This window comes from Anguilla anguilla, chromosome 14 (assembly GCF_013347855.1).
Source record: "Anguilla anguilla isolate fAngAng1 chromosome 14, fAngAng1.pri, whole genome shotgun sequence".
Classification (NCBI taxonomy): Eukaryota; Metazoa; Chordata; class Actinopteri; order Anguilliformes; family Anguillidae; genus Anguilla; species Anguilla anguilla.
In genome coordinates, this window is record NC_049214.1 from 21,716,980 (window position 1) to 21,839,671 (window position 122,692).

The 122,692-nt window shown below is 40.2% G+C and overlaps 4 protein-coding genes across 15 annotated transcripts; 2 read left to right on the forward strand and 2 right to left on the reverse strand.

The window, feature by feature from the left end:
- Nucleotides 1-4,990: 4,990 nt before the first annotated feature.
- Nucleotides 4,991-31,179, forward strand: LOC118213409 (cingulin-like). Of its 2 annotated transcripts, XM_035392326.1 has the most exons (21): nucleotides 4,991-5,180; nucleotides 6,949-7,053; nucleotides 8,914-9,029; nucleotides 14,496-14,613; nucleotides 14,736-14,957; nucleotides 18,534-19,151; nucleotides 19,693-19,956; nucleotides 20,305-20,400; nucleotides 20,730-20,861; nucleotides 21,199-21,291; nucleotides 21,617-21,823; nucleotides 22,447-22,551; nucleotides 22,786-22,938; nucleotides 24,901-25,068; nucleotides 25,354-25,527; nucleotides 25,950-26,039; nucleotides 26,459-26,542; nucleotides 27,171-27,289; nucleotides 27,793-27,901; nucleotides 28,099-28,262; nucleotides 28,595-31,179. In XM_035392326.1, the coding sequence occupies exons 1-21, from the start codon at nucleotides 5,151-5,153 to the stop codon at nucleotides 28,695-28,697; spliced, it is 3,270 nt and encodes a 1,089-aa protein (XP_035248217.1). In that variant the 5' UTR covers nucleotides 4,991-5,150; the 3' UTR covers nucleotides 28,698-31,179. The 2 variants fall into 2 exon arrangements, with proteins under 2 accessions (XP_035248217.1, XP_035248218.1); XM_035392327.1 differs by lacking the exon at nucleotides 6,949-7,053 and having other exon boundaries at nucleotides 4,995-5,180.
- A 7,928-nt stretch (nucleotides 31,180-39,107) lies between these two features.
- Nucleotides 39,108-85,839, reverse strand: rab27b (RAB27B, member RAS oncogene family). Of its 8 annotated transcripts, none has more exons than XM_035392483.1 (8): nucleotides 85,690-85,839; nucleotides 85,446-85,534; nucleotides 85,091-85,211; nucleotides 50,155-50,326; nucleotides 48,086-48,171; nucleotides 47,216-47,319; nucleotides 46,507-46,630; nucleotides 39,108-45,056 (listed from the first exon to the last, which is right to left on the reverse strand). In XM_035392483.1, the coding sequence occupies exons 4-8, from the start codon at nucleotides 50,305-50,307 to the stop codon at nucleotides 44,870-44,872; spliced, it is 654 nt and encodes a 217-aa protein (XP_035248374.1). In that variant the 5' UTR covers nucleotides 50,308-50,326; nucleotides 85,091-85,211; nucleotides 85,446-85,534; nucleotides 85,690-85,839; the 3' UTR covers nucleotides 39,108-44,869. The 8 variants fall into 8 exon arrangements, with proteins under 8 accessions (XP_035248374.1, XP_035248373.1, XP_035248370.1 ...); XM_035392482.1 differs by having other exon boundaries at nucleotides 85,091-85,235; XM_035392479.1 differs by having other exon boundaries at nucleotides 85,091-85,241.
- A 6,921-nt stretch (nucleotides 85,840-92,760) lies between these two features.
- wdr91 (WD repeat domain 91) lies at nucleotides 92,761-104,334 on the forward strand. 2 transcript variants are annotated; one of them, XM_035391741.1, is made up of 17 exons: nucleotides 92,812-92,840; nucleotides 92,941-93,028; nucleotides 93,280-93,414; nucleotides 93,747-93,926; nucleotides 94,330-94,537; nucleotides 94,756-94,838; nucleotides 94,961-95,067; nucleotides 95,853-96,018; nucleotides 96,612-96,758; nucleotides 98,864-99,048; nucleotides 99,762-99,912; nucleotides 100,132-100,226; nucleotides 100,745-100,904; nucleotides 101,044-101,152; nucleotides 101,275-101,387; nucleotides 101,754-101,951; nucleotides 102,287-104,334. In XM_035391741.1, the coding sequence occupies exons 3-17, from the start codon at nucleotides 93,292-93,294 to the stop codon at nucleotides 102,449-102,451; spliced, it is 2,190 nt and encodes a 729-aa protein (XP_035247632.1). In that variant the 5' UTR covers nucleotides 92,812-92,840; nucleotides 92,941-93,028; nucleotides 93,280-93,291; the 3' UTR covers nucleotides 102,452-104,334. The 2 variants fall into 2 exon arrangements, with proteins under 2 accessions (XP_035247631.1, XP_035247632.1); XM_035391740.1 differs by lacking the exon at nucleotides 92,941-93,028 and having other exon boundaries at nucleotides 92,761-92,840.
- Nucleotides 104,335-106,965: 2,631 nt separating this feature from the next.
- Nucleotides 106,966-113,899, reverse strand: c14h18orf54 (chromosome 14 C18orf54 homolog). Of its 3 annotated transcripts, none has more exons than XM_035389740.1 (8): nucleotides 113,753-113,899; nucleotides 112,772-113,081; nucleotides 111,138-111,911; nucleotides 110,785-110,941; nucleotides 110,268-110,355; nucleotides 109,567-109,749; nucleotides 108,605-108,660; nucleotides 106,966-108,285 (listed from the first exon to the last, which is right to left on the reverse strand). In XM_035389740.1, exons 2-8 carry the CDS (start codon nucleotides 113,040-113,042, stop codon nucleotides 108,204-108,206), a joined length of 1,611 nt encoding a protein of 536 aa, XP_035245631.1. In that variant the 5' UTR covers nucleotides 113,043-113,081; nucleotides 113,753-113,899; the 3' UTR covers nucleotides 106,966-108,203. The 3 variants fall into 3 exon arrangements, with proteins under 3 accessions (XP_035245631.1, XP_035245630.1, XP_035245632.1); XM_035389739.1 differs by having other exon boundaries at nucleotides 113,632-113,899; XM_035389741.1 differs by having other exon boundaries at nucleotides 110,280-110,355; nucleotides 113,632-113,897.
- Nucleotides 113,900-122,692: the final 8,793 nt, after the last annotated feature.

The following is a 122,692-nucleotide window of genomic DNA, read 5'->3' on the forward strand; positions in this document are numbered from 1 at the left end:
ACAAGGTTAACAACCAAGTTTTTGCGTGTCTCTGAAGTGGCCCTGCAGATATTCCAGTTGAGTGCCATTCCCTTCAACAACTGACTTGTAATGATTTACCAATAAACCGAATTTTCCTCTACAACATAGTACAGTTTCCTTGTAGTCTAAATTAGTTTGCTAGTTTGCTGTTACCTGCATACATTCCAGTATGTGTATCAGTCCATGTCATATTTCTTTACCTAATTTCACATAAATGAACAATAAAGATCCTCACTGACTTGGGCCTTGATTAAAAACAAGGATTTCTGGCAGTTCATATTTTGGAGTTTATCGATTTTATCTGCCCTGCTGAACCAAACTCTGTTTTGTTGCATACTCAACCAAAGACTATTTTATTTAATACTGGACCAATACTGATCTTGTTAGTTTTCGTCAAAGCGATGAGGAAAGACATGTGAGTAAATGCATCTCTTCTGCACTGATTCTGGTAGGTAGAGGAAAGGGTGGAGGTGATGCTTGTGTGCTGATTCTGGTAGGTAGAGGAAAGGGTGGAGGTGATGCTTGTGTGCTGGTTCTGAGCAGGGTAGGTGGCGGAAGGATAGAGATAATGCTTGAAGGTGTGTAGGTTGCCATCAGGAAGGACAAGGGCGGGTGAATTCCATTGGGCTGAAATCACCCTATCGGAGCAAAGGTGCCCACGGCAACGAGACATGTGTCACAGAGTATTCTGTGTCCCCCACTGGAGAATGTCTGTGTCAGTGGAATGACTGGCTTCCACCACAGGCATTCACTTGCTGACAATGTGTGACGGTGTGCTAAGAGACTCCATATGAGAGGTGAGGTCGTTGGCAAGACTGATGTGCTGGAGAGGCATGTCACGTACTCAGCACGTTAATTAATATCAGCAGAGTAGGACTGCTTGTACAGGTTTATTTTTGCTTTTATCACAAAGGTGAATGGAAATAATTACATGGTAAAATTGTATAGTCTTTTTTTTTTTTTTTTTTACAATACATTTTCACTTTCATCTGAACATGCCGTATTCAGTTCTTTTTGGAGTTGATAGTAATGAAGTCCTAAAGGCCTTTGACATCATTGAAGAATGAAGTCATTCTCGGTATATTTTTTATGTTGTGAATGCAGCCTTGTGAAATAATGAATTTTGTTTTAAATTAAGTAATGTTGACAAAGCTATTATTTTACGTAATTCCTATTCACGTTGATGTCACCAGTGTAGATATGCGTATTTATGAGCATTTTTTGAACCTGAAATTCGCAGACTGTACTGTAATTAATTTTATGCAGGAATGGTTTTAAATTGCAACTCACTAAATGCCGAACGAGCAGGAACCAAACAAATAGATTATAATCCCTCTTCAGTCTAGTTGGTTGCAGTATGTCCAGTATGCAGTATGGGGCCAGTCACTGCTAGTGGCTCCTCCCACTGCACAGGGTTAAAGAACAACTTTAAGCAATTAGCACCTTTAGTCAGGTCAGGCTTTCAGGTCTACTGTGACACCAACTTGCTCCCTAGCACAGCTTAGAGATATCAAAGTTAATGATTGCATTGAAATGCCGAAGCTGCCAGATCTGACTACGAATGGAATTTATCTCAATCATTGTAGCAAATTCACTTCTGTATACTTAATGTCTGTAGTAAACATATCACTCTCTCCACAAGGGGACCCTGTGGACAGTGGTGCAGGATATGTTGTTGTTGTCAGGAGAAATAGTAGGTGTGGTTATACTAGTAGTAGTAGTGGTTTAAATTCAGAAGGACCTAGTGTGTTGTTTCTATCGAAGGTATTAAAAATCCCCATACCCCCCCCCCCCCCCCCCCCCCTTAGAGATTTCACCACTTCAATCCTGATAGTTGATCTCAAGCCTCCTGAGCTCACATTTGTTTGACTCCTTACCTTATAATGAATTCATTTAGGTAACGAAGGGGTTCCATTTTATGTTTCTTTATGGAGGTCTCTCTTATGCAAGATATCAATGAATATTGCCACTGGAATCATTCCAGGGTAACAGTCCTCACTCATGAAAATGTCAGCAAACATTCTCTTGGTATGAACCCATGGAAAGGGTGTGATGCCTTTGCAAGTCCAAAGTATGTTGCAGTGGTAGCAAGCAGGCAGGGGTGGTGGTGATCTCCATAGATTGAAAATATTGATTCAGATTAAAAGTTTATCCAGAGTGCAAAATGCTTTCTTTATTGCACCTAGGGTACAATAACTCCTCAGATTAAGCAATGTTGACATCCACACTCTATGATAAAACTGTGTGAGTATGCCAGTGTACACCATGGGTTACTTTCACGTCTGTGTGTATAGTATATGTCTGTGTGAGCATGTCTGTGGCTTCCACAAGTGTGAAGTATCACTTTTTCTCTTTAGCCCCCATTTTCGTCCACTTTCAGTCCAGGCAATTCAATTTGAAAGGAAGGTCACGGGGGCTAAAAAATGGGAAAACTTTTCTTTTTGCCATAAGTGATATGTTTGGAGGTGTCTGAAAGGGCACTGTGACACTAGCGTGAAAGCATTTAAAGATGATTTATGGTGTTATGCAATAATAGCCTCCTGGCATTCTGTGCCTCGTAGCGCCAAGCTCAGTTCCGACTGACAAGAAACAGGGCAGGGTGCTGGCGGGTGGCCACGGTGCGCAATGCGGCCCCGCCCGAACACTCCCTGGATTTCGCTCTTCCCCTGGCGCTCGCATGCCGTTTCTTACAGGCCGTCTGAGCGCGATGGCGCTGCGCGTTCACGGCCTTCCGTCCCGGTGAACTGAAATACTGCGGCTGGGAAACAGCGAGCCAGTACAGGCGCCGTACCGCACAGTGATTTCAAACACGCCGGGTAAGAGCCAGGCGGCCCTCACACGTAGCGGAAAGCAGTGGTTTTGTTATTACCTGGGATAAAGCAGAGTGGCTCAACCTGAAGGTCTTACGGACGTGAACGGCACCTGGCCACGGGGTGGTGGTCAGATTAAATTGGGGAGAATGAATTCCCTTAAGGGGGGTGCCATGGAAAGTGGTGCGACCGGACCGTCCCTCTAGAACGGGAAAAGGAAATTATTTCCCTTTCACCTGAGATAACACGCGACAGAATGATTGGACGGTTCGTCACCTGCCGGAGTGTGTGGGTGCGCTGCGGTGCGGTGAGGACTGGGAGTTCCCTCCTGATGGACGGGACTGGAAAAACGTGTTTGGTTCTTTCTCCACCCTCCTGCTTACTGCAGGGTGCTGGGTCCGCTCCCTCCGGAGCCTCAGTCTCGCCCCGGCAGACAAGTCTCTCCTCGCACCTGAGGAACCGCAGCCGTCCCACAGCAGAGGCAGGTAAGGGCTCAGCCATGCTGGGGCACATACCGCTGCTTCGGTTCCAGCTGGATGAGTACGGCTTGTTTTGGCCGGTATCCCCTGGAAACCCCCTTGGGCTCTGTTCTGATTGGACGACGTTTAGTGTGGGACATTCCCTTTTTTTCCAGATGAAGTTTACTGTCAAGCTGTGTGTGTGTGCGTCTGCGTGTGTGTTCCTTCTATTTTTAATGCTTAATGTTCATGAATTGAAAAGGAACTGGATAACGATCAAATATGATAGGTCTGGTCGGTCATTGCTTCATGTAGTGTGCTGTCCTTCCTGTGTGCGTGTCCCAGCGTAACTTCACACGGACTTACTGTTAAAACATGGGACTTTGTAGTCTCGCCTTTTCTGCGAAATGGAAAATATTTGGTTGCGACATCCCATTTTATATTGCACGATTCTTGTGTTTGATTGAGTTCCTTCCAAGTTTTTTTTTTCTTTTCCTTGCGACGAGGGCATATTTCCGTATGTAACAATCAAGTCTGTATAATTGTCAGAGCTAGCAGGCAGGAACCGTGGGAGATTTCTTACAGTGAGACAACGGTCTGTTGATAGCCTTTTGGAGTGAAAGCGAGCAATTATTTGAACAATTTTATCCCAGTGTGGTGTCCTGTTTGAGAGCTTTCTCTTTTGAATTCTCTCAGAAAACAAAAGGCTGTTGCTTTCCTATTTCATTGTGTTACGTTAAGAGATAGTTTCATTAAGTTTTAATTTTTATGCTTTAGGTTTACTTTTGTACTGTCACTACGGAATTCACCATGTCAGCTCTTGCCACTAATTCAGAAGTAGTATTGACAAGATAAGTAGCTGTCAGAATAGTATGTTTGTATTTCTTTCATCATTTATCAGTATGTTTGTTTAAAGGTGGAAGCAGTATGATATGTATAATGATGCAGTGCACTGAGCTCTCCTCTGTTTGTGTTACTTGTTTGCTTAGCATGATGAAACCCGTGCCATTTCTGTGGCTTACATTTCACATATTATACATTTTGTACAGCTTGATGCTGAATCAGTGATATTGTGTACTTAAAGTTACAATAACCTGCCTCACATGGAATTTAACCCTCCACCTTCTGAGCACAAGGGAAGTGTCCATCCACAACCTTCCTTTTCTGCTAAAATACTTGCTGTTGTGATCAATTTGTGTATCGTAGCAAGTACAATAAGAGATTTTACAATATCCCATTTATTGTGTAGCTGAGTGTGTGTGTCTGTGTGTGGTGTGTGCACGTGTGTGTGTGTCACTGCTGTATGGAATGTGTGTGTGTGTGTGTGTGTGTGTGTGTGTGTTTACTGTCTGTGTGCTGTGTGTGTATATAGCTCTTCTGTTCAAATTTTTTGAGTTTTCCGAAATAATCGGGGGAGGGGTGATGAGGTGTTTGCAGTGTAGCTTTTCTACAAAAGGAGCCGTTTTATCTTTACGAGCCCCCTTCAGATAAAAATGGCATTACCTTACATTACCTTCCAGCCTTAAGGCCATTATGAATTCATCTAGTCTAACATTAAACACTCTCTCCAAAGATCATGATGAAACTAGACTGACTACTCAGAGCAGTGGGAGATGCCTGCTTGGCTTAGCTGGTGGACTGCCCCTCCCAGCAGAGACAGATCGGTCAGGTGTGTACTCAGGCAGTGTAGACACGCTTTGACGGCCACATTCTGACCACTCTGGCCCTGTGTGACCATCAGAGCTTAACCGCTCTTGGTCACACGGCAACAGGACCAATACAAAACACTCTGGTCACTGAGAAAGAGCAGCTGTGCTGTAACGTCAGGTCAAAATCTTTACCTTTTTAAGTATTTCCCACCATGGACTTTGAGGCCTCATCTGGTGGAATTGTGAGTACTGCTTCTGTTACTGTGGGTTGTTAGATGTAAATATGTATTTTACTTTTTTTGCAAATATAATTTCATTGGATTATTTTCATGTCAATGAGAAAGTAGAGTGTTTTTAAGAGAGGTCGGGGATTCTGTGGGCTTGCACTGGTGGGAAATGCGGAGGAGTAGATGTCTGCAATGCCTTTTCAGGGAAGGTCAAAAACATTGGTTCAGTTTTCATTTAAGAAACCTCCTGGATATTATGTCTGGTGGGGAACTTTTTAATCTCGTAATTTCCTTGAAGTTTCAACTTAAAAGTAAGTTCATTCTATTAGTGAATGTATTGATTTGTGTGCTATGACAATTTTACCTTAAATGTGAGTGTGAACATGTCTTCACAGAAATTCTGATGTTTCTTGGGAAAATATTCTCGTGTAAATGTCACAAAAATGCTAAGGATTTTGGTAAACACGACCTTTGTACTTTTCAGTAATGGTTTTCGTGTGACATCTTTACACTGTTATCACACTGATATGCTGTGACAGGGTTCCATTAACATTCACACAAGCCTTGTGGCACATAGCTGAGTCGTTATCATTCACACAAAGCACCCTTTTGAGGCTGTTTCAACAGCAGAAGATTAACTTGACAGTGTAACAAGTGTTTGAACGGTTTTCCATAATGTTGCGTAATTCAAATGAAAAGAAATTATTTTCTCATTCATAATGAAGTGAAAAGACCTAAGCTAGTGAACACCTGAAGATTTGTGTTGGTTAAGTCAGGCAAGGGATATTACAGTTTATAAACAGTAAGGGGTATTTATACTCTTTAAATGATTTTCAGACTTTCACACTGTATACTGTTAACAGTAGAGTTATATCCGATGTTACATTTATCAGATTTGGTCAGCAGCATAAACTACTACTGAAATTATGTTATTTATGAGAATTGAACACATCCAAATTTAATGTTCAGGAGGGCAGAGATTGTGAAAATGTACAAATGGAAAGAAATTGAACATGATACAGATTTATCTTTTGTGACTGGCTAATGTGGCCAGGTATCTCTTTACTCTTGATGTAAATGACAGGCTCCAGCCACAAATGGGCAGGGTTCACCTCAAACTTTTGGGGGCCCTTAGAAAAATATTATTTGGGCCCCTCTCCCTTTTCTCTCTGTGTGGCTTTTTTTCCAGGGCCCCAAAGGCCCAAAAGGGGGGTGGGGATATCTTAGGCCCTATCCAGTGACAGAGGGCCTCTGAAATCCCCCCACCCCCCCATTGGCTGTCAGGAGACTAGATCATTAGTGGTAACAAAGCATGTAATGTGATTTTGATTTTAACTTAATTCTTCCTTAATGCACAGTGTGTACATAGCTCTGCTACCCCCCTTGATGGTTGTACTAATGAGGCTGATTGCAGGTAGCATCTTGTTGCTGCTTGATTACACAACCAGTTTATATCAACAATGAACATTTGCCTGCTCTATTTTTGTGGTTAATTGCCTAAGAAGCTCAGTTTGAGCTATTAATGGACTGAGAGTGCTATTCTCTTGGTTATTTCTAAATTGTTCCCACTCTCAGAATTCAAATAGATGGTCTTCTCATCTATTCAAATTTTTCATTTTATTTAAATTATAGCCTAATAAAAAAAATCACTACTTCTTAATTTTTCTTAAAGAAAAAAGACTCATCACATTGTGAATCCTTTTTGTTTTTGACTGTCATGCTAACCAGCCTCCTTTGGTTCTATGACGGCATGCTGAGGTGATACTTATGTGTTTCCACACAGTCCACACACACACAGAGTGACTGGCCTCCCTCACTGGCACAGCTAACACAGCTCCTGGAAAACAAAGTGAAAATCTTCCAGAAGACTGTGTCCGCTGAAGAGCAGGTGACAAGCAGTCTTAGTGACGCAGAAATAACCAACTTATGCCTGGCATAGATTTCTTTTTCCAGTATTAGTACCTTGAAGAGCACAAAAATGTCTCTTCTTCTCATTCTTGTGGTTCGATCTTCTCTCTGTATTGATGCCTAGTAAACATTCAGTGATCTACTCTCAAGCAGACCCAGACTCATTTAAGCCCTGTGAGGTATCTGATGGATGTGGCTGAGTAATTAGACACTTTTGCTTAGACTCATCTGCAGTTATGGGGACCTGGTTTCACACACACCCTCCAGGCATCAGGCTAGACGTTTAACCTGCAGGCCTTTACCTAAGTCTCTCAGTCATCTCTCTGATGGAGACCTATCCATTCTGATGAATCACTATGGGCTCTGACTAACAAAGGAAGTCCTGTGTCAGGGGAATCCCTTCGCTGATCCATGATTTAGCTTGAGATGCTGGTTGACTGTGGAATGGGGGGGGGGGGGAATGTGTCACAGATTTCCGGGATTAGAGTCCCTGATAATATTTTCCAGGAATCAAAGTAGTTTATTGTGGTGAGGATGTTACGCCAATTACATTCTGTCAATCAAGTGTGAAAGAGTCAAGAGGCGAGGCCTGAATTAATGATATGTATGAGCCTAGGGTACCTCTCTTGTTAACTGTGTTTCAGTTACACTGAGAGAAAACACTTTTTAATGGATATTTGATACTTTTGAAATCCATTTTTGATAAATTCTACTTTTTCATAAGATGTATATGCATACTTTAAAATTTGATGTAAATATAATGAGTGAGGCATGGGTAACAGTAAATACTGGTGCTTATTTCCTAAATCCATACTCAAACTCTTTCCATTGTTCTTTAGAATTATTGAGTATTTTGTTAAAATTATTAACACATTGAATGAAATATATATATATATATATATAGTGGAAGCAGTTGAAAATTCTGTGGACAGATTGACAGTAGTACAGCCTACCTGTTTCGTGCACCCAACACACCCATCTGGGTGTATCCCAAATGCAGTCATACACCTTTCAGTCATTAGTCATCCTATTATAAGTGAGGTTTCTGAAAACCGATGAAATGTCTATGACTAAGAAAACTTAGTCTTAGTCTTGTACTTATTCTCTATTTAAACACATAGGTGAGTGTTCTTTACATATACTGCTACATTTTCCTAGCACGTGGTCAGATAAGTAAAGCTTTTTATGTACCTTTTTTCTTATGAAGGTTAATATATCATCATATAGATTTGCCACAGACATTTCATAAAATCAGGTTTGTTGCCATTGTAACTGCTGTGAGTTAATTGACAAACAGTATAGTGTACAGCTGGAGGACCTCTTTATTCCGAAGCTGTAAGATGTGAGTGTATATATGTGTAATTATTGAAAAGCTGTAAGACGTAAGTGCATGTGTTATTATTCTGTCACTGTAAGACATGACTACAAATATCTGTAATTATTCCAAAGCTGTACGATGTTAGTGTATATATGTGTAATTATTGTAGAGCAGTAAGATGTGAGTGTGTGAATGTGTTAATTATCCTGAAGCTGTAAGATGTTAGTGCATACAGTATACAGTATGTGTAATTATTCTGAAGCTGTAAGATGTTAGTGCATACAGTATACAGTATGTGTAATTATTCTGAAGCTGTAAGATGTAACTGCATATAGGTTTAATTACTCTGAAGCTGTAAGACGTGTATGTAAGTGTAATTATTCTGAAGCTGTAAGACATTCGTGTTTATATGTGTAGTTATTCTGAAGCTGTAAGACGTCAGTGTATATATGTTTAATTACTCTGAAGCTGTAAGACGTCAGTGTATATGTGTGTAATGCTGAGACTTTATTCTCCCAACAGAGTTCTGAGCACAGGGATTGCCTTGGGAGCCACATTGCCCAGAGCCAAGAGCTCTCATCTCATCTCAGCGACCTACAGAGACGGACAGAGCAGGAAGTCGCCCGAATACACCAGCAGTAAGTTGATGATCCTCGCTTATTTCAGGACTTCTTCCCAACAGTGGTGGGAGCTTTATTGCATAAGAGCAGTTAGCTGTGCACAAATGCCAATGCAAAGGAGAACCTGCCTCTGCATGTCTGAAGCACCGAGCTGTTAATTTCGTTTTAAATCTACATGTGTTGGTCCCTGGAGCCCGAGGCTTAGGTAAATATGGATTAAAGGAGATTCTCAAAACTATAGGTGGGGCAGTGATGGTAAACAGACTTGCAGGTGCTCTGACAAGTTGTAATGATTTCAGGTGTTCTCTTGTGCTTCCCTTGAGTACAGCATCAAGAGAATTGCCTTTAGCCTCCTTACATCCCAAGTTCAAACATCAAAGTGTTCTTGAGACAAAACCCACCTTATCGGAGTGAAACTAAATATTGGTAGCAATCAGATTAAAATTATTTGAATATACTGTGTTGTATTTTTTGGCAAGGGTGTTGCAACATTCAATAAAATTCACTCCACATAACGATATGCTGTAATATGGGGTGGCAGTGTAGTGTAATGTTTAGAGTAGTGAGCTTGTAACTCAAAGGCTGCCGGTTCGATTCCCAGGCTTCAGTAAATTTACCGCTATATGAATGGATACTATGTAAAAAGTTATTCTGCATAAGAGTATCAGCTCAATGCATGTGAGGCAAATGTAAATATACAGTACTGCATTTGGAGGAATATTTGCTTAGTTTCCAAATTATATAATGTACTTTCTGTTTCTGCTTACAGGAAATGCTATAATAGTATTATGGCATTTCCTGTAATGTATGTGTAGTAAACCAGCTTCCCCTTCCTGAATTCATATCATTTTTTTAATTATTCATTCTAAAAATATTGCCTGTGCTCACAGAGATAGATTTGGGCATTTTTCCGATCATAAGCAAACAGAAAGCAGAGCACCGTACAAAAACACAGTTAAAGGTGTGTCAAGCATTTCCAGTTAACCACTTGCAATTACAATGATTTTAAATGCTGACTGATTCCATACACCTATATTTTTTGTTTAATTTTGTTTGATTTATGCCTACAGGGAGTTAACTAAGAAATGGAAGCACCAATGTAAAGTCACTTAACATTGGGTGTTGGTGTTAGCCCACAGCCTTTTTTTTATTAAATTGGGAGATCGGGCCCAGGTCAGCAGATTTGTTTAGTCTTTCATTTCCAATGGATGCTCAAGCATCATAATTCTGAAGCATAAGCTGTTGCCTTTGGCTGATGATGATGCCCTGCCCTCGACGTTCCACACTGACATGACCTTGGACACAGTTGCTCATGCAACATCAGTCAGTCGAACAATCAGGAGCATTCAAGCTCCCACCAAATGCAGCCCAGCAGTCACGCCTCATTCAAGGATACCGATCTCTCCTCTTAGAACCTAGCTAGACAACCAGACCTGTCCTGCAGTATTATACACGGCCCTATGCATGCTGGGATGCTGTTTGCTTAATTGTGGTAGTCTCTGCTTTGCATGTACTTGCTGCACCTCATTTACTGAGGCAGTTCTCTATCCATTCACTTCCTGTATATGTGAAGTTAGATTTATTGATTCTATGCCAGCCCCATTGTTGATAGGAGTTTTAATGGCATAAACTGACATTTAAGAACCCTTAAATGATGCATGTAAATGTCAGGAACTTTGGCTTACAGCTTGGTCTCATTGCAAAACAAGCGTGAAACATCTTTCCAGACTCATTGTGGTAATGTGATCCACCCTCTCAGGTTCAAAGCCGGTCTCCATCCATCACCGCAGAGTTGGTTATTGCAGTTTACACAAGCTGAGGCCTTGTTCAACTGAACGCAATCATTCTCCTTATTGTTCTCCGCATGACGAAACAATAAAATTGTGGAATACGATCTCTAAACCCCCATCTTTGGAGCACACACAAAGTGTATGTTGCCCTTAATACTCTGTGTGAAGTATGCAGATTCCTAATGACATTGGTCCTTTATTTCACACGTATAACTTGAAGGGACCTGTTCTCAGCAGATGTTGAGCGTTGATAGACCAAGATGCAATGCTTTGAAGCCTTGTGCTGGCACACATATTGGGTACTGCACTCTCGTATCGACAATATGCAATTAATAGTCTCATTATTTATCATCTATGACATCTTATTTACTGGTTCAGCATCTGTGCATTGCACTCTGCCAACTCTGTGAACTTTAAAGCTTATATTTTGTTCACGCTGTGTTATGAGGATATATGATACCATGTCAGTGTAATTGGAGGGCTTTTCTACCACACAAAGCCATTTGTGATAAAGGACTATTAGTTTGGGCCTGAAGGCACACAGAACTTTAAACACAACTAAAAGTTTAAGACAATCACGTAAAACATCTTGTCTGTCAATTTCATCTTAAAACATGTATCTCTTGGCCATATGTATTTAATCTAGAAGGAATTGTTTGTCTATTTTTGCTGTTTTTAAAACGTGGCCTTAGCGGAGCCTAATAATATATTGGTAAATATTTACAATATCTGTAATAGTCAGGCAGTTGAAATAGTATTCATAATATGTGCGATATAATTCATAATTGCCAGTGCTTCTCTTTGACAGTGCCATGCGGTCTACATTTGCAGTGCATAAGCTCTCTTGTTTGATGTTAAATTCATATTCCTAAACCCTCATGCAATGCAGTTGTAATGTGCGTACTTTGCCTAAGTGGGACTGTCATTGGTACTGCCCATCAGATGTGCAGCAGACCTATCAAAGTCATTCTCCGGCATGTGCCCAATCAGTACTTTCAAAATTGAATCATTTATCTGACTGGCAGTATGTGATTTGGAGCTAATATTTCACTGAATGTATGATGGAAGACGACAAATATAAAACCGCTTTATAAAAAGTTAATGAAGGGTAGCATAAGCTCTGCTTTATCCCTTTACCAGATGTACAGAGATTTTCACTGACGCGTTCTAACTGAGCACTTAGTCTGAGAAGGTCTCACACAATGACAACCATGGTACAAATTTTCATTTGCAATCATTAAATTATGTCGAACGCTTTCCCTAAAAGCTTGTATCTGGCCTCATGCGGACATTACTTTCTGCAGGGTTGTGCATTTTATATTTGCTGCTAATTATTTACATAAACGTATCATTGACTGAATCTATAAAAATGAATGAGGAAATGATGATTGTGGTTGTATTTTCAGACATTTCTAATTAAACTGCTGCAATCCTGCAATATGGGCAGATGTATGAGTTTACTGTGTCATCATCACAGTAGAGTAAAAGTAGCTGTCCTACAGACTGACTGGGATAACCCATCAGGGAGGTATTAGTGCTGCTCTTTTGAAGACAGAGGGGAATGGGATGTACATAGAGACACATGTGACTCGGAGGCAGCTGGACAAACCTGTTGAAGAATGTGTACTGGAATGAGCTCTAGCTTTTCCAATAGCAGTGCGCTTGAGAGAGGACATGGTTTATCTTCTATGGAGGACACTTGTGAATTCAACCAGCTGTAATAGAAAGGGGCTGTGTTGTGATGACTGTGCGACACAGGCAATGTTGTCTGTGCTCAATGTTTTTCATGCTGTACTTCTGAGGGAGTATGTCTGCCTGCAGTAATGTGTACATATTAAAAGGACACTTGGCTCCAGAGGGCACTTGTGCTGTAGAATGCCAACAGGGTTAGAGTTTGGTTATGACTGAATGACCACTGCCTATATCTAGAAAAATATATTTGTGAGCTTGCTATGTGTTGTCAGGTAGGCTACAGCGATTGTAGGTAGGTAACGTCCACAGGAGCTCTCCAGATGTTATGCAATGAAAGGGCGCAGGATGCAGCTGGAAACCATTTGGGAGACACAAAATGGGGGAGCACTTAGCAAGGAGTGCGTAGTGGATGCAATTTAAATAAATGGTTTTAGCATTTAGCAGACACTTTTATCCAGTGACTAACAATCAATTTATACAGCTGAATATTTATTTATTTATTTATTTATTTTAACTGAAGCCATTCAGATTAAGTACCTTGCTCACAGGTACAACAGCAGTAACTGTGAAAAATTGAACCCGCAACCTTTGAGTTACCAGCTCAGTTCCCTAATCATTACTACAGTGCTACACTGCTACCCCAATTAGTTAAGTATATACATGTCTCTGCAATTTTGCAGTGAATGCATGTTAAAAGACACTCTTTCTTCAGAAACTGTACTTTGACTATAAATGTATACATAATAGTACCTCTGATAATGCTGAAAATTAATCCTGAAATTAAGATAAATAATCTAGCCTCACCCATCGCTATGGGTGAGTTTGTGACTCCCTCAAAATTAAACACCATTGAGGGAGAAAGGTAGAGTATTGTTATACGTTATAGACGTTTTTTCAGATTGACTATTACCGCAGAAGAAGAAAAACATTAATTACATTATATATCAGATAGGTTTGGTTGGTTTAGCTTTTAAATGAATAATGAATACATAATCATCAACAAATTGAACTGCAAAAGGTTTTTTCAGATTGAGTTCTCAGGATTTCTCAAGAATTTCACAGGATATCAGCAAAGTTTTCCCGAAAGAGGTGTTGTTGTATTTACAGTAACGGTTTCCCGGTTGGTAAGGTAGTTATGGCAAAGATCCGAGGAGTGGGCAAGTGCAGGCCTGATGCAGTGCTGGATACTCCCTAGACTGCTGGTAAATGTCATCATCACCTTGAATTGCATGTGCTCATAATTATGTCTTCTTTTGTTCCGGTAATGTGACACTGTCATAGCACCATGTAGTTTTATCTGAGTTGTCTGTATTTATTTTTTTATTTGTGACAAAGTTCGACACCTCTATAAATTAAAAAATACACACACACAAATGTACTTTTACATTTGCACTGCATTGTTGCTTGACATGTGACACTGCCATTGCTGTTAATGCTTTGACAGGCGACTCTGTGTATGGCATTCTGTTTAACTTTGTTGGCCTTTAATCTAGATTATTGAATACCACCCTCTAGTGGTGAACGATTAAAGGACTAATTCTATAGTTTTATTTTAAACAGTTTTTTTTGTTCTGCTTGAAATGTGCACCCTGACAGAGTTTTCTTCACGGTGGAAATGATTAACCATTTACCTGATATGCACCCGATTAAATACCTGCCATCGTTCTTCCGGAATGGGTTGTTCTCTGGGTCCCTCTGTCAACAGTGTGGCTGAAATGACAAACTGGTTCAGGAAGTCAACACGTATGACTGACACTGGTATCTGGAGCTTATTTCATTCGTACCAAAGAGACGACAGACTTATCTGCAGTGTATGAAGCACAGGGAGGCAATGGCAGGGAACAGTGACCTTTACAATGCAGGAACTCGCCGCACACTTGTCAAATGGCAGCAAGTGTGTGTGTGCATGTGTGTGTGTGCGCATGCTTGCGTGCGTGCATATGTGCGTGCATGAGTGTGTGTTAAGAAACATGTTTTGAGAGCTTGCTATTGTGCGTTTCAGGCTGACAGAGGTGAGACACCAGCAGGACCTGCTGAACTCTGAGCTGAGAGACCTCGAGACCCAGCAGGCTGAGACTGAGGCCTTATTGCAGGGAACTCCGAGCACTGAGGACAGCACTGTGAGTCACCCGAAGCTGACTGCTGCTTGAACATTTCCACCGAGTCCATTCAGCTGCACGGGCCAGTGGGCGGGGCTGCCGGAGGGAGTGTGGCCTGACTGGAGGGTGTGTTTTGCGGGCAGGCGCTGGTGCGGGTGCACAGGGAGCTCCAGGAGAACGTTAGGAGGCGGGCGGAGCAGGCGGAGGCACTCAAGTTTCAGGAGGAGGGGCTGAACGCCCTGCAGCTGATGCTGGGTGAGGACCTGCAGAGGTACCAGGAGGAGACTCAACGTCTGCAGGACTTCTCTGACAAAATGTCCAATGGGATGGAGGCGGAGAAGGAGCGCACGCAGGAGAACAATAAGGTAATCCTTGTCAGTGTGATCTTCCTCATACTCCCCACAGGGAAGAACCACCGAGCCATCGCCCAACCTCACCATTATTTACTCTCTGAGGAGAGCCTACATCCAGTACAGACTTCAAAAGGAAGAATATTTACATTGTTTACTGGGTGACTCAGACAGATTCTTTTTTCTTTAAGTTCACAATCACAATAGACTGGATGTGCTCTTCAATGCAGATGACATGTGTTCCTCAGTGAACAGGCCAATCCTGTGCATCCATAAATGACAATAACCAGGTATTATTTTTCAAATAGAGTGTTCTGTTCATCTCGTCCATCTCCTCAGCTGCGTCCCTTTGCCACGTTGCACTTCCATTTCAACAAACGTTGATCCTGGGTCCGTTTCCTCACTATCATACAAAATAAATTGGGTTAGAATTGTGGGTGGAGAAAATAATCTGTGGTTTTACATTCAACATGTGAAAAGCGAGTTTTGATTGCAGAGAAAACAGCTGTCACCCAACTAGCAGTAAAATGATGTCCCCAAAAATAGTGCATGTGTACCCTATCATTAATACCGTGTTACCTGATTTTGATGAAAAAAAAAAAGCATTCTGGGATGTATTCAGAACCCACCAGTACTGACTGGAAGGTATGTAATAAATAAGTCACTTTTTTGTGGTTGGAAAAGAGGGAAGTGAACATCACTTACACAGAAGGCTACAGAACATATTGTGTAGCATATTGCTTTGGGCGGAATATTCCAGAATGTTTTCGTCTTGTGTAGAGAAGGCGCATCAACCACAGTTCAATATTTTCTCGTATTGGCTTTGCTGAGGCTGTACACTCATATACTTCATTCAGCTTGAAGGCAACAGAAGCTCTGTCTTTGTTTACAGTCACAAGTCAAGGAAGAATGCAGACACTGTGGTTTCATTCCGCCATCTTGTCACTCCACTGAGCTAAGCTAGACTGCCGATGTGTCTGTTTTTTTTTTAAGGCGTGGCTTGCGAACATATTGTGCATATTTTATTCAAAATTATTTTCTTCTTTGCAAGCATACAATGTAGACAATAAGTGGAAACATTCAGATGATGACAGGCAGAACTAAGTAGAATTAGTTTTTATGTTGTTTTTTTTTTCTTTTTTTTAAATGCACAAACACACACATACGGCTCGTGTCACGGCGGATCTGGGTCAGGCCGTGTTTCAGACTCCCCACCATATGTTCCCCCGGTGAGCCGCGGAGGATTTGCGCCCCCGTTCTCTTTCCGCGCGCGATGCCCCCCTATCTGAAGCCGCGGGCTGTCTGCCGTCGCTCTGTGGAAATGGCTTTGGGGGGGGGAGCCCGTCGATAGGCAGCGCTGAGGAGCCGTGGGATTGAGACAGATGTACTGAACTGCTCTTCCCTGGGTGACTCAGCCCAGATTGGGTGTGGGCCAGCAGCCTGCAGACAGGCATGAACCCACCGCATGGGCTAGCATGACCCGCACTCGTGTCTGGGACCTTTCTGCCCCTCCCTACCCGAGCGTCAACACCTACCTCTGTTTCTGTGTTGACTGCATACCGTTGGCATAGCAACAGGCATCTAGTAGCTCCAAGGTGCCGTTAAGCCTGTAATTCTTGATAATTAACAGTCCTTTATGGGGTGCTGCTCTGCCGAGTTATGGTTTAATTCAGAACGTAATCTGAATTTCTCATTTCTACTCTTTTTGTTTTGTTACGATAATTCCACTATCCTTCCAAAAGTGTGTCGAACAGCCAAAGCTGGTCATACTGTTGAAAAGGATGAGCAAATGCCAATGAGCTCATATGTGATTAAGAATGATTTTTAGATTAACCGATTATTCCCACAATAGCCTTAAAGGAAGAGAGTGATTGCCGCCAAGCCTAATTCTGGGAGAGGCATGGCTTGTTCCACCAGCGGAGCGCTCGCTGGTGGAGAATGAGGGGTGAGGTCCAGGCTTAGCACCGCCATTCCCTTTCCAAATCTCTCAGGCCGCTAATCAGCTCCTGGACACCGTCCAGTTCATTTATATAACGAGCATTAGCATAATCGCATTTGATCATTAATTGGAGCTTGGTTTTTAGTTTTTGGCTAAATTGGAAGTTTATTCATTTTTGTCACTCTTGTCTGTTGGAACTCTAATGTTTCTTAACATGTTAGGGTGGGGGGGTGAAGGGGTGGAGAGGAGGTTACCTTTTAGATGAACGCCCAGATGTTGAGTGCTCTCAATAGGGATTGACATCTGAAGGAGTGCCGCTCTTTTTTAAATGTACCTCCGCTGCATTTTACAGCTGTGCTTTGGGCCTACTTTCGCATGCCTGGGTAAACCCGGAACGTAAATACGACAGTCATCTCATTAATTAAACATAACCTGCCAGAGAGAGGAAGGAGGCTTATGTAATTTGAATTTGTCGCTTTTTTGACTGTAATCCCCCTAAGTATGGAAAATATGTGATAATGCAATTACATTAGGCACAGGAACATGGTCATTGGGTCCAGCCTTCCACGTGATCGGCCCGATTATAGGTTTCAGCTCTTGGTGGCTCAGTCATAATTAAAAGAGACTTAAACACACCATTACAATTTTTTATCATTCATCCCCTTTATGATAGCCATGTTGCACTAACAAAGAGTGCCATTGTCCAAGTGTGGTGTAATTGATATTGATTTCCAAATGCTATTTGTGATGGGTGAACGTCCAGAATTGCTAAGACTTCCTGAACTAAACATATAAAATGATTTAAATGGCAGGTACAGTATGACTTTGTTGTGCTTTTAACATAACCGGCCTGTCTTTGGAAAGTCAAATGGCCTGTAACCTGCATGAATAGCGGTAAAATAGTGTCACACAGTGATCGGTACAGAGCGTGTCATATTTCCATCCTCAAACACAGAGGCAACATGCAGACTTTATCCCGTGCATCAGCAAGCGTGCATCTCTGTCTACCACATGGGCTCTGCTGATAAGAGATTGTATCTGAGGAGCCGACTTGGTCTCATAGAGGGCACATAAACACTGTGTGTCTGGTTTGTGAGGTCAGACAGTCTCAGACTCTGGGACATTCCTGGGCTGTTTTTATATCACGGCTGAATTCCGACTGTTGGGAGCATAAACATGCTTTTGTGAGTGGGAGTCCTGTGGTATCCTCATTCACAAGTTCCCACGTCTAGACAAGGCATTAAGGTTGTCTTTTTTTTGTTTGTTTTTTTTTGTTCGTCTACTTTTATTTTTTGTAACCTGAATGTGTTGCATAGCAGTTGGTGAATTTGGCAGCCACAATACCAGTTAAGCACTGGGCTTGCCTTTCTTCTCCCTGAACTTTGATTTATTTATTTTTTTTAACTAGGAAATCTGTGAATGCTCTTTGTCTTTAGCTGTTTCACACAGATTTCAGAAATGGCATGTTGTCCTCTGAAACCCAAATTTCAATCAGCAAAAAAAAAAATCCCCACACTTGTTCCACAGTGGAAAAAAGTGTAGGGAATTTGGCAGCACAGAAAGGAGAGTAAAGGGCACAGACGTCCTCAGCATGCCCACTGTTCCCTTTTCCCATAGTGCTATTGCTGAAATGCAAGCTCATTTTCTCCTAGGGAGCCATCCGCAAGGAGGCTAAAGGAGGGTCGGGAAGCAGCATGGAGCGCTTCATCGGTCTCTTTAACGGGCGTTCTCCCGTATCGCCGACGTCTCCTACGCCCTGGAAGCTCATACACGCTAACGGAAAGACCGTCACCAGAACTGAGGACCGAGCCGGGGCCGGGAAAAGAAACAGGACGGTCCCTCTGGTGGCGAGATCCAACCTGAAAAGGGCGAGCAGCGTCAAAGATCTGATCCAGAAGTTCTCTGGTTCCGAGAGCGAGCAGGCGTCCCCGGCGAGGTCCGCCGCCTCGCCCCCGACCGAGCCTCCCGCTGCTCGGCGCGGAAGTGGGACGCGCGTGGAGGAGAGCGATTTAAGCTCTGCATTACCCGAAGTGCCCAAGATAACGGTGGATACAAGCGCCGTCTCTTTAAGTAGCGGGGACGGGGAAGAGACCGCTGGACAGGGCCCTTTACCCTCTACGAGGTTGACGCGGCCTGTAGAGGAAGCTCAATCCCAAAAGGAACAGGCCTCTGTGCTTCCCCAGGCCCCAACAGACTGCACCTTCAAGAGCATTTCTGAGAACAAGGGGGGGCTCCTCAATGGATCGGTGACTGTTAATGGGGCAGGTTCGGTAAGTCCTTTTGTGATGGACCGGAGTAAGACCCTGCACCATCACTTGCCTGTTTTTGGTCAGTGTGCTCTGCACGGAAATCCACCTGCATGGTCTGTTTGTTCCTTGTCCTTGTCACCCATCCGGTGTACACTAACTGCAATCACAGCCTCGATTAACCCTCCTCCCAAGTAGGGGCCCCTCTCTTTGCCAATTCAGGGGTGTGAATTTTGAATGTGAGTGTTTGATTTTCACATCTCGCTTGGTCTGATGACCTGCACAAGCCCTGCAAAAGGTGTTCATCGAGATTTCTGCATGAATGATAATTTGCAGGTTGCTATGTGCCTGCTGTGTGTCTATACTGTGTCTCTGACTATTCCTGTTTGGCACGGCATGTGCCGCCACACGTCGTGTTCAGTGTGGTTCACCTGCTGTTTTTCGCATTGGAAATTTCTCCCAGTGCAACATACGGCATGATCAAAAGACACCATTCAGCACTGTTGGTATGGTATTGCTCTAGTTATGGAACTAATATCCTATTTGATGTGTTATAATCCTCTAGGAATCAAGCTTTGATGCCAGCAAGCAGCCAGAAAGTCCCTTTTTGGACACGCCATCAACCCCCAAACCCAGCCAGAACCCCAAATATCAGCTGTTCCTCAGCTCCGATGTGATGGCGAACGGTTCCCGGGATACGGACGGACCGACGGGAGAGAACGGGTCCAGGACCTCCCGCTGGGAGAGCAACAGCTCCAGATCTGGGACAAACTACCGCGGCTCCCTGGAGTCTCTGGCATCGCGGGATTGGGACACCATGTCGGACCGGGTGAGTGCGGGAGCACGGGGACCTAGAGGTGACCAGGTTATCACACAGCTATAATTACCCTCAGAGAGTATGTGGAGTGTAGGCCCAATATTCAAATGGGTCAAAAACCTCCATGGCCATTTTTTTTCTGACAACTGAACTGCCTTAATGTGGCAAATTCAGAGCTCCATAACTCAGCTGCCTCAGACTATGCATTTATGTAGTGCTTTGAATTTGTGTGCAGTCTGTTTGACAGCACTTCATTTTGCATTTATGCTTAAATATGTCGCTTGTATAAATAAAGTATAAAATGCTGCATGCATTATACCTTTGGACAGGAAATATGAAATGCTTGTTTCTTTGTTTCAGGTGGGTGGTTTTGACAGTCCACCCAGAGTGTTCAACAGTCCCTACACAAACTCAACCATTGATTTTAACCCCAGTCACAGAGTGTCAGAGTTTAAGGTAATGCCTGCTTGAATGTTTTTCACTTAATCGTTTCATTCCAGTCTGTTTTTAATGATCACCCCCGAGAGAATCAATCATGGATTTTGAATAGTAGCTGATGTGGTACACTAGGCACGTAGTTTTCTTGTGAAAAGGTATCTTATGTCCTTACACCATTAGGCATCATTGCAGCTTGTAGTAAATGTGTGCATTGGGCAGATATACATACAGTCCATACACATTTCGAGAGTCAGTGTCAGTCACAGTCAGTGTCTTTTAGACTTTCAGCTTGCGCATGTGTCAGTTCAAAAATATAGAGAAGACACCCTTGACCTTTTTCGTTCTAGGATGTCCTTTCTCCAGCCACGTCTGAGATCAACCTTTACTACAGCAGCAGGAGCAGCAGCCCGGTGCACACCCCCGGGGCCGGCGCCCCCCGCCAGCGCTTCTCCGCCTACGATACCCTGCGAAGGCGTGAGGTGAGGCCTTACCTGTCGAGAGGCAGTGAAGCACGGTCATAGGTTCGATTCCCGGGTAGGACACTGCCGTTGTACCCTTGAGCTGGATATATACTGCATTGCTTCAGTATATATCTAAATGTATACAATGTAAAATGCTGTGTAAAAGTTGTGTAAGTCGCTCTGAATAAGAGTGTATGCTAAATGCTTGTAATGTAATGTAATGCAGTGTACAGTACTGCCTGTGCTTGTGGTCATTCTTTGTTTGGTTAGTTCAATTTGGAGACCAGCATATCACAAGCATGCTTTCCTGCTCTCTCAACAGTGCTGTTGTATGATCTGTTTCCCGCTCTTCCAGGTCGCGCCCAATGTTCAGGTCATGCGGCCAGGTGTTCCCAACAGGCGGGACTTCATTGAGGAGCTCACCAAGCAGCTGGATGCCTGTCAGAAGGTCTGAGCTTCAAAGAACATTCTCACATTTACCTGCAGATACTGTCAGTGTAATCAGAATCAAATTAAGTATTGCCCATTTCAAAGCATTTCAGTAAAATACTTCTTTTATGAGGTTTGATTAGGCTCTTTAATTGTTTAGTTGCGAGAGGTTGTTTAATTTAAACTCTGGGTATTCTGTGCAACTTCAAGAACAACACAACATTCAACATTCAATAACTGTAGTAGATCTGTCTGATGAAATCCAGTCTGTTGAAATCGGCAGATTTGGAAGTTAAGTTTTGGTCTTTGTTTTGATCACATTTCCTATGCCCTTCTGCACACAGAGGAACCAGTTCCTGGAGGCAGAGAGCGTTGAGATGGAGAAGGAGAGAAACCAGATCCGCTTCGAGATGAGGAACCTGCTGGTGAACAACGAGGACCTGCTGCGCACCAACGCCCAGCTGCAGATAGAGATGAAGAGAACGAGGGAGACTATGGTGGAGCTGCAGAGAGAGATCCAGATGAAGACCGACCACCTCAGACAGCTGGAGGTGTGGCATTGTGCTCTCTCCCTCTGCTGCATTTCACAGGAAACAACCTCTCATTCAGTTCTGCAGATCGTAATGGCTCTGGTACATCAGTAGATACACATTAAAATCCAGCTGATTATGTAGAGGTAGGCCCTGCCAGCAGTACATGGTGAAATTACAGGGCTGGTCAGAAGACAGTCTTCTATGTAAAAGCAAATGCATCCAAGAAGAATTCCAACCGTTGCTTTAAATACTTTAACATAGAAAAATATCAATAAATTGTTTTATTTTTTATTTTTTATTATTCGGCTTAAGATCTTTTATGAATCACTATAGACTATTATAGTCCATTAGGTCACTGGCCATAGTCCCACCATAAATGTCATTTCTCTAATTACAGTAAATAGTGCATCATTATGATGGTGCTGTATTTCTGGCTAAAATTAATTAAAGCAAAACAGGTTTATGGAAACATTGAGGTGCCATGGTACAAAAATCCCTATATCCAAAATCTAACCCCAAAGACCCCAGTCCCAAAATAGGCTACATGTAACAGACAACTCAACCGTCTTTCCAGCCTTCTCCCACGGTAGTGTCTCTGACTACATACACCATGTGAACTTTGCGCTCTTGTTGTGTCACAGGCAGAGATGAAAGAAGCCAGAGAGGTGATGGTGGAAGCCAACACTCAGGAATACGCCTTCAACTACCTGCAGCAGTCTCTACAGATCAAAATACGGGATTCTGAGGTACAGTGATCAATGTATTTTGGATCAACAGCATTATCTACTCTGGTGACAGAGGTCATCTGCTCCGACTTAAAATGGTTCCCACGAAGTACAGCTCAGCAAGCTGACCAAGCGGTGATGGTCTAGTGCAGAGGCTGACCACAGGCAGATCCCTAGTCTGCATGCATGCGATTGGTGACATTTTGCTCGGTGATCAGGAATGCTGGTGATAATGGCAGGCCTTCTTCCTTGCAGGATGCTTTGGAGAAACAGACGGAGCATATTCAGATGCTTTCCGAAAAGCTATGGCTTGCAGAACGGGAGCTAGAGCAGCAGAGTATAGACCAAGAGATCCGGGACAAGAAAACAGCAGACCTGACCAACACCGTGGCACGCCTGGAGTTAGAGGTACGTATACAGATTTGTGTGTTCATTACATCATAAAATCAAATGAATCTAAAGTGTCCTGATCCTGTTCAGCTGATACTTTAAAAGGTTTATAGTACTGTTAAATATTCACACCCCTCACCTGCATTAAAGTTGTACTTTCCCATTTTAAGATTATTGTTGGTCTAAAGCATCTCATTTTAATCCAATAAAATGGTAATGCCTTAGAATAAGGTATGTATTAATTTGAATGAATTATGCATTAACTGACATGCACGACTCATTAACTAAAGTACTGAGTGAGGAACTGGAAGGAGGAAGGGGAGAGAGAGCCAAGGCTGTAGCCACAGAGATTTGGGAGCTAGGGAGAAGACAGAAATGTCAGAGAATCAATGTTCTGCTCAAGATGCTAATTATCTCAATCAGACTTTTTTATATGAAGTCTGTAAATCTGGTTGGTCAGGATAACAGTGGTTTGTTACACATCACGTTGTCAGGCGATTATGCTTAGTACTTCGCTGTCATTTTGTATTTAAAACACCTTGCTAGTTCTGATCTTCTTCACTGGACAGCTGCACCTAGTATCTCCTGTACTCCCACCCTTCCTGTTCAGGGCCTTGATGAGGGGTGGCAGATAGGGTGCAGAAACAGCCTGGGCACAAGGGGGCTCTTAATGGCCGATTCATAAGAATGAAGCTGGGGGGAGAGGTGCGAGAAGAGAGGGCGTTGTTAATAGAGCTGCAAATATAATCCAATGAGCACAATACAATGAGGTAGCAATGATGTGCTGTTATTAGTGGAGTGGGTGTTTAAAGCCACGCATAGGTGTGCATTTGTTTGTTAGCATTCATGCTATCCGGATGAAGATAGATTGTTAATTGTTGTTTATCTCTCTCTATTGCCAGTCTGGGTGTGCGTAAATGAATACAATGAGTGTCATTGTCCAGAACTCTCGCACCAAGGTCCACAGTTAGAAATCAGAGCGACAGTAAATTGTTTTCATTTTCATAAACACAACATACACATTCATAACAACAAAATATATATATGAGCAATCGACAACGGTTCAATGTGCACACACATAATTGAAAACACAGTGATTAGTTAGTGTAAGTGCACAGGGGGTGATACACATTGTCATAGGGGAAATCAGATCCCAACATTAAGAACCATTAACAGTAGTAATAGACAGATTGGTAGAGCCTTTAATTTATTAGATAAAAGGGGTTAAAACCTTTTAATGGACCCACATGACCAACTCATTAACTGATTCATTAACAAAGCATTAAAAATGTAACTGCTGTTGTATTGTGCTATCCTTATACACAATAATAGAGTTGCTAAGTTTATACTGTGGTTTGTGCTTTGCATGTGCATTAGTTAATTAATTCACATTAATGAATGCATTAGTACATGTCAATTAGTGTAAACTTTTTCTAAAGTGTTTCCAAATGTTTTGCCATTTTAAGAAAAAAATATTGACTAAATCAATGAAATTGGAGCAATGTGAGACAATTTGGGGCAGTGCAATGCAATATCTTCAGAAAACACTCATGGAAATGAGTCTGGTGCATTCTTATTGCAGTGTTTTTGCAATGAGAAATATTTCCTTTGAAGAGTCTTATTTTTGTTTACTTACACAGGGGCAATAGTTAATTAATAGATTTAATTTGGTTTAACTACAGATTTAGCCAGACAGAAATGCCTCGTTTCACGAAGCGGTGACCTCAAAATGAAAATTAAATTAAGTTCAACTTGATTATGTATTCCCAGTCCTGAAATCAACCAAAAATGTAAATTCAAGAAGTCGAAGCAGCTTAATTAGTCGGTATGTTACACTTGAAGAGAGGCAACTGGATGCCCACCTCCCTACTGTAGAAAAGTATTTAGGCCTTTTTACTGTAGGAGGACATCTATGCTACCTAACTGTCCACCTGTGGAGAGAGAGAGTTCCTGTGTGTGACAGTGCCATGTGTCTGACAGCTATCGGAGGCCATGCAGATTTCCAACCAGGCGACATCCGAGATGAACCTGCAAGAGAAACTGAAGCATGACTTGGTGTCCAGGGTGGAGGAGCTGGAGGAGACTCTGCTGGAGAAGAACGTGGAGACTCAGAAGCTTCGGGAGACCGTCAACAGGCTGCAGGGAGAGGTACGCGATCACCCCCACTTCCCACAGTGTTCCCATTGTGGCCGCGCACATCATTACTGGGACAGACACCACTCTAGAATAATGGCTGAGGAACTGGATTACTAAACAGAAGGGTGTGGTGTCAAATGAGGGGTGGGGTGCTGCTGTTGTATTCTTGATTCCTACCCATCCTAAATTACTGCAGTTGATGAGCAGATGTATAAGTTTGCACAATTTAGGTGGGGGAAATAAAAAATATAAGAATTTCTGTTCAGCAAGGTGCTATCCCTGTCTGTGTGTGTGCAGGTCTCTGGGAAGCTGTTTGATAAGGAGCGTACTCTGGAGGAGGAGATCCAGCTGAGGGAGCGTGCGCAGCTTCAGTGCAAGCAGGCCGAGAGGACGCTGGAGGACCTCCGCATGGAGATGCAGACCATGGGCCAGTCCAAAGACGACCTGGTGAAGCAGCTCAAACAAGCCCAGGTACTGCCCCCGCCACCTGCTCTCCACAGGGAGACAAAACCAGAGGCCACATTCATACCAATGGAAGGGAAAGTGTCTCTACAGCGAGACAAACCAGAGGCCACATTCATACCAATGGAAGGGAAAGTGTTCATGGACTAAACCCCAGTACATGACCCTACATTTATAAAAAATCACAAATAACAAGTAAATCACTTTAAAACACTTTGTAGACAAACCCCTTAGTAGAAAAACTGACACCCATATAAAATGTTACTCTTGAAAAAATGATATATTCTTGGACAAATATGGTTCATATGGAAAGAATACCGCAAGTTTCTTTCTGTAAAGAGATGACACTGAGCCCTCTGAAACATTGTCGACATGCCTAAGTTACTGTAAGAGCGGTGCACAGGTGTCCCACCGTGCTGTTTGTGTAACAGGAAAGGATGATCGACCTGGAGAGCGACCTGGAAGAAATGCACGACAACGAGCAGAGGTGGGCGAGCAAGCACAAGAGGGCCATTGAGCAGGTGAGCGAGTCCCACCCCGCCTCCCCCAGCAGCTCCACTACGTACAAAAACATCACTCATAATACACTGGAGAGCCCCAAGCATTTAGTAAACTCAAAAAAACAAACAAAATGGAGGCTTTCAAAAGAGCACATCATCTGGACATCCGGATCACCTCATTTTGAGACGTTAAATTCAAAGGGAGAGAAATGAGCCATTTTGGAGAAGCAAGCTTCCAAAAGTAATTTAAATAAGCCTGGTCATGTGAGCTGTAATAAAATCATATCACAAATTCACAAACGTAGCCATTGTCCTTTTCTCGCTAATGTAAATTCTGTTCATCTGAAGCCTCAGTCAGTAGCTATACACAGGCATATCTCTGGGAAACATGGCTTATTATTTTACTACCCTTATCCTGACTGTGTCTATATGCTTTATAGACTGAACAACTGCAGCTGAAGCTGTTACAGATGAAAGACTTGACAGAGCAGCAGGACTGTGAGAAGGCTGTCCTGGAGAGACAGGTACGCTTCCTACCGAAGGTCAACCACATGTAGATACTGATAAGTACGGATTTAGAACCTCCTATATCTGCATATTTTACGTCTGAGTGTGTAATTTAATACATTGAATAATTACACCCATCCTGGTATATATTGAAAATGGATTCGCATTTTTCAATATTTCAGATCCAGTAACTGTCAGGCTGGAGCCGCCATATATCATTTAGAAAGAACAGTTTTTTCTGTTTTTACACTCCTGGCATAGTGATAACTGTAACTTTGTGACTCACTGATCACTTGAGGAATGCCAAAAAACAATAATTGAGAATTGATGTTATTAATGTAACATACTGTTAACATCCCAGTTGCTTGCTTGCAGAACACATATCCCCATGCATTGCGTTAAAATAAATAATAGACCTTATTTTGTCCTCAAGATTACATTTTGTCCATGATACCATCTGCTTCAGATATACAGTACAGTATAATCAATGTTGTATATGTGGCAAATGTATGAGTCACAGCCTGAGATTTAAAAGAAAGTTAATGTGAACAGTTTTTGCCAACTACTGCTGGCAAAGGTGTCATGTGGGATGTGTAATGGTTGTGTTGAGTTCTGATGGAGCATCCTGTTCGTGCTGTGTTACAGATCCGAGACCTGCGTGTGGAGGTGCAGGAGCTCCAGAGCACCAGGGTCCAGGAAGATGTCATTACCAGGGCTGAGAACAAGGCCAAGGAGCTGGAGAACAGCCTCCGGACTGAGGAGAGGTCAGTGAGGATTGACCAAATCTTAAATCTTAAAGGCTTCGTAAAAATAGAGAGAAATGCACCATCTCAACAATGCTCGAGGCTACCAGAATTAGTTTAGAGCACCTCACGCTGACCAGTAAACCTGCTTGGTGTGGATTTGATCATTCCAAAATACACTTTCTCTGACTCTAAGTTTCAACTGGGCAACTAAAAATGATTTTCCATCACCAAATAGATATAAAATGTATATTGAGGATTTTAAAGACAGCACCCTTGGATGCCTTTGTATGGTCAGTTTTTGCCAGTTTTTCAGAAAAGTTGCCAATTCATTTATATCATTGTAAAACAACATGGTTAATTGTACATGTCATGCTCCCACCATTAGTAGTTAATAGTCATTCTCCTCCCATTCATGGTTTTCTCTTTTAGCATTACTATACCTGCATGCCCAAACTGTGCAGTTTTGAGTTAAATGCCATTTTTGTGAATCACGGTAAAATCGCTGCGCTGTACATTGGCAGGAATAAAATGGTGCTTTCAAACAACATTGGGAAGCTCGAGAGGAAGATCGGTGAGCTGACAGAGCAGATGGAGGAGGAACACAGGCTTGCCAATGAGCAGAAGGAACTGGTAAGAAAACCAGCCGTGCACCACAAGGTGGAGATAGAGAGCTTACTGTAGGTTGCCATTTTTCTCACTCCTTTCTTGCTGGAAACAATTGATTCTGCATTTAATTGTTTTCTCCAGTTGGAAACTGTATGAAATTACAGTATTTAATTAAAGTGAGAGTGAGAAAGTGACCTCTGAACCCTGTGCCTTGCCTGTAGATGGCCCAGCGGATCCGCTCTCTGAAGCGGCAGCTGAATGAGGTGGAGGAGGAGGCGAGCCGTAAGGAGACGCAGCACCGGCACACTGTGAGGGAGCTGGCCGAGGAGCGGGAGGCCAACGCCCGTCTGCAGAGACAGCTGCTGGACCAGCATCTGAAGATGAAGTGAGTCTACGTACACACACACACATGCACGCACACACGCACACAAGCACACACGCACGTGCACGGACACATGCACACAAGCACACACGCACGTGCACGGACACACACACACACTCACACTCACGTAAAAGTGCTTCAGTCACAGGAGAATGCTGAAGCATGTTTTTTTATTTTGGTTTTGGTTTGAGGGGCTTTACTAAACTCCGGTGATGCAATAAGTCAAGATTTGATAGACGGCTTTCAGCAGCAGTGTGTTCCAGTTTTGTGCAGCCGTAATGAAATTTGGCCAGGGCGCACAGCCAGACAGAAAGTGACACATGTTCTGTGTGTAGGCGGAATGAGACCCTGTCGGTGAGACAGACACTGGACAATCTCCGACTGGACCTGAGTGATGACGACGAGCCGGTGACAGTGGGCCAGACCAGCACTGTCTAAGGCAACCGAATCATGAGCGGTGGCATCCGGAAACCAGACCCATATTCCACTGACCGGTGGCTTAGTACCAATGCCAAACTACTGCATGAGCAGCCAATGAGCATGTGCAATATGCTGGCCCAAGATCTTCAAATGCTAACACATTACACAAAAATTCTGAGTCTTTTGAGTGACCTAAGTTTTTATCAGGTTATAAAGTTTGGTATGGAGGAGGTAGGGGGTATGGGAAAAAAATATGTTAATTTCCTGCCTGTCCATGTATTACTCTTTCTTGTTACACCACTGAAATGGTTGTATTTTCACAAGTATTTAAGGGACATAATCAGGTTCATTGAAGCCACTGGGGTTGGCTTTATGATTACTGAGAAATAAGCTTATTTTGTTTTTTGCAGACATATCTTTTCTTGTGCCCTGTAATTGGATGTAATTGAAAAGGGAGATTGATATTTTGGTATTGTCAGTTATACAGCTTTTTTTCTATTGAACTTTACAGATAATGGATATTGTCTTTCTTAAACTGCCTCAGTCTGGGTATCATGTGGATATAATGGTGTACAGTAGCTTTTTTTGATGATGTCAAATTACAGAAATATTTCTAAATAGGACTTAAATGTAAAGCATTGCAAAGGTGCAGTTCTGTGGTTTGGGACACCATGGATTTGACCTGGACAGATCGACCACTGAGCTGGAATTCTGGAGTACTGGAAGAAGGCCTCCGTTGGTCACATAGAAACTTGCAGTAAATGAAAATGGACAAGAGACTAAAAAGTGGAATTCTACCACACTGGTGGCGGCCTTTGGAACCACATCTATGCACTGTGGAACAGACCAAAGAGACAGTGAAGTGCAAACTCTGACACAGTACTTACATAGTGCAGCAATATATATAAATGCACTACAGGGAGAGGGTGAAATCTGTCTTATTTTTATCTTATTTTAATGTCATGAAACTCTCTGTATGGTGAATGATGTTTTCTGAAGGCGACAGGGTGTTCCCCTGAAGAAGAACACAGAGTCCAAGGCCATCGATTGCATGTTAAATGAATGTATTTTCAGAGGGAAGATTTGGTGATTTGGTGAACAGTAAGAGGCATGCCCTTACCACGCATCTGCTAAACTTGGATGACACCTGAGCACCGCACCTTATAAGATCCTGAACAAGTTTAAGGCTGCGAAGTATTTGATCTGTGTTCATCTACAGCTTCTTGTTTACATCACTTTGAGCCTTGCTTAGTGTTCCTATTAATCAAGTTGAGCCTTTTACTCTTGGCTTACCATAGCCTTTAAGAGATTTACATTTAACATCAGATGTATACTAGTAACATTATTCCCCTGCATTGTGATGCATTTGATGGAAGGAAGTGGTGTATTTAACGTATTAAATAATTTCAAAGGAATTTTCAAAGCTTGCGAACGAAGCTTTCTAACCTGACAATTTACTTGTACAGGATAACTTTCAAATAATTCTAACACTATTTTTTGCTATGTACCATTGCAGCAGATATTTTGTGTCTAGCTGGGTATGATTGTGATTTTGTATTTGTATATGTTGATTTAGAATATGTGGTCTTTCAGTTTGCTTTTCTGAGAGCCATTCCCTTTATTTGAACTTTAATATCCATTGTGCATTAAGTGTTGAAGACTAACGTGTAGGGCTACTATTCAATACCACAAATAACCCCAACTGTACATTTATGCAAATAATCAAATGTAGAAAAATATCTGATTTGGGAAACAGGTCAAACTGTCCTCTGGCGTGTAAAGCAGCATTCAGTTTGTCATTTATATTTAACAGATGGGCCAGCATTGGGATCTCACTCCAGCCTTATGGTCTACAAGGCATATCAAAACATGCAAATAAACAAACCATTACCGCCTTTCTCAGACACTTGTATTGTGGTGCTAAGGGATATTAAACAGCTGCAGTTATAATAACCGTGCAATGGCCTTCATTTGAACAGTAGCAACATTCACCCAAATTAGAATCTGTGCCTTGAAACTGAGTAAAATTAATATCATGTGGGGATGCACTTGGACCTTGAATGTAAAGATAATTTTATAGCATGTTGCAAACAGGGCCTTTGGGGGTATTAGGGAGCCCACAAAATGCCCGAAGGGGTACTGTGTAACACTTTATAATGCTTCAGAAATGTCAATGCTTTTATGATAGTTCTTGTGTCATACTATTTAAAAGCATTTTTGTGATACCTGTAGCTTGTGAAATTCAGTAGACCATTGACATTCAAAATACATTAATGATTATGAACTATGAAGCTGTTTTCAAGTATTGTGTGGGCCCCAGTAAAATATTAACTTCATACAATTGTTCTTCTAAGAATTAACTGACATGATAATAAATTAAGAATCCTTGAATAAACCATACTAGTTACCTTAATGACACCTATTGTTAGTGTAGTATCTAATGGTTAATATTCTATGTGAATGGTGACAATCAAATGTATTTCAGAACAGTTCCCACAAGCAAAAAAGAAAAGAAAAAAGTAAAAGCACTCATACTTTGCTCATGAAAGGACAATTATATGAGAAATGAGAATTATAATTATTGCAGTTCTAATATAGCTGCTTAAGGTAGCTGCTTGAATGGAGCCATTTAATAATGCCGGCTGCTTTGTATCAATGTCTGGGGTCATGGTGCCCACCCCTGGTTCTGTACCATTGTGGTTCCGTGGTGCTTCAGGATCTGCAGGAGGGCTGTGGTAAGGGGTTGAGATGAGTCACAAATGTCATATGAAAAAAAACTTGCCATTTATCACATACTTTCCTTCAATGCTCCCAGCAGGCAAATTAAGCACAGTAATAGTTACAGGGCATATGGACAGAGTGCAGCTGTTTTTATGAGTTAAAATAAAACTAGTAATACTGTATCTTAACATACAATGGGCTATGTTTTATTAAGGTATGGGTCACACAGAGAGCGTATTGGCTCATTATGTGGGGCCAGGGTTGTGCAAGTCCAGGACCAGAACTTGAGGGCAGAATGCTTCTGTTCCTGCTTTTTCTGAGCTGTGAGGTGATGGTTTGTCATTGTTGCTGTAAGCCTTGGTGATCCAGTCCAATTTGCCTTCAGCCTCTGGAGTCAAATGATAAAGCATTAATATGGAATTGAGATGACCTTCCTGGACTTGAATGGCACAATGCATTTTTTAAGTTTTACCAAATAATGAAATGAGGAATTTTACAAGAATGTTAATGTATATTTCAAGAACGAACACTGGATAATTTGGGGAGGGGGGGGGGGGGGGGGGGGGGGGGGGAATGGGAATATGTGCCACATGGACTTATCAAGGTATTTTTATATTTCTAAGGTGTTATGACCTATTTATTTAGAATATTTTTGGTGAAGTGAAATAAGCTTTCTTATTAAAACTTTCTTAATGCACTGTGCAGTATGTTTTGATTTCTTGCAGAGAACTTTTAATGAAAAAAAAAAAAATATATATATATATATATATATATATATATATAACTATATATACAGTATATTCCTTAATTGGTTGTTCTTTTTGTTAAAAATAAATTTAATTTAATTTTTGTTCTGTATTTGAATCCAACTAATTATTTTTAAAAAAAGCATACTTACACTTATCCCTAAATCCTACTTTCCCAATCAAGAAGCTTATATACGTGTAACAAGGCCCACAGAATAAGGCTAGGTGTGTATTCAATATTAAAACTACAACTTCCCACATGAGGTTCTATCTAAGCATAAGTAAGCACCAGTCTTTTACCCTCCAATCAGTGGATGCACACTGTACAACAACACCTGTTCATCAGGTTCTTATTTATGGTGTGACATTATTACTTTGAGACCCAAGCTGGCCCTAGCCTTTGGGGGGACCTAAGCGCTGTTTGATTTGGGGGCCCCCCCAACCCAAAATGATTAATAATACATATAGTTTAGAATTATTAGGGGCACCCTGGCAGTCATGGGGCTCTAAGCAGCTTATTGGGTCGAGCCAAGTCTGTTTGAAGTAAACTTTTTTTTTTTCCTAAATGAAACTTAAACAATATACTGTACCTAAAATAAGTGAAACGTTGCCTTTGTCGGCAACAATGGAAAATAAGGTTAGGCTACCATGTGTTTGCCTAAAGTAGACATCAGTGCATCTCTAGTAGCATACTGTATTTATAGATTGTATTCCAAAAAAAGCTTTAACACTGTAAACCACTCTCGTTAGATATCAACCCATCTATTTTTGCTTCTATTTGTTTTTTTGTTCATATTCCATCCACCCCTATTCCACCCAAGTCCCACACAGTTCTATTTCAGATCCCTCTTACTCATTCTATATATGAATGATACACTGAAACACTCAAACTGCTTACTTTGACCACATACATGCATTTCCATATGGATCTATTTATGGGACTTTAAAATGCTGCCTCTCAATTCTGTGTAACCGGTTTGCAATAAAATGAAAGTAAAACTTATATTAATGTTATGATGCTATTAATGAGTATTTTCCATAGTCAAAAGTTTAGGAAAATGTAAGTGAAGCAAAAATATGCACAATGACACTTTGACATTGAAATATCAAACACGTGCTTAAAGTGAATTCAATTGGTCCTGGTGCAAGGCACATTCACTATGTCATGATAAAGGAAACATAGCCACTGCTTACCTGGTAATCTGAGATTAAAGTAGAGAAATTAACGCCACCTCAGACAGCATTGCGACACACAATCTCTCTACAAGAGGCTGGGCTAATTTGTATAGACAGTATGTATGTTTGTAAGCCTGGCTGATCCCTAACATAAAGAAACAAGGTAATCCCCAGCAAAGCCAAGAGATCTTACCGGTGCTACTCTTTTCCTGTCACTTCTGACTTGCCTTCAATTGCTTTTTCATACCTATCCCTTCGCTGGTTTTCTATGCCTTTAAACAGTACCTCCTGAATTTTTATTTTTAGTTTTACATTCATAGAACATTATTTTTATGCTTCCATATGTAGTTTCCCTATTGAAGTATCATTGCAAACATGCAAAACACCTCTCTTGTTAATGTTATTACATAATTAATATACGAGCAAGCAGAAAATTGAATATACACTTCTTTATTCAGAAGGAAAATGAGATCTCTAAAGCACCCTCAAAAATAGAGGAATGATACCTTAAGTAAGCACTCTGCTTGCATGTGTCTCCGTGAGAATCACAATATGACTGCACGGCCTATTACAAATATTATTTTACTTTTTACAATCATGGTATAATGTAACTGTATTTACGCACTCTTTGAAGTATGTAGGTAAGCCACATACCTTATCAACTTGTGATATATTTTACCATAATTGTTTGACTCCTGAACACATTAAAAATGTAGTCTTTTTTATCTAAATTCTTTTTTGAGACCTTAGTGGTTCTTATTGGTCAGTCTAATGTTTTTCCTTGGAAGAATTACATAATTATAATTTGCAAAAGTTGCCACCCAGTGACACAATCCTATGTAATTTAGGCTTGCATATGTTTTTCTCTTTATGGCAACAATTATTCTCGCAATTGTTTTTTTTTTAAATTCAAACAATTACACTTCTTTTTTGGAGAAATTACTGAAGAACATAAAGAGCAACATAGCACATCCTGTTCCGAAAGCATTTTTGAATTCAGTTAAATCTGTCTCCTGAGGAGATAGCTTGTAAGTGAATGCCAGCATCTCATCAACGCCATCTGTAGGCTGGGCTGTATATCTTTTTTTCTTTTTTGGAGAGTTATGTAAATTCTGTCAAATTGGCAGTTGATTTTGTTTCCTCTGCTCGACTTCCTTTGGCTTTAACTTAAACACTGTAAAAACAGAATCTAGTAAAAGTGCATTTGTAGTTTAGAGTGCAATCATGTGGCTGCAGTCTACTGTACGTCCTTCTGGAGAATAAGTTTGTGTTAAACAGCTGGCATAGGGTATGTGATTGGTCAAAGTTCCCTGTAGTAATATACTCACAAGCTTGCTTCTGTAGTTACAGTTGTATTTAAAGTCAAATTCTGATTTATAGTCTGTATTTGACGAGTGTGGCCAGCTACAATGCATAGTTTATACTTCCATAGACATTTTATTACATCAACTGCCAATAGACATTTGGTTATGACCTTAGGTACAAGATTTATAATTTATTATTAGTTTACTATTCCTTGTAAAATACTCTACTCGTAAACCTGGCAATTTAGACTTGGTAATAAAGTAAACACATGGAAACCAATATGATATCATTTTAAAATCTGAAAATATCCACTTTCTCTACTTTTGAAGTAGTCAGTATGAACAAATATTAAGGTGAAATTTCCTCTATGTCACAAGTCTTCAGTAGTCCTAGTCATCTGTGCTCCATTGTGCTCCATTGTGTACCTGTAAGTAACAGGTAGCACAGGTATGGAATGCAGGGATGTTAATGTGGGGGTGATCCTGTGACACAGGAAGCTAGCCTGACAGTATAACCAGTGATCCATGGCATGATACTGCTGTTGTACCGTTTTTCTGACACCTCGCATAAGGTTCATAACTGCTGTAGCACATATCCGGCTGTATGAATGAATAATGTGTGAAATCTACGCTGTGCCAGTCACTCTGGATAAGGGTGCAAAACCAATAAATAATGTATTTTAAATAACACATGGCACAGTGGTATTCCTCCAGCTGTCAGATATGACGCCATGACACCTATGGACCCTGTGAAAGTAATACAATTCTGGCAGTGGCAGTAACACGGTGGCAGTGTACAGGCATGATTCAGGCTGTTGGATTCAAGACCGGGTCATGTTGTTCCCCTCTGTTTCTGGCCTATTTGGGATCTAAAGCTTTAGAAAGATACTTTACCAAAAGCAGTCTTATCGATGTGCTTAAACATTGCGGTTAATACAACAGATTTGTGGAGTGTGTAATCCAACCTTTTGTTCTCCATCTCAGCACTCTCAACTCCAGCCATTCCCTTTTTAATTCTGTACAGACATTATACGGCAAGAAAAGAGAAATTTGGGCATTTACAAGGAAAATACCAAATACCAATACCACTTACGGTGACATTTTAGTAAGTGCATCCTTTATTGTTGTTGGTTTCATGTGCAATCACCAAAGGGCAAAACCCAAACCTCCCTCTCTCTCTCTCTCTCTCTCTCTCTCTCTCTCTCTCTCTCTCTCTCTCTCTCTCTCTCTCTCTCTCTCTCTCTCTCTCTCTCTCTCTCTCTCTCTCTCTCTCTCTCTCTCTCTCTCTCTCTCTCTCTCTCACGCACACACACACACACACACGGACACACACACCTGATACTCAACATAAAATCTGTCCCTGAGAACCTGCATAGATATGTGTAAAATTGGAAACGGTTCTCTCCTGTCTCTTATTTGTATTCCCTAACTAATTGCTAATAAAAACAGACACAAGAAGGGATTGTGCATCTGTCCAACGGCGTACGTGACATGTTGAAACATATTGCGGGAAAGGACCTCCTTGACAACGAGATGGATTTAATTGAACACAAATCCAGATGGAGGCTGTCAGTCCATCTCAGCCCACACACGGTGCCGCACGCGTGCACGCACTCGCGTACGCACACACACACAAGCCATTAGCTTTGTTTAAACACCAAAGACGCATCTTGTCTTCTTAAATGTGACCTGATCCAGAAGAGCCAGTCAGACAAGGGGAGCTGCACATTAATGACATATTAAGATTCAGGCGCAGAGCATTCCTGTCTCAGCATGTAGGCCGGTGATGAACAGCACAGCTCTGAGGAGGAGGCACAGAAAACGAAAATAAAATGGACTCCGTTCAGGAGAAAAGTTGTCTAAAATCGATAATACTCTCAGACTAGTGCGCGTGTCTCGCTGCGTAAAGGCAGATGGGCTTCTACAATCATGACTGAAGTCTTGGAGAGTCCAATCCAATATGGAGCTTCTTTTTTTGCATTTTTGGAAATGGTGGCTAATCACCAGCTGTATAAATCTCATTGTGTGGAAAACAGTAAAAAAATTTCATGAGGCAAACAGCTCTGGATTAATGCATCCAGTTGTGACAACATTGTGGCATACATAACAGTGTGTTTGGACATTCAGATAGGACATTATGCCAAGTGTCTGATTCCGTGGAAAATAGTATTTCACGTTGATGACAAGGCTGGTCTCAGTTGATTTTGCCCAGACCAACAAATAAAGAATGAAATTGACTATATTGTGCACCTGCACATCACATGAGGTACTCAAATGGGGAATGTGTAGTATAGACAGGGTAATTCAGGAAGAGTGTGTACAGTGATTCCTTGCATGTATGCATGGTATTTAAGTTATAAAATGTATTACAGAATACAGGTTGTTTCAGCTGGCTAGCTTTTGCACATATGATCAATGGATTTGATGGTTACAGTGTATGTTATGCAGATTACATTTGAGGGTACTATTACTTTGTTATGAAGGGCGTTACCAACTTATTTATTGTTATATATTGTTATTGGAGCTGGGAAAAATTGGCTGGAATTTGGCATGTGGCAAAATTAAACAAAAGTAACACATGTACACCACACTTTTCGGGTGGCATGATTGTGCAGTGGGTAGCACTGTCGCCTCACAACATGAAGGTCCCAGTTTAGTCTAATCGGAGACTCTAAATTGCCTGTTGGTTTGAGTGCCCCTTTCAATATGTGTGTGCCCTGCAAAGGATTGTATTTCTGCCTCTCGCAATGTATGCTGGGACAGGCTCCAGCTCCCCCTTCACCCTGGCCAGGAATAAGTGGGTTAGATGATGGATGGATCATACCTTTTTCATGAATGGACTACTGCCTAACACAGTAATTTCAGATCATACTCTACTTGCTTTAGAAATGTCTTTCTCTTCTGAAAGAATACAAAGAAGACACTGGCAGTCTGGTACATTTTAACTGTCTGATGAGGACTTCGTGAAATTCATGCTGAGCTGATTATAGTTTTATTAGATTTCGCTGTGTCACCTGTGGTCATGAACACCATTGTCTGGGAGGCATTGAATGAATATCTATGGGGACACATTACGTCTTGCACAACGCATTGGAATAAGTGCTCCAAAAGGCCTCTACTGATCGGATTCTCAAACTGGAAAAACAATATGCCGGCTCTCCCACCCCAGAAGTATGCCAGCTCTCCCTCCTCGAATGTTTATAGAAAATACTTGAAGCTGAAGTCCTACTTACCAGTAGTAATAGCTTACCAATAGTAATGGGAGGTGAGGGAGGGTGGGGGATAGGATTCAATGTGAGAGGCTGGAAAGGGAGCAGATGTTTATAAATATGACCATCCAATTGTAAAGCTGATTTTTTGTGAATACAAAAGTGTATCATGCTTAAATAAAGCTGTCCACTGATTAGGGAGGGACATGGTGGCATAAAATAATAAAACCTCATTCGCTGAACAGAATGAGATGACTAGAAAGTTGCAGGCCTTCCATTTGCATCATTCCAAAGCTGAATAGCTTATTACTGGGGTTTGTGAAGAATGGGGGTTAGTCTCATCATTATACTGTATCAGTTTTCTATCCTCTAAACCTCATAATGGGTTAGGGACTGAGTCAGTAGAATATTAATTTACAAACTGTAATATTCCTACTTCATCCACTGTTTTTATAAACCTACCTTGAGGAATCTGCTAGTCTTAAAGGAATAGTTGGAATGTTGAAAATCACCTGACCTGGTTTCCTTCTGGATTTTTCAATATAATTACTAGCCCAGCTTGCACTGCCACTGTCTGCTTTTTCTTTTCTGATCACATTTCATCCCATTTGATTTTATCAGACCTGCATTACTTCAATATTTCAAGGCAATAAGCCACCCTTTGAATGTAGCTAATATCACCTGATCTTTCTGCTTAACACTACCAGAAAGATGTTGGCAAATGTACTGACACTATTACTGCCAACAATTAATTCTACAAACAATTAAAAAAATTTCACCCTTAAGCATCTATTTACATTTTTTGTCCACATTTCTCCAACCCCACTCTGTAGCATCTCATCTCCTTAAATGTAGAAACGGCCTTTATTTGGGTGAATGGGAATATTTCCCTAAAACTAGACATGAGAAAATAAGTTTCATTGAATTTTGCAATGCAAAACAATGGCAGCAGCAACTATGTCCGTCTAATGTGTATTGGCTAATTAAACTGCAGTAAACTCATGCAAAACCACCTCCTGCACAAGTGCCCTAAGGGATTATACAACACCCTCATTTAAATGTTAATGTTTGTTTCTAATCAAGATTGACAACCTGGCAAAGTGACAACTTTTACAGTATGTGTGGCAAGTCTATACTGCTACGCTATGCTCGTCTATGTTCACTGTGCTGGGAAAACAAAAACAATAAAGGGAACAAAACTGTAATATGAATTCTTTTTTTTTTCCTTTTTTTGAATATTAACAAGGTACAAAGAAAGACAACTACAATAAATACCATACAATAAATACAATTTAATGGCAATCAGTATTTATATGACTTCCAGGGGTCTGGGATACACAGTCATTCACTGCAAAAAATCCAGGTGTTCTTGAAAAAGACTTACAAATGAAACTATATTACTGTTTTTATTTTTAATGATCATAATAATTTGTTTAAAAGACATCTTTGCCTTCAATGACTTTAACACACTTCTGCTTACATACTGCAGACATCTAAAAGTTTGACTTGTCGCCATTTCTTGAGCACCTTGCACAGTAGAACTACAACAAAGTCCAATCTGTTTTTTTTTTTTAACACAATGGGGCTTTCTTCTAAAGACATGAAAAATACAAGCAGAGATAAAATGGTCAAGTAATCACATCCTGAACAGTTTGACCTTTTCCCCTTTGGTCTGCCCCAAATCTCTTTTTTCTTTTTTGAAAACTCAAAATGTCAAAGTTTGAATACCAAAGCTCTCCAGAATGCTTCCAAACCATGTTTTTAACATTGCATTAGCAATCTTCATTAGCTTCTTTGGATTACATTACAGGCATTTACCACATGCTCTTATCCAGAGTGACTTACACAACTTTTTTTACATAGAATTTACATTGCATCCATTTATACAGCTGGATATATGAAGACACTGAAGAAAAACAGGTTAAGTACCTTGCTCAAGGGTACAATGGCAGTGTCGAACCTGGGAATCAAACCTGTGGCCTTTAGGAACCTGTGACCTTTAATTTCAAAATATCTGTCCTCAAGAGTGAACATCAGTTGTGTTGATGTCACAGGCAGACTGTCTGCCAGAGATCAATTTGAATTCAACCCTATAGTACAGACATCCATCAGCCATCCATCACCTTGCTTTTAAATATGCAGTTTATACCACATAGGAGTGGGTCTTCATCAATTTCAGTTTAAGCACAAACAGGGACTTTCAGGGACATGTTGCACTTTAGAAAGAGCTTACTCCTTACAAAAATGTATAATATTTAAATACTTTTATGAAGGACATGTAGGGGCCGCTTATTGTGATTAGTTACAAATTATAATTATTAACCACTCTAATAAGGCCTCCAAAGACTGGGAAATCTGTCATATCAGAGATGTGCTTATCAACAGAACTTGAGAACGCACGGTAAGATTTCAAGGGCTGTTCTTTATGACATCACACTTTTCACAAATAAGAATTACCCCATAAGTTAGATGTCATCACTTGAAGACAGCTATTACAGAATATTCTCAGATAAACTCTAACTTCCAACTCATTTAGTGAGTTTTACAACACTGCATATCCATAAAATCATGCATACTTCCAATGATCTGTCACCTTGTGACCTGAGAATAAACATTTAAAGTATTTAAAACTGTAAATAGTAGACACAGCAAAGGCTCCAATTGATAAAGCACCATGTGGTGTTTAAAACTTTGAGTTTTTAAAAAGAAATTATTTTAGTGTGTCACCTAAAAAATAAATAAAAAAATCCTGGATCTAGATAAACCTACATCAAACTAAATAATCTCACAAAACAGCCTCTAAAACAAAAACAAGAGGGAAAAGCTGACATTTGCCACAAAACATCATTCAATCAAGTAAATGAGATTGAGCTAACCGCATTAGTAATTTTCTGTTCCGCTCACCTTACAGTCAATTTCAGTTTTAGCAGTTCCAGGGAGAAACAGAGACAGACTGGACTTTTCAAGGGGACACACTGATAAGACCCACAGATATCATAACACTGACTATTTCAAAGCTCACTCCCAGGTTGGTCATGCTAATGGTGCATTGAAATATTTAACAACCTGGCAAAATATAATTAGTGCACACACTTAAGAAATTGCAGGCATGTCAATACTTAAAGCATGTTTTCTTTTTTTTTCCAGTACATATGGAACATTTTTAAAAATAATGCTCTTCAAGATACCAATTCAAACTCGATATTTAGTTACATATATCTATGTCTATGTATCTTCTCTATATATATGTATATATATATAGTTTTGCTTAGTATTTTTCTGCATTAATATTTTTAATTGTTCACAACCTATACAAAGGATTATACAGGATATTATTGGTCAAAGAGCATTACAGGCACGCAACAGCAAAGAGGAAATCCTCCAGACAATGTAAACTTTCAAAAATGACAGGTTCAAACAACAGTAAGCAAACTGTAGACCTTTTGTTTTCTTAAATCGTGTAATCAGTTTGCTCAAAGTTACAATTCGAAAAATAAATCCACATGCTATGCAATGATACAGTAAAAATGTGAGCGGTTTGTGAGTACTCTAAGACTTGGTTGTCCACAGAGATCTAGTGATATTAACCTTCTTGTCATTGTTGGCAGTCAGTACAGAAAGTGCCCATTTCTTAATTTCCAAATGGACAATGGAATGAGGGAGAGGAGGACTACAAAAGCACGAATTGGTGAGAAAAAGTCTCAAATTTGGTCCAGAGATTGTCATATTTAAAGGTATTTCCTATGCTTGACTAAGAAGACATGCAATTCCAGGCCGGAATCTTCCACCTTTCTGACTGCGCGCCGTTGCGGCTGATGTGAATAAAACCTTTCACAAAGAATGTCAGCTTTGAATCCCATGGCCCTCATGTGGCCGGATGCACAGAGATGAGGCTTGAAACGAACGCTTGTGTACCGAAACAACGCTAATGTTCCAGGGTGTGCAAACATGTCACCACGTGGTGCTTTTGGTAGCAGGCTTTGACATTTTTCACCGCCTTGTAGTCTCACGGCAGTCCTTATTAATTAGGGAAATTGTACGTTAAAGGACATGTGTTTGAGACAGCAGCAAACAGGCATTTGCCTCCATGGAGGATGTCAGGAAGCAGAACTATCCCAGTGAGCAAAAGCCAGACTACAGACATCTAAAGGGGTGGAAATCTAGGGTTGAGAAATATTTTGACATAAACAAACTAGGTTAACCCCAATAAAGCTCACGTCTTTCCTGGATGTAGCCTAGCTATGTTCTAGTCAGCAAGAAAACTTACACTTTTCAAACAACTATAACCAGGTTTTCACCTGAATGCCTAGATGGAATTTCACTGACTTTTCACCACAAAAATATTTACTGGGATATAATGCTCTCACTGTAAAGGGAGGATTTCGTGGACCCATACCAGATAAGAACTATTTCAAAAGCTCTACAGTCTTCCCACTTCATACTTCACAAGTGGCCATGTCTGCACTTACTCTGTGCATTTGTGAGCACAGAACGGTGTTCTCGGACAATTACAATGACCTATACTATGAATCTCTGTGCTGTTTTCTGATTGCTCTTCAGTTTCTCAAAACGGTGTATGCTGTAACCTGGAGGCACAACCGTTACCATTCATGCCCTAACTGTAGAAGGTTGTTTAATGTTTTGTGATGGTGTATAAATATACCATATTTAGTCATTCTCTTTCTGTAATGACAATTTTTGATATGCATTCTAGATTAAATAACTGTTATTAATAATTAGATTAAAAATTCAACAACGGATAATGCTAACCTAAAATGTGCTTTACATGAATTCTGTCTCAATTCATTCTGTACAGCATATTAAGACTATAGACTATATTGTACTGGCTATACGCAATTGCTTTTGTTTATAATATCATAAATGCAGGCATTATTACATATTAATGCACAACAAATAAAGGCTTTTCTCCACTAGTCATACTGTATATGGATGATACCAGGCCAGATCTCAGCACATTCAGATGCCTATAGGATATGCATACAGTCCAAAACATTTATTTTTAATTCTGTTCTAAGAGAAGAGAAAATGAATAATACATTAGTTCTCAAAGATCTGGAGACCTTGGATATTCATACACCTACTAGGGTCATTAATCAATTACTATTTTTAATGGCAATTCTGGTTTCATATAATAAGAAAAAAGGAAGCTAATCCTTCAATAGCAGTAGTCATAAAACACAAATGAGGTGGAATTTGACAAGTGAATGCTCATGGTATGGGGAAGAAGTTTCAATCAGATATTTTCTTATATATTTGTAGACTATGTAACTAATACTACTGTATATTGTGTACAGTTTACTGAAAATCAAAAACCCATTTGGAGACATTAATGTCCCAAACTGGAGGCCTTAATTATTGTAAAATAGTATCTAAAGTAGAAAAATACTGGTGTTATCATCTTCTTGACATGCAAACACAGAATATTCAGTGTTTTACTGGTAAAATCCTTAAAGACTGAGAAATTATCTGTTCAAACACATACAGTTACAAATCATGGGCAACCTCAACAGGAATACTTTTAAAAGAAAATTGCACAAACTTTGCTACTACTGTAAACTTACAGTACATCACAAAACTTGATCTTTAAAAATCGTGTTACATGTTCTTACATGATTGGTTTCACACACAATTCCCACTTCACCCAATTATAGCACAAAGATTACACTTGAACACCTTTTTCTTTTCAGAGGAGAACATTTGTCAGAACTGTCGTTTGTTTTGTCTTCAACACCTTCGCGTAATTTAAACGTCTCAAAAGAATACCATAGCTTTACGAAACCAATGCATGTGACAGGAAAACGTATCCATGGTTACATTCAGGAATACCATGAGGTGGAGGAGTATTACAGTACACAAGAATGTATGCAGGACTGAGGTGTGTGATTCTGTAATACTTGCAGTACTGGAGAAAAATGTGTGCAATATCTCCATGCTATGTTGGTTGCTATGATACAGCAAAGGCCCCGTGTACAAAGGCAGACACTGCTGAACTAACTGTAATAAAAATAGGATGAGTTTTGGCACAAAAACAGCAGTTATCAGTTATTAATCTAGGCAGCTAGAGCTAAAGAGGTTCACTGATTCGGCAATGTCCCCTTAAGCAGTGACATACACACAGAGGTTCACTCCATTATAATATATGAAACATAAGGAATGCTGGGAAAGCCTATATTAAGTCTCTTGGCAGCTTTTACATTAGGAAATTTAAGGACAAATCATTGCCTTGCAATGATACCCTGTCACTCTCTCCTTAAACAGTAGCAGACACAGAGGCTCACTCCATTATAGAATATGAAACAGATGGAATGTTGGGAACGTCTCTTGGTGTCTTTAACACTAAGGAATTGAAGGATAAATTACTGCCCAGCCATTGATTAAAAATGACTCTTATTCACAAATATTCAAGGACCTTTTAAATACAAACCAGCTTTTGAAGCATATTCACACGATCTTCAGTATATCATAGTGAGAAATGTTTGTTTTTTTGATTATATGACGTTTCATCTCATTCCAAGCAATACTGGGTTCCCTAGTGGTTCACATAAGAACAAATGCTAAAAACAATTTTGGCCATATTTGAGATCGTATAGTAACGCATTCTTGAGAAATGAGCACTTCTGCATAACAGCAGGTGCATTTTTTCTCAAATGGTAGGGTGTAAATTAACAAGGCAATATTTTCAAGTCATAGAGGGAAAATCTACAGTTTAGCAGATTAATGTGGGTTAATAGGCAGTGAATCAGGAGGGCTTTTGTGGAAAATGGCAGCACAATGGCCATCATAAATACTCTTAAATACAGTGACTCAAATAAGGGCCCAGGAGTACCAAGAAGGAGTACCGGAATCTTTTAGACTTTCCTGTTTCACTTGTCATGCCTCTGTTGTCTAACATCTACTTGTGTTGTGAGTGGAGTGTATCTCTGCGTATGTGTTCATCCATGAGGTGGGGGCCCTGCCAGGGTGGTGGGGGTGGGGGGGGGGTAAGGTTTGGGAGAGGCGGGAGAAGATTTGGCCTAGCATGCACACTTTTTCTCGTTGGAAGGGGGAGCCGCCAGTTTGCTGGCGCCGTCCCCGTTGGGGGCATCCTGGGTGGGCTTGTCCACACACTGCTCCATGCGCTTCATCACCAGATCTAGAAGTGTGATCACGGCCTTGTCCACTTCCGAACCCGTGGCTGCACTCGTCTCAAAGTAAGGGATCCTGACAAAAATGAGAAGACAGAAAGTTTTCCCCTTATTTCACCAGGTGGGTGGCAGCTCTTTTCTCATTTTCAGTATTAATTTTCCAGTACATACTTCTATGGTGCTATTTCCAAGGATGCAAATGCAGTCAGCAAATGATTAACTTCCTGATTATTGACTGAATAGTGGAAAGTGAATTTAGTTAGTATAGCCTTCTTTGCTCCTCTTTGTGACATGTTTTCTTATAATTATTATTATGCTAAAATATGACGTTTATGGTGTTTACAATTCGTCTCTTACTTAGAACAGCGTTGCGAATGTCCTGACACAACACGCACATCCACGTGTCTCCCCTGCAGTGGGGTTCGGTCATAAACGCAGCTGAGATGGGATTAACTGGACGTTCAAAATTAAGGTGAGAATCGGATATGACCTGGATCGTGTTGGGCGCCAATAATAAATAATCGAAAAATAAATAAATTGAAGATTAAGGTGTGATCGCTCCGAGGAGGAGAAGTTCTAGAGAGCGCGTATTGTAAAGAGAAAGAGGATAATGTAGGCTACAATAGACTACAAGCACAAACGGCTTTTTAAATGGTCCGTATGTTAACGCGCTTTTGTAGAAACCCGGCTTCCAGCTGTTTTTGAAAGTGTAAAGGACTGATGCGTCGTTAACAGTTTGGCTAATGAGCTTCGTCGTTTCAAGAAACATATTGTGGAAGCTGAAGTTTCAATGCATCAGACTACTAAAAGACGCCAGTTTGCCATTCCCTGCTGTAAGAAATGACGGTGGAGCAATCTCTTCTCCTTCTCACTTTACTCGTGATTTTGTTGTATAGCTAGTTCACGTTCTACCTACGACTGCGCGTACCTTTCACGTGTAGGTTATTTGTCGCTTAAACGAAATTTAAAGGAACTGCTCCAAAATTAATGGAGACAAGGAGGAAAACGCCAGGCCTTGGAAAACGCTTTGGAGACTGGACCGTTGTGGGTTAAAGGACTGCTTCCTACGTCTGGGGTAAGTTTCTCCGTTTGGATTATTCAGGTTTCGTTTGTTTTGTGGTAGGTTACATGCTCCACACACATTGGTCCTCTACAAATTTCGGAGTTCTTGGTCAGAACTCTGAATCCAAACCAATCACGTGACCTGTTGTAACAAAATCATTCACAAAATGTGCATGAAATTTAGAAAACAATTTCATGTCACTATAAATTGTCATGTACACCTTGGTGCTGCATTGTAAAAATAAATACATAATAAAAACAGTTCTCTGCTAAACTGGGGTTTTTTTTTTGGTATCAGTACAGACTTCTCTTGACATTGTCATTGTTACTGTTGCTGTGGAAACTGCCATTCAACTTTTAAACAAAGCGTTATTTTTAACAACTAGTCACAATTTCAATGGGAAATGACAAGTGTGCCTAGTTTGATGGATGTAGTATTCATAGTTTTATAAGGTCCCACTTACCCATACTTGTCTGCTAGCTCCTTCGCTTGCTTCTCTTGCACTTCTCTTTGATCAGCCAGGTCTGCCTTATTGCCAACTAGTACTATGTCTGGATTTTCACAGTAAGCGTTGGCCTGGAGCTGACCTGAAATTTACAAAGAAGATGTGATTAATCTGGGTGTTTGAAACAATGACAGTGAAGGCACAATATTCACAAAAAGGTTTTTGAAGCTAGTGGCTTCCCATTTGAAGCAGCAGGTTTCATAAAGTTAATATTTACATTCCTGTCCACAGTCTAGGCTAATTGTTCTTTTTTGTTATTAAACTACTGCCAACTGTGGCCAGCAACCCTGCTGGGCAATGCACCGCTGCTGCTAGCATCTCTGCCATGTCTTATCGTGCACAAGGGACCCTGGCCAATCAGGCTGTCACAGTTCACCGTTTGAGTAGCATACGTCTTCCTCCACCTCATGTTTGTGCAAGCACAACTGCAGTGTGTAAAGAAGCAGGTGACATTATGCCTTGGAGGATAGTGCATGCTTGTCTCATGAGTCCGCAATGGAAGCTTGCGATGAGTGCTGCAGCATGAACTGGACTGAGCAATCCAATTCGGGCAGAAAGGGGTTGGAAAGCAGAAAACAAAAAGTGTGGCGCCATGTTCGACATGAGCTATTTACAGTTGATCAAATGCCGTGTTTTAACCCTGGACTTATCGTGTTGTGTGACTTACTCATCCAGTTCCTGACATTCAGAAAGCTTTGTTGACTGGTGAGATCGAACATGAGCAGGAAGCCCATGGCATCTCTGAAGAAGGCTGTAGTGAGGCTCCTGAATCTGGAAGACATGGAAATCAGCTGTCTCATGAAACGGCGCTGTTCTGTGCTGACACAGCGCAATTCCACAGAACAGTACAGCGGCCTAACCACAGTAATATGGTAAAACCCACTGTGCCAAGTAACCTGGCCGTGCAAAAAGATATGGGTAATTTCTGAATTCATTAAACGGGGATTATTGTGCGGATATACAAGTCAGTTACTGTAACTACTGTAATTTGTGTGGGTGTGTATGGAAATGACGGGAAAGGGAATGGCTCATTTGAGTCTCATTTGAGTCTCAGTGGAGTGAGGGTGAAATGGCTGCATAGTGTTTGAACTCCTTCACAGAGGCCTGTTTTACAATTGTTTTTGCATCCTCCCATTTTTGCACGGCAGAGACACTTGGCCTGTGTGCAAATCCTGAGCTCAGTTGGGATAATGCGCAACTGAATGACTTCAAACACTAGTTACAGTGGCGGGTCCTGCTACCATTAATGTCTTTAACAAAGGTCATACGACAGTTATTACCAAGTCATTCTGGAAAAAATAATAGATATTTAAGCGTACCAACAAACCTTAATCATGAGAAGCAAGATGATAAATAAGTCTATTTTCACTGAAAAGTTTGAATAACTGGCAATTAACAGACTTAGAATTCAGTAGTCAAAACTTCCTATAAGGACCTCCAAACAGAAAGTAACTCATGATGGCAGTTACACGATGGTGTGAACCCTCTTGACCTCTGCGTGTCACGTTATGATCCGGCCAGGGGGGGCGGTACCTACCTCTCCTGCCCCGCCGTGTCCCAGAGCTGAAGGTGCACTTTGAAGGTCTTCCCTGTGGTCCCATTGGAGTTGGTTGCCGTGTATACCTGAATGACCCCGGAGATGGAAAGAAACATCAACTCCAACACCAACACCAGTCTCTTTGCACAGATATTTAAACGATAAGCTGTGGACATTTAGTGAAACCTATACACGACTTGCTACAAAGCAGGTTTTCAGATTAAATTTTAGGTGTTATTACTATAAAAAAAAAGTTTTTTGTAATATTCCTGAATTAAGAAACCTTGCATTGCTTGTCAAAGAAGATTGATAATCCCTTGTCTGAGTTCAGATGTGGGCTTTTAGTATTGTTAAAATTGCTCTTGAATACATAATAATAGTCTGTAATATATTAACTTGTTTTACAAATCTGTATTCATATCTGACTAAAACCATTCAAACAGTATATAGCCATTGAAATTAAGCTTGAACTCTATTTTAATGAACAATTAATATTCATAACGATAATAACTTTAATGACAACCTGCATCTTGCCATATGTTTTTTCTAACAGTCTTTATTCTCATGTTTGTTTTATTTTGGTTTTTATAAGCAGAACGTATTCATATGACAGTGCTGTGGACTTAAACATCAGCATAGCATAAATACAGAAGCATTTTCAGTAAATGGAAGAAGTTGATAATGAATATCACTGGACTGGCTTTATAAAATGGATAATTTAGCAATAGAGTTGCAAAGCATGAAAAGCTATAGGACTGCAATAAGCACCGAGTAATTAACTTGATTATCTTTATTGCCACACAAATGTCTTGTTTACTTTTGACGGGAAGGGACACTCAAATGAAAATACTGAATATTAAACCAGGACGGGTTTCAGAAAGGTAATCGGGTCAGTCGGACCGGAATGAGGTTTTCACACGCGTGTCACATTTGTGGGATTTGCGGTAACCCGTGTGGTGTTCCTCTTGCGCTGCCTACACGATAACCTACAGTTACCCTGCCGACAGCATGTCACAGACGCAGAGTATGACGCTGAACGCTAACCGTGCAGGATGTACTCAGTGGGACATGTGACTGGTGTTATAAAGGAATGCAAATGATCTCTCATTATCACCCTCTCTCCACCACGCGGCGTGTGGTTGAGGTGCGAGGTATGAGATTAGCGTGCCCTCTAACACTCTTACTGAACGCACAGGAAATGAAAGAACAGGAAAGTAATCACAGCCCATGAATCACCGTATTAAAAATATTCAAACAAGAAAAGGACAGTGAGAGAAAGTGACTTACTGAAGGCTACTGTAGAGCCCTACACACGTAAAAGTATACATTCCGCCAGCAAACCTTGAACTGATGTCCTGAAATAAACCTCTAGTTTCTAGCATGTAATTCTTTACGAGCGTCCAAGCCAAGCTTCAGTGTGCTCTGATGGAGGACTGTTAAGTGTCTAGGAATGGGAATGGATTCTTAATCAATCCATTTGTTTCCATGGGTCTTCTGCATTGTAGTTCACTGTAGAATTGAGTTTTGTCTGTCTTCTACCTACCCCCCAATGGGTTAAAATATAGGTCATGAGTACAGTAACTAGGCTAACTTAGAGAATTCAATACTGCATGATTATTTTAGTGATAACCTGTACAGTACCGTGCATTGCTATAGATGTATAAATACAGATTGGGATGAATACCAACCACAGCTTTCTAATCAGAGGCAAGTGTGTGAACAGGCCACTGGGGTGAGCAGTATAATGGTTAGGGAACTGGGGTTGTGGGTTCCATTCCGAACTGGGATCCTACCTCTGTACACTTTAGCAACGTACTGATGTTGTAGCATGTACTGCCCCCTAGTTTGACTTAGCATAGGTTAGGTCAGAGTAATGTTCACTGTGTGAACTGGACTTTGTGTTCTTGGCTATGAATAACTGTAAAAAAATGAGTATTGTACCTTATCGGACCTGTGTTTTGTAGTTGTTCCAATGACCTTTGGTATGCACTTTTGTACGTCGCTTTGGATGAAAGCATCTGCCAAATAAATGTAATGTAATGTAAAAGTGAAGGGAAAAGTACACTTACCACTCTCTTTTCCCTGAAATCTATTCCCACTGTGGTGATGAACTTGGGGTTGAACTTGTTGTCGGTGTACCTGTAGAGGAAGGTGGTCTTTCCCACTCCAGAGTCCCCCAGAGCGAGGAGCTTGATGAGATAATCATAGTCACCATCAGTCATAGTGCTGACTGCGCAGAACCTGCAATAAAGAAAACACTGGCCAATCACCACATGGCACGAACTGTGCAAGTCTGCCAAATTCAGGGACTCAGGATGGAAAGGTCTTTATTTCTCTCCTGGGCTCAGATCTATGTCTTTTAACAACATTTTAAAGATTAATAAATGCTGGTGAACCTTACTGGGTTTGTAAAAATGGACCTATAGGATTGCCTGCAGTGTGCTTTGCTGGAGTTTAAACCAGTGATGTAAACACCTAGACCACAGAACTGCAATAAAACAGGAACATCTGTGATGTACAGCTAAGTGCAATTAACTGACCCATGAAGACCACCTTATTGTATTTTCCACCATGATGTTAAGCACATTCTATATAGCCATGCTATATCTTGAATATCGACTCTGCTATTAAGGTTGTTTTAACAGTCAGCATAGAGAACTAAAAAAGAGCGGTAATATCATATTGAATGGTGATTACAATAATTTCAGTGTTACTGATGTGGCACAAGGATAGGTAACTAAGTGTTAAATTGAATTGGTGGTAGCCAACTTTGAACTGGTGCTAACCAAAGTTGTTAGCATTTTCATTTAGATTAAACACCTGTTCAGATTAACCCCTGTTCCAAAGTCAAAATATTAACTTGCTAAATTAGTATTACTCTAGGTATTAACTGAAAGTAAGTAAAAGTTTTCTATGGTACTGTGCACATTACTGTAGTAATGCCAGAGTAGTTATTAAGTAGCAAGTGCTGCTTTCACTTGAGCCAATACATCGTTAACACGCACTTCACGTACTGTTAGCAAACATCAAAGATAAATCACAAGCCTTTTTTTCTTTGAAGACACACGGCTAAAAGTTACTCCTTTGTTCCAAGTTAAACTTCTATGGGCTAAATGACACAGAGAGAAAATGAAAGTCTCATGACTTGCTTTAAAAAATACATTTTTTTAATCCTACATATATTTGAAGCCGAATAGATTATGACAGAGGCCAGGAAGCGGAATTGTGGGGAGTGAAGGATTGGGCAGGAGGGAGAAGGGGAAGAATGGGAGACTGATCCCAGCACAAGATCCAGCCCTGTTTCCGCATGAGCAGTCAGGAGGGTCTCACTACACAAGCACTCACAGAAGGCAAAGCTGTGCACAGTTCACTGCTATGACACCAGCCTTTGGCTTACAGGCTTGTAATGTAGCCAGGCAGCAGAAATTAGAATGTGACATTTCGACATTGATTTCATGATTTGTGTGTATTTGTACATTGCTACTAATAAGGCAAATTACAAGACTAACATAATTATACATTTGCGAGAAACATTGAATTTCCTGTTAGGGGAAGTGTTTCTCAATAAGAGCTCATATTTGGGCTGTATGTAAAAAATAAATAAATAATAATAATAATAAAGCACAGGAAATTTCATAAAGAATTCTTATCATAAAGGCGAGCAGATGATTTCAGCAGCCAGGGCCTGATGTATGCGTCGTTTGTCCTGGATGTGTGGCAATATGCGTTATATTTAGACAAGATCATGCGACTCAAATTCCTTCAGCGCAGCCGCTAAAACACACAAACTGTTCTCATGCGACGCTGCACCAGCGCTCACATGCTGTATCTTAGGGCAACTGTAAGCCACACAGACTGTAGGGGCGGGGGGGCTCTAACTGAAGCAACGTGAAGGTCTCCAGACGCACTCTGCCAGTCGCAGCTCGTAGACCTCAATTCCATTGGGGCAGGGCTTTTAAGATGTACTGTAATATTTCCCTGAGCCCAACGGGGGAACTATCTGCAGCTTAATGGCTGGAGGAGTAGGGTTGTTACGTAATGAAAAACAAAGCCATGTTATAATACCCATAAGCATTAAACATTCAGGCTCATTAAATACGCATGGTTTTTCAGTAGGTGAAAATGTGAGATGAAAAAGAAAGAGGGTGAGGGATATTGATGCTTCATCGTTACAGAAGCATACAGATTTAGGACTTAGGCTAGACATAGAGAATCATCTTTTTAGCAAGACTTTTTTTTTTTTTGTTGCCCGAAGACACTGTCCCACTTGCATGCCACTGCTTATTTTATGGAAGCAGCATGTACAAAAAATGTGCATAAGAACTCCTCACTGATATTAAATCCCCACGATTAAATGTTCATAATATAATGGGATCTCGGAACAGTTTACACTGTAAGCCAACTGTATCCCATCCAAGATGCACAGTTTAGAAAAAGGTGGAATATCAATGTGTTTATTTATTACTTCACGAGGTGACTGAATAATAACAGCACACGCACTGCAAAATTCAGCATACGTTCCAGTAAGCTGGTTCATTCCTCTGCCAGTGCCTCCAAGTTCTCAGAACATTTGGAACACGCCCCCCTTTTGAGCTTTCCTTCCATTACCATTCACGTGCACTTTAGCCTCTTTCAGTGTGACACCGTTTCACTGCAGTCACAAAACACAAGCAGTCCTGACGGTACTTTTGGGGGTAAGACTTTGGAGGAATAGCAGATCTTGGGGGGAATCTGTAAATGAGTGTACTGTAAATGATCTCTGGTGCTCTGGTGCCATTTTGACCTAATTGAGTTGGTTATCATTTCAGAGAGCCAGTCATCGAGAAAAGGTTTAAAGTAAAAATGTCTTTGTAAAGCATCATGATGCTGCTAGGCAATTAGAATGGAGTTATCAGAAAGAAACACAGCAGTCTACAGGGAAACCAGTAAAGGCAATAAAATCACACTGAGGGATTGTACCCATTACTAATGCAGTTTAAACGGTCATGTGTAATAAAACATAAAATGGGAAAACAAATAGATTATTTCTCTAATTTCTGTTTATTTAATCTGATATGGTACTGTGTGTGTAAATGTAGCTGTATGTGTAAAAAGGAGCTGCATATAAAAGCTACATTTAAAATTGTCTAAGAAAATAATTAATTTCCCAGAAGCCACGTTGGTTCTACTGTCTACTAAAATGCAGAGGTCTGACCTTTCCTCTATATCCTTCCACTGACTATACAGCCATGTTGCCCTTTTCAAGCGCTTGCCCTCCATTTTCAGAACAACAGTTTGGAAAAATTGGGTTCATAAATATAGTTCACTGTGCTGTCATCCCAATGTGCCATTAATGTGTTGTACTACTATACAGATGAATACAATATGTATTCACATGTTAAAAACCAGAGTCATTTGCTGCTTACTGAAATGTTTTGTGAGCAGTGGATCTGAGCTACAGTACATGACAATGAATTCTAATTTTGAACATGAAAAATTGGTATTTATAGCGTATAAATGTTTTTGTAAGTAGTGGTGGGCAATATGGCCAAAATATCATATCACAGTTTTTTTAAGGACATATCACGTTTCACAATATGGATTACAATTTTTTTAAAGTTGCTTTTATAAGACTATTTTGCAAGTTTCTGAACAACCAAACTGTTACAGTATAGTTATGATACTCCATTTGCTCCATTTAAAAAACATATAGACCTAAAGAAAACAAACACTGCTTATAACATGAAAGTATTTAAAACACAAGTATTTAAAGTGAAAGAATAGCAGAAAGAGCACTCAGGCCAAAGTACTTTTTCAGACATATTTGAATAAATACCACACCTGTTCTGAAATGTATAAAGCACGGAGCCACTACTTCCGTTTCCTTGCCATTCACTTGAGGAGATGCACGTAAATCTATGTTTCATTTGCAGCAATGCAGTTTGATGAGTTACGCAACGATCCACAGGAAGCGTGTCTCAGCTTTGAAACCATGACTCAAGAATAACCCAAGGGTCTCGTGTCGCTTCCATCTTGAGTTGAGCACTTTCTTCCACTACATAAATCAAGCATACACAGGCTGTCACTGACATTCTAGCACCTCTCATTATTGTATCTAAGTGGTTTCTAAAAGCACAAAACCAATGCAAAACCTTGTTCCTGCAGTTGCTGATGTCATGAATGAAAGAGGCTATAAATCTCCCAACTCTAAATCAGTACCTGGAGAGCTGTTGGGAAGGTTGCTGTGAGGCTGTTCATCTACACAGCTACAATGGCCTGGTGACAATATTTCAGCTATATTTCTCCATCAATCATTTCAGATACAGTAATACACAGGATTAAACGCCTCTGTAAATACTCTTCCCCCAAGGCCAGTCAATGCAGAAATGTTTATGTACCTCATACTTATTCTAAAGGATTGGCTGAAAAAGAATTTACCATGTTAAAGTAAAAAAAAAGAAATTATTCAAAATTGTTGTGTACCCCATACTATAGTTGAGCAATTTGGTAAAACGCACACGCTGACCATAACTGAACAGTCCCCAGTCCCCAAAATAAAAAAATAAAACTAAAAATGAAACAATCAGAGAAGATCTGACTACAGCAGTGCTTGAAACAAAATTGTTCACTTAAATTTTTGTACAGTTTAGAATGTATAATTGAATACTAGAGCACTTCCATTTCCAAAACCTAATTTGCAATCCATTTCTCCCGGGGCCTACATTTTAACAAAATGTTTGGGGTTGACAAAGATTCTTCTGTTCCCTTCATAAAAATCTGTTCAAATTAAAATGGAACAAGTCTCTCTCAAAGCAAATCAACTATGACAAAACTGTCAAAAAACAATTGCAGAATTATTAAATAAAAGCTACTTGCTGCCTATTAAATATTGTATTTAAGGTATGATAAAATAAAACATTTCAGCAATTGTTTTAGCTGAAACCAACCACTTTTTTTCCAAAAAAAAAAAACGAGGGATGAAAATACTGTATTAATATAAAAAATGTATTCATATATTGTACATATTTTGTCCTTTTGCTGAAGCAGCAGTCTAATGATCAGTAATCAACATCAATAACCATCTACCCTAACAGTCCTGGAGTCAAGAAAAATTAATCACTGCCATAGTTTCCTTGGATCTTGTTGCCTACTTATCCCCACACATACCAATGCTCACATGCATGCATACACAAACACACACACAGTTACATAACATCATCATGCACTGTAAACGCTCAGGAATCAGTGAGAGAGGAGGCAAATGTGTCTCTGAAGTGGGCAGTGAGTTATCAGAATCTGGACATTACTGAATTCTGCCAAGTACAATACAAGCGTGTATCTGAGGCTTGCAGGGCTTGGCTTTAAGAGCATAATATTGAAATGTTGTCGCACGTGGATCTGAGGTAACAGAAAATTGTAATTACATCTGGATACTTGTGACATCTTGGGAGATGACAAGAAAGGGCTGAAATGCCTACTGTGCCTAATGGCCCCTATTTCAGAAGTGCTACTCTCTAACCCTGAAAATATCATAACTGATGATGGAGTACTGTCTAAAGAAAAACTGTATGTGATACAGGCAAACATTTCACAGTTTCTTTAAATAGCCCTCATTGAGTTGCACAGACAAATGGAGGTATACAGTGGCAGAATGATTTTTTGTATCAGTGATACTGTACCATACTTCACGCACTTGCTACTCGGATCTCACAGTGGCAGTGGTAATGGGTGGTACACTCCCCCTCCCTCCCTCACATGCACTTCCTGTCCATCCAACACTCTAGTGCTTATGCTGCCTCATTCCTGCCAGCGAGAAAGATAGCCCATAGACACTAAAGATCACAGCCCGTAGACCAAAAAGATCACAGCCCATAGACAGTAAAGATCACAGCCCATAGACGATAAAGATCACAGCCCGTAGATGCTAAAGATCACAGCCCGTAGACCAAAAAGATCACAGCCCATAGACCAAAAAGATCACAGCCTATAGACAGTAAAGATCACAGCCCATAGACAGTAAAGATCACAGCCCATAGACAATTAAGATCACAGCCCATAGACGATAAAGATCACAGCCCGTAGATGCTAAAGATCACAGCCCGAATACCAAAAAGATCACAGCCCATAGACAATTAAGATCACAGCCCGTAGGCAATAAAGATCACAGCCCATAGACGATAAAGATCACAGCCCGTAGACGATAAAGATCACAGCCCATAGACAATGAAGATCACAGCTCGTAGACGATAAAGATCACAGCCCGTAGATGCTAAAGATCACAGCCCGAAGACCAAAAAGATCACAGCCCATAGACAATTAAGATCACAGCCCATAGGTGATCGTATCGTCTACGGGCTGTGGTCTTTATCGTCAGTGGGCTGTGATCTTATCATCTATGGGATGTGATCTTCATTGTCTGTCGGCTGTAGTTTTCTTACATCTTAAACTAGTCACACTTCAAAATTTGATCAAACACAGATATAGCTATATGTGTACTTAAGACTAAATGTCTTTAAGAGATGAACATCACTGGCATGTCTGTGTAACATATCCCAGGATATATGGTACATTTTATCTCATAATTGTCTGTTCTCATTTACCTGTTCTGCTATTATAATACATACAAGTCAAGAACCATCCATCATTGGATCATGGATGATCATTGGATGTTATAGTATTGCTACAAATTGAGAATAGCCTATTAAAACAAACAATGCAGTGGAAATGTAAATATACAATTCTTATCAATATAGGATTGTAATTCTTAACATTGGCAAAGCTATTTCCATGCATATTTTTAACTGCATTAGTTCTATTAGATGTGATTTTGGGGGGAGTACACAAAAGTTTGATTTTGGTTAAAATGCATGTCTCTAGCACTTCTCCAATATATTTAAATAAGCACACCCCTCTTAACACCACCCCTCCAATGCCAGTGCAAATGCTTGCATTTTAAATGGGGAAACTGGGAAAGGTGGAGGCAGAAATGTATCTGTGCCTCGGATGAAATTGCCAAACGCTTTCATTTAAGCTCTGCTTCGCCTCTCCCCAGACTGAAAGTGACGCCATTTCTATTTACTGGTTTAAACAGTGCAATTTAGGCTTGACTCATGTATTAGTATTTTTTTTTCCAGAAAAATGCATGCATTTTAAAATAGCAAGGTCATCCCTATCTATTTAATGGTCTCTGCAAGTTCATATGATGTCATCGCTGGTGTCCGCCGAGTCTCCCACCAGTGCACTGTGTGTGTTATCAGATGGGAAGCTCTCCCTTTAATTGCCCTACGGATTGCCCACATATATTTACTGTATGCACCAGGGGACTCTCAATCGCTCCATGGGTGGCTGGCCAACACCTGTAGTCAGCACCGCCTCCAGTCAGGCGGAAAGGTTAGGCGCCGTGTGTCTCTGTGTGAGATCGCATTTACACAGAGATGTAGCATGGGAACCTGGAGGCCACTGAATGCTAAGTTTGGATCTGTTTATCCATTTAGGACTCTTCAGGTTCTACTGGTACTGGCGTGTTTTTTTTTTTTTTTTTTTTACAAAACTTGACAGAGGGGTATTGTCAATGAAAATATTTGTCAGTTGGCCTTATGGAGGTATTACACCAGTAAAGTGAATGGGAAACACATAATGATCATTGCTCTTGCCCAGTTTGACCTGCACTTGTAGCCAATGTCAAAAGACCATTCTCACAGTCAATCAATCAATAAATAAATAAAATTGCTCTTAGGACCCATAGAATTCCTCATTTGGATTTTCCACCTTTTTAAAAAAAGAAGAAGAAAAAACCTGAGTTCTGTTGCATATTCTTTCATAGCTCTTTTGATTGGCAGGAAATTGAATAGACAATAGACAATGTCTGGAGCAAGACCAATAATTCCATCAAGGAATGAATGAAAGTTTTGCAGAGATTTGTAAAAAGCTGGTCCGTGACCAGTCCCCACGTTTGCAAAACTTATCTGCTGTAAGGGTTGCTGCCATGTGCTGTATTAGCCACCATTTTGGAATGTAATTACTCACCTGCCACTTTGCTCAGTTTAGCCATAATCACTTGGTTGATCCTAATGAAACACATTGCACATTTACCGAGGGCAATCCGAACACACTTTGATAAAACTTTCAGGTGAACTGGGCACATGGTGGGACTATATCAGGTTACTGAACATGCAACATTTACACCGTCATAACTCCTGCCCTATTTGACCAAGAGACTTGAAACCAATAGCCCTTGAGCTTTATAAAGTGTGAAATGAACTGTTAATTAACCATTATTTAAAAACTCAGCATAAGGGTTTCAAATTTGGAAAATATCATTTCTCAAAACTATTCTTCCAAAACTTTGCGGGATATTGGTTTTGGGACTGATTTGCTACATTGGGCCTCTATATTTTACTGAATTCATCACTCAAGCCTCTTTTCAGTGGATTGAGTTTTATAGTTAAATCCCTAAAGAATGATCTTTCTTATAACCACTGAGATGTTCATTATCTCGTTAATAATAAAATTCAACAGGACAGCTATATTATATACACAATATGATATAATGGAGCCTGACATTTGATGAAAGACTCTGAAAAGCAAGTTAACGGGGTGGCAGCTGTTTGAAAGGTTTGTGGAGCACGAATGCAACACGATACTCTCCGCCATTCTCTGTGACATTCAAAAGCACTCATAAAGCATGCTAGGTGCTCTGTACGCTGAGGTGTGAAAGATGAAGAGGTCTACAGTCTAAATGCAGTATTTATGTTAATTACAGGGCAATTTGCGTGTAATTAAAGGGTTTTATACAGACCAAAATGTTCCTGAATAGTATGAGTGAACAGAGCTAATTGGTTTGGCTGCACTGATGTTTTTTTTTTGAGAGCGCACAGTATAAAACTAAATTTATGTTAAATGCAATCTCGTATGATGAATGAGTGAAGTTATATTAATCAAATCTGATTCTGCCAGGCATCAGGAAGCAGTACATTTGACCAAACAAACTCACAATCCATAATAAAAGGCTGAATGAGGGTTAAGAGGCCACAGTGTGTGAATGCAAGTGACTGCTAGTTTCACCTTCTTTACTGTCGTTCAAAGGCCAAAAGACCATTCCACAATGATCCATGATTGAGAAGTGATTGAGAGGGAGAAACGGTTTTAAAATGATCATCTTACAATATCACCTGACGTATCATAACACCAAACAGCTTTCAATTTGGGTAGATTCAACTGGAATATCAATCAAATTAAATAGTGACTAGATAAGAAACAATACAAGTAAATACAGAAACCTGCAAACATCAAGACCATAATGTCCTTAATTCATTGCTTATTCATCTTTTATGACTCATCATAAGCTTTGTGTATTCTCAAATCAGGCATTGGTATAATTTCACTATGAATATGGCAAATACTTCTTGACAGTGGGATTTGAGTCCATCCTTGCCATTCACAGGTACAATGCCATGAAAAAGTATTTGCCCCCTTCCTGATTTCCTCTGTTATTGGATGTTTGTTGCACTGAGTGGTTTCAGATCTTTGGAAAAAATCTAATCTTAGACAAAGGGGACCTGAGTAAAAACAAAACACGTTAAAATTGTTTCATTTATTTAATGAAAAAAGTTATCAAACAGCCCTATCACCCATGCGAAAAATAAACTGCCCGATTGAAATTTATTACTGGTTGAACCACCTTTAGCAGCAATAACTGCAACCAAATGTTTCCTATAATTTGATATCAGTCTTTTACATTGTTGTGGAGGAATTTTAGCCCACACCTCTTTGCAGAACTTCTTTAATTCAAACAAATTGGTAGGTTTATCAAGCATGAACTACTCATTTCAGGTCCTGCCACAGCATCTCTTTTGGGTTCGGCCTTTGACAAGGCCACTCCAAAACTTAAATTTTGTTTATTTTCTGCCATTCAGATGTGGACTTGCTTTTGTGTTTTGGGTCATTGTCTTGCCGCAATACCCAATTGATGCTTCAGCGTACAGACAGCTGTCCAGACATTCTCCTTAAGAATTTTCTGGTACAGGGCAGAATTCATGGTTCCTTCAATGGCAAGTCGTCCAGGTACTGAGGCAGCAAAGCATCCCCACACCATCACACTACCACTACCATGCCTAACTGTTCTTGCCCTGAAAAGCTGTATTTGGTTTACACCAGACAAAATGGGATCTGCGTTGTCCAGAAAGTCAAAAACACTTTTGACTCATCTTTCCATAAAACGTTATTCCAAATAGGTCTTGGGATCATCCAGGTGCTTTTTTAGCAAATGCAGGATGAACATTGATGTTGTTTAAACAATGTTTTGATCATCTCTTCTGGAATTTTCTTTGAGTGTGGCATAGTGTGCTTGTAGAAACTTTGTGGTGACTACTTCACTCTCATGGTAAGGTTCATTATGAGTAAGGTTTAGCTTCAACAGGGCTGGCTGCTATCAAGCCAGGCTATGTTCAAACACTTAGGGGATACAATAGGACAATAAAGGCTCCTCTCCTCTGGGCGATCTGGGGTCTCTAGTCTGCCTGCACCGGCGGTGTGTGGGTCGGTGGCAGTGCGGTATAATGGGTAAGGTTTTGGTTAGTTGGTCTTGTAACCTAAAGGTCGCAGGTTCGATTCCCTACTAGGACACTGCCATTGTACCCTTGAGCAAGGTACTTAACCTGCATTGTTTCAGTATATATCCATCTGTGTAATTGGATACAATGTAAATGCTATGTAAAAAATTGTGCTCTGGATAGGAGCGTCTGCTAAATGCTTGTAATGTAATGTAATGTAATGAATCCTCTGAAAAGCATACTGGTGGACTGAAGCAGCAGTGCTTGGCTGCATATGCTCTGGAACAAATGACTATCTGCACTCTCTCCAATTGACAAAGAATGTTTCAGCAAGGAGACGGGCCTAAAAATAAGACTTGACAATTAAAATATTTGAATGAAATTAAAATGGGGGATAATACATTTTTAAATTAGGATAGATTAACCCTGTGGATGGGTTTTTATTGATTTTAAATGTGTCCTCCAAAATTTCCCCTGAGACCCACCAGAAAATTTTTTTTTTTTTTGCCAAATACAAGTGTCTTGGATGACCAAACAAAACAAAACGTGAAAATATTATTTATGAATATTATTTGACTTTATTTGAATGTTCCATGTATTGTAGGTTTCATCATACTGTAGCAGAATGTATGGTTCTTGAGATTAAGACAAAAAGAAAAAAAAAATGTATTTGCACAAAGGATATAACAAAATCAGTAAAATAATGCATACAGTGGTACCCAGTATATTACATACAGCTATATTCAAATCACATTAGCTATTTTAGTCTCAGGACACAATTCAGTAATGTATGCACCCCAATAATGTGCTGATAACCTGCATAGCCCTTGACTCTGGTTTCTTTATGCCTGGTCATTGTTTTTTATGGAAAATATATTAATGTTATTACAAAAGTATTCCTTAACCTGAAAGACGGCCTTATCCAAGAGGACTTTATTAAATTTCTTTCAACTTTTACCCATTTATGCAGCTGGATGAAGCAGTTCAGTTTTGCAAAATGCCTAAAGATACTGGCTTATATTAAACTGACATTTGTCCTTAACTTTGTCTTACAAGTTAACACAAACATTACACTTTTTCTTCACAAATTCAGTTTGGCAAGTTAGTTTTAGCTATTTCTGAGCTTGCAAAACTCTGTTTGTGAATAGAAAAATAGCCTACTTCTTGCACTTAATTGTTAGTCAGATTTAAGGACAAAGTTGATTGAATCCCAGCAACAATGCCAGTAGCCCACTGCAACATTCATTCACAAGCCCAATTCATTCACTATAAGCATACTGCCACTAGTCTTTAGTTGCCATTATTCATAATATGATGTAAATTAAAGTACATTTTGTAACTTGTGTAAAGCCTTAAAGTATAACTTTTTTAGTTTAATGTCTTGATGTGGGACTGTGAAAACCTGATGCAGCTTAATTAATTATATTAATGAAGCCTACAAACAGACCTTTCTTTTACTGACACTGAGTTTACTTTTATTTTTTGTTAATCTAGAAATTTTAGCACTATATTCTGTGGTATTATAGAGATTTAGCATGCGACTCAAAGGCTTCTATGATCACCCTTCACATTTGCTGGCTCTGCCAGGCAAGCTCAGACTCATCACAGAAATGTGTTTACATAGTTTTAGGCACATTTACATTTAGTGGGACAGTGACACAATTTTTGTTGTTTTGCCTCAGTGCTCTAGCAAATTGGTGTTGAAATAAAACAATGAATATGAGGCTGAAGTGCAGACTGCTCGCTTTAGTTTGAGGGTATTACAATGGAGGGACTATGTATAACAAGCACAGAACCATCCACACCCACAGTGCAACTCACTTCCGCGGACACATTTTAGCTGGCACGCATCCTACTAAACGAAGCACCACCTGCGCATGCTTCCTACAAAACGCACCTCAAAGGTCGTCCGTGAGTGAGTGATTGAGTGACCACAATATGTCATGCATAGCCCACAGCGCCGTTGGAAAAAGGGGTGTAATTCCTACACGGATCACCTGACATGATGCATACCCTCATTAAAGCTGACAGTCTGCACTTTAACCTCACATTCATTGTTTTATTTCAAATCCAGTGTGTTGTAGTACAGAACCACAACAACAAAAATTGTGTCACTGTCCCAGTACGTTTTGCATTTAACAGGAAATCTGGAAAGCTGTGTGAAAATGTTTAGCATGACTTCTATGAAGGGATCTTCTGGTTAGAAATATAAATAAACCCATTCTGAAGCTCAGTAGACTTGGCTGCAATGCTTAAAAAACTACTGTTTCCTATGTGAAATGATAAAATGGTGAGTTGCCATACTTCAGAAATTTTTCATTTAAGCGCAAGTGAGCCTTTTGCACAGATTCCTTTTTTTATTATTTGAAAATCTTGTGTCTTATCTGTTTTTCCTTAACACTCAGCTCCATGATGAACGGTTAGTGTAAGTAAGCTCCGAAGGTCAGGTGACATTTTCACATTTTTTTAATTTAAAAAATGGACTCCTGGGGCTGTGCATCTCCAATCCAAGACTACAGCTAAGCTTGCACAGAGTGGAATTGGAGGAAGACCTTTTATATGCTGCTTTCACATGGAGTCCACAGGCGCCTGATCGCTCAGCAGAGGTCGTTTGATAGCGATGAACACAGATCCCTAATCGACCGAACCCTCCCATACTCTGGGTGGCACTATCACCAATTGGTTTCGTCGGTTAGGGATCTGTGCTCATCGTTATCTAGCGAGACCTAGAACCATATTTGGCACTGGCAGGGTCCGGATTTGATGCAAGGCCGTGAGGCACATCCATGCACCACAGCATGGTGCCTTAACTGAATGAACCATCTGGCAACCCCTCACATTAACAGCTTTCTTGTAATTATTTTGTTTCAAAAGCCATTTTCTATAAAGATGCTGGACCAGAGTAATTATATAAATAAATGAATGAATCACAGTATTCAAAATCTGCTAAAGGAAATAAGGGGGAGCTGAGGATAAAAATGTGTTATTATGCTTTCACAAGCGTACGCATTCTTCCTGGTCCTAAATATTTCAGCTAACTCAATAAAACCACACTATTTTCCGCCAAAGTCACAAGCTTGCATGCACAACATTAGGGCCTCTGTTTGGTGTAACAGTGTTTGACTTTCCACCATCACTGCAGCCACAAGGATAAAAAAGCCATTGGTCTTGTTTCACCATTGTGAGAAATAACATAATTTGTGAGAGGGTAAGGTTTAACCTTATACAACCATATGAGAAAAAAAATAACTGATAAAATAAAAATTTAAAAACCCACCAGAAATGCAGCCCTTGTAATCAGCACATTTGGCATTGTTTGCTGTTTTTTGGGTCTGGAAGTGTGTTTCACAGCTATAAGTACCAGGAATGAAGTGGGTCACAAACAAGTCTTTTTCTGTCCCGCAGAAACAACACAAGCAGTCTTTACAATCTGTCACAATGTCACATGCTTTTATTCATTAAAGAGCAAGAGAGAGCGAGGGTGAGAGAGGGAATGAGAGAGAGAGAGACAGTGACAGAGTTAGAGCGATTGTTTTAAAGTGAAAGGCTTACTTAGTGAAACTGATCATCTAACAAGTTTCCTCAGAAGTGATCTAGCAATCTACCAATGCAAGACACTTATATGGAAGAATAATATACAGGAACACCCTACTTGTGTTTCTACAATGCTATATTATAATGCATCTAAACCGTCAAGAGGCCAAATAAACTTTTGAATGAACACTGTAAATGCATTTCAGACAGCAATTTTCTTTGTGATACTTCAGAACAACAAGAAATAATAAAAAAAAGGTGTATAAGACGTTACATTATACTATGTTGACTGAAGAAACCCAGCAAAAACTGCAAACAATGTATGCTAATGTGAACAGTTAGATGCTGCTACAAATGCGGCTGAATATGCAGCTTCAAACAACATATTCATGAACATGCGCCTGTTTAAGTGTAAAAACCTGCCCGCACAAAGGTGTATAGCATACATACATGTTAACTACTGAAATTATTACATTTTTGAGTTCAGTGCAGTAAATGCTAGGTTTAAGTACCAAACAGTGTCTTTGTCTTGTACACAGAACTGAAGAAATGTTGAACTACTGCCTAGTATAACTTCTGGAACAGTGTGCAAAAAGCACACTTCAAAAATCTTTTTTTTTTCCATCAAATGTCCACCAAGTAATCCTCGAGAAGACAGTCATTGTAATGTGATCAAACAACTATCAACTTGCAGAATAGGGTGTGATCACATTTCCTAATTCTAAGCTTTTAAGGAAAGCATGAAGTAATCATCCATTAAGACATCCCCGAAGAAAGAGTGTGGCTCAAACAGACACCTCCCTTTCACTTTTGAGTTTGCTCTCTGAAGATCAGATCAGGAAAAGTCAGTCCTTACCGTTTTTTTAGCCCCTTTTAATGAAAATGTCCTTCAACAGGGCAGATTATGTGCAGTCAAGATAATAGAGGAACATCCAGCTGAAGCGATAGACACACCCCTGACTAAAGGCAAACCCGTCGAGGTCATGCTGCTACTATAGGTTTTCTTCCTTCTGGCATGCGAGTGGGTGGAGTTAGAAAAGGGGAGGGCTAGACTGCGTATTGCAGAGAACACCTTAGGCATTCCCCTTTGACAATAGAGGATACAACCGATGGTGGATTGCTGCACTGGTTTCCAGCTCAACATAGCCTTCAGGGCAAGCATGAGATTAGTTTTCTTTTAATGCCCACTTTCTTCCAAATTCGTAATGATTATTGCAGGTAATTACCTTCCTACAGTGCTACAGCGTCCTCTGAAATATGTGCTGTCCTGTGCCAGTTCTGCTCTCTGTCATGAACCCCCAGCTATAGCTGGCTCTGGTATGTGTAGGGCCCTTAACTGTATTAAACTCAAGCACCTCAACTGTACATTCAGGAGGCCCGAGCTTGCATATTGTATTAGCAATAACTTTTTCCAACGCTTTAATACAATAAATGCTGTAAAATATGTAACACACTATTTCTATTTAATTGGTTATTGGTAGACAGGAGTCTGTGATGAAGGCATTCCAGTTATGAGGATGGTATTCCTTTATATGGATACATAATCAGGCAGTCTTGATTTATTGAAGTGCTGCAAATAGCATTCAATCTTGGGAACAGTGCTGTTTCATCACGTCTAGCCATAGCTATCAAGAGCTTAAAATGCCCAGGTTGAGAGTCCATTCATGCATGCCAGGATCTTTCTCTGAAGTTAATTACTTAAAGGGCAATTTCACCATAAAATGAACTTCTACTTGAAGAGTAGCTGTCCTCCTGATTAAACTGAGTGGAGAGATATAGCCCCAAACTACTGCGCATGCTCCAGGTTCCTGCTTTACTAAAGACTACAAGGCGCGGGTACTTACAGTCCATGGGAGGGCGTCAAACAAGGCTAGTCACAGGTTGCCACTTCTACTGAATAAAAATGTATGGGCTGGACCTTTCTACTTGGTTGGAGAGAGGATAACACTACTCGCTAGCAAGCTAGCCACTAAAGAAAGAAAAATCTAGGTTTATGTGTTTTGTTCAGTCGATTTTACTGCTAAAGTCCTTATAAAAAGAAAATGCCACTTCAGTGGGGCAAATTGCATGGGTTTAACAGAACTACTGTGACTTATAACTGTGATTTATACAGCAGACTCAGCAAGTTATATCAGGCATGGTCATGCCTTGTTCAATATTTGATTATCATAATAAATACAGCAAGAACAGGCATTTTTATACAATATCGGAGGTGAGAGAGAATGGAGAACAGGAGACGGGTACTAAGCCAGTCAAGGAGAAGTGTATGGTTGGCATTCCTTCATAAGAGAGCTGATACAGATATTCTCCGCATCTATGCATTTCAGTAAATCATCTGACAAGAATATTGCTTGTCTCTTTCTTGTTCATTTATTGCCGTTTTTGTTGCTTTTCTTAGCAATGCACCAACAGCGAAACAACCTGAATGATTTGTCATTTTAGTGCAATTAAAGACAGAAGTAGCCTATGTGGACCTGAGAAATCAATTTGCAGTATTACCAGTTCTACTGCAAAAAACAAAATGTTTTCAATGTAGGGTTTTAGCCACTTCACAGGTACACTGTCTACAAGGTTTGGGTCAGTTACCTCAATTTGCATATGTCCTTCTAATGCAAGCATCAACTTAAATGTTTTTAGTAAACTGTTTGGTAAGTCTCTGTGTTCTTTTTAAACTACATACATCTGATGCTTGAGTAGCCATCAAAGGACAGCCTACAGATAAATAGCCCAACATTTATTGTAGGCACGGGTGGGTACTGTATTTACGGATGGAAATTTAATGTTCTGAAATCGCCATACCGTGCTGTTCTTGTAGAATTAAATTTCCCTTGCATGCAGGCTTAAAGTATTGAGATTCTTAAGTATTCTTCAAATGCAGTTGATAATAGATTGATTTATGTTTATGTTTACTGACTGCAAAAGACAAAAATGTGCACTTATGTATAATCTATTACTGGCAGTAATATGTTGATGGTAGTCCACATGTGCCTCTATAATGTGTGTACGGTAGATGACATCGTGGTTGTAATATGATGCTGGAGCATAGCAATGGCAAAGTATTGTTATATCATTACCAAGCATAGCATTTCAGCAGTAGCAAAACGCAAGTAGCTAACATTAGCCAACTTGAGTCTGTTTGATTAAAATGTTGAATAAAACACAGTGAAGCATGCTAGCCTACAATATAATTAACAGTAGTAGGCCTACACATTTTGTTATTTTTTGAGTAGTGTCGCTGTATCTAGCATTGGGTTTGGCCAACATGTTTTGGCGATCAGTGATTTCACTGCAGTCTCTGGTCTACCCTGCTAATGTGTCAGTACTATGGATAACATCCATGTTCCCCACCTCATCCAAGGATAGTGGATCCTTGTCAAAAAAGGGCCACGAAGAGCATCTAAGTCCACTATGCTAGCTAGCACATACTGTTTACAGTTGAAATGGCAACTACCCAGAATTCCTAAAATGTGCAACTTTCTCTGTCGATATCTCTGTACAGACATTAATAAATGACGCCTTGATCTGTTAAATGTGTTAAATGTTTTGCAGTGGAGTTCCCCTTTAAATAAAGTGCCCCACTACCACAGTGCATCTTTAGATTCCCTCCAGTGTGGGTTCATTGTTATTTATTACATCCTACTGTACTAACATATAGGGTGAAAAAGAAAAAGAAGTTTCTAATCAAGTGTTAGTGCTAGCAAAAAGTGCTAGAGCTGTGGTACAGTTCGTAGAGGTGGGCCTTCATTCTGTGGTGGAAGATGGCCATAGCCTCTGGTGTGGGGGTGTGCAGCATACCACTTCATAATTGTTCACATTTTTTAAATGTTTTATCTCATTCCTAATTTGAGAGTGAATGCTATTGTTTGTTTCCTGGAATTGTTAAAAAAAAAAATATATATATATTACCAAGCATACTTGAAGTAAACAAACCTTGCAAAATAAATGAATGGCAAGTACAACCTAACAGCTTCCTGAGGATTTTATATTTTTTAAGAACTGACAAATTGTTATTTCTGAGGAGTATTTAGAAACATGTGTCTCATAAATGTAATCTCAAACAAACTAGGGTCATTTTAAGGCCAACATGTCAACTAAAATAACAGGACCTTACGGAGTGCATGAGTGCTGCTTTCCCAGAAATCATTTCAAAGAAAAATAAAACGACGCTGTTTGTAGTTCATTTGGAAACCGGTGTGATCAGGTTGCTGTGTGTAGTCTCGTTTCTTGGAAGCTCCAAGAGTCTTCTGGAAAGGACTAAGCAAGGGAAGAGGAGACGACAGAAGCGCAACCCTTAAATTAACCATCATCTTCCCCTCGGCCGCTCTGGAATAACGCGGGGCCCCCACTTCAGGCTGTCTGTTTGAGGGCCGCACCGATGCGTGAGACGAGACAGCAATTACTGCAGCTCGGCTGAGAGCAGAGGCCCCGTTCCCTCCATGAATCAGAGCTCTGTCCCTCAGGCCTCGTGCCAGGCCCTGCTGCGTCGTACCGCAAAACTGTGTCACGTCCTACTAATCTACACTGTCTCTTCTTCACACCACTGACCATCAACGTACGTACGTGTGTTTATTGCTGAAAGCCTTAAAGCATACTTCATGTGTACATGTTCCCTGTGTGGATGACAACTAATCATTTGAAAGTGAGCCTTCATACTCAGCTCAAAGTGTTCAAGAACTGCTCAACCTGGTGCATGACCCTGAAAAGTTCCATACTATTTACACTCAGCCTAGATATCCTGGTGCAGCCCTCTCTTCTTTGAAGAGGACATCATGGCAGATATCTGGTACAGAAAACTATTCAAACCAAATAAAAATCAGATCGCTCCTCTGCACCTCTTCGATTCTGGTCAAGATACTTGAACTCTTGTGAGCATCGCAGATTCCTGCAGGATGGTCTCTTTTCCAGTGTCATCAGACCTGTCAAACAATTTCTGGCTTAACTGATGTGCAGTGTCCCAAAGTATGTCCATATCATGTCGTCCGATGGTCTGTCCCAATGATACAACTTCTACTGCTACAACCAGGCAGCTAGCCACTGCTTATTTGCACCCAGTTGGAGATCCTTGTAATCCTTATGTTTTAAATTCTTGATGATCTCTGGATACAGTCAAGGTTAAAAGTGTAGGAAATTATCCAGAGGACCCTGGATTTTATGATTGCCGTAGTGAATGCAGGGGTGTGAAGAATGTTAAGCCTTTCTGTAGATCAATAATACCCAACAGAGCAGCAAAGTGATACTTTAAGCAAGCGAAAAGTACCATGTTAAGGCAGTTGCACAACTGGTTTGTAGTGACGCTAAACTCAGGTTTCATTCTCATGAGAGAGGATCAAAATCCTGTTTCATACCAAACAAAACCAAGAAAATGAAAAGGAAGGATAAGGAAGGAGGTTGTCAAAGACTATAGGCGACAGCTATAACCTAACCGCAAATTAAAACGAAACACTGAAAACATAAGAAGATATGCTAAATAATATCAGTGTTCAGTTCCCGAGAGTCTGGTAAAAATTGACGTGTATGTATAATAAAACCAGTGACTCTCGCATCAGGAGAAAACGCAGTGGTGGCTGCCAGAACATAGCAAGGCTACTTCATCTTTCCAGTGGTACTTTCAAGCAGCCCCTTGGTAATGGGATTGTTATTGAGGCTATCAATTTGGAAATGCTGCACAGAAGCTAGAAAATGGCCAAAGATAACAATGAATGACCACCAGGAAAAAAATTAAGTGGGCCAAAATGATTCTTGTTCCTCTATATTATAAACTGTCTGCCATGTCAAATGTCTGCTATAAAAACTAAGACAAAATAAATTTGCCGGTGTGGAACAGCGCATATTGGTGAATCTCACAAGAAACTCCCAACTGACTTTTTGTTGCCATTTTTCCCAGGAGTCTATGCTGTGAATCAGGGAAAAATAATAAAAAATCATACTTATTTTAAAATGCCCCTGTCGAGCCTCCTAAGGAAGTTATGTTACCATGTTAAAGGGAACAACAAAAGAGATCAACAAGAGTCGCAAACTGTAACTTTCTAGTTACCGATCTTGGTTACAGATGGCTTTGCATGGATTCTACTCACATGTTTTTGTGTTTTCATGTAGATTTAGTAAAAACTTTTGACCAGCCTTGTTCGGGCATATACAGTGCATCACATTTTCAATAACAAGAATTATTGCATCAGACATCAAGTCAAGGCATTCTTCTGTACTCAATTTTGGCTATCTAAGGTCATGGATAGCCTTCCCTAGATTATTTTATCCCACACAATAAGGAGATGAATAGCAGGGACATACCAATAAGACACCGAAATAGGCTGTGTTTTTCAGTGTGGATCGTACCTTGGCTTGTCTCAAAGGGCAACTTCACTGTATTGGATGGCATTGCATTTTATTGATCCCTCCACTGCTGAATGGATAGTTTCTGGTTATCTAGTTAGCTTGCTTGCTGCATCCTGCATTCAAAACAAACCTTCTGGATTCTGCGGCAGTCGGAGGGTTGCCGGTTCGATCCCCCGCCCTGGGCGTGTCGAAGTGTCCCTGAGCAAGACACCTAACCCCTAATTGCTCCCAACGAGCTGATTGGTACCTTGCATGGCAGCCTTTCACCGTTGGTGTGAGTGGGTGTGTGAATGGGTGAATGAGAGGCATCAATTGTAAAGCGCTTTGGATAAAAGCGCTATATAAATGCAGTCCATATTAGCTCTGATCACTTAAGACCCTAACTCTTGGTTTTAGACATTCTACACTCTTACACAATGACAACAATGAGGAAGGAGGAAGAGGAAGAAGAACTAGCTCCCTTATTTTAACATCTGATTAAAGGGGCAACAACTGTACCCTGCCTATTTGACTACACTATTTACATACAGTAATGCACCAAGCAGGGCCCTCATCATCACAAGCCCAGAACACTATGCACAGCTGTACAAAGGGACCATTTCTCTATTTCTCTTATATTTTAAGGGGGGGGCATTCGCCATGCCAAATTTCCAATCATAAAATGTACAATTAAGTGATCAGAGGCAGCTTTATCACTCTTCCCTTCTTAACTGGCCAAACAGAGTAGCTCTGCTAAAGTGCTGTAGAAATCAATCCTTCATTCATTTTATTTAGTGACAAAAGTCAGCCTAAATCAAATGGTTGCTGCTTGGTCAACATCATTACATTGTTTTTTCACCACCAGATAATGCAATAAATAAAACATAATAATAATTTGCCAAGTTATTACATTATTTCTCATTTATTACATTATTGATGATTATTATATATTTTTAGCAACATTTTATTACATTATCTGTCAAATATTACATTATCGGGGTTATTGTATTATTAGTTGCTGCAGTACAAGATGCCTGCATGAGCTGTCGAAGCTTGTATCATTAAAGAAATCAACCATGCTATGAGAAAAAAAGGATAAGATTCCAAACTAAACTTATATGTGGCTATATTATTTATTGAGCAATGCTAGCTCTCATACTAGATTTGTAGCTTCACTATTACTATGGACAGGAAGCAGTTACTGTGTATGCAGACAAAAATTTGGGTTTCCCATCCCAGCCCCTCTGGTTCTATGCTCTAAGGAAATCATGGTGGAATGAATGTAAAATACTGACTTTTGAACAGTAAACACATCGCTCAGGCCGATGGAAGGTCTATCTAGAATATTAATAAATGGTGAATTTGATTTTTTTTTGTAAATGTTTTTGCAAATTAGTAAATGTTCCATTCTATTCTTTTGACCACACTATTGCTGAACAGACCATCAAAATGTACCATCAAATACGGATTTTAGAATGAAGTTGTCCTTTAACAAATATGACACTGTAGCATTGCTACAAGCATATGTTTCTGGAATTCTGTTAACACATAGTAAAATATACAATGGCAGATGTTTGTCCATGTTTGCTGGACATCACTTGACTCAGACTCACACTGTGCATCTTCTGACCTGTGACCTGTCTCGGGAGTCATCAATGGATGACACACAAGGCTAAACAGTCATGCACCCTGAATTAAAGGCAGTATGTGAGGAATGCAGTCTTGCCATTTTAGTGTTGTCCCACAACATGTGATGCAAGTACTTTCACCCTTCGTGTGCACATGAGCTCTTTTTTCAACCACCATCCACATTTTTTTGTTGTAAACCACAAACTCGCTTTAACAAATGAACCCATTGGGAATAAAACTGACATAGTAGTACTAAAACAGCCTGGTGCTTTATAATGCTGGTCAATACTGCTGCTTCCAAAATGTTTTTCCATGGAGCTAATACCCTCACTAATAATATGCCTTAAGTAATGTACCATGTTTTAAAAATAATGCAAACTTCCCTCTTCTCACTCTATGGTTGCGAACTTAAAGTCTCTGCAACACATACATTTCTCATACTATACTTGTTCTTTATGATAAATGGCATCTAGGTCTACCATCAATGCCCTGAGGCACTTGCAAAATGGCTCAACTTTGAACATCTCTGCCTCCTAAATTGTTTGGTAATATGGGTCAGGATATCAGTGTAATGGAAAATGCAGTTTTTGTTAAAATCAGAAGGGATGAGGTCTTCATACGTTTGATTTTTTGTGGAATAACTCTTGGCTAGAGGGGCTCTGGCCAGATGTTAGTTGTGTAGCCCTTCGCTGTGTTGGATCCATGGTGATTTGTCCTTTAGGCAGGCTTCTTATATTTATCTACCTCTAGGTGTGAGTGCCATGCATGAGTAGTGATGTGCCCTCGTTTCCTAAATGTGTGACACAACATAGTAGTCCTAGTAGCAGCAAGTGTCTAGATTATTCCTGATCACTGTACATCAGTTGCTACTTGCTACATTTTTCAGGCTGCTTTAGAAACTGTTTATGCTTCTACATATTGATAATCTTCTATGCATTTTCCTATTTCAAAATTTTCCTTTTTCATGAGTAATTCAAGTAATAACGCTGAGTCCTTAGTGTGGACTGTAAGCAATGATCACCTCACCCGTGCACTTTTAATGACACACACAAACTTGTCTCTAAGGTTTCTTCAAATATTGGCCAAACTGACACATTACAGAATGGTCAGTGTATCTTAAACGGACAGGTTTGCACCTTTGTGCTGTAACATTGATTTTTGGGATAATGTGCTGTTGTAGACGAGCCAGTAAATTCTCAAATGACTTTTTGCTTGGGTTTAGTAGCACACAAGTTCATTAACTGAGTCTTTCAGCTCGCTATGATTAATAACATTGTGTCATCCCACTCAGTCTTGTTTGCTTTGAATTACTGCTCTGATGTCCACATAAGCCTCAAAGCCTTTCCTTGCTTTCTACAAAGTGAAAATTATTGGCCTTGATGAATTATTCCATTTCCCCATTGCTAAATATTGCTTTTAAGACGCCAGCTTTATAACTACATGCAGTCTGAAACAGCAAACACTGGTTGAATTCGCCCTTGTAGAGCAATCCTACTGCATCATATCCAAGTGTTCTATTGTGTCTCAACAGATAAAGTAATCAGCTTTTCCATAAAGACACACATTGTGCATAGAGCCAGCTTAACAAAACTGTTCTGTTATTAAGTAAAACTGCCATGAGAGGCAAGCAAAGAACAGGCTTCAGAATGTTAACACTATTGCTGTCCTCTGACAGTGTACCTGTAAAGTTCTAGAACACTGATATAGCCCAACTGGCAGCAAATCACATGGCTTTACCTAAAAACATTCACATGCACATTAACTTTTATTCCCTTAAAATTGATATTGATCAAAGTTCATAAACAACTAGAATGCTGAACCAGTTTCATATACTTGAGCCGTTGGTAGTGGAGTGAAAGGTGGTGACTGTTCTAGGGGCCCAGAGCTATAAATAAATTAATTAATCTATCTGTTTTATTAACAAAGGGGGGCTCAGAGCAATATTCTTTCAGGGGGCCCAGAAGTCCTAGCTATGCCCCTCTTTGGGCCACTCCATGTACACTACAGACTATGAAACTAAACAGTGTGAATTAACAAAGTAATTTTTTCATGCACACAGTGGTACATAGGACTGAAGGCAGTTAGTGATTTAGGATCAATGACATAGCATGGTATAAATTGAGGGAGTGATAAACGAGAGCAGTTACTTGAACTGGCCCTCATTAGGAATCTACTGTACCTGAACAATTTATTCATGAAATCTGAATAAACCCAGGCTCACAATGCCAAAATGCAAAAACTGACTGATTATTGATTTCCACATATTCAGTCAGAATTCCCACAGTGATCAGAATAATGGAAGAAAAATAATGTCTATATTAAGAAGATATTAAGTATTCAAAATCCAAAGATTAAGGTAATCTATCTGAAGACATCATCACCAGTGGTTTAATTCTCTGTGACAACAACCTGAAAAATGAACGCTCATGGAATATTCCTTGAGATGAGTCACTAAAACTGTGCAAAGGAAATATGTAATATTTCTCAGATTAACAATGTATAAGAAACTACTTCAGCAAACTATTTAATCTGGACTACAGTGCTCGGTGCCTACTTGTCTAAGATTTCAGCATAGTTCACTGCTGAACACAAAAAAATAAAAATAAATAAAAAATCAGTTGCCATCATAATATGATGTAAAGAAAATAAATGCGGTCTCCCATTTTGCCTTAAAATATGCAAATAAAAACTAAATCTAAATCTCTAATCTGGTTTAATTCATTGTAAACTTACAAAATAAAAATGCAAGAATTAAATATTTAGTTGGCACAGCCAGATGGCAACTGCTTTGGGCACTTTATTGTAAATGAATGTGATGGGAATCTCAGGTATATCAACGAAATTATGTCTGCTCCAAATGTGTTCTCCATAAAGTTACAATGAGAACACTATATAAAATACCTCTTGTGCTTGCCAGTCCAGTTCAATTTGCTCAAAAATGTAAATTATTCAAAATATGTAAAGGAATAATTAGGGAAAAAGTCCAAACATTCCAGCTGTCTTTCTCGCTTTATCGTTGCAAAGCCCCTCAGTCATTAGGCAATGGTTACGGCCTCGCTATAGTGTTGATCCAGCCGTGGGCCCACCAGAGCAACATTAGTTGCCTGGTTATTGTGCAAAACCCAGTGACTGTGCTGGGAACACCAGCCAGCAAATGTACACCCAGCTACAGTCCACTGAACTTTGAGTAATGAAAACAGTAAATGTTAAATAAATCATGTTACAGAGTAGAAAAGACCACAGTAAAAACTACTAACTGATTATACGATGACGCAGAATGGGATACGATAGTGAGGCAAGCATCAAATTCTGACAGTTGAAATGTGGGTGAATTCTCAGCCTTCCCATGAAAACTATGACTTAAGACTGTTTTAGAATGCATAACAAAATGAAAGTACAGAACCTCAGTAGGCTGTCATGAACTCTTGGAGTTCTTGGGGAAAGGAAGGCTATATAAATACTGTAAGACTGACGTCCTGGACACTATGCTAGGAGTGGATAACAGTTAAATGCTTTACTGCCAAACCTATTAGATCTGCATGACCATCTAACATATGAATGTGAAATACCAAAATTCAATTATTTCCTACCTCAAAATTCAGAGAATTGAGTGAGAGGTACATCTCTACTGAAAGACCTTTGCATTTCAGAGTATTTTCAAAGCCATCAATTTATTTTAAGCAAGCAATTAGTTCATCAGTCTGCACCTTTTGAAGGAAACCACTGTCCTCCACTGTAAAAAATAAAATAAAATAAATAAATACAGATAATGGTGAATTTAAAACATCTCATTTGGTTCACATTTCAGAATTACTTACAATCTTTGTTATTCACATTTTAAGATGCTGAGGCAGACTGCTGTATGAAATTTCTGGCTCTCTCTGTCCAATCTCCCTTTTTGAAATGGCGTTGACCATTTGCAGTATCCAAGGGTCTTGCTTAATGCTTGTCAATTAGCGTTAATGCATTCAAATTCACCTGAATGCCTTTTACTTCAATCGTTTTTAAAGGGGAAGCAAAAATGAAATATTTTAGTTCATCACCATCTTGACTTCGAACACCCCGTCAGAACACCATTGAGCTCTTTCCACTATGGAAGAGAATGTACTTTTCAAGTAATTAAATTTAATTAACAATTTGTGTTATTACAAAATACAATACAGCCACTCAATCCACACATTATCACAGGCAAGCTAATGCTTTCCATGAATTATTGATTGCCAGTCAGCCTGAAAAATGTTGTAGCCTATAGTGTGGCTTTGTACATTATCCATCAGCTCTGCCTGATTTAAAGGGGTAATAAGCACTAAATCACTTTTTTTAGTTCTTAAGCTGAGTATCCTGCCTCCATTTGGATACATAACAATAGTCCAATTCTAATATATATATATATATATATATATATATACAAAGACTTATTTAGCCCTGCATTTCATGCCAAGAAGAGCCATACATTGCCACACAAAGGTGGAAAGCTTTGTTTCACCTGGAGCCCAGCCCACATCAGTGACATAAAAGTAGGTAAAAATTTGCTTCTCCATAAGCCTCCATAAGTCCCATCCCCGCCCCTCTCCAAGACTGATGGGTAAGCTTTATGTATTCAAACCGATCTAATACGACTGCACAAATTACCGAGCTCATTTCAAACTGCCTGCAGTCGTGTTGTGACAGCCTGAACAGTTTTTTTTTTTTCTCTTTAGATTATCTTAGAAATCCTTTTAGTCTTTCCTCGTTCCATTCCAGTTCCATTTTCCATATCGTTCTTTAGCTCTATATTTGGCATATTAGTAGTTTGTAGTAGTAACGTTAGTATTTTATAGTTCGTTGTGACTGTCAGAGCACCAAAGTTACTCACAAAATTACATCGTTAAGACTGCTTAATTAAATGTTTAAAGTGAAACCATTCCATTATGGTCAGTTAGCTATGGTTAGTCTACTTTTCATGGTGTATTTGATGTGCTCCCTTATTGGGGGAGCAAACAAGATAGCATAAAGATGTCTAGGAATGATACAGTTGGATCATTTGTCTACTCTGTAACCGCATAAGGACAGCACTGGAGTCCTATTTGGTTTATTTTGACAAAATGCCTTTGCTGGTCTTTATGAAACAACAATTCAAAGTAATTGGCTTACATTATAATAAAATAACAATTATATCTAGCTTGATCTACAGTGGGTCCCTTTTCGTAACAGTGCAGACATGTACTGTGACCGACTGGTTCCATCGCCCTCCTTCCTCCCCCCTCCCCTCTGTGCCCTTGCACTAAACCCCAATTTGCATCCTTTAAAATTGTGTAGTGGGCAGAGAAGTGCCAAAAGCTGGTGTTGCTGTACACTTTTAGAGCTTGATCATTGAAGGTTATGGGATTTGTAGTTTTGGAGTCCTAAATAAAGAACATCTTGTATGTGTGACTTTGGGGTTTGCAGTCATATATAAAATGCACTTATATATGTCTGAAAAATATATATTGTTGGTCCCACTTGATGTCTTCGTAGACAAATATTATTACAAAGGCAACAGGTGGAACCAATCAGGGATGAAAGGGGAAAGGCCCAGCAGGTTATGAATCAATTCAGCAGCTGTGCACTATGCTATTTTGTGGAAGACGCTGAGATAACACTAGAGTAGTGCCGGTTAAGTTGGAGAAGAACATGCAACACGACCAGATGAATGCAACACTGGCTTCCCTCTTTGGCAGCCATACTTCCCCCTGCAAACTGAGACAGAGCCAGCTAAGGCAATGGGGGTTGTGGGTTGTTTCTCCCCTGCCAACTGGAGTGGAAAGAGTGCCATAGCCTCATTAGCACCAATTGTACAATCTCTCTGCTGCACATTGGATTCCTTCCTATTGAAGTGGGAGGCAGCACAGCATGGAACCCTATCTAAGCACACCTACACACAGAAATTGTTCACGCAGTGCCCTTCTGTGGATAGCATTTACAAGTTATGCATTTTAGGGTATAAGTGGCTCCCTGTAATTAAAAAAACAGTAAGAGACGTTATCTTCATGATTTGACAGGACTTACTGATGGATACCAATTAACCTGATTAAAACGACTTATAGGCTGACCAGGGGCCCGTCACCCAAAAATGGATACCTGTCTCTATCTAATTAAGGGACTAACTAATGAGATAAGGGAAATAAAAATGCCCCCTGCAGGTGTCACTGAGATAACCAGTGCCCCACATTCTGCTCTAGCAGTCCTGGTCAAAGTGAAGGACAATATTTTCTGGCTTTGCATGGTGGCTTTACAGTAAGAAGAACACCATCATCAGTGAGGATTTATACCTGTGACTGACAAGACTGCACAAGAGTTGAGGTGGCTTTGCTCCCTACTGACATGTAGAGCTTGCCCCAGGAGGTCCACTTTAAGAGGCCTTTCTCCCTCAGACAAGGAAGTTCATTGTCGTGCCGTTCATGCTGTGCTATGTTCCAGTGACATTTGTGCAGCAGATAAAGTAGGTTTGCTGTCCCCCGGATATAAAATGCCCTACACTCTGATGACCTGCTGATGTTCAGACACCAGGGAGTCATTTGAAAACTACAGTATATGTCTTGGAATACATTTTGTGTTTTCCCATGATCTTTCCTAAATCTGGCCCTTCAAAACCATGAGATGTTTTATGAAGCCAACCTTGTGGTCTTTCAAATATGTAACACTCCGTATGGCATTAGTTCAAGCAGTATTGCATTACAGAATTCTAATTCACTTTGTACCCAGGATGGAGGATTTTTGAGTGGATAAAACTTTGCTTGTCTAGCGAGGCATGAAATGGAATACAGGTAGAACGGGTGGAGATTTGAGTGCACCAATCACTCATTTTCTGGCAAACATCAATTTTTCAAGAATCGGCCGTTTCACATTCCATATAAATTTGCTAATGAACCAAATCATTTGCATAAGAAAGTTGCTGGGATATTAACGGGAGACATGCTTAGGGTACAGTTTACTCTGGGGGCCAATGCCATTTTTATTATTTCAATTCTAGCTCTCAGTGCAATTAAAATGGAGGGTAATCGCGCATCTTCTGGAGTTAATATGGAACTTTTCATCTGTTGCATAGTCAGCATGAGAAACAGGCAGTAAGATGTTTAAATGTTCTCACTGCTCAAATAAAATTGAACTCAGCTAGTTGATCCCACAATTTATTAATTAATGAGCATGTCAGCTATATGCATTAGTCACTTGTCGCCTTGCATTCCAAAATCAACTCCCGCTATATCCCTGTTACTTCGTACTGTTCTTTCAACTTTTTTCAAAACAAAAGGCTCCTGGCATTGCACTAGTTCTGGTCAGAAAATAAGAGGATAGTAGCTAGCATGCTAATATATCACATTTATACGCATTTATTATTTATCATGATTCTTCTCCGTTATAATTTAGGATGGAAAGATTACAAGACTAAAAAATGTTTTGTTTTGAAAATGTGTGAAGGTTTGTAATGTGGCAGTGAGATACACTGCTATCAGTCTAACCTGTTAGCATGCTAGGATATTCATGATTCCATGTTAACTCCTCTCAAAAGTAGATAACAGGAGTGCTGAGTGTGTGGATGGGGCATTGCAATCTGGTATCAAATCCAGACCACGCTGTGGTTGGCAGCCCTGCATGGTGTTGCGTAATTGCCTGAAACGTCACCCTGGGAGGGAGGGTTTTCGTTGGCAGAATGACCACGTCTATTCACACAATGGCAACCCCCTCCGATCTGCTGGGCTCCCACAGTCTATCTGCACTAGCTGCACATGGAGAGTCCCGCTCCAAATCAATGTCTGCAAGCTCAACTGCAGAGCAGCAGGAAGTAGCTGGTGGCATGCATTTAGATACGGGAAGACATATCAATAATTAGAATTTTTTATTCTTTTTTGCCATATATGAACCTGTATTATCATGCACATCCATTTTAATATTCATATTTATGTAAATTATCCAATATTAATAGTTACATGATTTAATAATAAAAAAAAAAGAAAAAAAAGAAAAGTACTGCCCACTACTGGTGGTTGATTTGGTATTGGTTTTTGAAGACCTTGCTTATGGCATCATTAACAAGGTTATTTACATAAATGTAGTTTTCATCAATGGTAATGGGAAAACTGGCTTATTACTGTATGCGAATACGTTATGTACCTGCTTGTCACTGCTAGTGCTGACTGTACCGCAAGGCTTGTACAGGCATCATGACTTGTTGTATAAGCCACTGCCTGAGCATGTAGAAATTTTATGAACATTTTGAAAAGTAAAAAATAAAGAAGTGACTAAACTAAGTCAGTATTCTTCACAGCCAAAACTAATCACATATACCCTTATTTGCTAAATACCAAGCTCGGTACAAGGTAGGGCCAATAACACAAGCTGTTTTTTCATTTTATGTTTATCAGTACAGCATCTTAAGTTTAATTAAACTCACAGTCTTCTAATCCAAATTTATAAACTGGCTTCAGGGTTTCTAGAGAGCATGAGGTCATCAAAAAGAAGAATACTTATTTTACCATCTGATGCAATAAAATATTGCCTTTTACTTTTACTGAGTAGAGAGAATACAGCTTAACAAAGCCAAAAATCCACCTGCTGCAAAAACGACTGTATAACTACCTTGAGTTTACTTTGCCATTGTCATTTAGGTGACAGCAACAGGTTCTTTATTTTCTCATGTAATCTGTGTATGATCCAGAGCCCATCTGCCCTTTTATGAAGCTCAGAGCAATACACTGCAGCTGTACACTTGTATATGGCACTAAACCTGCAGCCCCCTCAGAAAAATGGGATCCACTAATCAAATTTGTGTAATCTAATACAAGTGATCCCTGTAAAATCCATTGATTTGTTGATTTTCTGCCATCTCTACCCGACAGCAGTGCTCTGTATGTGTGCTACCATAAATATTTAAAGACCAGGTTAAAAATTTTAAAAACTCCATTCTTTTCCATTCTGTTCTAAAAAGGTCAATTTCATTTGCAATGTCAGATGAAGGATCTTATGAAACCATCTCTGGGAGGGTACGCCTCAATAAAAATTGATTTTCTAGATGAGGAAAGGGCTAGTGGAAGATTAAATTCAAATTTGGGTTTACATACTGGGTTTGAAAAGTGTACCTACGGCCATGACATGGAAATGATTCAGAGTTCACTCTAAAAGGGTTATGAATGTTTTACTCTCGGTAAAATAGCAGTGTAAAGTAAGGTCTACTCGCATTTCAGATTTTGAATTCTGAATCCATTGTAATAAAATGGAGCACCATCTTTTAGATTATACTAGACTGCAACATTACCTGTATTTTTAATTTAGCATGCATGAGTACCAAAATGCTTTCCATAGAAAATCTCCATCTCTCCTCGAGACATCTGCCTCCGTACTACCAAAAACATTTAGATAACCAGTTGCTATTTTAGCGAGGATTTGTTAGGGGGACACAGTGAAAAATCTGCAAGAGTACTTTTCCTGCTCCAGCATTAAATCCAGCAGGTGAAGCTCCCTGGGTACACTCACCGGCAGACTGTCGATAAACAAAGCCCTCTGGGGGGAACACTTCCTCAACAGCTGGGGCCTGCTTTGACCTTTTACCCCCCAGCATGACACAGCAGGCCCACCCTCGCTAATTAGCAGCAGAGTGCTGAGCAGGTGCTGCATTCCAGGTTCAGACCCGTCGAGCCACAGCAGAACCACAGAACCGCGGAGGTTTGTCCTCTCTAACTCACCCCTCTCTCTTTCTCTGTCTCTCTCTGTCTCTGCCTATGGCTCTCTAACATGCTGTAATACCCCTCCTAACCCAGTCAAATATGATTGAGCTTTCCCCAAACTGTGCCTTTAATCTAGTCACCAAGATCTCACTTCTTCAGACTAGGACTTTATGGTAGATAAAGAAGCAAGCACCTCCACAGCAATGACGAGCTATGCTGTAGAAATCTACATAGAATGGGCCCGGTGTCAGAGAGTGCTGGTAGACAAACCGCTCAGCAGTAAGTATACTAAAGAACAAAACTTAGTTATGCTGTGCAGATATGGTTGTGACATTGGAGACAAGGCTGTATATGAATACACTTCAGAGGAACTGCATTTCTTTAGAACGGCCATGTTTGCACATTGCAAAACCTCTAATGGCACTGTGTGGATTCACACATTTTATCCAATGTTAAGTGCTGCCTCAGGCTTGGTCACTTTCTCATTGTCAAATCACAGCAGCACGCACAAGAAATTAAAAAGAGGGCACTCACAATAAAAAATGATCCGCGAAGAACATTAAATGCTTATTAAACCTCAATCAGTTCTCAACTTCAGGAAAACAGCATTCCGTCCAAACGACTAGCCTAAATCAAATTCTAACAGTTAGCATCAAGCTAACTGAATACTGATGCACCCAAAAAAGAAAAGGGATTGATCTTCTACTGATTAATGAATTAATTTTGTTGCAATTCACTACTGATTTCCCTGCAGTGGGGGATGGTTAGAAATTGAATTATGAAAGTAATAAAAGATAACAGCACTTGGGACATATTGAAATGGTAATAAAAGCTGCTTCTGCTAATTACTACATGCTCCCAGTTCCTTCATTGTGCGATGATTTATGGGAACAACAGGCCGTTGTGCATGACGGCACACAGACAGACAGTGATTGCAGGAGCCCTGCATCGGCAGGACGAAGGCTAATTAAAAAAAAAAAAACTAGTTCTGAAACAAGGCAAGTGCTCAGGGGGCCATCATTCAGGGACAATTAACGGGATTAAAGATGCATGGTCAGTCATATTTTTATGTCTTTTTTTTTTGTTAACAAAAGTACTGAGAATTTGTCAAACTGTTACTACCTGTTCTTTAGCCTCATTTAATCAGTCAAGGTGTTACATGGTGGAAAAGTTCTGTGACCAGAAATTCATCACTCTTGCACCTTTATTTTTTAATATGAATTGCTTTAGTATATTAACTAATAGTATATGAACAGCATTGTACAGTATGATTTGTCCTGTCACGCTGAATAAGGAATTCTGCCCAGCATGTCATCCCCACTTTCAAAGCAAAAGTGTTCAACATTTTATAGTCAATGGTCAATTGTAAAAATCTATTCACAATATTCATCTGACAATCTGTGATGCAGCGGAATGACTGAAACAATGAAATGAAACAGTGCTGTGTGTTGGCAAGTTTCCGCATGGAGCAGATTATCATTATGGGGTATAAAAGGCAACTGGAGTGTGTAAATGTTCCAGAGTAGTAAACACACTCTTTTCTGTCTCAGTCGTGATCCCTTTGATTTTAAAATTTCTACAGTGCAGTCTGTTCCTCAGTATTGTAATATGTTCATACCTTCTCTGTAACCTCATATTTCACAAAAAAAGTTTCATTTTGTTTCATTATGTTTAAAGCATGATCACTATCAAAAGAAGATAAAATGCAAAATATGAACATTACAGATAAAAGTGGACCCTAAACATTACCCAGATAAAATACAACTGTACTGCTCTTTGTTGGAAAACAAAGAGCATTCTTCTTCATACAAACAGTGTACTGTTTTAGTATTCACAGAAATGAATGAGAAAGTAGGTGTGGGTTAATTAAATATGGGCAGCATCATTTTTTTTCTGTTTTAGTGTGCAGCATTCTACCATTTCAATGCAACCATTTCATATCGATTTGACCCATTGAGTAGTTAATGTTTCCTTATAATACTTTGAATACTTTGTAGCACAATGATGTATCCTCACAATGTCACAAAATGATCCTTCCAATAGAATTACTGTCAGTTTGACAAATTCTGGCTCTGCACTTGAGTTAGTTACAAAGGGGCTGCCTACATGCTCAATACATGACAAGTTGTGTTTATTAGCATCTGTGTTTTAAGGATATGATGTCATTTTAAGGGTAAAATCTTATGAAATAATTGCTCATCTGAAATTCAGGTACAGTCTGATGGCTATTCACTGTCAGTTAAATGAGAAATTAACAAATTTTCCCATGAGTAAAACATGCACTCTCTGGGAGTTTAATTTTTGTAATCTACTTATCTACTTAATAGTTTACATGTGTGAAGTATCCAGCCTACAAGATGAACAGGTCCATGGACCCCTGCACATGAGGACTTCCCCCAAGCTGAGGTTGTTTTCAGAAATAAGATTTTTAAACTCACTTCCAAACACACCTAATGTGGTTGGGGCAACATTTATTTCCTTTAACCCTTTGAAGGCATGAGACAATGGGTATCAACAAATATGGTAACTTACTAACAGAAGGATTTCCTTCACCTTTTTGAAAAACAGCCATTGTGAAATTTGGCTTTCTGTTCCACCAAAAGAAATGTAACTACAGAAGTGTAGTGAAGACTCAACACAAATCAGTGGTAGCATGTTTAAAGGAAACCTTTCAGGTCTGATTTTTGATTACCAAATTCCCAGCCTACATGTATGTATACAATTGGTGTGAGAGGGATCCCACCTACCATGCCATGGTTTTTCACCAATGAGATGAAAACGTCATTCTCAGTAATTACAATCACCAGTGAAGTAAAACGGACTTATCTTATTTATTTATATTAATTTAGTGTGCAGCCTTCGATCGGAGTTATCTGAAAACGAGGCAGTCCCAAAATGACTAACTTTACACCTGTCAACAGGTTGTTGGGCGTTGATTCAAAGGCACTGAATGGGTAGAAAATATTCAGCGTCTCGTGTAAGGTGGGGTGGATGGACTATGTGTTGTAATGTGATTTTGCTCTTTCCCATAATATCGAAAATTGTGACCCATCCAAACAAACATTGCTATGATATTATACACAGTAGCATAAATTTGCGTCATAAATTTCTATCGCTATTTATTCCACCACAAAACGATGCGCAACGTAGGCTATTCTCTCTCAATTCACCGGTTATATGCATACCGGGGAACGAAGCTAATAATCTCGAAACTCAAGCGGACTCGAATCTTTCCCTGCCTAATTAGTGCTATACGCCATTTCATGAAATAATCAAACCAATGTGTTATTTGTGCACTTGATAACACACTGAAAACATACCTTCAACAATTGCTTGTAAATCCGTTATGCTGTGATGCTGTGCAATACAGTAATGGTGCAGCTTGTGACTACGGTATTTCCGAACAAGTTGCCATCACGAAGGCTTGGTATGACTCAGAAGCTGTGATGGGGGTGCAGATGAGAACTGTAGCTTACGTTGATAGCGAAAAAAAAAAAGAAAAAAAAAACCAAGAAAATATAAAATGTCTCGTTCAACACAATTTCCATTGCTCGTAACTGCAACAGTAGCATCACATACTAAAATATTCAACTAAACGTGCAGTCACAGCAACAACAAGAAATAATAGTAATAATAATAATAATAATAATAATAATAATCAAATCCATCACTTACATAACAGTAAAATGAGGCACAATTCTTGCTTGCAGGTGTCTGCCTAGCCCATTTCCCCCCAGCGCTGAACCATTTTCATCTTCAAAAGCCTGGAGAAACCAAAGGCAAAGACGCAAATAATGGTGTATATGGTTTGGCGATAGATTTATTTAGTCTAGTCTGCAACAGAGGAATTCTTCACCTTAATGTATCCGGACTCCTTTAACGTCTCCGTTCGTATATTTTAGTTTGAAATTGCTCATACCTCACACAACCCGTTCGATTTGCATGCTGCCTCCTTCCTTGTGTAGCTCGCCAACACTTGAACGTATAACACTTGGTTGCTGTGATCGACCAGGGTCCTAGCGCCCTTTCCGAGCGTCTCCTGCCTCAATAGATGCGGTTCTCAGAACGCAACAGGTTGTGTTCGCCTTGATTCGTCAGCCAACGAGACCACGAGAAAATCGGTTTCCGATGAAGTCACTTGACTATATAATTAGAAAATATTTCTATGGCCTTTTATTGTGTTTCGAGTTTTATTGAGTTTGTTTGGATTTTCTGAAATAATTCATGTCCAGGTCTATGCAGACAGGAAATTGGTTAATAAGCAGCAGAATAGACAACCCAGATTGCATTTTGATAAGGTTTTTCCCATTGCCGGAGGTCTACTTGCATATATCATTATATTTGGTTTAATGGCATGCTATTCAAACATTTTTAATAACATTTGAATTTACCTGCTACTGTGGATATGTATAATGAACAGGTGTTCAGTTACCTGTGCAGCATGGCCTAGACTGAAATACATTCAATTTATGACATAGTTCTGCAGGAAAATGTCAAAGTCATTACTCCTGAGATAGTACAGTGTCACAGCATGTGCAGTCATTGTTTGCAGCATGAAAGTTAGCAGATTTTTTTCTTCATCTTGTGTGTTTCTATGGAAACATTTAAAATGGAATCTTCTTGTGTCTGCTTATTTGTCACTGTTGTTCATTTGCAACTTTCTTGCTGTTCCTTCAGGGAACATGGAGGAAACAGTGCCATTGCATCAGAAAGCCAAAAAAAAAAAAAAAAAAAAATCCCATATGTTTACATTAATAATTATCTTTATACATATTTTTAAAAATCTTCATTTCTTAAGTTCACATACTTTACCATGTGTGTGCGTGTGCATGTGTGTGTTTGTGTGTGAGAGAGAGAGAGAGCAAGAGAGCGAGATGGAGATAGGGACAAAGAGAGACAGAGAAATGTATGTATATATGTTTGAGATGTGAGTGTGTTATATGTGTGTATATCTTTAACATTTCTGAAGGTTTGTCAGAACAGAGAGATATTCAGGAACAGGCTAAGTTTCCATGACAACTATAACTGTTATCTGTTTTCTGGAAAACAGATAAGTTATGATAAAGGTTATGGACATCATTTGTTCCACAAACTTCTTTTCTTGTGTGCTTCGCAGTAATGGGGATTTTTGGTGCAGCATTTGTAAAATAAGGCTTCAGCTGTGCTTAATTATAGACCAGACAGTTTGTGATGGCTTATTAATATGCCTTCTCACACAGCAAGCAATGCCAGAATGTGCCAAGAGCAATAAAATACAAATTCAACTGGAAATATTTTATGGACAAATACATGCCCAGGTCTGGTTTAGAGAGCTACTGTCTGAACCATAGAGTATATAACCTCAAACCAGATCATTTTGAGGATTAATGTACGTAATACCTCACTGTCATCATCTCGCTATTATGTTGTTGTGAATTTGAAGCCAATTGTAAAACAGAAATGAAGATAAATAAACATTTCATCATGTGAATCCAACATTTCATTCATTACTTGGTGTGATGCGCTTAATTATTCAATATATCAAAACATTTGTTCTGTTAGCCAGAACAATGGTTAAATACATCTCCAATGAATAAGTGTTACCTTGCTTTTTGTATATGACTCATACAACCTTTTTGTATTTCCCCGTCTGCAGTAAAAAGAAGGAGATTGTGTGAGGAATGAATGCAAAATGTTGCCTGATAAAAAGCTCTGCTGCAGATTGTGTCTTATGCTTAGGGATCCGATGTGGCCTTAAATACTGTTAATTTTTTTTAAAGAAGGTCTACTCTTGCATTACAGGATACACTGGGGAGTTGCATTGGTGTTTTACCACAAAAAAAGAAAACACAAGTTGTTGCAGGTTGAAAAGACCAATAGTTGATTCTGATAATTCATTCACGACCTCAGGCTCTATAAGCTTTTCACAACAAATGTTTTTATTTTTGTGGGCTCTCAAATAAATTTAAATATGTAAATAATTGGTTTGGAGCTGTTTAATACATAATTTAATGCACATTTTTAAAATTAGGATTAATGTGCAATTAATAAAGCCTTTAATACATTTCCGCTATTTATAATTTTTAATAAATATGTGTTACTCATTAAAATTCTTATTTTGAAAATTGATGGAAACAATGACCCATTCTTAAAAATAGTTGTACTTCATCATTTTCCTTCTTGCTGCAAATAAGAATCCATAACAGCACAGAAGGAATCCTCATAAACTGAAGACATCTGATCAGAAATGTGTGCGTGTGTGCGTGTGTGTGTGTGGGTCTGTGGTTGTGTGTGTGTGTACCTGTGCATTATATTTCATATTGTAATGTAATATTTAGAGCTTTAAAACTTTTCTTAATGGAAATTACAGTTGTGAGTAACTGTTGCTTGCATATTTTTTCTCATCTTACAAGTGAACTGTTAGTATTTAACTCTGGTTGGTGCCCATTGGATGAGCTGAGGTTGTCACATGGGCATATACATAAAAAGTTCTTTTAAGCAGGTCTAGGTGTGCCAGATGTTAACCTTTGATCAAAGTAATGTGACTCGAGTCCAAAAGATGAAGTAGTGTTGTTTTAAGTAAAGTTTTCCATTTTTATGCGTGAACAAAATATTTTATTGTGCTAATACTGAAATAAGCTTGTGTTTATTTTAAGGTTGCATAATGCTCTGCGATTATGGTTTTATTTCTTGCTTCTCTCAATGTATGTCTTCTTGGTATCCTTGGATCAACTTGTGACTTGCTGTATTGCACTCATGTGGAGAAAAAAAGTCAACACTCCATTGATACTCAGGATAAGGTAATCCTATTATGAATTATTTTGAGTTCGTAGCTTCCTACTGCTGCTTTTTATCATCGATCTATGCACCCCACCCCTCAACACAATGAAATTATTTGCAGTTAAATGTGAATGTAGAAAACTGAGATATTAAGTTCTGAGTTACAGTTGTAACTGCCTAGTCGAAATACATCTGGAATGTTCTATGCATGCTTAGTAACTTACATTAGTCTGGTAGGTGTCCTCCTCTTTGTGTTATCTTTTTGATATTTGTCCCTAAAAAGTTAATAAATTAGTATTCTTCATAATTATTTAGCACATACATTTTCTTAGTCTCTGCATGAAAAATAGTTACCAAAGCAATCACATTTAAGTGCAAAACTTGATTTGGTGAGTGCAAAAATATCCATTGGTGCTAGAACATTCCCTCGCCTTTACATTTTAATGAACAAGATCATATAATGGTCAATTCAATTTTTGACATGATTATTATATATAACTTTAAATGAGAAGATAAATGTTGTAGATGTACACTTCATAAACGAATGACTCTTGAAGGGTTGACTGGAAATTAGACTGTGATTATTCATAAACATTATTTATTATAGGAATTATTTATTAGAAAATGATTCAAATGGATGTAATACAAGTTTGTATTTGCTTAATAGCCTGGCTCACTGTGAAGCCTTAATTATATTTAGGCACATACTAACTGCATATTGTAAAATGTACCTTGTTTACTCCTGTTATGTACTTTGTGAATTGTTTTTTGTCCTCAGGGTGATTATCAATTATTTATTTATTGTCCATTTAGTACAGGTAAAATATGCAATAGCCAGATCTATTGCAATTTTCTTCATTGATAAACAAAAGGTTTAACACCTAATGTATTTCTATGGTTATAAAGAAATTACATTACAGTTTAGTATTAATGGTAATGGTTAGTTTTTCTAATCACATCATTTTAAAATCCAAGCATTTCCATTGTCTGTTTTCTGCTTTTACAGATTCTACTAGATTGACCAAAGAGAAACTACCCTATTAAAATGATGACTTTCAGGGTAAATTAACACACCAATGATTTCATGAGCCTGAAATGTCATTATGATTAAATCTCATTATTATAAAGGTTTTAGTCTAAGAGAAAAGGACAGCCCCATTTCTTTGTGTGCCTTTAAAAAACACTGGAACATTAGAGGAATGATTCTGCCATTCTAAGCAATAACATTTGAGGTAAAATTATGGTCAGGCCATATTTGTTAAAACGATTGTGTCTGTATTGAGCTGGAACATTTCCAAAACCTAGCAGCAGTGCCATTAGATGACCAAGAAACATATTTTGTCTAGTTTAATTATCAGTAATTGTTTTTGCTATCCTCCATTTTCAATTGTATTTTAGCTTTTTTTCCCCTCTCTTTTTAAACACCCTCGGTGCTAAATGCAGAGAAAGCCCTTGTGCTGAAAGCTGAACATTCTCCAGCATTAGCGGTGAAACATTTATGAAGTCGCTGAAAAACATTACTCTCATCAGCGGCTTGGCCCTGGCCTTAGGGGGATGGATCAGGCCACGGCGAACAAATTGCACTGACAGAGCTAGAAAACCAATATCCTCATTTCCTCCTCGTACATGCACAGCTAGGAGAACAAAGAGAGGCTGGGTGATAAAAAAAAAATAAAGAAAAAACGCCACTGCTGCCGCACTACTGCTTTGTGTTTTCATGAAACATTCTAACACTCCAGATTGTTCTGTGCCTCCATTATGTGAATAATTGTCCTGTTCAGTATATTTTCTACTAGGATGCAGGGGGTCAGTTCACTTATGTTTGGAAATGCACTCCCCGTTATTATCTCATTGATCCATAAGAAATCTTACCTTGTTCCCTACAAATGGTTATTTTCAGGGACTGAAATGTCTCATTCCCTCTGTAGGGTGCCCCACACCCATTGTGTTTCAAATATGTTCTAATGTAATACATCCCATTACAATCTGCTTATAATGAAATAGAAAGTTTTACAGTGCACTTTGTCCATATAAAATGGAATATTTTTTATAACAAAAAGCATTATGCTTTTCCTTATTTAATTCCTGTCAGTGGAACATCAAGACAAGATATGGATGGAAAATCGATATGATTAGATTTTTCAAAGCCAGACCATAAATTACAAATGAAGAAAGAAGGCAGATGCATCACAAGACATTTTGTAATATCATGTGACCTTGATTTAGATCAGTAGTCTCCAGCCCAGGTCTGGAACACCACAGGCTCTGCTGATTTTCATTGTTACTCTACACTTACTCAATTAGAGCAGGTTAAAACAGTTTTAAACAGTTAGCTCACCACACCTGCCTACTTGGGTCTCAACTGGATGCTGATTTTAAGGTGAAAACAAAAACCAGTGGAGCTCATGGCTGTCCAGGACCAGGGTTGCAAACCCCTGATTTAAATGATGGCCTTGGTCTACAGTCAGTCCTTTTATATAAAATGAACTTGTTTTACAATATATGATATATGCACACACATATGTACTGTACAGGCCAAAAGTATTAGGTCACCTGTGTTTTTTGTTTTAAAAAAAATATTAGGTAGAGAAGGATTAGAAGAAGAAACTTTTTTCTGTTTTTACCTATAATAACACAAAAAGATTAGTTTTACTTAAAAATAATCATAGACATAGCTTTCCTCAAAATAGTCTCATTTGGCTGTAATTACAATTAAAATGTAAAAGCAAATTATTGGAAGGCTATCAAATAAATAGGGGGTGGAAGGGAGGTGGAGAGGTAGTTAAATTGATTGAAATCTTATCTATCTTAAGTTGTTTAAAACTACAAATGGAGTGTAAGTAGCCTGTAGTGTAAGTAAAATAGGCACTAAAGCTGCAAGAAGTATGGCAAAGAAGAAGGTGATTGGCTTAGATGTGCGGGGCCAAGCTAACATATTGTGACAAGGTTATTCCCTGCAAGAAATTGCAAAGAAGCTTAAGATTTCCAGGTGCTGTGTGTGTGTGTGTGTTTGATTTGGCTCTGAATTCCATAATTTTAGATTCACAATCAAACAATGCACAAGAGGTCAAATTGATTTTCAGATTCTCAGCAGATTCTCATCTTTTATTATAGGGTATTTTAATATATTTTGGTTTTGCCATATAAAAATAACAGCACTTTATTCATAGCCCCCCATTTCAGGGCACCATAATGTTTGGGACAAATGGTTTCGAGGGTGTTTCCGGTTAGTCAAGTGTGTTCAATTGCTTCTTTAGTGCAGGTATAAGGGAGCTTTCAGTATCTAGTCTTGATTCTATAGAAATATGAAGAATCTGAGAATCTTCTTATTAACCACACAAATTGTTTTATTATAATAAAAAAATTATGGAGTCTATATATATATATATATATATATATATATATATCTTTGTCCCAAACATTATGGAGCTTGCTGTATGTATGTATGTATGTATGTATACAGTACATGGAATAACTTCCAACAAAGTTTGAAACTGCACACTCTAGTATCCCTGGAGAAGCTGAAATCTCATGTTGACAGTACTGTGATTGAAGAGTGTCATTTATTTATTGTAAGAGGTGGTGTTCTGTGGGGTGCATTAATAGAGATTTTACCTCATGGTACATCCTAGTTAAATAAAGGTTAAAAAAATTTTTGGCCCAATGAATATAAGACTGTTTCACCCTGGTACATTAATATTATATGAAGTATACTTACAACAATACATCTGTTATAATCAGAACAATTTCACAAATTGTTCTACTTTTACAGAATATTGCCTCCTACAACACAAGCTGTGTTACCCCATTCTTTAAAATAAAAAATAAAAAAAGAATAATAAAATACTGTACTGTTACTTGTGGTGGTGTTATAAAACAGCCCCTCTGCTAGACAGCAGTCTTTCTTATATTTGCATAGCACTAACCAAGTGAATTTAAATCGATTAACCTAATTAGAGCTGCCCTGATGTCAGGTCATTTGCTTTGAGGCTTTGATGGCAGACCTGTATCTGCATCCAACCAACCAATGAGCAGCCGGCAGTATAGAGTTGTGCTGCAGAATCTGCAAGTACTTGTGTATACTTCATGAAATCTCACTGTACCTACCGCAGTCAAAATGATGACAATGGGTTCATTTTCATTTTTATACTTAAGCAAAAGCACGACGATGAGCGTTAGGGCTCCTCCGTGAGGTCACTACGGCGGAGCACAGTATCACTAGTCATGTGACGTAGAGCGGCCTCAATCACATGACGGGTCTGAAAAGCTAAACAGGAAGTAACTAAATACCAGAAGATTTAATATCGTACGGTAAGTGTGTTATTATGCAATTGGTGTATTTAATTCCTTTATTATTGCATTACATATCAGCATATAAAGGAAAAAAACAACGAGCCCTGTATCTTCATAGAAACCAGGCTTGCCATCTAGAGAAGTGTGATGGAAAAATTTCTGGAGAACTAACTTAGCTTGCTAGCAGTATCCAAACATCTCTGAAGGTACGGTTTTTTACGATACACTGTATTATCGAAAACGGGTGTATCGTACTCGCAGGTTAGACAGGTCTAACTACCTTTTTATCTCTTGATGCATGCCTAGTTTATTGTTAGAGTAAACTAGCGAGCAGTTTATACATTACGACAGATGATTAGGTTACAGCTAGGCTATATAGCATTGGCGCACTGTACGTCGTTGACTGCCTCCAGTCGAGTTATTTGTGTAAACTAGATTTCTTGTTTTGTTTATGTAGGAAGAGGAAGCGATGGGGTCAGCCGTGGAGAGGATGGATGACCTGGTAAAAGAGTATTTAATATACCGCGGTTTCACCAGCACTCTCAAGCATTTGGACTCTGAAATCAAAGTCGACAAGGAGAAAGGATTCCGAGTAGGTCATTTTTACATCATTAACGTGGACCAAACGTAATATGATAACAGTACATAATACGAAGGCATAGGGTAACGAACAGAATTGATCCAAGGGATGTCCTGGAGAAGTGCAAACCACAGAGCACGTGTGTGGGATGCCAGCATCACAACTGTTTTCTGACTTGTGAAATAAAATTACTTAAAATTTGATTCCCCTAGTCCCTGAAATTGTGTTGATGTATTTCACCAACAAACCTAAAATGAACACTGGTTTATCATGATTTTCTGCCAAAGCCATTGCCCAATGCTCTTTGCAACTTCTTTGATGCTATATACTGTGTTTTAATGCAGGTGGATAAAATTATAGATCAGCTTCAACAGTTCATGCAGAGCTATGACTTGTCAGCACTGAAAGATTACTGGGGATATTTGGATCGGAAGCTTTTCTGCCGATTGGAGGATGTCTATCGGCCCACCATTAACAAGCTGAGGACCAGTCTCTTCCGATACTACTTGGTGTACACTGTGCAGGTAATAGCCCCACCTCCCCAGTCAACATTTTGTAAATATGGAGTAAATGAGCCACCCACCCACTAATTCATTGCACTTTGCCCCTGTACTCCGACACTCTTTTACAATAAAGTACAAAATTACTGAAAAAGGCATGCCCAGCACTGCACATGAACAGGCCTGCCCAAACAGAGCTGAATTTTGAGCAAAATGGTCAGTGGTGCAGCAAGGTATATTTATAAAAGAAAAACTTTCTGTATGGTGGACAATTTTGTCTTTTGGCTTGGATGGAGCATCCAATGAATGAAATGAGGGATTGAAATGCGTATATTCAAATCACTGAATTATACATGTGTATTAACTGATAAGTTGCAGCATTTGTTTTATTTTACATATATATTTGTGTTTTTTTCTGTCCCTCCAGTCAAACCGAATGGAGAAAACACAGGAGTTTTTTCAGAAGCAGGCTCTTGAGCTACAGGGCCAGCTTGAGTGGCGTGATTGGTTTATCCTGCCCTTTATCCCCGCCCCTGAGCAGCACCCTGTATTCTCCTCTTACTTTTCCCGCCAATGGTCTGACACCTTCTTGGTTTCCCTGCACAACTTCTTAAGTGTTCTCTTCCAGTGCATGCATATCCTTTTTCCTTGGAACCGAGTTGAACTCGGCACTTCATTGCCCTTTCCCAGTGTAGCAATTCCTTGTGTAAACGTGTGAGCGTTTGTCTGAAAGGATTAAAAACAGAATGATTTGATCTTTAATAGGAAAAAATGGACACTTGTGCATTATTTAGGGTAAGAGTCTGGCAGGTTAATATTGACAAGAATAACGTCAATTCCTTGACAGTCCTACCTCTGCCAGTGCTCCTGAGCTTTGATTCGGAAGCACAGAGAACCGTCGGCCTACAGGAGGAGAATGAACAGCTTCGGCAAATGGTGAGGCAAGCTGCAAGAAAGCGGTGGTGGCATTAGAAGGCTTCATTGCGGCTCTGTGCAGTTTCTGTACTAAAGGCCCTGAAGCGCAAGCTTAAATATGGCTGCCCCTTTTTCTCCTGCAGCTGTTCGCTCGGCAGGCGGAGCCTCGGCCAAGGATGGAGGAGGAAATGGTACATCACAAACTGCCCTCGTATGTGCAGAACATGGACCGGCTGGGAGACACAGAGCTGTGAGGATCTGCAGTGGGACCGGAATGACTTGAGCAGGGGGATTTTAAATATTTATGAGATGACTGAGCTATCTGCGTATGCTCTTAAATGCACAAGCAGTGAATCAGTTGTGTATATAATATTAAGTGCTGTGTATTTTTGTGTTTTCTGTGGATGAGGACAATCAAATACAAATAAACAATTCGCCTGAATTGTTATTTTGTTTACCAAAACACATGTCTCACGTTGCATAGCTTTTTGTGATCACCACAAACTAATCTCCTAATTGAAAACTGGAAAAAATCTATTTTTTGGACACTTGAAGCTCTCTTTCTTCAAAAAAAATCTCCAGATTGTATAATAAGTGTTTTTGATCTGCTGGGGATTATTCAGAATCTTATCTCTATAAAACATTAGAGCTGCCTGTTATGGAATGCCTGCCAAAACAAAGAAAAGATCGGTTGACTCCCACTACACTTTATAACAGAATCTCGGTTGTGTCATTTGGGCCAGACCTCGATAAAGTGTTTTCAGATCAGTTCTGCCAGCAGGCCACAGGCAACAAACCAAAGTGGTCTTTCAAGGAACATTTTATTTATATTCTCAGCTGATATCCAAGAAAGTATGTTTACTCCGCAAACACACATGCTGAAATAGCCCATTCCTCTCTAGAAGGAAGTGATTTATTGCTTGGTCCTGAATGGGGCCTGTGATTTAAGGAGCGAGAAAGACGACTCGCTGTTGTGGAAACAGATTACCGTGTCCGTGTCTCCGCGGCTCAAGTATGTCGGTTATTTCTCCACAGGGACCTGGTGTCCAGCCAGCGGAATGTCAGCCTGGCCACCCCGTCTCGGAACTTTTTCTCCACATTCCTCCCCCAAGGAAAACGGGCACCTGGCAAGACGCCCCAAGGAGCAGGGTCCTCACCAACACAGGCCTCCATGGGGCGGAGGGATGCTGCGGCTAATCATGTGAGTCCATATGCTGCTCTAGATAACAGGAAGCTATTGACTGTATGGCTGGATCAACTTAAAAATATCAAATAAAAGTTAGAAAGTCCCCACAGTCTCTAGTAAGCCGAAGTACTGGTACAGAAACCGTAATTATGTTACTGTAATTATATTGATGTATGTCAGTATAATAATGCATATGAAGAAAATGCATGTTAGCGATATGTTATTGTAATTCTGTCTGTTATGTGTATGTTGTAACAGAAACATAATGGTGCAAATGTATGTAAAAAGGTATAGTAAGTGGTAATGATTGATATTTGGTATCGTAGATTAAATGCATCATATATTATAGATGTATCATGGATTAAATGTATAGCAGTTGTTTCTTATATCCTTGTATGCATAAGCAAACAAGCTATGAAAACAATATTACATGAAGATGTGCACTTGTTAGATGTTCAGTGAGTCTGCATGCTATATGCAATACATATTTTAATGCATATTTAAGTAGGACCCTGTTTTTGGCTATGCTTTATTGGAGTTTTCCATTAGGGTAGAGTTGTGTTGGAGAGACTGGTTTCTTCTAAACCCAGTGGCTTTGTGAATTTCAGTCAGTGAAGTCCAAAGATCCTCCTCCCTCCAAGGACACCAAGATGGCATCCAGCAGCGGAGGAGCCAGTGATCAGGTGGTCCGGCAGAGGAGACACCAGGACCACGAGAAGCAGCGGAAGGAACTGCTCTCCAAACCGGTCCCCCAGGTAGGACCTCCATGTGGGTGGTTAGGGGAGGGGCCAACGCCCACCTCAGGTTGGACTCCAGGCCTGTGGGCAGTGGGAGGGGCTGATGCCCACCTCAGGTTGGACTCCAGGTCTGTGGGCAGTGGGAGAGGCTGATGCCCACCTCAGGTTGGACTCCAGGCCTGTGGGCAGTGGGAGGGGCTGATGCCCACCTCAGGTTGGACTCCAGGTCTGTGGGCAGTGGGAGGGGTGAGGCTAATGACTGTGTGCTGAAAGGCCATGCGACCACCACTGCAGCTTGTATTCAAACCACACATGGGTCTGTTGGGCTTGCACAAATGTTCTTACAAAAACAACAAAATCCAGATCTTCCTATTGCTTGTGGTAATGACATGGTCTCTAAAGACCAATGTGAGATCTGCCTATAGGGGTCAGTATAAGAACTGTTACTTTCTGGATTTAAAAAAAAAACTAATCTGAACAGAATAGGCCTAATATCATAGTATATAATTATTTTTATTTTTTCGACCACTCAGTTTGGAATCACCTGAATCTGCAAAAGGAGCGCTGCAGCTGATGCACTTGCCTGGCAGCCAGAAGCTCTTTCACACCTGACAGATGATCTAATACCTCAGGAGAGCTGTGGCTGATCAGGGAAGACTGCATTCATCACTGAGCTCAGTTGTATTCTGCCCCAGTAGTTTTTGTGAAAAATTTCCCAGGGCACCAGGGTTAATAACCATATCAAAAAAATAAGTGCTTTTAAGAGTTTTAATGACCACAAGGTGAAGCCGGGTTTTACATTTTGTCCAAAAGCACAGTCTACACCACCGAGCCCCAGTATCTGGAACTTTGAGGCATTGTTTTTCTTTTTGATCCAGAGGGAATAGTGCCCTCTACTGGTCCTTCAACAGATCTTCCAGCAGTAACTTAATTTTCTCAGGAGGCCTCCCGTCCAAGTGCTACCCAAGCCCACAGCTGCTTAGCTGCAGCACTTTACCACGGGAAGGGCACATGGTGGTATGGCTGCTGGCATGTCCACACTTCTGCCACAGATCTAATTCATGAAATTTTCCACTCGTATGATGTAATACATGTTCCTGCATTGTTGCTGCATGAGATCAGAGTATGCCTTGTGAGGTAAGCCTGTGGGAGACTGAGAATATTGCTTTGTGTGTCTGAACCAGTGAGTCCTTAAAGGGCATCTGCTGGCTATGCATAGGAAATTATTTGTGAGATCATTTGCCTCTGTCAGGAAAATCTTACACTTCTGATTTGGCTCTTCTGATCTGGCAGCATCACTGCTACTGCCCTATTTGTCTTAAACCCTCATTTTCAGACACTCTAGTCAGTTTCAGGTGCATTTCTGCTGGATGTGTACGATATACATGAGAGAAAACGTTTGCTCTCCAGTTTTGCAATAACTGGTCTTACAAAAGCCAGTTTATGGAGTCAATTGAAACCTCAAGGACATAATCTTCTTTATAAGGAGCATTCTGGTCACTGACTTGGTCTCATCTTTTCACTTTTTGTAAGGCTATCAGTGAAACCTACCCTTCTCCCAGCCTCTCGATTAATGAAAGTGTGTGGAGTTTATCACTTCTAACAGGGCCGTGGGCCTGTGCTGTTAGAACAGTTTGGCCACATGAGCTGTGAGACTGTTAAAATCACACAGAGTGCTGAGTGATTAACACCGAATGACATCATCCAGCATGACTGTGAGCAGCCAGCACTGTCATTAGCCATTAGTTAAAACAGGAGTACTGCTTTCTTTAAGTGATTTAAATGTTTCTCTCTTTTGCCTGCAAATCAGTGTGAAATCGGTGATAATTCAGCCAATTTGACTAGTAAAACTAAAGCTGGTGAAAATGCTAAACTGTCAACTGCAAATTTAGCAGCCATTTTCACCTGCACAGCTATAACTTTGACACAAATTCTAACCAAATATACATTTATAAATATGTATATTTTTTGATAATTTTTCTGTGCTTGTGTTTGGTTGAGAACCTCCACTTTATCTTGAAGTGTTTTTACAGTCTCCGGATTGATGTGGGAAAGTGTACCCCTGAGCAGAATGGAAAGGAGCGTGCGCTAGATTTATGGCGGCGCGGCGCTGTTTCCTGCAGAACGTGGAGAAGCGGGGAGAAGGTGCCGACGCAGACCCCCACCCCGAGGGGACGGGCGACGCCACGGACTCCCCTCCCGGTCAGACGCGAGCGGCGGGGGAGGGGGCCGGGCTGGTGGAGCAGCCGTTCATTAAGCTGAGCCAGGAGGAGTACGGGGAGCACCACTCATCCATTATGCACTGCAGGTGTGCGCCATTAAGCCCGACAGGAAGGAGCACCTCTCACGCTCGCTTGCAGCTGCGTCTCGCTCGGGTCACTGCTGAGGAGGTTTTAGCTCCGCCCCGCTCTGGAGCGCACTCTGTCTGCAGGCCTTTGTGTTTCGCCAGTCTCCTGACTGAACCCTTCCATTTCCCACCCTTGGTCAGAGGGTTGGTACAGTAAAACTTCTGGCCTGCACTCCTCCAGGAGAAAAAGCCTTGCCTTATGGCCTGTTTCCACCTGGAATGATAACTGCAAATCTCAACTGCAGCTATAATATTTATTCCTTTAAGGTATAAGATCACAAATAATGATTAGAATGCTCTTAACTGAACAATCTAATGGTGATGTAACAATCACTACTGGTAATTGATAGCAATGGAGTTCTAGAACACAGACTTAAATTTACAAAAAAAAAACATTCTAAAAAATTCTCTTCAAGGGTTAAAAACCATTCCAGTCCATCGGAATGAACGCTTCCGTGCTATAAGACAACTACAGAGACATTCTGTGTTTTGATTAATAGGTGTGTACAGCAAATATGTTATCAGGCATTGACACAAACAAATGATTTATAGTGTATTGTAATTATAGTTATTGTGCGTTTTGGCCTGTTCGACTCTAGTGCAGAGTGATGCTTGCGTGCCACCCCGTCCACGCCCTCCTCCAAAGCTGTTTGACTCTTCCTCCCGTGCCTCAGGGTGGACTGCTCTGGGCGGAGGGTGGCGAGTCTGGATGTGGACGGAGTCATCAAGGTGTGGTCCTTCAACCCCATCATGCAGACCAAGGCCACCATCATGTCCAAGTCTCCGCTGCTGTCTCTGGAGTGGGCCACCAAGCCTGACAGACTGGTACACGCCCAGCAGGGCCTCGCTTTTCCTCGTCCGTGCATGCGTGGAGTCAGGTCCAAATATGGGCATAATGGCTGAGTCCTTCATAGAGGCCATCAGACACAACTCTTAGTGTGAAGCTTCTCATAGCGTGACTGTGAGCGTGTTTAAAGTAACTGTGAAATGATGCACGTCCATCTGCTTAGTAATGTGACGGTTGGCTGTGTGGTCGACTCTCAGCTGCTGTTGGGGAGCGGTGTGGGGACAGTGCGGCTTTATGACACGGAGGCTAAGAAGAACCTGTATGAGATGGCGATAGACGACGCACACCCACGGTAAGCCTGCACGTTCCCTGTACAGCCGCCTCTGGGCTGGAATAGGATAGCGAGAAGCACCCGGAGCAAGAATGTTCTGGAAGGATGCGGGTGGGTGGGCAGGACAGTGTGGGACAGTGAAGGCAACAGTGTACTCAATTGAAACTGAACAAGAGACAGACAAAAAGACGCTGTGTTTTGAGTTTGTATGGCACGGCTTGTGCCAGCCCCCAGCGGGAAATGTTCGCTAACGGCCCATGAGTTTGCAGACCTCTCCCTGTCTGCAGTTGGTCCATCCAAATATCACATCGTTGGTTGCTTCATGGTTGACGGACCAGGGGAATGTAGAGTCACATGAAACAGCATGGAGTTGACATTGAGTATACTGACAACAGTGTTCAGCGACATGTTCGCCAGTGGTTCGTTTTCAAAAATTTCCTACGTTGTTTGGAGTGTACTGCCTGCTTGGTCACTTGGCTTGCGTGAGTGGGAGTGGGTGAGTCTGAAGAAGGCTAGCACGTGTCTCCTGTGCTCTTTAGGATCCTGTCCCTGGCCTGCAGCCCCAGTGGGACGTCCTTCGTGTGCTCTGCAGCGGCACACAGCTCCCGGACGTCCAGCCTAACGGAGGGGGGCAGTCGCGTGCTGGTGCCTGTCTCAGGGCAGCTGCTTCTGTGGGACACCAAGACCGTCAAACAGCAGGTACTGCGTGAAGATGGGGGTGGGGTCAGGAGTGAATACTGTATTACGGTCATTTATGGATTCTCAAGGACCTCACGTTCTAACTGACACCTGTTCTTGTTTGTCGCCATGGCGTCCGTCCACCTCAACCCTTTTTTAGCACCAGTTCTCCCTGGAACCGGGCCCGGTGGCCATAAACTGCACCGCGTTCAACCACAACGGCAACCTGCTGGTGACGGGGGCAGCTGATGGCATCATCCGGCTGTTCGGTGAGTGCCGGTCGATCTCTTAAGCCGTTTATCAGAAAAGCCAAGGCTCTGGACCAAAATGTCAACCACCGTGAAGCGGAGGCACATCAAAGCCCTTCTCCCCGTGTCCCTCCTTCCTCCAGACATGCAGCGGTATGAGACCGCCATGAGCTGGAAGGCCCACGACGGGGAGGTGTACAGCGTGGAGTTCAGCTACGACGAGAACACCGTCTTTAGCATCGGAGAGGACAGCAAGGTGAGTACACACAGGGGACCAGGGACTTTGGGCCTCACATTGGGGCCCCACCACTCCAGGCCATCCTACAATTTTTTGAGGGCCTCTGTGAGTGAGGGCCATTTCAGTCTTCCTAACTCCCCCCATCCCCAAATATTGATTGTATGCAAATATAGATTAGTTTCAACTGAATATCAGTTGATAGAATCTGAACCAACGGTTGTTCTACACAACGGAACAAAAGAAAAAAATACATCTGTATTTATGTCATAGTATATCTGAATACTGCCTTTATATGTGGAAAAATGTATTCATTGATGAATGTCTGGATTGAGTTTCCCAAAATGGCATTTCACGATGGTGTTAATGTGACTCCTTGTGGTTTAGTTTATCCAGTGGAATATCCACCGGTGTGGTGTGAAGCAGTCGGAGTACTCCCTGCCCCAGGATGCAACGGGGCCCTTCGTGCTCTCTGGGTACAGCGGCTACAAGCAAGTACAGGTCCCCCACGGGCGCCTGTTCGCTTTCGACTCAGAAGGACAGCATGTGCTCACCTGCTCTAGCAGCGGAGGCCTCATCTACAGGGTAAGACTAGTCGCCAGCTGCCTGATAAACGCATGGATGATGGATGGAGCCGGTGTTAGAGCGGAGTTTCCTCCTAGTTTGTGTGAACAGTATGTTACTTCATACGAATTTGGCTAACTGCAGACCTAAGCCAATCAGGCCTACGCAGATCAACCAAAATTACCACAGTTGTCTGATTTTGTGTGGTCTAGAGTTGTCTAGTGTATTAATAATTGCTGTGTGTGGAACTAAAGATTTAGTCACTGTGTAAGTCTTGGTGGTGAATGTAGCTTTGTTAAAAGAATAAACCTGTAATCCAGATGGTAATCTTGTCCTTGGTGTCGTCTTGCTTTCAGCTGAACGGAGGAGAGAACGGGCTGGAGAACGTGCTGCCGCTGGGCGGTCACAAGGCACCGGTGGTCACCGTGGACTGGTGCTCTGCCGTGGACTGCGGCACCTGCCTCACCGCCTCCATGGACGGCAAGATCAAACTGAGCACGCTTCTGGCTCAGAAGTCCTGAGTCTGCCACTTGTGTCAGACACGTGAAGTGGGTGCTCCTGCAGTAGTGGTCCAACAGCAGAAAGAGACCGCGTGTCAGACTGCCTGACTAAGGTTTAATTCAGTTTTCTTAAGGCTTGCCATGTTCTTTCTGGTATTGTTAGTGAAATAGTGTCTTCTGCTTGTTATTTTCCCATTTTGGGAAGGTCAGGTGGGCGGTCATGCCTGTGTCTTTACTAATGCTATTTTTAATAGTATTTGTAAACGTAGGCCTGCGTTGCTAGGACACTGGAAATTACCCAGAAAGATGCTTTTCTACTGGTCTTCATATTCCATTTTGCTACTCTTTTGAAATTTAGTTGATCTCTGTGAACTTGGTGACAGTGCATCACAAGGGAATGAAAGTGATATGCAAGGAGTTAATGTGATTTTTTTTTTTGAGAACTCAAAGCATATTTAGCCACTCATTTCATAATGGCTGAACATACTGTTCAAATGAGACCCTTTAGAAAGCTAAAAGCTGGCACAGTGAGATACAATCGTAACTTAAACACAAACAGTTGTTCATTTAATTGTGTCAAATCTAGCCTGAATGAATATGTTCATTCCGCATTTCCTCACTTGTAGCTGGGGTATTTGGGGCTTGCTGGTTTAGTCACTGTGAGCCGGGTTACCATGCAGTTAAATGGCCTCACTTCAGTATTTCTGCTTTAACATGGGTTGGACCAGGAGTTCTCAATGAACATCACATTTAACCTGTATTTCAGGCATTAACCTCAAGGTGTCACTGTAGGCACCGTAACTGCAGTGATTAGTGTCAAGTGGTCAAATGAACGTAATTATACAAGTTACTAACGACCACTTGAAGAACATGGCATAAGGGTGCCAGTCACTGAACTAAGATTGTTTCAGGGGACTGTCAGCAAAAATAAACACAGAGGCAGAAAGAATATGGAAAAAAATAACTTCAAGCTAAAGATCACAACAGTATCTGTCTGTTACACTAAACCGGTCGTTACTGTTTGTTCTAAACTCACAATTTATTGTTTCACCCCAAAAAATGGCAGCATTTGAAATCATGAAATCACTAAAAACACGGTGGCTGAATTTCATAGGAAAGAATGGGCATCTTATGTCAATAAACAAAACAGTAATAACCCTGGTGAGGGGTGGCATGAAATTATGTACAACTTGACAAAAGTCATCCCACAGAGAAATTGAAAATCTAATATTGTACTTTCCAGACACGCCTGTGACAAGTGGTGGAGCAATTCCAACAGCTTGTCAACTCAGGAGTACTTGGTGTACATACAAAACAGTGTTAAATAGCTCATCAAAAACATCTGAGAGTGTAGATGTCACATATGAAAAAAATGGATTCATTCTTCCAGTTTTTATTTGCTTCACAGGAATTGAGAACCAATAGCCGCACTGGTGCCCATTGTGCATCTCCATTCTGTGAACTGTTCCATGGTGGTTGGGGCCATTCAAAACAGGTTAAATGCAAATTTGGTGAATTTGAACAATACCACTGGATTTGTATGATAATGCTACCTACAACTCTTCTGTGACATCCTGTGAAATGTATTGCCAAATTCAGTTAATTTGCATTGGGCATTGTGGCCAGGTAACTTTCTGAAGGTTGACAAGCTTGTTGTAACTGTCAAAGAAGTTTTCAGACTTTCAGGCATTAAAAAAATCTTAGACACAGTCCTCCAGGAGGCATTGATTTCTACCAATAAACTGCCACCTGGCTTTACGAAATGCGATGGGACCCCTACTACACAGCCGTAGTGCATCTGCTTCTACACTAGATTTGTGGAGGATAAAATGGATATCTCTGAAAACACAGCTGCACTGACAGTGATGATTATACTAAATAAACATTCTGCTGATTTTTACATACTGCTGAAGTTTTTTTTTGTGTGGAATCGGAAATAAGACAAATTACATTCAATAACATTGGGCCTCATTCACAAAACTTATATATAAATTATCCCAGGTGTATGGGATGATGAATGCTGGCTGTCTGTAAATTATTTGCGCAATTCTGTCCATGTGATTAGCATAAGGAAACAGCCATGAACAAATACAGATACAGTAAGAAAAAAATGACGAATGCCAAAATGTTCTTGGAAACGTTCTTGCACACAGTTTATGAACAGATGTGATTGTTCACGTTTTTTGAACGAGGCCCAATGTGTGTGTATATAAATCTGTGTGTAACAAAAATCTTATTACTACAAATATATATCATTGTACACATTTAGTCATGTTTTCTTCCACTTGATTTTTATTTTTCCATTTTTGAAGAGATCAGTGATCAAGCAGCACTGTGACTTATCTTTTATAGAGAACAGGTGTTTTCAAGTCATTTCAGCATTGCAAATTCAAAAGTGTGATGTACAATGCTGAAATGTTTGGAAATGTGGCTAAGTTGTTAAAAAGGCTGGTTTCAGCTTTATTCAGAGTAGCTTTACAAATAAAAAGTATGGACAGTAAGACATGGTTAATGAGTCAGTTGCATAATTCACACTATCATAAGTTATGACATGTCAGTGCATCTGAAAGAATAACATCAACCTTAATTGTCAGTACGAACAGGACTCTGCTGCCAAAGGCAATAAAGGTGTCATTTCCAGCACCTAAAGCCTACTGAAGTTTCTGGTAGATGAACTGACAGAACTGAGAAGATCTGGCCATCTGGAGAGGCTATGAGACTGTCTTCTAGAAGAAGCTAAAAACAGCCCTGTGGCACAGTGAGTAATATATGTGTTGCTGCGTAACATTCACTTACCAACAATGGGGCATTACTCAATTAGTATTTGGCACAGAACAGTGTCAGAATGTATTTGCAATGCTAAAACAATTAATTTTTGTGGAAGGGCCTTCGGAAGTAATTCTCTGGAGGCTCTTGGCCAAAATTGAGCCGATGTGGACCAACACATCTCCAGCTGAGAAAAGTGAAAGCAGTGCAGTTACATATCTCAACAGAGACACACAACTTGCAATGCAGACAAATTTCTGTAGGGGGGGGGGGGGGGGGGGGGGATTGTAACAATTGGATTTTGTGCATTTTTTAATAATGAACATTTGTGAATAGCTGCACCTGATTTTATGACAGTAACCACCTCCAACTGTAAAACTCACCCAAAGGCCAGTCACCATCCATCACATTACAGTACTGCAGGCCTTTCTTGTCCCTGCTACTCAGAGATGATTCAAACAAAAGGGTCATGTATACTACAAACATATACGAAACTATAAAACGTTTAAAACCATCTGTGTGGCAGAAAATCACTGTGGCAGTGAGAGTAATTCCTGCACTTTTATCCTTTAAAAAAAAGAAACTTTTATAGACTTTTTTGTATGTATCCATTTTTGTAACATTGGTTTCTTCCATCCAGTACCTTCCAGTTTCATAAATAATCCACCGCCTAAAAAACATTATTGCAGTTTTGTGTTGTGAAAGGATACTGTATATATTCATCAGTCTGCCATGCCACCATTTTGAGACAGTGATAAGATTCTTGACAGCTTGAACATGTCCTTGGTCCACCAACCCGCATTATTATGACACCAGGATACTTCGGCTGCCCGGAGTGGAGAGAATAAATAATTCATAATGTTATTTTCCAGCTTGCTGTTCGCCATCTCAGCTGTGCAGGAGGAGTTGAGCTTGGTTACCTTTTTGTTAAATTGGTTGGGCAGAAACGGATGAAATTCATAGTCTTAAAATCAAGAATTCTGCTGTCAGGGCATGGCAGGAATAAAAAATACAAAATCTATGCCCTTAAAGTCTAAATACTAATTAATTCCCTACAAGTTGGAATTTCACCATTTCATGTAGTGTAGCAGGTAGGTTGAGATGAAAAGGTGCCCATTTAAAACCTATTATTGCTGATTTGCAGTTTTATTGATCGAAATGCATGTAGGATAAGAAAAAAGGACTACATAATAAATTATGTTTAGTATTACAGTATTACAGTATCCCGTTAAGAACCATCACAATCCTAGTCATCCCTCCAGGATTTAAAATCTTGGAAAATGGTAAAAATTAAGGCCCAGCTACACTCCAATATGCAGCATATGCAGCAAGCAAAACTGCTTGTAAGTATATAGATTTTTTAAATAATGAAATTAAGCAGGAAATTAGAAGTCTAGACATACAAATATTTGTAAACTTAAAAGTAATAGGAAACAAAGCCGGTGACTAGGAGTAAATCATAATGGAAAAAAGAACTCAAATCAACACGATTAAGTGTGTACATAGTGTAAAACAACAAAAACAGCAAACGAGCAGGCCAGGCTGAAACAGGCCCTTGCAGTTCCGGCCTTCCCAATGAAATTAACCTCAATTTCACCAAACAGATACGGCTGTCACGTCCCGTCAGAAAACTAATCCCATACGAGGAGAGTGGAGCAACGCTCAGTCCATTAGCGGCGCTGGCTGAGGGAGAGGCCACGCCCAAAATACCTGCTCCAAATAAAGCCACACAGGGATAAGACAGGTCCAGAAATACAGAGCACAATGAGTAACACTGGTGAGGGCTCTTTATTTTTAATATTGTCTGAACAGAACACACTGAGGCTGCTGGTCAGTGTGTAGCTGGCTTAGCACTGAAACTAGCCTGGAATAGACAAATGTGCTTTCAAACATGAATCAGGCATTGCTAAAGAAATACTTCCCTAAACAGATCATAATTACAGAAAACACAGTTGTTTTGGCTTAATATATTAATAAATTGGTCATTCAAATATACAGGAGCAGCAACAACATTTTACAAATAACAATTGTGTACAAATACAAAATGCAATGCTATTGTGGCACTTTTAGAACAACATGGATTTTAAACAATATGATTTAATTAAATACATTTTAAAGAGTAACAGGAAAGTGAGTAAAGTTTTATGGAAATTGAATTAGTACAAGGAATTGGATTCTGATGGCATCACAGTTGACTTTCCGACACTAAACACTGAGTTCAGTAAATACACAAAATTGTAATCAACAGTAAATTATTCATTCTTTAAATACCCTTCATATATAAAATACCATCTTAGTCAAATATTGTCGTTAAAAATATACAATTTAAGGCTTTCACGTTTGTACAGTGACAAACAATCCATTTTGAATCTTGGCTCCTTGAGGATAACTGCTCTCAATTTTGAAGTCAGCTGAGAAACATTTACTATTGTAAGAAAAGCTCAGAATCTCATATACACCACAATATCATTTTTCATCACTGACGTAAGACTGCATTTGGATGGCACATATTGAATTTTAAAGCACTTCTGCGTAGCATCAGATTATTATCATAGCTCAGCAAGTAATTTTACACGGCTACAGCTACTTAGGGTGACAGGAATGGTGTGGTACACATACATACAATATACGGCTAGCATCCAACATATTCTGGAACACGGCTTTGAAACACCAACTTTGCTGGTAGTTCATTGTTTTCCCATAACAACCAGGAAATGTTTTAAATACAGTTGTGACAGAATGTGCTTGTATTAACAGAAAAAGATCAGCCAACCACACATGATTCTTAATTTCACACCTGTCCCACACTACAGTTTTATAAAGTGGGGAAGAATGTATGTAAAATGTTTTTATGACAGTATATTTGCTTGAATTAAAGATATTACTGGGCCTGAAAAATGACAGTTCAACAAATTTCTTCTCAGTTTGGCACAAAGGAGCTTTAACCAAAATCCAGAAATAGAGGGGTCAAGTCTTCTTCTCTGTGGTCTTTTACTGTTCTCGCACATCACTGCTCCTGAAGTTCTCTCTCCTTTTTGTCATTCATGTCGTCCACAAGGCTCTTTAGTCTCCCCAAATGATGCAGAGCCCTACAACCAAATAATATATTATTTAATAAAACATCTTGTTCTGCAACTGCTGTTCTCTATTTATGAGCACAGTGCAGCATTTATTACCCAAGTCAAAGTTTTGGCATAGTGTACAATGTGACCCAATTAGACAAGATGGTGACAGAGAGTCTTTAGTTTTTACCATGCTCTGATGGGCAATAAAATGAGTTGTCTTCTCAAACGTACAGAGAATGTCGGTGGCACTGCTTGTTAGAACACAAATGCTGAAATGACATGTTGTTTAATAGTCAGTTCCACAGTGCTGGCCATTTAAAATTTCAAAGAGAGCACAAATTACCTCTGTAAAGACTGACCACCAGGGGCACTCTCGTAATCGCCACACGGGTCCAAAATCTGCAATGTAAACAGGATCTCATAAAAAACACGTTTTCAACGTACAAAAATGAGGCTCAGTCTGGGTCTTTCACAGCTACTGCTGGACCACTGATGGCCGTGTATACACACTGCTGTGCACTGCCATGCAGTGTGTCGAGTGAATGATCCGAGGAGTGCCTCTGCCTCCGGGTTCATGGCAAAACTGCCACACAAAATGCAGTTCGTGTGCGCTGGGACAAGTTTCCCACTGTCCACAGAGCACTGTGTATTCATGCCTAGGTTTTCATGATTTAATTTTTTTTTAACTGACCCAGCTTCACGCTCACAGCTCAATGGGCTGCAAAGCACCCTGAGACACAGTTGCTTTAGGCTAGCGTCTGTGACAAAATAAGCTAGTAATTTTTATTAACACTGTTCAGTTCTAACACTGGTTAAAGCAATATGTACAACTGTTCATTGTTTTAATGATGTTGTACATACTCTATGCCACATGATAATATGTATAGTATACACAAACATTGTCAATAAACCTTCCTAATAAAATAGAATTAAATAACTTTAAATGGCAGCCTCATTAATCTATTTCCTGTCAGGCTCCCTATTTCTACTACAAAAAAAAATGCAGTACTGTCCCAGACTGTTTGGGGAAGCTAGTCAACAACAGGCCGTGGTTATCCTGAAAACGCAATCAGGCTTCCTGTTACACCACGCTGAAAACAGTGGCATGGACCTGGGGATTCTCCCCTACAATGTGCAAAAGGCTTAAAGGAGCCTTCAGAACATGTATAGGAACACTTGAAGACCTTATCACCATGGGGATGGGGAGACTGAATGCAACAACAGCAAAGTGCTCATTGAGAATGTGATGGTTGCATATTAGTATCCTGGCTGGGTAAGACCACATCAGCCTTTTGGGGTCCCTACCGTGCAGGCCTCCGAGTGTTCTTCTTCTGGGTTTTTGGTCTCCAGCGTGGAGGCATCCTGCGCTTTCCCCTCCTGCCTGACCCTGTGCTCCACAGCCTGCAGGCTGAACAGCATCTGCTTGAGGGCCTCAACAGGTCCTGGGTGTTTCCTACTGCTGTAACCCGAGGAAATGGATGCTGTGGCCTGAAGGACGCAGCATTGACGGTATGCTTATTTAGTATAGCAGACCAGCTGGTCTATTAAACACACACAGTCTACATCATCCCACCCAAAACTATATTATGCTTTCTTAGAAGACTAAATAAGGACAGTGACCACAGAAAACAAAAACCGTTCCAGTATTTTTGTACTAGGCTGTTTCAGCAATAAAATGGTTTTCCCCAATGGATAATTAGCCCATGTACTGACATTTAGCCACAACAACAGCAGCCAGCATTGCAGTCAAACTAGACTAAAATAGGCAGTTATCTGACCAATCTATTAAACTGCAAGATCCATCAAGAATAAAAGATTTAACCGTGCCAGCATCGATTAAAAAAAACAAATCAATGGCAACTTTGTTCTTCCGGCAGTACACATACCAGCTGGACATGCAAATGCATGATTAATTATATGAACTACCTTCACATTTTCTTTTAGGGAAAACGATTCCTTTATTGATTCCTTTTTAGTGAAAAATGATTGATTGGTGCGCAACGTACTCGTTTACAAACCTCCATTTTCCTGGCCACTCCTGGCTTGTTTACATTGAGCTGGTCTTCAGCGCCGCCTACTGGCACTGGAGATTTACTGCAGAGGTTTTTAAAAAAAAGATGGGATATGATGTGTAACAGTGTGTGCTCCCAGTTCTACAGGTGTTCCCATTCTGCATAACTTTTTCTCAGCCAAGGCACACTAAAATTCTTGATAAATGATAAAAACAAACAAAAGTAATATTAAGTCATGATTACATTTCTAAATAAATTATAAGAATAAATAAACAATTGAAAAAGGGAGGGGTCTAGAGGTCTTCCCTCTATACAAAATTGCAGTCAAGGGCCTTCCTGACTGTAACTTTGATTTGGTAAATGCCAGAACAAGTCACATGACAGTATCTGAGTTGTCAAGAACGTGTTTTTCAAAACATGACATTATAAAGGCTTACAAATTCTGCTTTGGTAAGAGAATGAGGAAGTGACTTGTATATCCAGTTAATCTGGTAGACAGACTGGCACTCACAAGGTAACAGGGGGGTTGTCCCATGACCGATCCAGGTCCAGGATGTCTTCAGTGCGCGGACTGCCACTCCCGTCCTTCAACGTGAGACGTCCAGGGCCTAGTGAGGGGGAGCCCAGGGCCTTCTCTGCTTTCAGTATCAAAGACTCAATCTTGTCATCTGTAGGAACGCATACCACATCAAAGTCAATACTATACTGACTGTGGTGAAAATGTAGCAAGTATTACCTCATTTTCACTGTATTATTTATTTATTCATTATTATTTTATTTCAGCATGCATGCTGTTAACTGAACAGAAAAAACAAGAATGCAGGTATGGACAATAAAATGTGCCCTTTGTGGTTACAGTCTAACCTCTAAAGGGTTTGTCATTATGTGCATCTCTCTCTTCAACAGAGGCCAGCTGTTCTGCAAACTCTAATCTCAGCTCCCTGAGTGTTGGCTGTCCTGCTTCCTCCAGTAGTGCGCTGGTGCCTTCTCCCGTCTCCTCGCTCACGCTCTGCTCCACTCTCAGGTGGCTCCCTGTGTCCTCCTGCGGTTCCTCATACGGGGACTCCAGCACGCCCAGCCAGGACGGTGCTTTGGGTGAGGGTGGGAAGGTGCGACTGTGCCCGAGTTTCCCGAAAGGCGTCCTGCAGCTGGCGTGGCCTGAGGCCGTTTCGCAGTCCCTCAGCCAGGTCGGGTACGCTTGGTCCGGGACACTGGTGACGCCTGAGAAGTCCATGTCTGACTTCAGGCTGGTCAGCCACCTGGGGTAGTGTCGAGAGGAGACTGCGTCCGGTGGCCCCCTCTGTGTTTGGTGGGTACCTTTGAGCTGGTGGTTTGGGTGTGAGCCCAGGAAGTCCTCTCCCCCCAGGTATTTCCCTAGCCCCCTCTTCCGCTGAGAGATCCCCTGTGATGTGAGGAGGTCCTGGCACTTGAGGGACCTGGAGTTAGCGCTGTCGCCCCAGGGGCGGGCCACACGTTGGGTCAGGTACGCTGAGGTACGGGTGACCGGCATGGAGCCGTCAGTGGGCAGGATCAGCAGGTCATCAGTGGTCAGGCTCAGACTATCTGGGTCTCTCTGCTGAGTGCCAACAGGCAGGTTCAGGAAGTCTAGCTCCCCATCAGTCAGCTTCTCTTTAAGCACTGGAAATCATATGAAAAACTGTCAAGAATAACAATATTACTCGCAAATATTTATTTAGAGTGTAGTGACTTTTCATATTTATAAGACCAATACCTGAATTGGGATATAAAATTGAATGTACCTCATTGTATTGTATTTGTAGAGAAGTTACTGCATATGCACAGCTAAGTACTCAGACCCTTATCCTGCAAGACTGACCCATTCATCCTCTACTTGATGATGTAAGTCTTACCAGTCTGAGGTTTTAATGAAGAGAGATATAAGCAAACAGAAAAAAGAAAGTAAAAAATATGGAAGGTCCCCAGCCACCTACAAAGAAAACTTACTGTATCGCTGTGCAGTGTGTACATAGTTATACTCATTTAAAAAACATGTGAAAAGACTTGTTCTCGGGGGCTTTCCCCCCTAATTTCTTACTGTAACAATGCAGAAATATTGCATGTTGATCCCTCACAAGCAGAAGGCCAAGATTAAGTAGCAAGACAGTATATTGTATTGTCAGAATTCAGTTATAAGTTCATTTTACCCCTGCTGTGATAATGGAGTTGCCTGATGGTACAATAGATGTACAAACACAACTGGACAGAAAAAAGTGCAAGAACTCCTTGTATTTAGGCTATGTCTCCAGAGAGTTCTATGCTGGCAGCACGTGCACTAGCTAGACAGCCTCTCACAGTGCCTATGGCAGTGCCCTGTTGGCCTGCACCGACCTTAGATTAATAAAAAGTGTAGTTGTAAAACGGGACTTGAATCCTCTTTGTGGGTGGATAACGTGAATTATTTTAAAATTCAAAATTCTAATTTCAAGCATGAATAGACGCTGAATAGATTAGTTGAGTAATCTGCGCATTGTGTTTACCATCCTTGTTTCTGAACCTGGTTCCTGAAAGAATAGGGGTGACTGGGTCTTTTGGTAGCTGCAGTCGCCCTGTGGACATCTCCGGGGCCAGCAGGCTCCTCTGGAAATCCGCAATGTATGCATCCAGAGCCTCCGTGGCCGACTCGTATTTCCTGTCCCTGTATCTAATGGAGCTCGCAGAGTAAGACGTCAACGAGCTCTTTAGGTGTCCAGAACTGGCTAAGAGGGAAGTAACCGTGGATTCCGGAGAGAGAAGGTTGTCGGTAGACATCACTGTGTATCAGTGCATGACATCTGATAACATATCAGCCTGAAAATAAGAACAGGGGGTAACGTTAGCTAAATTATCATTAGCTAACGACATTTCTATCATTGGAATCTCTGTGAGTGCAGAGGCACAAACTTCACCTATTCAATCAGTACAAGTATATCAGTGAAATGAAGGGAGGGAGGAAGAATGCTACTTCTAGGAAAACTCCTCGGCAACGCAACAGTCAGTTAGCTAGCTATAATTTTAGCAACCTCAGCCAACTATATTCATTCTTGATGTCATCCAGGGAACACGTTGTAAAGTAACGGACAATCAGTACGTTTTAAAATGAAGAGGCTCGTGTTTTACGTTAGACTATACTTTCAATTTACTATCAAGCTCGCTAACCGACGGTCAGTTACACGTAACAAGGAAACCATATGGCTATCTGCAGCTGGACAAGCTAGACTATGGAAACTCATTTGGCTTTGGTTACGTGATTGTTAGGTTTACGTTAACAAGTTAGGGAATAGAGAAGTAAAAACTGGCCGGCTTCAAGAAACGTGTCGGTGCCTGATAAGACAATTTAAACAATAAACGCATATATTACCTAATCCAAACAAGTTGACGTGAAATTAGCCGAAATTAGCAATATAGTAGACTGGCTACAAATAGCAAACATTACATGCAGGAAGCCCAACCAGACAGTTACATTTAGCTAGCCAGTCTACCTTGGAGAATCAGGAAATCTTTTCAAATGCTTGCTAGGAAGCAAATTCTCTTGAAAAAAATCCCCCGGCGAGGGTTGCCATGTTTATTTCAAAATTTCAACACGAATTACGTCATGTGCGAATAACCCCGATACATGGCGTTAAAGTCTGAATAGAGTAGAGTACCAACGACGCTCGTATTTGGAAAAACTATTTAATTGTCAATACTTAAAAAAAAATAAATAAATAAAAACTTCCAACGAGTTCATATACACAGCATTCAGTTTAAAAATCGATTAACTGTTTTTTTTTTTTTTTTTTCTCAGGAGAGTGTTCATCGGGATATTTTAACTCAAAATGTTGTAAGAATGTGTCTGGGGTGACTTTGTGCTGCCAATTGGGTTTTAAACCCAAAAGTTGTTGCAAAATCAGTTTAATCAATTCAATGGAGGAGATTGACTTCATAGTCAAACCTGGCAACCAGTTCCCAGCCCTCAACTGACAGAAAGGCCTGCCAAAGATGGTGATGAAAATGGCAAGATGGAAATGTTCCATCACAAGTCAATGAAAGTGAGACATCATTAATTGCTGTCCAACCTGGTAAGGTATACACGGGAATGACCTTTTACAATGATGCAATTGTGTCATCTAAAAACATATATATTTTTTTACATAATATGTTACAAATATGTCACTGACGTGTTTATTTTTATCAGAACATTTAATTGACTAAAGGGGTACTACTAAATTACTGAAAAACATGTTATTCTAGTATGTAAGAAAAATAGCTGATTTGTGGCAAGGTTGGGGAAAAAATCAGCATTTAATAAATAAAAAAAATTCTATCTCCTCTGCATAATTCTATAGTTCTCACGGCCGTAAAATCAAACTAGTTGGCTCTCTCAGTACCGCCTTCCTATCTGTGTCTGTCGTAAACACAGACATAGGAAAACCCGCCTCTTTTTCAATCTGAAAAACCGCGCCGAAGATTCCCTCGTAGAGGAAGGGTGGGGTTGAATTGTAGATATTGGATGTCAAGTATAAAAAGGAAAACCACAATGACATAAGTGGATGCATTGTAGTACAAACTAGTTGATGTGAATTTGCTTGGCATCCTGCACGTCATAAACTCAAACGAAAAGTAACATTTTTTTTAAACATAGCCTATCCCTTATGAGACAAAATTATGTAAGACAACTTCCAACTAGTAACTGTAATGCGGCCACGCATTTCGTCGTGTTAATTTAGCGTCTTAAAATGGCCTTTTTGCTGTGTGGACTGTGGATATCTGGTCACAAAATAAATAAATAAAAAATCTCGGAAATTATTAGTTCATACCAAAACAAATGGCTATGGCCTAAACCTGCATTAAAATAATTTAAAGCAAGAAATAAATAAAAAAAATATGGAAGAACTTTGCGGCAACCATAACCAACCACGAAATTGGCTGCAACAATAACCAGAACAGACAAGCAGCCACAGGATTGAGTTTGAAAACCCCTGAACTAAGGGTCTTTTGGAAGACAGATTACACATGTTAAGTATACACAAAACAATGACTTGTGATGTTATATGACATGCTTTCTGTATGCTTGTGGACTGAAGACATTTACTGCATAATGGTGTATCATAGTTTTTTGTGACTGTGTGATAATGCATAAAAGCTACCTTTTGTTTCATAGTCCAAGGCCTATATGATTATTTGTGTTTCCATCTTATGTCTTGGTTTCTTTCAGGTGAATACAGAGGATTGTATGTTATCTGGCTTTTATTCTGTAATGGTGTCCCTTGTTCCTTTGTGATATGTGCTTGAGATGTCACATACAGCTGAAATATCATGGATGCTTGATATTGACTGGGGTGAATCTGTACAGTCACCACACTGGGAAGCAATATAATGAGCAGGGAAGATCCTCCATCTTGGTGTCTTCCAAGTATATGAAACAGAAAAGCAATGTTGTCGTGCACCAAACCGGTTTTTCCAAGATTTGCTGGTGGCACGCTCCCAGCGTGATCCCATCATGGCAAGTTTAATCAGCTCTGTCATAAACTGTCCAAGTGACTGCAGTGTCATTCGCTACAAAATGATCTCATGTTAGGTGAGTGTTGTCTCGGAACTACTTGGAAGTATGTGTGATGCAGTTGAAAATGACTAGCTTATAGATGCTCTTTATTTTCAATAAGACACAGCTGGTTTAAGTGCAGTGTCGTAGATTATGGTTTAGGACTGACTAGAGCTAGTTTGAGAGCTAAGCTTTTCAGTGTGAAGACATGAAGGTGTATATGTGAGTGTATTAGGTAAATCTCACCAATAGAACAATAAGATAACACTATGTTACTGCATTATTGAACTACTGTAAAAAAAAAAAATGAAATAAAATTTAAAAACAGCTTTTGGTGCAGATTACTCATAATGCCCTACATCTACTGCCCACGTCAGAGAACACATCCACCCCAGTGGATATGTGTGTTCTCTACTGACAGAGTAAATCAATCATGGTGCTTCTGCATGAGCGGGCACTGTTGGCTATTTCTTATAGGGAAAAGGTCCATAAAGCCTGCTGATTATGTAAGACCTGGTGTAAAGAGACATGAAAGGAAAAATGGCCAAGTACAGCTGTGCAACATGACCTACACAGCTATAGGACACATACTGTTTCACTTTGAGACCATTTGTATAGTAGCAAACTGAGTGTTGTTGATAAAAAATATATAGTATGTCATAAGACAAAATACCAACCTTATTTTCTCCTTCCCTGTTTTCCATTTCTTAGCTGAATTCTGCTTATATCAAGGTCTGCTTAGCCATGAGCTCGTGCTTGTTTATTCTGTGTACTCAAGGGAACAGGAATTTGTGCTGTCCATCAAGCTGGACCTTGGAAGTATGCTGCATAGATCTTCTTTGTCCACTTCTGTCCAGGTACATGAGCTCATTGTCATTACAATATAAAGTAAAAACATTGTATTTCTCCTAGTCAATGTTGAATAACACATGACAAGAATGATATCGAATTCATTTGATAAGAATATAGCCTTTCCTGTTTATAGCTTCTTCAATCTTTTATGAAAACCGAAAGTCTTTATGGTTGTTGGCTCAGTGACAGTATATTTCCATGATTATCTCAGTTCAAACTAGCTAGTTTGAGCTGGGACATCACCTCAGCTGCTAAGCATTCGTTTAATTATATATACAATGCTAAGTGGCACAATAATCATACCTGAAGCCTCAGCAAGTACTGCAAAACTGTGTCTTCTTCTCTGGTTGCTGTTTTTTTTCCATACAGCTTTAAAAAGTGTGGAATACAGACTGTACTCTTCATCTTCCTTTCTAATTCAAACACAACAGATTTCTGGAAGATGCATCCAGAAGGAGTGCAGATAATTATTAGATTGAATTAAATAAATTGATGGACAGCTTGATCCCTTCTATCTGTGTCAAACCCTTTGAATGGCTGATATCTCCTTGAAACTGTACCTTCTAATGAAACATAATGTGTTGAGTAACATGTGGCCATTGGTGCCTTCTTCCTCCACACCCGGGGATGGAAAATTAAGACCTCCTGGGGTTGGTAGAGGTCTAGATCAAATTATGGATTGAATGCAGTCATTGATATTTATGATGTCAGTCTATAGAGTGCAGTGCGAGAGTGGACTTCTGCCTCATATTCGTTCTGATGAGCGCAAGCAGAGCCCCCTCTGCCATGCTTGGGCAGGCAAGAGTGGGGGAAGCCGACTGTGCTGCTTCTGCTGTTTTTCACACTGTGCGTCTGTAACGATCTTCCACCCCCTTCCCCACTCCCTTTCTGTCATCTTTAACAGTCACAAACACCCAGTGGAGAAAAAACATCTGATCTGGTTCTACAGCCCCTTTCCTAAACGATCATGTGTGCATGTACAGTACTGGCATCACGTAAAGGTCAAAATTCTTTTTCAAAAACAAAATGGCCTTTTTGGGATTGAAAACTGCGTTGGGATTACATCATTTAGATGTGTTCAGGAAGCCATTGGAACACGTTGGGTTTGACCCCTGGAGACGGTAGAGGCCTCTTCGGCTCCAAAGCGCTGGTTGCTATGGCTCCCTCTTCGCCATATATATCACTGCTGCTACCCTGAGGCCTGTGTCAGGGCTGGCTTCCACACATGGCTTGTTCTGTGGGGAAATGAAGCGTGCCAGACTAAGATACACCACATACTGAGTCGCACGGCATAAATGGCCTGGATTTAATGATGCTATAGACCATTAGGAGGACTTTAACTGAATGTTGACTCCATGCAGCAATGTGACATCCTGGCTATTTATAATTGCACTTCATAATTGCATAATGTATGACAAAGGAGAAAAGGTTGCAATAATTAAAGGACTTCTGATGTAGATTAACATTTCAGGGACTCGCAATGCAAAAATGTTCTGTGTGAGAGCCAGACACAGTGGTATTCATACTGTTGAAGGTGTGACGCCAATTGACGACGAAAATATCAATGTGGACAGACAACAAAAAAAGTGAAATTACAGTATTAAGTAAGCATATAGGCTCATTAAGATCAGTGTTTCTTCTTAGGCAATGCCTCGACCACCTTTAGGGGCATGCATGATAAATATGATGGATCAGCTAATATTTGTTATGTGAACCAAGCATCTACGAACCTCCTAGGGGGTGTACAACAGACCCCTTGCCTGTCCACTGGCTCGCTTTTCAGGATGAGGTGAAAGGGCTGAATTTTTGACATTAGTCCTAATAAATGTAATATGTGTTTTAGACCCCCCCCCCCCCATTTCCGCTTTCAGCAAATAATATGCATGGTTCTGATGACTCAGGCTAACGTCATCCACAAAGTTCATACAATGGTCTTCCATTCAAGATATAGCACTACTACTTTGTCAATAACAAGAAGCTCTTCAACAAAGTAACTGACAGAAAGCAGAAGGGAAAGAATGCTGACTAACACAACTATTATTACAGAGGGTTTTGTTTGTGTGCCCCATTTGAGTAAACTATTGAATACAGGCAAATAATACAAAAAAAGAAAAAATGACTGTAGACAAGTAGGCAAGAAGCAATCATTTCCACAAAGCTACTCCTCAAAATTTCCATTTCCGTTTTGTGATTGTGCAGTATTCCTGATTGCCTATTGAATCACTTTATTGGGTTTTACAAGTTGCCAAAACGTTAGGAACTTGATTTTGGATGCACTGTTTGTAAGAGAAAAAAGAAAGAAAAAAAATCACAGCAACAGCAAATCATTTGATAAAATGTGCAGTCTAGTGCAAGGACACACTTAAATTCAAACTTGATGCAGAATATTCTAGGTGAGTTGTGGGGTAGAATTAAAAGCAAAAGGGTTTAATTCTAGTGTGTCCTGACTGAGAAGGCAAAGGTCAGACGATAAGGTTCGGCACTCAAATATTGCGGAAGGTCATAAAAGGGTAACAGCGTTGACGTTTTTGGCAGGACAACATGTGCAAATCTGATCCAACTGGCAAAGCTTTAACCGCTTGGCACATGGATAACTGAGTTCAAGAACTCAAGAGTACTTAGATGAAATGTCAACACTAAGGAACTTGCAACACTAAGGAACTTGCAGGTAAAATGCATAATTTTGGCTACTTGTTTATATATATATATATATTTTTTAAACTTGAAATCTAGGCTCATGAATGACCTATCTTTGGGCACAAGTACATCAGATGTAAGAGATCCCTATGATAAATTAATACAGATTAGACAGAAAAGAAAATACATATGTGACGCTCTGCACTAAAAGCAGATAAAAAATTCTGTTAAAAGAAATATACTGTAGTGTTTAAAACCCCATTTCATTTTAATGAAGAAATGCAAGTGTAACTATATCCATCACTTAATTTGTGCACTAAAACAACTCATTTTACTGTACTCTCGTTTAAAGCAATAGGTGTTTTGAACGTTTTTTTATTGGTTTATCTTCTTGCTATGCCTCCAGTGTGTCTCACTGTTTACTGCAAACAAGGCTGAAGATATCTTCCGAAAATGCCAATTAAAGTTTCTCAACCAAAGCCTTCCTTTGTAATTAATCATCATTGCTATAAAATTGTGCATTTAATTTTCAATGCACATATAATTTTCTGATTGATTTGTTTTTTTGGCTGGACTATTCATCAAAAGTCAACTTTTCTTTTGGATAAAAGTTCTGGGACTGTTGTCATCATTGATTTTCTGCCAAATAAGGTATGCACTCAGGATTATGAAGAAAGGAGAAAAAGCTGTCCACATTTGTGAACACTGCTACTCTCTGCAGTGGTTGGCAAATGGAAGATTCAGAAAGATATTTCCCCCAATGATGGAAATATGAGAAAACTGAACCCCTCTAGCAATACCAGGCAGAGCACAGGCAGTACCCCTTTCGTCGTGTCCCCCCAGCATGCTCTACCTTCAGGAGCATAGCGAACATAGAGGTGACCATCGTGCTGGTGCTAGCAGCCTCCAGGCTCAGGTTCTGAGTGTGTTTAGTGGATGCTGCAGGCTCTCTCCCTTGCTGTACCATAGGGAACAGCTGCAATGGCATTCTGCACCTCTCACATATGCATGGTTGGTCAACAACAATAATACAGCTGCACTTTGTCTCTGACCATCCCAATCAAAGCCAGCATGGGAAATGGGTAGGAAAAAAGTTAAAATCCAATTTAGACCTCTGCTTTTGACTGTTTCTTGCTGCTCAGTTCTTCCATACGCTGCTTTTAAAACATTGTTTTCAACAGTTATGATTTATATTTATGTTTTCATTGCTATAGGAAATGGCGCACTTGTTTATCCTTGGGGTCTCATCCTGCTATCAAAATTTCAGTGACCAGTATTTCAACTCTAACCTTTCTTTATTATCTCTGCCTTCAAGACCAAATAAAACGCAAGCAAAGGTATAATCTTGACTGTCAGTGTCTCCTCTGTGGCAACCCAAAGGAGCAGTTAGGATTACATTTTTAAATGGATTTGGAGTGTGCACATGGCTATTTTTGGAATGAAACGGTGCCTGGAGCCCCAGAGCTATATTTAGTATTTGATGGAGGAAATAGACTTGGCATTATGCATGCTGTATAAGGCCATATTGTCATACAAATTATCACAACATTCTCTACATGGGGTCTCCTTGCACCCTACAACAATTTGATGGACTGAAACAAACTTGAAGAAAGACTACATGCAAGCATGGCATAGTCTTCGTCATTGAACTTCCACGGTCATCAGGCTGCTCGTCTGGCATTGGAATCATATGTATAGATATGTCGCAACATAGAAACAAACAATTCAGAGAATGAACAAATAGGAGGCAGTTCAAGATAGTATACAGTATGTGCTTAACGCTGAAAATCAATACATTGTATTCAGCGCTTACTTACGCACTTGCCCTACATAAAAGTGAAGGAAAAAAGTTACATGCAAGATGGGTAACAGGTGACTTAACGACTCCAAATGATGCCAGACATCTGTTGATAGGATGAGTGTGCCAGTATCACTTTAACCACAGTACCACAGTGAGTATATTCTCTAATCGCACCTTCCTTCCTTCTTCTAGCCACAATCGTTGCACGCTGCAAACTGAAAGAGGGACTTAAGAGTTGCATACACAATCTACTGCATTATTTCAGCTAAAACCTTTTTCCCATTTCCCAAAGATGAAAATGCTGCCTTTGCACCGGCCAGAAGCGGTTATTCACAGCTCCGCATTACTGATAGAGTATCATTGTGACTAAATACAGTAAATGGGAATGTGTCAATGTTTAACTATGGACTCTTGAATATTACAGTCTCCATTTTCACATTAAACTGCTCACTACCTGAGCATATTACTTCAAATAAGTTGACAAATGCAGTATAATAATAAAGTGCAATGTAGTCACTACCCGGAATATAATATTTCAATACAACTGTATCTGACTAAATTGCAATGTTCAAAGTACCTCAACTGGACATAAAACAAGCACAACTATTTAAAATCAATTCTAGATAAACTTAAGCTGCAGCAAATCTAACTTAAATTTACTTTCGATTAAACAAAAGGACAAATGCTTAAAGAAAGTATTGTTTATTAGCCTTACGGTTTTCACTTTATAAAATACAGCGGAGCTGGGCATTTTATTTGTGGAGTTATGATCTAATCAGTTCATTTTCCATTTCTGTCCCAATGATTCCAATGAACAAGCTGCACTGAGCCATTTTCTGTAGGTGGTCATGCCAGCAGGCAAACATACATAGTGACCAAGAAACCAAGAAAGTAGCCACTGATTATGTCTTGCAATGGCTATTATTTATTTGGTTATGCATCTGTTGGAATGTTAAACCCAATAGTAAAAAATCATTGGCTGAAAATCACAGCACTTTACTGATTTACATTTCCAAGTAATTTTTTTTTTATTGCTGCCATGCACACATGCCATTCCATTCACGTTTTGTTGCATCATGAATCAGTCCATAAGCAGGTAGTCTGCGGTGAACTCCGATGGTAGCAGTTAAAGTGAGTCTTCATTTTTTGATATGTGCGTGTGTCATTTTGGGGGATCATGGCCCTTCAAACTAAGAATTATGCTGACTGTGAGAACTGGACATACTGTGTTCATGGCTATGAATAACTTACATAATGAGTATTGTACATTATCGGACCTGTGTTTTGTAGTTGTTCCAATGACCTTCAGTATGCACTTATTGTACTTTGGATAAAAGTGTCTGCCAAATAAATGTAATGTAATGTAAGAACAAGAGTTGTACAAGCACCAAGTAGTCCTATAATTCATTTAATTTGTCAAACAAGTGATATATTAAGTACATGGAAGCCTCTAGCAGTGCGCAAAGCTGCTAGAAAGCTGGCCTACACATCAGTTCCAGTCAAAGTGTTGTACACAGCATTTAAAGTGTCAGAATGTTAGTGGGTCAACGACTCTAAATACTACTTGCTCTCCAAGAAAGCTGGGGTTTTTTGTTACTATGATTAAAG

What these genes read in the sequence shown, in the direction of transcription:
- wdr91 (XM_035391740.1), top strand. Translation starts at nt 93,292, where the DNA reads ATGGGGTCAGCCGTGGAGAGGATGGATGACCTGGTAAAAGAGTATTTA. An exon ending in ACTTGGTGTACACTGTGCAG is followed by an intron (nt 93,927 to 94,329) that starts GTAATAGCCCCA and finishes CTGTCCCTCCAG; the next exon opens with TCAAACCGAATGGAGAAAAC. An exon ending in CCAAGACCGTCAAACAGCAG is followed by an intron (nt 100,905 to 101,043) that starts GTACTGCGTGAA and finishes ACCCTTTTTTAG; the next exon opens with CACCAGTTCTCCCTGGAACC.
- rab27b (XM_035392475.1), bottom strand. An exon ending in ATTTCAGGGAAAAGAGAGTG is followed by an intron (nt 48,172 to 50,154) that starts GTAAGTGTACTT and finishes GGGGTCATTCAG; the next exon opens with GTATACACGGCAACCAACTC. An exon ending in GACACGGCGGGGCAGGAGAG is followed by an intron (nt 47,320 to 48,085) that starts GTAGGTACCGCC and finishes CATGTCTTCCAG; the next exon opens with ATTCAGGAGCCTCACTACAG.
- LOC118213409 (XM_035392326.1), top strand. Translation starts at nt 5,151, where the DNA reads ATGGACTTTGAGGCCTCATCTGGTGGAATT. An exon ending in ATACCCTGCGAAGGCGTGAG is followed by an intron (nt 20,862 to 21,198) that starts GTGAGGCCTTAC and finishes CCGCTCTTCCAG; the next exon opens with GTCGCGCCCAATGTTCAGGT. An exon ending in AGCCTCCGGACTGAGGAGAG is followed by an intron (nt 27,290 to 27,792) that starts GTCAGTGAGGAT and finishes GTACATTGGCAG; the next exon opens with GAATAAAATGGTGCTTTCAA.
- c14h18orf54 (XM_035389740.1), bottom strand. Translation starts at nt 113,042, where the DNA reads ATGTCTACCGACAACCTTCTCTCTCCGGAATCCACGGTTACTTCCCTC. An exon ending in CAGGTTCAGAAACAAGGATG is followed by an intron (nt 111,912 to 112,771) that starts GTAAACACAATG and finishes TATGATTTCCAG; the next exon opens with TGCTTAAAGAGAAGCTGACT. An exon ending in GACAACCCCCCTGTTACCTT is followed by an intron (nt 110,356 to 110,784) that starts GTGAGTGCCAGT and finishes AAACCTCTGCAG; the next exon opens with TAAATCTCCAGTGCCAGTAG.